Source organism: Cnephaeus nilssonii (assembly GCF_951640355.1).
Source record: "Cnephaeus nilssonii genome assembly, chromosome: 1".
NCBI classification, from domain to species: Eukaryota; Metazoa; Chordata; class Mammalia; order Chiroptera; family Vespertilionidae; genus Cnephaeus; species Cnephaeus nilssonii.
In genome coordinates, this window is record NC_137072.1 from 84,623,469 (window position 1) to 84,750,731 (window position 127,263).

Consider the following 127,263-nt stretch of genomic DNA (forward strand, 5'->3'; position numbering starts at 1 on the left):
AGAAATGCAATTTTAAGATTTTTGATAGATAATTCTGACAAAGGTATATAGATAAATGTACATGGAACTATTGGAGTACATATAAATGAATATATGTATATATCATTATATAAATTCCTTCTATATTTTCCTACGGCTCATTTCCAACTAAACGACTGCAGTAGCCAATGGATTAGCGTCTCGAACATTTTTATGACTTATTAGAGAAGAAGGCGTACACTCTTGAGGCACAGGAGTCAAAAGAAACGAGTAGTTAGTGGAAGAAAAGATAAATGTAAACCAATCCAGCTTTCATTGTATTTCAAACAGTTTTCTTTCAAATACATCTTTAAACTCCCTGCGATATTTAATAAAACAGCAAACCATTTTCCAACACTGGACTCAATAAATGTTCTTTTAATTCAATTAAAATTTAAGCAAACTTCTCCATGCTATAAAACCAACTTCTGGTGAGTGGACACGGAGCCAAATTCAGTCCTCCAAATATTTTAAAGCTCCCTGATTCAAACCAAATTATCGTGACCAAATTTCCAGTGTCCCAGTTTGAAGCCCAGGAACGGCCAGCCACGGTGCATACATTACTGACAAGGAGACAGAGACCACCTCAGAAGGAAAGACCTTTGTGTTCCTGCCAAAATGAAAGGCATCCAGTATTTTCTGCCAACCAATCACTATCTGAAATGGCCTTGGGCCAGAGGGCCTCTAATTACCTAATCTCTTAAAGCATAAACAAAGTCTGATATTGTCACTTTTGTAGAACAAGAGTATCAAAAACATTCAGAAGATAAGGCGTCAGTCATGTTGGCATGGAACCTGGCACCAGAATTCCTATTCAGGGCTTCCAGTGGAAGGACTCACCTACCCTGTGGAGAAAAACAGTAACACTTAAGGGAAGGGAAGTCAGCCTGGAAGTGGGAGACAGGAGGCCAGCCTCTGAGTATGGAAGGAACTCTCCAGGGCCACCCTGTAAGCTGGGTTGGTTTACACGTATCTTTTCTTCAGTTTTAACACAGCCACTCCCTGACTTCCAAATACACGCCCAGGCATGACATATATGTCACATAGGAAGTGGGGGGAGGGGCCAACATTTCTAAACGAGAGGCTCGCATGGTTTTCCAGTGCCTGGCATATAATAGGCACTCTGCCAGATCTGACTGAATCCTCAAAACAACCCTAAAAGGTAGTAGGATTAGCCTTTGATAGATGCATTAAAAACTGAGCAGACCGGGTGAGCCTGGGTCCCGGGTCCGGGTGAGGCCGTGGGCCCCTGGATCCGGGTGAGCCTGGGTCCCGGGTCCGGGTGAGGCCGTGGGCCCCTGGATCCGGGTGAGCCTGGCCCCGGGTCCGGGTGAGGCCGTGGGCCCCTGGATCCGGGTGAGCCTGGGTCCCGGGTCGGGGTGAGGCCATGGGCCCCTGGATCCGGGTGAGCCTGGCCCCGGGTCCGGGTGAGGCCGTGGGCCCCTGGATCCGGGTGAGCCTGGGTCCCGGGTCCGGGTGAGGCCGTGGGCCCCTGGATCCGGGTGAGCCTGGGTCCCGGGTCCGGGTGAGGCCGTGGGCCCCTGGATCCGGGTGAGCCTGGGTCCCGGGTCCGGGTGAGGCCGTGGGCCCCTGGATCCGGGTGAGCCTGGCCCCGGGTCCGGGTGAGGCCGTGGGCCCCTGGATCCGGGTGAGCCTGGCCCCGGGTCCGGGTGAGGCCGTGGGCCCCTGGATCCGGGTGAGCCTGGGTCCCGGGTCCGGGTGAGGCCGTGGGCCCCTGGATCCAGGTGAGCCTGGGTCCCGGGTCCGGGTGAGGCCGTGGGCCCCTGGATCCGGATGAGCCTGGGTCCCGGGTCCGGGTGAGGCCGTGGGCCCCTGGATCCGGGTGAGCCTGGGTCCCGGGTCCGGGTGAGGCCGTGGGCCCCTGGATCCGGGTGAGCCTGGCCCCGGGTCCGGGTGAGGCCGTGGGCCCCTGGGTCCGGGTGAGGCCACGCGACCCTGGGTCTGGGAGAGGCCACGCACCCCTGGGTCCGGTTGAGGCCACGTGCCCCTGGGTCCGGGGGAAGCTGGAGCCCGGGTCCGGGCGAGGCCGTGTGCCCCTGGATCCGGGTGAGGCTGGATCTCGGGCCCGGGAGAGGCCACGCGCCCCTGGGTCCGGGTGAGGCCATGCACCCCTGGGTCCAGGTGAAGCTGAATCCTGGGTCTGGGCGAGGCCGTGTGCCCCTGGATCCGGGTGAGGCTGGGTCCCGGGTCCGGGTGAGGCCGTGGGCCCCTATCCGGGTGAAGCCGTGCCCCTGGGTCCGGCCGAGACCAAACCAGAGGGAGTCGGACCTGCATTACCACCATTTGTCCACCATCCAGAGCTGAGGGGTCAGTGCCGACATGTACTCATAAGGAACTGGTGGACATTGATATTGGGTCTCAAAAGAACTGTTGGTCCAGAAAGAAACTCAGTACAGACTGATTCATTTGCCTGTCAGCATAACTATTATTGCTCGTCGCACATTCAATTCTTATAAGTATATCTCTAGTGACACATGATTTCGCTCATCTAGGGGAAATGATGAACAACATAGACTGATGAACAAGAACAGAACCAGAAACAAGGAGGCATCGATCGGACTATCGGGCCTCAGAGGGAGGATAGGGGAGGGTGGGGGGAGGGGGGAGAGATCAACCAAAGGTCTTGTGTGCATGCATATGAGCCTAACCAATGCTTAAGTTCAACAGAGGGTTGGGGCATCCATGGGGAGGGGTGTGGGATGGGAATGGGGGGATGAGGACAAATATGTGACACCTTAATCAATAAAGAAATTTAAAAAAAAAAACTGAGCAGAATTAAGTAAACTGTCCACATTAAAACAAACACAGAAACTACAATAACTTGTATGCATATATGCATAAAAAAGGGACACAGACAAGAGTGTGGTAAATGCCTGGGGTTGGGGGCAGAGGTGGGTTAGAAGGGATCAATGGGGGAAAAAATACTTCCAACAATAAAGATTGTTAAAAAATAATAATAATAAAGAAACTGCCCTAGCCAGTTTGGCTCAGTGGATAGAGCATTAGCCTGCGGACAGAAGGGTCCTGGGTTCGATTCCAGTTAAAGGCATGTACCTTGGTTACAGGCTCCTCCCCAACCCCGGCCCTGGTTAGGGCACATGCAGGAGGCAACCAATCGATGTCTTTCTCTCACATCGATGTTTCTGTCTGTCTTTCCCTCCCTCTTGTCTTTCCCTCTCTCTTCCACTCTCTCTAGAAATCAATGGGAAAATATCCTCAGGTGAGGATTGACGGAAGGAAGGACGGAAGGAAGGAAGGAAGGAAGGAAGGAAGGAAGGAAGGAAGGAAGGAAGGAAGGACGGACGACAACAAAGCCCTAATAAGTACTCAAACTCCATCAGTCTGAGTCCACAGCACTAGCTAATTCATCTATACCAGCACCATCCAACAGAAACAACACAAGTCACAGGTATAACTGTGAAATTTCTAGTAGGTAAAAGAAACCAGGGAATTATTAAAATCATATATTTTGTATAACCAATAATGAATTGTATAATCTATATAAAACCTTGAAAATTTTTTACTTTTTTAAAAAATTTGGAGCCTTTAAGTGCTCAACTGCCACTATTGTTACTGACCCCAGTACTGGGACAGTGCAGGTCTATAGCTGGTGACCCCCATAAGCAAAGACACTGTTCTTCTGAACGCTCCACCTCAGAGCTGGTGGCATGGAGAGGCACCATACTCCCTCTTTCCCTGTGTCAGGTGCATCTCACCTGAGAAGTCTCCTCTTTAGAGATGCCTTCCCTAACCCTGAAACCACACTCCAACCCCACACCCCCAGTCACCCTCCTCCACAGCACACTTTTATTTTCTTCATGGCGCATTTCATTAGCTCAATTAGCTGTTCATTTATTTGTTCACTTTTTATTGCCCATCATCCCCGCCTAAAATCTAAGCTCCACGACAACAGAATCTTTTCTGTGGCTTTCATCACGGCTTCCAAAGCTTAGAACAGAGCCTGAAATGTAGAAAAGGTATTCAAAGAATATGTGTTGTATTGATGAATTATTATAGCCAAAGGGCAAAAATTCTCTCTGCCATAGAAACGATGTCATATGGAAGTTAGTTTCCCAGACTCAACTCCCACCCCCAAAGTCTACTTAACCCAGAATGTAATTTAGGGATAACAGAGCGTATGACAATGTCAGCAAATGCTCCTCAAAGGCCCTGGGCATTGTAGTCACTTCCCCAGTGCCTCGTCCAACCCCAGGAACACAGCAGGTCTGCAAGATGAATGGAAGATTCCATTCTAAGGAGACACAGAAATCCATTCCAGCTACACTGTGGGTCAAATGATCATTTTTGGGCTATCCTGGGAGTCTAACCAACAATTACAACATTGTGTAAAAATGCTGCACCTTTCCCTGATTCCTTAATTTAGGTTAGGTCCCTGTGCTATTCCTGTCGGCACTAGAAAAAACTGCTCTGGGGTCATACAACAGAACTTCAACTAAAACTACCTTAGGCAAAGATAGATAGATAGGTGATAGATAGATAGATAGATAGATAGATAGATAGATAGATAGATAGATAGATAGGAAATATATTGCAAAGATTCTGGGCATGGTACACTGGTTGGGTCTCATGAACTCTAACCAGAAACCCAAACGCTGCCAGAACTTTCTCTCCATACCTATGAATGTTTAATTCATTTCCTCCCATTCTCTCTCTATGGCTTCCTCCTCTGCTCCAGGTCTCACGGTGACCCTAAAAGTGCCCAGGCTTTCACATTACTGTTTAGACACCCAGAAATTTCCTTGGCCTTTCTGCCTTTCAAAAACTGCTGGAATTTGGACAGGAAGGAAGGAATGGAGGAAGGGAGGGAGGGAGGGAGGGAGGGAGGGAGGGAGGGAGGGAGGGAAAGAGAGGGGGAGGGAGGGAGGGAGGAAGGGACAACAAAGCCCTAAAAGTACTCAAACCCCATCAGTCTGAGTCCACAGCACGAGCTAATTCCTCTATACCAGCACCATCCGACAGAAACAACACGAGTCGCAGGTGTAACTGAAATTTCCAGTAGGTAAAAGAAATTACTAGTAGGTGCTCACCTCTGTACCAATCAACTCAACCCCAGCATTGGTTCAACTTGTACTAGCAATAACCATGTGGATCGTTGGGTATAAGGAGTGATTCCTAGAAAAGGGGTGCCAGGCACAGGATCCCACTGCTATCCACTACAGCTCCCCTAAACTGTGCATTTCCTGTTTCATTAAATTCCTCACAGGGTAGGGTAACTACCTGTTTGAAGTTTACCTTTCAGATTAAGCCATAATACTAGTAAGCCCAATGAGGGCAGAATGTGTCTCTCTTGGTTTCTATTCTATCCTCTCACAGGGGGTAGTTTCTGGCACATAGTTGCCCTTCAACATATTTCTGTTAAATAAATGAAACTATTTTTTAAAAAGAAAATTTAAGGTGAAGACACGCAGTAAATGTAAAACTCATCATCAAGAACTTTTTATACATTAATGATAGACTGGAACTCTATCAGCCCCTGAAATAAATCCTCCTTTTTTATAGGTAGGCACCTGGAGAATTCAACTAGGAATCCAGTATTACAGATCACAAGATCCTAAAATACCTTCACCAAAACTATTTTGTCGGATGATTCCTGTACACACGAGAGCTAGGCCCCCTCCGGGAAGTCATGCCCATAGGCGGCGGCTGAACAGTAGATATTCTATCAAGAAAAATGATAGGGCCCAGAAAAAAAAAATCTGCAAAGTGAACCCTCAGGTAACAAAAGCAGCAACCGAGCAGTGAGGGAGAGGGAAGCATCGTGTTTACAGCTTAACAAAAGGAAGGAGCAGCAGCCAAGCTCCTTTCACTCAGAAAGTGACCCAATTTAGCGGCACAGGAAACCCTGCTTCGAGGTAAGGTATGAACTTTTCAAGGCAGGTAAACTTGTGCACCCAAACTTTTATGGGGCATCCTAAAGGTTTCCTTTTCTGGTGATACTACATATTAATTCATTTACTCCTCCAATTTAAAGGAAAATATCTCTAGTTAGTAAAGAAATTGAGGTATAATACTGTGAAAAAGCAAAAATAATTTGCCAGAATCTGGTCTCTGAGGTATCCACCTATGTAAATGCAAATGAGAAACTAATAAGTTATGTTAGCATAGAACTTACCGAGCACTTCCACACACAGTCTACAGTTTGTTCAGTTACTAATATGCCATTGGGAAGATGAGGCCTTAAGGCTAAGAGGGAATAAGTAACTTGGAATGAATCAGTTTAGCTAGAAACGGCTGAACACTCCAACCCAGGACTTTGATACTAAATCCACTGTTCTCTCTAGTGCTTTGAAAATCAAATGATAATTTGGGTAAAAATGAGTTTTCTTACATTTACAACTGCAAGTCATTGTTTTGTTCTGGGTGTGTAACTAGAGGTGTAAATAATAACGAAATCCCAGCTGTCTTGCTACACTAGCTACGTAAATTGAGCAAGATATTTATTCAGCTTCTTTTGATCTTTAGTTTCTTCATCTGTTGAATGGGGATACTGTCAACTGTTCAGGTTTATCATAAGACTTAGAGGGAGGCTTTGGGATTCAATGAGAAACAGACAAGATTCCTCTGTCTTGAAGATGTGCACCGTCCATGAGGGAGACAGATACCAACAAAAAAACTTACATAAAAGTCGTAAGAGAGGGATGCACAACGTGTGAGAGCAAATCTGAGCTGCGTCTGAAGTCCGCGTGGACTTAGCCAGGACCAAAGGAACAGCGCAGGGAAAGGTATGGAAACTGCTCCGGGGACTTGAGAACACGGTATTCCTAGAAGGTAAAGTGGAAAAAGGCGGTCAGGAAGTGGGTCTGGAGAGGTAGAGGGCCAGATCATAGAGTCAGGTACGCACACTAAGGAGTTTGGGTCTTATTCTGGAAGTGATGGCCACTGAAGAATCTGAAGGCGTGTGACATGTAACAGGTTTGAATTTTAGATATGGCTACAGAGGGAAGGATGGATATGGAGGACAAAACTGGAGAAAAAGCGAAGATGGGTGATGAGGTGATGTGGGCCTGAATTAATGATGTGGTTGCAGAGTGTACATCTGAAACTAATACAGAATAATATTGAATGGAAACTATAACTGAAAAATAAATTTTAAAAAATGATGTCGTAGCCCTAGCTGGTTTGGCTCATTGGATAAGAGTGTCGGCCTGCGGACTGAAGGGTCCAGGGTTTGATTCCAGTCAAGGGTACATGCCCCAGTTGTGGACTCAATCCCCAGTGTGGGGGGTGCAGAAGGCAGCCAATCAATGATTCTCTCTCATCATTGATGTTTCTATCTCTCCCTCCCTCTCCCTTCCTCTCTGAAACCAATAAAAATATATTTTTTAAAAAAGATGTTATAGCAGAGAAGGAACCCAGAGGAGAAGCAGTTATGAGATAAAAATCAATAGAACTTGCTAAGTAATTGGGTGTGGAGTGAGTGGGCAATGGAGAAACTTCAAGGTGTAGGAAGATGGTCACGCTTTTGGCTTGGATAACTTGGTGGACTGAGTTGGGGGAAAGAGGAACTTCAGGGTTGGGGGGGTATTGAGGTCAGTTTTGGTGAAGGAGTGTGAAGTTAGAAGGAAAGGTTGGGATGCAGGTGCACATTTGGCAGCCACACACATAGAGGTGACAGTTAACACCTCAAGAATGAATGAAACCAGCTCAAGAGAGGCGGTAAGAGAAGAGGGTGCTGGAAAAGCAGTGGGCAGAGGGTGAGCCCAGAAAGCAGACGACACAAGAAGATGACAAGGATCCAAGAAACTGGATGATAAAGCATTTCAGCGCGTCAATGGCCAACAATGTCTGCAACAAAGAGATTCAGTTAGGAGGCGACTGAAAAAAGAAGTGTCCATTCCATTTATCAGGGCCAAAAATCATGAGTGATCCTTTCTAAAGAAAAAAGAGGCAGAGAGAGCATTTTGTGGAGTGGAGAAGGCGATTACCAAGTTACTGTGGTGGAGAAGAGAAAAGAAGGTGAAAAAGTGGTGTCAGCTTCTATTGCAAAATGTGCCTGTCTGAGGATAGAAGGCAAGTGTTCGAAGTGGTTCTGGAATCGAAGCCCCAGAGTCCGTAACCAGACCCGATGGCATGACTGGGGGACAGGCCAAATCACCAACTGTACCAGCCACCAGGGGCAGTGGGAAAAGGTAAGAAGAAACCCCCTGGGCAGTGCTAGAGAGGTGGTGAGGATGGACAGTTCCTGACTGCCATGGAAGTCAGGTGACAAGGAGAAACACAGGACAGGGCACAGGATTTGGGTGATAGGTGGGGGAGAGGGGGAGGGGGAAAGGGGAATTGGGGGGGGGGGGTCCATAGAACCCTCTTCTGGGTCTTGTCCTCCAGGAAACCAAAATGCCGGCACATTCCAATGTCCCCTAAGGAGACTCTTCAAATAGAACTTGGGGCCTTTGGTTCAGTGTTGATAACAGGATTCAACACTATCAGAAATGGAAGACTGAGGTATCTACCATTCACATCCCACTTCCCCCTTATCCCCATCTCCCTCCCAGAATTCAGAGTTGCTGGGGTCTGCCTGTTTAATAATCATTTCTTTGCTTAGGCCACGGAGGCAGTAAGTGGCTGTTTCCCTTTCGGTAAGTGCAAGGTCACACCTCCACCTGCAAAGACAGCCCTTCCTCCCTGTTTGCTTCTCCTGGCAGTTTGTTGGCAACGAGAATCGGGAAGTGCTAGGGTTGGTAAGTAGCAGTATACTTGGAGAGCTGAAGAAGAACAACAGGAGCAAGAGTGACATCGAATTTAAAACCCGGGAAATTACAAAAAGAAACTATATCATGAATACGTAATACTCGAAATAAAACACAGACCAGCAAACAAAACCCTTGCCTCAGAGAACACATCAGAGTCCTATATCTAGAAAACTGTCAGTTCAAACTCCCCCTTCCTTTTTTACATGTTTTCTCTCCTTTCTGTTACGTAGATCAGAGGTCATCAAACTAAGGCAAGGGGGCTAAGTCCAGCCCACACCTGCATCTGTGAGGCCCAGGAGCTGGGAATGGTTTTTCTACTTTTCAAGGGTTATAACAAACACGTAAAACCAAAGTAGACTATTCAACAGAGACCATACGTGGCCTGGGAAGTCTAAAATATTTACTTCCTGGTCCGTTGCAGAAAAAAGGCTGTCAACCCCTGGTACAGACGAAGACTCTGTGACCAGATGGACAGAGATTTTCTTGAGGCCACACAATGATTGGCAGGGGAGCTTACACAAGAACCCATTTCCTTGGCTCAGGCCAGAGAGCTCTCCCAATCACCACCCCCAGTGCTGATGACTGTCAGCCAAACACAGACTTGCAATAACTCCCACTAGAAGGTCAAAAGAGAAGAAGAAGAAAAAGGAGTCTTTAGGTTTCTGAGAGAGACACAAAAATAAACTTTAAAGATTCTACTAATATTTTTACAGCCTCCTGGTTGAATAACATGAAATGGGAAAAAAGTATTTAGTGATGGGCAACACATACCTCAAACTCCCCCTTTCTACTCTTTTCCTCTTAAAGTGCTTCCTGAAATCTAATCTGTCAGGAAGTATGATTTGTTGTTTTTTTTAATATATTTTATTGATTTTTCACAGAGAGGAAGGGAGAGGGATAGAGAGCTAGAAACATCGATGAGAGAGAAACATCGATCAGCTGCCTCCTGCACGCCCCCCCCCACTGGGGATGTGCCTGCAACCCAGGTACATGCCCTTGACCGGAACCGAACCTGGGACCTTTCAGTCCGCAGGCTGACGCTTTATCCACTGAGCCAAACCGGTTTCGGCAGGAACTATGATTTGTTCTTGGCCTAGCACCCACACTCACGCACAAAACCAAACAGTGCAGCCACGGGCAACCCACAGGCACCACCTACAGGGAAGGCTGTGCCCAAAAGATACTTTCATGTGGTTACGTGGTAATCCAGGTCAAAATGTCTCTATTTTAATACATAAAACACTTTCATATGTAACCCATTCACCGACCTTTGATGACGTTATATGTAAGAATCAAAACTCACCTTGGAACTCCCAAGGAAAATTCAAATGGTAATACGTCCTGCATAAGACTTTCCGTGCCAACCTGTCCATTTTCCGTTTTAGCTCTCTATCCTGAATGACCATTCATAAACAACTCTTCTAGCGGCAACTATTCAGTCTCATTCACTAAAAAAAGAGTAGCAATAATTTTTCTGTCTTTATACATCACAACACATCCCCAGTTATTTCATCAGACACTTCCCAGTGCCCGTGGCCTTATTCAGTCCTGGAGCCGGCAAGAGCTGACCCTGACAGGTAACAGTGTTATAAACGTCACCTTTTAGGATACTGAAAGGCAACAAGCCAGGAAAGAAGAATGCAAATTTTATATTAAGAATTACTTAAAGCCCAGCCGGTGTGGCTCAGTGGTCGATTCCTAGTCAGGGCATATGCCCTGGTTTCGATTGCGGGCTCAATCCCCAGTAGGGGGTGTGCAGGAGGCGGCCAATCAATGATTCTCCTGATCACTGATGTTTCTCTCTCTCCCTCCCCCTTCTTCTCTGAAATCAATAAAAGTATAGTTTAAAATGATGTTCACAAAAGAATTATTTTACAATGTTAAACTGAAATAGATTTTAGAAATCTAGTCTAATTTTTTCATAGAAATACTAGGACCTAGTCATAAATAACAGAACCAAGGTGTGACATCTTACTTGAGTGTTCTTTCCATGTCCTTTTAAGGAAAAAGCATATAAGAAAAAAAGAAAGACTGGAAGGAGATGGGCAAATAGGGAGGGGAAGTGGGGGGCATCTGTAATAATTCAACAATAAAAATAAAGTTTCTTTAAAAAGAAAGAAAAGAAGGAAAGAGGAGGCAGAAGGTAAAGAGGGAGGGAGGAGAGAGGATTTTTTAAAAATCCTCAAAATAGATCCAGAGACATGGAAGCATGGAACAGACTGATGAATCTGAGGGAAGGGGGGTGGGAGGTATGGAAAGAGATTAACCAAAGAACTTATATGCATATATGCATAATCCATGGACACAGACAATAGGGTGGTAGGCCTGGGTGCAGGGGGTGGAGGGGAAGGAACCAGGTAGAAGGGGTCAATGGGAGAAAAAGGTGGACATCTGTAATACTTTCAACAATAAAGATAAAAGAAAAAAAAAAAGAAAAATCCTCAACCAAATGCTCAACTACTTTTCAGCCCAATGTAGTTCCATAGCTTTTAAACTTACTCAATTATTTCTTTTACTAGAGGCCCGGTGCATGAAATTCATGCACGGGGTGGGGGTGTCCCATCAGCCCAGCCTGCACCCTCTCCAATCTGGGACCCCTCAGGGGATGTCCGACTGCCGGTTCAGTTATCCCTCACTAACCCCCCGGCCGGCCTGTCGCCCCACGCAGCCTGCTTGTTCAGTCATTTGGTCGTCACTCACTAACCCCCCTGCCAGCCTGGTCATAGGCAGCCATCTTGTGAGGGTGTGATGGTCAATTTGCATATTACATCTTTATTTTATAGGATAGGACTGTTTTTATTATTTGTGCTAGAGTTTCACTGGTCTTTTGGGGTGAAGCAGAGTGGGGGTCCCAATAATGTACCTCCTCTTGCAGGACACCGGGCATTCTTCTTGGTTTTCTGGTAATCCATTTATCTGAAATCCTATTCCTCATATCTTCCTGTTGAACTGATTCATGTGTAGATTCTTTATGGATTTCTAGTAGCCACATTTTTAACCAATAACCAACCTTTAAGAAAATTAATGGGTCTAAGATGGATGTAGAGCCAATAAACAAAAACTCAAAGTGTTTTTCTATTCTAAATGGATCCTATTTATTATGTCAAAAAATTCAGGTGGATTTACAGTATGGTATGTAATGTATGTATATATTCGTTGTGTATTTGTTCATGTGTTTATTCCTGCAGCTCATTTTTAAAAGATTTTTTTAATTTATTTTTTTTTTCAGAGAGAGGGAGGGAGAAAATAAAACATGGATTGGCTGCCTCCTGCACACACCTCTACTGGGGATCGAGCCTGCAACCCCGCAACCCCGCAACTTGGGAATCGAACCAGCAACCTATCAGTGTGAAGAAAGATGCCCAACCAACTGAGCCTCATTGGCCAGGACTCGACTTAACCTATTAATGGACAGTTGATTTCTCACTATTTTCATTAAGGAGAAAGAACCCCTTTTGAGAGCCTCTTTTATTTACAAAATGAATAACTGCACCACTACTGATATATTTTTCAGGTCATTATTGAACCTACTGCTTAGCTACTAACAAATTTAAGAAAAACATTTAATCCTGGAAACATCTTAGGGTGCAATATCGTTTACTGTTAACCAAATGAAATATAGAGGCTTTTCCTACTTCTTTAGATTTGAGAAAGATTTGGTCTCATTTGCCTTTGGTCGGTCTCTTGGTATCACTTCTACAGTTAATTACAATAAAGAAAAAATGTTCTGACCTCCTTATGACTGCTCTAGCATCTCTCTGTAGTTCTCAGTGTGGAATGCAAGAGGAGGCATCTGTGTGTATGTCCTTTCTGCCTCAATTTTGAGTGTCTCTTTTGTCTGTGACTTTTCTTTCTGTATCTCTCCATCTCTGTCTTTCTCTGACTTGCTTATTCCTCTTGTTTCTATTTTCCGCTCTATCCTCATTTCCCCAGCCTTCCTGGTTTACTTCCTCTCCTAACAGCCCATCCTGGAAAAAATACTATATATTTATAATGTTTTAAATTTATTGAATAGAATTTGATGTCCTTAGTCCTTGGAAGCATGAACTAAAATTTTTTTTGTTTTTACCAAATCTTAAAAGCCTACCCCATGAGCCATGTTTATTCCTACTTCTTCAATTGAAATTCCTGACCTGTTTCCTCCAAATCCTATTCTTTCTTCAAAGTTCACCATTATTTATCCAGTTGCTTAAGCCAGAAATCTACAATCATTTTCGATTTCTATTTCCTTCACATCCCATTTAAAATCCATTAGCAGGTCCTGTAGGATCTATACCCAAAACACATCCCAAATTTATCCATTTCACCCCATTTGCCCTACCATCCTCCTTGGAAAAGACACTATAATTTCTTACTTAAATGTCTATAGCCTGCCTAATTTGCATCCCTGCTTCTGCTCTTGCCACCCTTAAGTCCATTCTTTACACAGCGACCAGAATGAAATTTTAAAATATAAACCAGCTCATGGCCCTCTTTGCTTAAAGTTCTCTCATGGCTTACCACTGCACTTAGCATATAATCCAATCTCCTTATCAAAATCAGCAAGTCCTACATGATTTGGTCCCTACCGACCTTTCTGATCTCAACCTTCTGTTCCTCTAATATATCAAGCTCTGGGCCTGGGCACCGCCCGCCCCTCTGCCCGGTGTGCCCAGATCACTGCACAGCTGGCTCCTTCTTGTCATCCAGGTCTCAGCTTAAACGTCACACCTTCAAAGCAGCCTACGTTGACCAACAATCTAAAATATCCTCTTGAGGTACTCTATCAAAGCACCCTATATAAGCTCTGCTGGACCATTATCAGATAGTTCTTAAGTAGATTCTTTTTTTAAATAAATTGTCTTCTTCTCTCACCAGAAAGCAAGCACTTTAGGAGCAGAGTGCTGTGTACCCAATACTTAGAGAGGCTCCAGGAACTTAGTAAGCTCTCAGTAAACTTTTCACAAATGAAATACATGAAAATCCCAGACTTGCCAAAGCCCTCACTTAACTACTCTGGCCTATAATGATATTTTTCCTTTATGACGTCATAGCATTATTTTGACTCTTAATGTCTTGCTACATCTCTTCTGCTGATGCTTTAAATAAAGAAGGAAAAAAAATGCTTTTATCAGAAAATTAATTAGCCCTTTTACCTAAGCATTCTATCTCAAGGAGAGCTTTGTATTTCTGGCTGTCATGCTGTACAGGTACCTACATTAAAAATAAAACTTGTACTATTCCGCTTTAAAAAAGAAGGAACTTTTGCCATTTGCAGCAGCATGGATGGAACTGGAGGGCATTATGCTAAGCGAAATAAGCCAGTCGGAGAAAGATAAATATCACATGATCTCACTCATATGGGGGATACAACGATCAACATAATTTGATGAACAAGAATAGATCCAGAGACAAATGGCAGGGGAAGCGGGGGAGGTTAGAGAGAAACCAAAGGACTTGTATGCATGCATATTAGCATAACCAATGGACACAGACACTGGGGCGGTGGGGGCTTGCCCGGGGTGGGAATGGCTGGGAGAGGGGGGGTCAATTGGGGAAAAAGGAGACATATGTAAAACTTTAGACAATAAAAAAAAATAATAAAACTGTATGTGATACGTTCTCTATAGAACATACAGTTGGGTCTTCGGCAAAGTAGTGCTAAGCACTACTTGATATGAAATAATCTGAACAGAGACAGTCACGCAGGTGTTTAACTTGATCTACGGTAACAAGACAACTGGGGTAAGGGAGAACATGAGTGGACAGCTCTAATATAGCTTCAGAAATGATACATTCCGACTTTTAAATTTTATTCAATTTACTGGGGTGACCCTGGTGAATAAGATTACGTAAGTTTCAAGTGTATAATTCTACAATGCATCCTCTGTGTACTGCACTGCGTACATTTCAGAAATTTTGCTTTTAGAGAAGGCCGTCATGACTAAACAGATCAATTGTCTTTATTCATGAAGGTCTGATGTCTGGGCTGCTGGTCACTAAAGGGTAGGTGCCTTTAAAAGTAATAAATATTTTAAGTCTTGTCACCTTGACTTTGCCACTGAAACTATCTGTTGATGAGAGAGGGGCCTTTATTTTGTAACTGTATCTTCTAGGAAACTGCCCTCACTAATGAGTTGGCAAGCTACCATCATTTACCACAGCAAGTGCACTACTCAAGTTCAAAGGCAGGGCCGTAAAAGTGGGAGCCACTCTTTAGTTTATAACCAGAGATTATCTGACCAACAAAATAAGCATTCTTTAGTCACCCCTGCAGTAACATATGTGTGTGTATTGTTCTAGCACTGTAAGAATTCTTTAAAATTACGTAGGCGTTCTTAGGCAGAAGTGATATTTGATCTTTGGACATATACCATAGCAGGCCCTTAAGACGAGTGAAAATCTGGTGCAATTTAATATCTGATCCAGTGTACCTGGCTGCCTACAAATAATGTAAGATGACTTATAGACATTAAACTTAAAATTGTTTAAACTATTTCTGAAAAAAAAATTACACTTTATGGGCCAGAACACATAATCATATTTCCAGCAAATGTTACCACTTTGAATAATTCCTTCTAGTTTTTTTAACCACCATTTAAAAAATATTTTATTATTTTTTAAAATATATATTTTATTGATTTTTTACAGAGGGAGAGAGAGGGATAGAGAGTTAGAAACATCGATGAGAGAGAAACATCGACCAGCTGCCTCCTGCACACCTCCTACTGGGGATGTGCCCACAACCAAGGTACATGCCCTTGACCGGAATCGAACCTGGGACCCTTCAGTCCACAGGCCGACGCTCTATCCACTGAGCCAAACCGATCAGGGCAAAATATTTTATTTTTTAAGTCTAGCTGGTATACAGTATTAATAGTAGTTATATTAGTTTCAGGTGTACAATATAGTGATTCAACATTTTTAAATACCTTACAATGTGATCACTCCATTATTTCTAGTAATTATCTGTCACCGTGCAAACTTATATTATTGCCATCATTTTCAATACAGTTCTGAAAGGTATTTTAAAATATTAAATACTCAGCTAATAACACAAATTTTAAGTCATTAGAAAATAGTGCTTTTAAGTCACAATCTTTCTTATGCTGGCCCACACACGCCTCACGTGTCACTCTTCTGGTGCTCATGATCTGGTCATTCAAATTATTAAACTGTTTAAATGGTAAACCTACACTTGCCTTGTGTTGTTGGTGAAAAGATTAATCTGTTACTGCACAAAGTTGAGGTTTCTACATATTAAAAAAAAAAAAAGGAGAGAAAGAAGATTTAAAAAAACATTATTAGGGGAACATTGGGAATACATTTGGTTTTGACCCAGATGAAATAAACAATTGTTCAACAAACGAGACAGAGAAAAACATTCTTTGAAGGAGGAAAAAACTGGGATGATTCAAATATAAAGTAATTTTAAACCTTTCTTAAAATCTTCCTTCCACAAATAAAATCCGAGAGGAGACCTCTTGGCACACACACCTTGAGAGCTGGCCTCACCTTCGCTGCGTCACAGTGAACTGAGAAGCCCATTCAGCCTCACTTCCAAGCTGTTTTGGGAAAACCTCCAAAGCCCGGTGTCTGGGCCGGCGTGGTGCCTTTCAGTGGCTTCCCTGCCCTGGCAAGACACGCTGGACGCCACATAAAAGGAACCTTCCACCAGCAGCCAAGTGTCTGCAGACTTGGTTTCCTGCACAGCCCGGTTCACCTGCCATGCTGCTTGCTCCGTCCCCTGGGCCTGCGGTGCCCGCTGAGAGTTCCGTCTGGGGACCGTCTCTTCTACCTAAAACGATCCACTCTCTCCCGGATCCCTCCCAGCCACCCTTTTGTCTCACCTTCTTGGCTGAGTGCACACCGCTCATCGCATGCAGGGTAAACTCTCTCTGCTCAACCTGGTGAGAAGACACCCAGATGCTGCAGCGAAGGGTAACCCCCACCCAGCCTATCCTGGCCCCCAGACGAGACCCAGTCAACAGAAACCCAAGGGAAAAGGAAACTCGGGTCTGTTTATCACAAAAGGAACCAAGTGGTATCCTGTTGTGCACCCTCCACTAAAAAAGCTAATAAAAATTTACTCAATTAGGCAATACTAGCTTAATCTGAATGTTAAATTAGGTATAGGCCATGGTAAAATAGTCACAAGCTTTTATTACATTTTTTAGTTATGAAAACAACAGAGTAATAATATTAAAACAAATTCTGAAAAAAAAAAACAACACCTATCCATAATTCTACAACCATAAAACACCAACTATTCAACTCTTTCATTTGGGAATATTCCTTTACAGTTTTTTTGCCATATACATATTCATTTTTAAACCAGATAGTCCATAGATGGGTGCCTTTGTGTATTTCTTTCTTTCCCACTTTTCATCTGGTCAATTCCTACCCTCCTTTCAAAATCCAGCTCATAAACGATGACTTCCCAAAATACCTCAGTGCTGAGCAGCTGCTGGGCTTGTCAGGCCTCGCAGCATCCTGTTCCCATCTCTGTTGTAGCGCTAAGCCTGCTGCGGTAGAATTCATCTGGTTCCACGATGCATCTTCTATAACTGTGTACGCCACGCAAGCAGAGGCCTGGCTTAGTCACCTTTATATCCCAGGACCTAACACACTACCCGCAGGGTCGATGTGAGAAGAAGGAACAAAACAGTCACACACGTGCTGTGTGGTATACATTTACTCTGGATTCAGCTGTTCACTTCACGTTATATCCTGAACACTGTCCAATCCCCACTCAAGCAACTGTCAAAAGGAAGAAGGAATCTGTTTGTATCCCATCTCCAATAAGAAGTTACTGGGAAACCATAAAAGGACTAGCAGGAGGCTTTGCAACGTGGTAGGTAGCAGGAAGTCCTTTGGGGGACAAGTCAAGATTGAGTCCATTACACATGTACACAGACACATGCATATGTACATGCATGCACACATACACGCATATATACATGCGTACATACCTGCCACACTGCCAGAATGGGAAAGGGGCCTGCATCACAGTGCAGAGAGCAGACTCCACTGGCTTTCCTTTGTACTCAGAGACAAAACCATGCCCAGCAGGACACATAATTCAGATGAACTATTAGAGAAGTAGCCTGGTATCACTGAGAAAACTGAATGGCGATGCTAAAAAACTAAGTTCCAGTTATTAGCTATATGATCTGATTCATCCACTAACAACATAGCCTAGCACTCTGCTGGGAGCTGGAAATTCTGTTTTGAAAGGAAGAGTTCCCACCCACAGGGCTGCTAGTGTGGGAGAGGAAACAGACAATAAATAGGCAACTGTTTACGGTACAGTACAACTGGCACCACGGTGGGAACCACTGATTGCTACGAAAGTGTGCCGGAGGATCACAGGAGACCTCCTGGAGGAAGCTAAGTGCTGAAGGAATTTAGTGGAGAAAAGGGGTGGCATGTAAGGAGTAGGCAAGTGTCTTTCTAGGCAAAGAGAGCATGGTGCATAAATGTCCAGAGGCATCTAAAAAATAGGCATCTTAATACCTAATCACATATAAAGCAATTTTGAGGCTCAAATTAGATATTGATACAGAAGGGTACTTATTAATCCTATCTAATAAAAGAGAAACATGCAAATTGACCATACCTCTGCTACACCCATAAGCCATGCACACTAGCCAATCAGAAGCAAGTATGCAAATTAACCCAACAAATATGGCGGCAGCCACAGAGCTGGAGAGAGCAGGAGGCTTGGGTTGCCCCCGGTGATGGAGGAAGCCAAGCTTTCCATCTACCCTGGCCTGCCCTGGCCTCCACTCAAGGCTACAAAGTTTCAATTGTAGAAGATAAATAAATCCCAGATACCAGGGCCTCCGCTTGGGATGCCGGGGGGCGTGGCCGGCCTGCAAACCACCACAGGCCCCTTGCCCAGGCTGCCCCACGCCCCAAGGGAACCCCCACCCTGATCTGGGACACCCTTCAGGGCAAACCAGCCAGCCCCCACCCGTGCACCAGGCCTCTATCCTATCTAATAAAAGAGTAATATGCAAATTGACCATCACTCCAACACACAAGATGGCTGCCCCCATGTGGTCAAAGATGGCTGTCCCCATGTGGACACAAGATGGCCACCACAAGATGGCCAGCAGGGGAGGGCAGTTGGGAGGGACCAGGCCTGCAAGGGAGGGCAGTTTGGGGCGATCAGGCCAGGAGGGGAGAGCAGTTGGGGGAACCAGGCCTGTAAGGGAGGGCAGTTGGGGGTGATCAAGCCTGCAGGGGAGGGCAGTTAGGTGTGACCAGGTTGGCAGAGGAAGGAAGTAGGGGCAACTGGGCCTGCAGGGAAGGGCAGTTGGGGGGGACCCAGGCCTGCAGGGGAGAACAGTTGGGGGGGGACCAGGCCTTCAGGGGAGGGCAGTTGTGGGGGACAAGCCTGCAGGGGAGGGCAGTTAGGGGTTACCATGCCTGCAGGGGAGGGCAGTTAGGGGTGACCAGGCCTTCAGGGGAGAGCAGTTAGGGGTGACCAGGCCAGCAGGGGAGGGCAGTTAGGGGCATTCAGGCTGGCAGGGGAGCAGTTAGGCATCAATCAGACTGGCAGGGCAGTTAGGGGCATTCAGGCTGGCAGGGGAGCAGTTAGGCATCAATCAGGCTGGCAGCGGAGTGGTTAGGGGGTGATCAGGTTGGCAGGCAGAAGCGGTTAGGGGCAATCAGGAAGGCAGGCAGGCAAGCAGTTGGGAGCCAGCAGTCCTGGATTGTGAGAGGGATGTCCGACTGCCCGTTTAGGCCCGATCCTCGAGGGGTCCCAGATTGGAGAGGGTGCAGGCTGGGCTGAGGGACACCCCACCCCCTTTGCATGAATTTCGTGCACCGGGCCTCTAGTAAGATTATAAAACTGAAACCAATTTTGCAATTTTTCAATAATAATAGAGCATCAAGAAGAAATAGACCTGAAGAAAACAGAACATAAGTGGGGTAAGTTATTCTGCATCACTGTTTCTCAATCTTTTTGTCATTATCACCCCCTCTATTCGTTTCCTGCAGCCGCCATAATGAACTACCACAGACTGGGTGGCTTAAACAACGGACACTTCTCACAGTTCTGGAGGCTGGAAGTCCCAGATCAAGGTGTCAGCAGGGTTGGTTTTTTCTAAGGCCTCCCTCCTTGGCTTGCAGACAACCACCTTCTACCTTTGTTCTCATATGGTCTTTCCACTATGTAGGTCTTTGTCCCAATCTTCTCTTTTTATAAGGACATCAGTCATATTGTGTTTGGTTCATCCTAATGACCTCATTTTATCTCTAAGATCCTACCTCTAAATATAGTCACATTCTGAGGTACTCGACTTCTACATATCAATTTGAGGGAAGCACCACCCAGTAGGAACCTTTTTAGACATATTTTCCTGATAACTGCCATCCCCCATGAAATTTAAATATCTGCTTTATACTGTGGTCCCTTGGCGGGCCACAAATCATTGTTATATCTAAGATTTTAGGGCCCCAAGAACAAACTTTTCCCCTTGGAGGCAATATTAATTCTGTTGAGAATGAGTGTTCCACATTAAAAACAGAACAAGATCAACTTCTGGGCAAAGAGCACGAGATAGTAAATAATTCTGAACTAAAATTTCATGTGACCCCAATGTGGCTGATAGAATAATTTTTCATTCTTTTGATACTTTACTGAGTTTCATACAATTTTTTTTTACAATGATTAGGTTGCATTTTCTATCAGGAAAAGAAGCAAACTATGCTTTTTAAAATTACCCATATTTTCCTCCATCTCCCACTAGCCAGTGATCTTGTAGATCTTTTTTATTTTAATATATTTTATTGATTTTTTACAGAGAGGAAGGGAAAGAGATAGTTAGAAACATCGATGAGAGAGAAACATCGATCAGCTGCCTCCTGCACACCCCCCACTGGGGATGTGCCCGCAACCAAGGTACATGCCCTTGACTGGAATCGAACCTGGGACCTTTCAGTTTGCAGGCTGACTCTCTATCTACTCAGCCAAACCAGTTAGGTCAATCTTGTAGATCTTGGTCATCTGATGCCAGCACAATGTTCACAGAACAGAACTACGTGCTAGGAAACTGTCAAAGTGTAGAAATTGCTTACTAGTTATTCATAAGGGCTGTGCTGAGAGAGGTCAGACTGTGTACACCCCTGCCCTGCCTTATCCTCTCCAAAGATCCTCATGTGGGTGAAATCAAGATAAATGAACAAGGTCGTTGACCATAAGAAGTCACCAAAAGGCAGCCTGGGGGATGCGTGTAGGACTGGAGAAGGGCAACCCCTTACAGGCTCATTGTGTCTTAGGGTCTTAGGGTTTCTTTCTTTAACAGCTCCAGATGGTTCAAGTATCACCTCCACTGCCCGGCCACCAGCAGCCAAGACTCTCGGAAGTATCTACTACAGCCTCAAGTCATGTCTGACTGCTTGCCACAAAGATACTTTAAATGCTAAAGTCAAAATATAAGAGACAAAGGTTAGTTCACTTTGTACACATTTTAATTGGGGATTATAGTCATATCACAGCCACGGCAAGATAGAGAAATTCATCAAATTGTGCTGGAGGATGAGGGATCAAAGAAAGGGGGAGGAAGAAAAGGGGGAAGAAAGAGAGGGGAAAGATGAAAGGGAAAGACAGAGCAAGAGAGAAAGAGGGAAGCAGAAAGGGGCAGAAGGAAAAGGGAGAGAGTAGGGAGTAGAAGAGAGGGGACAAAGGAACAACTGAAATGAGTAACGTAAGCAATTCTGAGAGCTTCCGGTTCATGAGCACGTGTGCAGTGAGGGCCTGGGAAAGGAATCTGAATTTGTTTGGACCTAGTTTCTATGTGTCACTGAAATTCTTGTGTTTAAAAGTAAGTATTTTTCAAACAGCCGAGCCCCTAAATGAACGTCAACTCCTTCAGCTAGTCCTCAAACACAGAAACAACTAGGTAAAAACTGGCTGTACGGAACCAATTAAAATTGGTGCTTCATCTCCAACCCTGCAGCTCCCTAAGGATGTTCAAGGGTAACTGCACCTGTGCTTGTTTTGAGCCTTTCCAACTGGCTTTAATACCTATTTTAGTAAGAGACAACCCCATTGTATACAGTTTAAAATTCCCTTTTTGTAATGGGAATATTAATTAAAAAGAGGACAAAGTGGCACTGGCATAAGGATAAGCATATAGAACAATGGAAGGAATTGACAGTTCAGAAATAAACCCTCACCTTTATGGTCTACTGATTTTCAACAAGGCTGTAAAGAACCATTCAGTGAGGGAAAGAACTGTCTTTCCAACAGATGGTGCTGGGACAACTGCATAACCACATGCCAAAGGCTGAAGGTGGAGCCCCACCTTACACCATATACAGAATCAACTAAAATGGGTCAAAGACCTACATGAAAGAGTTCAACTATAACGTTCTTAGAAGAAAACATAGGTATAAGTCTTCATGACCATGGATTATGGGGTGGTTTCTTAAATATGACACCCAAAGCACAAATGATAAAAGAGAAAACATAAAGTGTACTATGTCACAATTTTAAACTTTGGTGCTTGAACGTATACCATCAAGAAAGAGAAGACAACTCACAGCATGAAAAAGAGTATTTGTAAGTCATACGTCTGTTAAGGAACTTTTGTATCTGGAATATATAGAGAACTCATACAAAACAATTTTTTAAGTAAAACAGCCCTATATAAAATTGGCCAAGGATCTTAATAACCATTTCTCCAAAGGAGATATATAAATGGCCCATAAGCACATTAAAATATGCTCTACATCATTAGCCATCAGGGAAATGCAAATCAAAATCACACTGAGATACCACTTCACAGCCACTAAAATAGTTATACTCCAAAACACTCATAGTAACAAGTGTTGGCAAGGATGTGGAGAAAACAGAACCCTCATACACTGCTACTGTTGGTGGGAATACAAAATGGTGGAGTCGCTCTGGAAAAAGGCCTGGCAGTTCCTCACATTTTAAACATACAGCTATCATATGATCCAGCAACTCCATTCCTAGGAATATATCCAAGAGACTGAACACATACATCCACTCAAGAACTTGTACACATGTTCTTATATAAAAATATAAAATCACGTATCCACTCACTCGTAGTTTTAATGAACACCTTTATGGCACACAAGATAAAAAGTCTGATATAAAAATAACTTATGAGAATGAAAGTATAAACAGAATAATTTATATATCTTATACTGTGCATCTTAGCCAGAGTTCAGACTTTAATTTGGACCCAGATATTCCAATTCTGCAACTTTTGTTAAGGATTTAAAAAATAAGTACAACTTGTCCTAACAGTAATTGTTACTGTCAGATGTGCTAAGGTGGAGGAAAACTATCTAGATTGTTTACTGACAAGTTAAACACAATTTTGGAGAGAATAGCAAAGGTAAATACAACTGAACAAATCCTTCATTACGGTCACCAAGGACGCTCTGGTATTTCTGAGCCCTTGAAGCAAGAACGTGTCTACCTGAAAAGATACTGGTTACCACAGACGGGCACACATCACTGCAATCAGTATTCTTCTCACAGGAAATCAATTTTCTCTTTTCCTGTGTTATCTGAGTTTATCCTAGTGCAAAAAACTTTAGGAAAACGAAAGTCTTATCAAAAGAAGTTATTTGATTCTTAGAAGTTGTCCATACAAAAAGGGCTATTATGCTTTTTAATTCTGATAACATTATGAGAGGGATCCAAGTTTAAAGTCTTCTAAGGTCTTTTTACAACCAGGTAATAAATTATGACAAAATGTCACACAGGCCATGCCAGACACAACACAAACTTTTGTTAGCAGGGCGGTGTCGGCAGTGGCCAAGCAAAAAAGATGGTTCTCTCTTATGCCCAAGAACCCAAAGGTGTACACACACATACACACACACTACACAGCCCCTGCAGCACCCAGTTAGTGTCCTGGGAATCATGCTAGAGAACTCCAAAGAGAGTAATGTGGCTAGAGAGGGCAGGAGAGAATTCACCGGTGTTGCTAGAGTGTGAAAATGAGCACAGAATGTGCACAGGGAGAGAGGAAGGGGAAGGGAATCCAGGCAAAGCACAAGGGGGAAAGCGTGGAACCCAGAGGGACCAATGGCGTGCACAGAGGACAAAGGGGCGACTGGAGGCACCGAGCGGAGGGCCATACCAGAAGGCTATGGGTGGAGAGTTGGGATGGAAATGGCGTTGGAACCAGAAAGCAGAGGGCTTTGGGTGCCAATCCAAGAACTTTGAGCTGATTTCCCTTTCTTTCTGCGTAGCTTCAGGGAATTACAGTTGGTTCCTAAATATTTGAGTCTCAATTTCCTTATCTGTAAAATGAAAGCTTAGGATTAAAAAATAGCTATTAACTAATAATAATTACATTCAGTTGTTCACCCATTATATGTAGAGCTGTATGCTGAGCCCGTACACACGTTATCACATTGATTAACTCCCTTCTAGTCTCAACCTGCTATGACTATTTGAAAGACTAGATCTCTCTAATTGATTCTAATTCCTCCTCTGATCTGGAATATTCTCTCTTTTGGAGAAAAGGACTGAAGGCATTGCTTCTTTGCTGCTCCAGTAATGCTCTGGCAGCTTCCTATACTCATTCTTTTTAAAATATATAGCCGCCTGCGTTTGGTTGTCTCCTTCCCCACTGCCCAGAACCACAGCTAATTGTCCTGAACGATGATGCCAAATCCTCAGATGACATCAGCTGTCTCTGAGGGTGAAGAATCCTTTCATATGTCTGTGACTAGTCTGTGATCAGATACCGATTATATAAAGGGCTCTTTGGGGGCGGGGGGGGGGGCGGTGCTGTGGTTGAAATTTTGGATGCATCAGTAAAAAATCATTCAGTTCAAGATGGGAATAGGAAGGCAGAATTCACGAGATAGGGAATTATCGGAAAATTTAGAAGTTAAGGTTGAGATGTGAGGCTATACTTATGAAAAATCTATTAGCGAGTGAATAAAAACAGAGAGAATGGCATCTCAAAGATAGAGTAGCCCTGGGGGCTTTGTTTGTGTGTCTGTTTTCTAATAATAGGCCAGGCCTAAGGTGTTTATATCAAGAAGGAAAAGAACCTTTGGAAGAAAAGAGCTCATTTAAGACCAAAGTTTCTGAGGAGGAGCGGAGTAACAAGGTTAACAGAACAAATAGAAAATTTGGCTTTGAAAGAGGGAAGCTTTCCTCTAAAGCACTAAAGATGTGCTTAGGTAATGGTTTAGTGAGAGAAGGTATATGCAGTACCTTGCAAAATGTACTGATCCACTTTAACATACCGTATTTTCCGGCGTATAAGATGACTAGGCATATAAGATTTTCCTGGGTTAAAAAGTCGTCTTATACGCCGGAAAATACAGTAGTCCAATATATCTAATCCATTATATCTAATCTCATCAATATAGTCCAATATACCATATTTTCCGGTGTATAAAACGACTTTTTAACCCAGGAAAATCTTATACGCCCAGTCGTCTTATACGCCGGAAAGTACAGTAAGTTATTGTTATGCAGCACCTGCCAAATGTCAACAGAGCAGGCACTCAAAAATATCCGTTAAAATAACTGAGATCTAGAGAAAACCTAAGATAGTGAGATAGTTATGGGAGCCGATATGCTCAATGAAGGAAGAGAAGCGTTGGTGTTGACTTTGCTGAAAAAAAGCAAGTGGCTAAGTCATCAAGAAATGAAGGTGTATTTGAAGTGTATGGAAAAGGTTGGAAATAACAGCTTTGAGAATTTTGTTTAAGGAGTGAAGGGCAATAAAATAAAAAGCCATTGCAACTTTTAATTAGCATTTTATTGGAAACCTTCGAGTCCTGACAAATAATGATGGTCCAGTGAAGGACAGACAATATGAATGTGTAACAGGACAAGTCACAGGGATGTGCAGGGTGTGTAATAGCTGGGGTGCTGGGTGGGTGCTAGAGAGGCACCAATGATTATTGGAACGAGTGCTCATGGAGCCTAGGCTGGGCATGGGGGTAGGTAAAACGGGAACACTGATACACTGGAAAATCGGAAGGGGGGGGAATCATAATGAAGGCAAAAAAGCAAGATTATGAGTATGAGCAAATGGTGTGGCTGAAAGGCAAGAAGACTGGTCAGAGAGGGGAGCTATAGTTGGTAGGGTTTGCACCAAGAAGTCCACAGGAAGCTGATGGGTGGAGATGAGTCCTATGTGCTCCTAGTTCAATCAGGAATCCTCACTGTCTCCACCCATTAAACAATGCAGAGATATTTAGAGATGTTGGACGAAATACGATCTGCCAAGGGCAGGGTCTGGAAGTTTCACCCTACTGAAAAGGGTAAGTCCTTATTTATTTTTTCTCTTGTTGCAAGGATGGTGGTGGGTATGGAATTAACTATTCTTAGTTCTGGGACAGGTGCTAACACATTCTTGGTAGCTGAAGAAAGGAGGCCAAAAAATACTACAAGACTCTATAACCTGAGGCCAGGTCCAGAAATGGCTCATTTCTTTTACACTGAAACATTACTCAGTGTGGTAAACCCTGATATATCCTGAGGAAATACTTGTTTCCTATTACCTTCCTAAAAATACTGGTTCTCTAGCCAATCAAATGCAAATACTATAGTTTGAGAAACAATTTATAAATAAGATTGCACAAAAACATCATATGTATACATATGCACACACATTTATGCACATAAGAAATTCAGTAACTATAAAATTATCCCAGCAGAGCAGCTTTGTGATGTTATTATTCCGCTAACTAAAAATAAAGAGTCAACTGTATCTGATAACAACTCTTGTTCTTTTATAAGAAGACAAAAGGTCCTCCCCTCCAATTCTATTTTGACTGAACCTATTAATTCAATACTGGGGCCATGAAATTTATCCATTCTTCAGAACTGAGATGTTACCCTGTGAGTGAGAAGGGGATTAAAAGTTCTATTTTTGCTTTATATCAACCTATATGTCAATGCTAATTCCACAGCTCACTACACTTGGACTTGATATACACAAAAGTGGGCTCTTCCATGCACTCTTATCAATTAAAGACAGAATTGTAGAAGTTAGTATCTTTGCACCTCTGTAGAGACACATGAGAAAATATCACTATTTCTAAACTTCTTAATCCCTTTCATTCTCCAAAGAATTTGTTCTGTTTTGTTTTGATTGTACTTACTGGAATTAAAGACCAAGGACCACATACTGAAAACTTATGCTATGCCCTCATACTGTTTCTCCATCTACCACATTGTAAAGATGATTTCCTGAAAATATGCATTGCAAGTTTTTTGCTTACTTACTCAGCTTCATATATTACCACAAAGTAGTATTTGCCAGACAGAGAGAGCCAGTAAGTATACATTGGTGTTTTCTTCCCATTGTCCTAAGTATAGGTTTGGGAAGAGTAGTAAAGGCAATTTTCATCAACTTGACAGTGAAAACCATAAACACACCATTGAAGTTTCAAGCTGTAAACAAACAATGACAATTCCAGTCAAAAAGGCAAATTTCTTGAGAAAGTTGGATACAGTAGATGCAAACATAGGACTTATAATGAAAAACATGTTGTAGATGGAACTGTAATGCATAATCCCATCCCCAAAAGAACCAGAGAAACAGCTTATCTGGTTACTCAATGAATCAGTATGCAGCTTCTCTCACCAACATAAACTATGGGCACATCAGGACAAATATATAATTCACAAAATGTGTAATTAGTGCAGAAGGAGATGTGACAGGGAAAAGCAGGTGAATATCAGTGTGGAATCAACGTGGATAGAGATATACAAGAAAAACAGAATATGACCATTATCAGCAAAGTTTGGGAAACAACATGGAGGAAAAATACAAAAAAACCAATACCTGACTCCACTCTGTCAGACACCCTGACTGTCGGAAGCCCTACGTTTCTCAGGATTCACTCATGGCCTTGCCCATTGGCTTCCCAGGAGGAGTACATGTCAACTCTCAGGAAAGCTGAAATCAGGCTGTAACTAAGAAACTCTGGTCATCTTGTCTTTTCCCGGGAGCCTTAATCAAGTAGCAGCAACATTACCATCTACTTAAACAGCTAGGTTTGTGTTTGCTGCTTGCTTTTTATATTAATCCCCTCTCACATTCATGTATGACTACTATATTAAGAAAGCATGTGAACTTCAAGAGAGTGAAAAGACAACCTAGAGAATAAGAGAAAATATTGCAAATCATATATCTGGTAATATATAAGAATTATGTATTATACTAGAAGCCCGGTGCATGAAATTCGTGCACTGGGGGTCGGGGGGAGTCTCTCAGCCTGGCCTGTGCCCTCTCGCAGTCTGGGACCCCTTGGGGGATGTAGCAGTGTGCCAAGGCGGCCGGGGAGGAGCCCGAATCGCGCTGGGCGCGGCTTGTGCTTATCCCAACCCACTGCGCCTGCTGCCGCGGAGTAGGGAGAGGCTCCCGCCGTGGAAGCTGCGCTCACCAGCCGCGAGTCCGTCTTCTGGCTGAGCAGCACTCCCCCTGTGGGAGCGCACTGACCACCAAGGGGCAGCGGCTGCCCCCTGGTGGTCAGTTTGTATCATAGCAACCGGTCGTTCTGGTCATTCTGCCATAATGGTAGCTTAGGCTTTTATTATGTAGATCAATAATTCCTACAACTCAACAACAAAAAAAGCAAGCATCCAACTCAAAAAATGGACTAAGAGGAGAGAATTCGGAGAAGATGGCAGAGTAGGAAGCACCAGAAATCTGCCTTCCCGCCTAGAAAACAATTGCACTGGCAGAGTCTATCTGGTAGAACTATTTTGGAACTCTGGGGTCTGTTGAAGGCTTACAACGTCCAGGGGAAGACTTGGAAGACTGTATATTGTGATCAATTTCAGCTCTTAGTATAGTGACAGCTACCGTATTTTCCGGCGTATAAGACGATTTTTTAACCCAGGAAAATCTCAAAAGTCGGAGGTCTTATATGCCAGAAAATACGGTATTTGGGTTTTAAGCAATCTGATATACATTATCAGAGATTTTTCTAACCTACGGTATTTTCCGGCGTATAAGACCCCCGACTTTTGAGAAGATTTTCCTGGGTTAAAAAGTCGTCTTATACGCCGGAAAGTACGGTATATATCCCACCCCCTTCTAAATGGCAGGCAGCTGTGCCTGGTTCCTGGAGCAGTTTGCACACAGTCTGAGAGAACCAGGATGGGCAAAAGAACTGTGTATTCCAAATATTGGGGATGTCTGCTCTGATTGCTGTGTCTTATCACAGAGGTACTGTCAAAGAGGCTAATGGCCACTGTTGCTCCCCCTCTCCCCATTGTTGCAAACCCCTACTCCGTTAGCTAAAGTGGATTTAAATAACCAAAGGGCCCCCTCGCCCCCGGCTCCTTCATTTTTCACTTATTCTTCTTCAGGGAGCCAGACAGTCCAGATTAGGATATTAAAAAACAACTGCGTACATGCAGAACATCAGGAAGTGACCATGTATTCCCAAAGAAAGTCTTAGATTCAGATATCTAGTGTTCAACAACAACAAAGTCACAAGGCACATAAAGAAACAGGGCAGTATAATACATTCAAAGGAAAAGAATAAACCAACAACCTGTCCCTGAAAAAGATCCAATGGCGGATATACTAGACCAGTGGTCGGCAAACTGCGGCTCTTCCCTTGAATGCGGCTCTTCCACAAAATACCACGTGCGGGCGCGCACATACAGTGCGATTGAAACTTCGTGGCCCATGTGCAGAAGTCGGTTTTCGGCTCTCAAAAGAAATTTCGATCGTTGTACTGTTGATATTTGGCTCTGTTGACTAATGAGTTTGCTGACCACTGTACTAGACAATGATTTTAAATAACTGTCTTAAAAGGTGCTAAGAGTATTAAACGGAGATATGGAGAAAGTAAAGAGAACAATGTGTGAGCAAAATGAAACTACTCATAAAAAGATAGAAAACCTGAAAAGAAACCAAAAAATTCTAGAGCTTAAAAAGTACATGAACAAATAGATTCAAAGGCAGATTTCAGCAGGCAGAAGGAAGAAGCAGTGAACTCCCTTGAAAATAGAACAATGGAAATTATTGAGGCTTAGGAAGAGGGGAAAAAAGACATTGAAGAAAAGTGAACAGAGCCTAAAGACACCATTAAGTGGACCAACACATGCCTCATAGAAGTGCCAGAAGGATAAGGAAGAAAGGGGCAGAGAGAATATCTGAAGACATAATGGCTGAAACTTCCCAAATTTGATGAGACACATGAATATAAACATCCAAGAAACTGAACAAAGTAAGTAATTTGAACTCAGAGAGACCCACACTGAGACACATTATAATCAAACTTTCAAAAGACAAAGAGAGAATCTTTTTTTCAAAGAGAGAATCTTGAACATACCAAGAGAGAAGTGAATCATCACATGCAAGAGATCCTCAATAACATTAATAGCAGATTTCTCATCAGAAACTTTGGAGGCCAGAAAACAGTGGGCAATATATTCAAAGTGGTAAAAGAAAAAACTGTCAACCAAGAATCTTATAGCTGGCAAAACTGTCCTTCAAAAGTGAGGAAGAAATTAAAACATTCCCAGCACACGAAATTCATGACCACTAGGCCAGCCCTGCAAGAGAGTCTTGCAAGGTGAAATGAAAGGACACTAGACAGAAACTCAACACTGTATGGAGAAATAAATATCTCAATAAAGATAAACACATGGGCAATTATAAAAAACTAATATTATTGTACAGTGATTTATAACTGTGCCTTTTGTTTGCTTTCTGCATGATTTAAGAGAATAATACATTTAAAGAAAATAGTGGAAAAGCTAGTATTACTGTATACTTGGCATATAACTCCAAATCTTGTTTTCTATATAACCTACAGGCTAACACATTGAAAATAATTCTTCGTTTATACTTTTTAGCACAAATAGGTAAAAATGTAATTTTGGGACAAAAACAACCAAAATGGGTGGGGAAAGAGCTGTAAAGGAGCAGAGTTTTTGCATGTTTTAAGTTAAACTGGTATAACATCTAATTAGTGTGTTATAACTTTAAGATATTAAATGTAAACCCCATGGTAACCATAAAAATAGCTATCAAATATACACAAAAGGAAATGAGAAAGAAATGTAAACATTTTGCTACTAAAAAAATCCAATAAACACAAAAGAAGACAGTAATGCAGAAAAAGAGGGACAAAAAAAAGCTATAGGGCATACAGAAAATAAATAGTACCATGACAAAAATAAGTCCCTCCTTATTAGTAATTACTTGCAATGTAATTGAATTAAACTCTCTAACCAATGACAGAGATTTGCAGAGCTGATAAAAACACATGACGCAATTATATGCTATGTACAAAAGACTCAGTTGAGATCCAAAGATACAAACAGGGTAAAAGTAAAACGATGGAAAAAGGTATTCCATGCAAATAGTAACCAAAAAAGAACAGGGGTCGCTGTACTAATATCAGACAAAACAGACTTTAAATAAGACAAAGGAGGATGTTATACATTAATAAAAGACTCGATACACCAAGAAGATTTAACAATTATTAAAACATATCTACTATATGAAGCAAAACTGACAGACTGAAGGGAGAAAGACAGTTCTGCAATAATAGTTGCAGACTTCAATATCCCACTCACAATAATGGAGACAACAACCAGACAGAGGATAAGGAAATAGAGGACTTAAACACAATAATAAAACAACTAGAGCTAAAAGACATACAGGACCCTCTACCCAACAACAGTACATATTCTTCTCAAGTGCACATGGGACATCTTCCAGGATAGACCACATGTTAGACCATAAATTAAGTCTCAGTAAATTTTAAAAGGTAGATATCATACAAAGTATCTTCTCTAATCACAACAGGATAAAATTATGTATCAATTTAAAAAAATACAACTGGAAAATTCACAAAGTTGTGTAATCAGACAATACACTTTTAAACAACCAATGGATCAAATAAGCAATTACAAGGGAAATTATGAAATACTTAAAGACAAATGAAAATGAAAACAACATACCAAAACTTATGGGACACAGCAAAAGCAGTGCTAAGGGAGAAATGTGTAACTATGAACATTTACATTACAAATAAGGGAAGTCTCAAATCAACAACTTAACTTTACAACTTAAGAAACTGAAGAAAGGACGAACAAAACTCAAAGCTAGCAGAAGGAAGTAAATAATAATTAGAGCAGAAATGAACAAAATCAAGAATATAAAAACAATAAATAAAATCTATGAAACCAAAAACAGGTTCTTTGAAAAGATCAACAAAATTGACAAATTGACAAACTGTTAGCTAGAAAGACGAGAGAGAGAGAGAGAGAGAGAGAGAGAGAGAGAGAGAGAGAGAGAGAGAGAGAGAAACCCTAGCCAGTTTGGCTCAGTGGATAGAGTGTTAGACCTTGGACTGAAGGAGCCTGGGTTTGATTCCTGTCAAGGGCATGTACCTCAGTCGCAGGCTCGATCCCCAGCCCTGGTAGGGCGCATGTGGAAGGCAACCAATCGATGTTTTGCTCTTTCTCTCTCTCCTCCTCCCTTCGACTCTAATAATCAATGGGAAAATATCCTTGGGTGAGGATTAACAACAACAAAAAAAGAGATATATAGAGAGAAGATGCAAATTACTATAATCAGAAATGAAAGTGGGAATATAACTACTGATTCTATAGAAATAAAAAAGAGAAATATGAGAGTACTATGAGCAATTATATGCCAAAAAATTGGATAGCTTAGATCAGTGGTCGGCAAACTCATTAGTCAACAGAGCCAAATATCAACAGTACAACAATTGAAATTTCTTTTGAGAGCTGAAAACCGACTTCTGTGCATGGGCCACAAAGTTTCAATTGCACTGTACTTGCATGTGGTATTTTGTGGAAGAGCCACACTCAAGGGGCCAAAGAGCCGCATGTGGCTCGCGAGCCGCAGTTTGCCGACCACTGGCCTGGATGAACTGAACAAATTCCTTGAAACAGAAAACCTACCAAAATTAAATCACAAAGAGCCCTTAACCATTTTGGCTCAGTGGATAGAGCGTTGGCCTGTGGACTCAAGGGTCCAAGCTTCGATTCTGCTCAAGGGCATGTACCTTGGTTGCGGGCACATACCCAGTAGGGAGTGTGCAGGAGGCAGCTGATCGATGTTTCTCTCTCATCAATGTTTCTAACTCTCTATCCCTCTCCCTTCCTCTCTGTGAGAATTCAATAAAATACATTAAAAAAAATTAAATCACAAAGAAATGAAAAATAGAAAATCTGAATAGACCCATAATAAGAAAATAGTATCAGTGATAAAAAAATCTCCCAATGACAGCTTCACTCGTTAATTCTACTAAACATTTAAAGAACTAATAGCAATTCTCAAACTTTTCAACAACAAAAAAATTGAAGAGGGAACACTTCCTAACTCATGCTAGGAGGCCAACATAACACATACCAAAGCGAGACAAAGACACTACAAGAAAAGGAAACTACAGGTCAATATCTCTTAGAAACATTGATATAAAAATACACAACAATGTACCAGCAAACAGAATTCAGCAGCATATTAAAAGGATTATATACCATGGCCAAGTGGAATTTATTCCTAGAATCCAATGATGGTTCAACATATGAAAACTGATCAATGTAATTTGCCATATCAACAAAATGAAGGAAAAATACCCCATAATCTCAATCCCTCCAGGCCTCTCCCCCTCCACCCTCCCTCCTTCCTTTCCTTCAGCTCTATACTCAAATAACTAAATATTTTGAGTAAGACAGATGCATGAGGGAATTATAATGAGAATGTAATTTTTAAAAGATAAATCATATAAACAGGACTGGCAAAATGAAGTAATCTAGGGCAGGGATTATAAACAACCAGAAGGCAGAGCCAAAGACCCACGAGGAATTGCTGTCTTCAGTAACAGGGAAAACGAAGAAAGAACAAAAATACAGGTGTAAGCCCCAAATTTATAAGTCACTCCTTGTAAGAACCTTAAAGGATAGGATGATCTAAATAATTCAGGGAAGGCCAGTTTCACTGGCTGTGAACTAGTAGGCCAGGAAACAAAGCAACATGGCTTGGATTCCATGCCAGCGTAAGGTCAGGGATCACATCATACACTATCTCTAAATGCATAGCCTTCCACTCTAGCCTCCCAGCCTGCAGACATAATTTGCGGGAAATCCTTTACTGAATGGCCCTCAATAAATGGTCGGTCCAGATCTCCCAACCTAATACCTCATATAAAGAACAGTCCGTTTCAGGCATAGTCTCCTGCTGATTACCACCTCCAACAAAAAGTTCAGGGCCAAAGAAGAATGTTTACATTCTTCAATCTTTCACTTGATTTGACAAGAATCATCTATAAACCAAATTTTAATACCCCAGGAAAGACCCAGCTTATTAAGATTCTTTTTAAAAACCATAAAGCCACTGTTATGACTTTAACTGGCAGAAAGGGTCTCCTAAGATGCATTCCAACTCTAATTAAAGCAGCGCTATCCCAGAGCTCCCACTTAATTTTAATTTATATTAAAATAACTTAGATGTGCTATTCAATATATTCAGCCACTGCCTGAAATCTGCTTGGTTAAACATTAGCATCTCCCCCCTTCCAAAAACCACGAAGGTTGGAGATGGATAATGCGCTGAGGGAGACAGGCAGGGTCCAGACCACCAAAGAAATTGCTTTTTAAAATGAGATTCTGCTGTACTTAGCCAAGCTGTGTTTAAAAGGTGGAGTGCTAAAAACCATTCTGCCCATCAATAACCATATTGGTGGAACTAAGTGGAACTGTAAGAACAGCATCCATGTGGAAATCGATTTAAATAAATGTCGAGGAAGTTGCTCCTATAGCCTTTCGCTTAATTATAACTATGATTGAGATCTAGAAGAGATTCCAAATATTTCCGTGGCTTCTTCCACTTCATTCAAAGTTCTCCGGGCTAATCTATCCGGAAACAGCACCACTTTTTACTGCACTCACTAAGCTTTACTTTCCCTATAGCACTTCTCATGACCTGACATTCTATTCTATACTTACTTGTTTACTGTTTATTGTCTATCTCTCCCACCAGAATATCATCTCCATAGTACACAGGCCTACGTTTGCTCTTGCATCCCAGCACCAACAACAGCACCTGGCACAGGCTAAGCCCTTAATAACCACTGTATTTGTTTACTGATGGACTGGATAACTCTTGCCCAAACCTTTTATCTTACCCATGACATTATTTGAGGCTCAGAGGAGTGAAGTGACTTTCCTAAGGTCACTAGGCTAATTAGAGGGAAAGCTGACCTCAGAACCAGGCCTCTGATTTCCCAGTCACCCTTCCAAAGTAGGTGCAATTATGCCACGCCCTCCTTTAGATAGCTCCCCATTGCCTAATAAAAAATGTCAGTACTCTTTGCCTCTCAAATGTCTCCAAATTATGCCTGACTCACTTTTCTAGTCTTGTCTCCTGCCACTCCCTTCCATGTCCCATGTTCCCGCCACCTCAGCACACCATGGCTTTCATGCCACCCTGTTCCCTATCTCTGAAATACCATTCCACCCCTTTCCATCTGTCAAAATTCTGCCCATCTTTCAAGACACAGCTCAAACATCACTTCTGAGCTACCTCCTTATCTTTCCTCATTCTACCTGTCTACACCAGAATACTCACTCCTTCCTCTCAATTCCCACAGCGCGCTGAGCCTCTATCATAGCACACGTTACATTCTGCTGTGTCTTTCTTCTTTACTAGACTCTGGGTTCTTCATTTTTATATTCACTACCAGCTACACAGTTCCTGGTATGAACAGCTGGAACCGGGGAAAAAGGAGGGACTACAAGGGACATGTGCTACCCTTCCATGTCCAATATGATTCCCAATGGGATGACAAGCAGCCCAGTATCCCAACTAATTATCCCAATGACCCAAAGGGGGGAAAAATCAGTTACTGCTAGAAATGGGATATGATGTTTAACAAGACAGTGCATGAAATCACTAGTGAATTGTAGAATATTAATCATAATGCATTTGTTCTACAACAATGCTTCTGTAAAATTAGCTCTAAAAAAAATACTACAGTCTTTTCCCAGATTAGAAACTACAACAGAAGTTATGAATGCTTTGGGCTGAGATCTACCATTGTCGCATTCAAATGATCTGTATTCCCCCAACTTTTGTTCTTTTCATGCTAAGCTCATGGTGCCCAGTGCATGGTACATGCTCAGTACATGTGTGCTGACATACCATAAACTGGCTTTATGTTGATGGGCTGGATAGGATATGGACGGTAATGGTACTTTACATTAAACTTTACACCACATGGGATAACTACTTTTTTTTTGGCTATTTAAAGGTAACCATTCAGACTGCTATCTTGTTTTGTTTCTCTGTACCTACGATCAACTGGGGTTGTTTGTAACAGACAGAACTCACAGAAAAATGATCAACTGGAAATGTTTTTATAAGCCACCATCCTGGAATTGATCACTTATCTTCTTTCAAGCTCCACAATACCATTCTTTTTAAAAAATATATATTTTATTGATTTTTTACAGAGAGGAAGGAGAGGGATAGAGAGTTAGAAACATCAATGAGAGAGAAACATCGATCAACTGCCTCCTGCACACTCCCCACTGGGGATGTGCCCGCAACCAAGGTAAATGCCCTTGACCGGAATCGAACCTGGGACCCTTCAGTCCGCAGGCTGATGCTCTATTCACTGAGCCAAACCAGCTAGGGCCACAATACCATTCTTAAAAGGTAAATTCATGCACATTACTAGCTAGTATAGAGGATGACATTAACTGAAGTATTAGAGGTTGCCTGAAAAAATTCTTGTTCATTAACTATCATTGCGTCACTGATAGCAAAATCAAAATGCCTTATAATCTCAACTAGAAATAACAAACAACAAATCTGGTCCTGAGGTTTTCTTCCTTCATATTGTTGCCAATTAAAGACCATGATTTTCACAAAACTGATAGGAAACCCACATTCTGTGTTTGCACCAGCCAACCCTGGCTATTTCTTCATTGACCAGAACATCAGGAGCATCCATAGTTAAGAGATAATAACTAACTGCTCATAGCTCTTTCTTCAGAACATGGGCTAAGCACCTCTCTTTACTCAGCTCTCCTCCATCCAAAATAGATACAGCCTGAAAGTTTTGCTGCTTTTCCATGAAGATTCGTTCAAAACCATCTGAAATCCTCCTTGTAATAAAAATACATATTAAAGGTCCCATTTGAATGAGCAACAATCTTGTTCATCCCAGAGTTACAACTGTTAATGTCTAATATTGTAATGTGCTTTTCTCAACTATCTATATATATAAAAGCCTAATATGCAAATTGTCCCCTCAGGCGTTCGACCGGGAGAACAGGAGTTCGATCGCTCACTATGATGTGTACTGACCACCAGGGAGTGGTGGGAACAAAGGCCCCAGCTGACAGCCGGAAGGCCCTGATCAGCCCTGATTGCCAGCCAGGCTTAGGGACCCTACCCATGCACAAATTTCATGCACTGGGCCTCTAGTAAGTAAATAAAGCTGCAGGGCCACTGACCTATATAGGAAGGTAAAACTAAGCCTAAACATCAACATTATGAACAAAACAAACTTCCCCTCCTACATATACCTGTACACATAAACACACACACACACACACACACACACACACACACACACCACACAAACTGGCACTACTTCTAATATGCAATGACTCGAGCACAGATCTTGCAACACACAGTAATTGCCATGCACTAAATGGTCCTCTCATGGTTCAAAGAGTTCCATCTTCCTGAGCACCTAACCTATTAGCAGGGAGAGATTACAGGCAATGGAAAGAACTCAGCTCAGTTACTTAACCTCTGAACCTTAGCCCTCTTATCTGTAGAATGAGGGGTTGGTCTAGAACTGCTCAATAGAAATATAATGCAAACCACAAATGTGAGCCACGGGTAATTTTTAATTTTCTAGTAGGCATACTTTAAAGAGCAAAAATAGGTAAAATTATTTTAATAATGTTTTATTCAATCTAACATAGCTAAAACACTATTTTAATATGTAATCAATATTTAAAATTATTTTAATGACATATTTTACACTCTTTTTCATACCAAGTGTTTGAAACTTATAGCACATCTCAATTTGGACAAGCCATACTTCAACGCTCAATGGCCACATGGAACCAGTGGCTACCACACGAGACGGCACAGGTCTAGATGACTTCTGGCATTTCTTTTATTTTTTTTAATGAGATTTATTCTCTTTTTTTAAAATATATTTTATTGACTTTTTACAGAGAGGAAGGGAGAGGGATAGAGAGTTAGAAACATCGATGAGAGAGAAACATTGATCAGCTGCCTCTTGCACACCCCCTACTGGGGATGTGCCCACAACCAAGGTACATGCCCTTGACTGAAATCGAACCTGGGACCCTTCAGTCCACAGGCCGACGCTCTATCCACTGAGCCAAACCGGTTAGGGCTGGCATTTCTTTCATTACTAAAAATAATTTTTTAAAAATATATTTTATTGATTTTTTACAGAGAGGAAGGGAGAGAGATAGACAGAAACATCGATGAGAAAGAAACATCGATGAAGAGAAGCATCGATCAGCTGCCTCTTGCACACCCTCCACCGGGGATGTGCCCGCAACCAAGGTACATGCCCTTGACCGGAATCGAACCTGGGACCCTTCAGTCCGCAGGCCAATGCTCTATCCACTGAGCCAAATCGGTTAGGGCCTAAAAATAATTTTTAAAAAGGGAATATAAGATTTGTAGATCAGGAATACTTAGAAAAACTATAGTGTTTCTCTGAAGATTCTCAGTGTATTTGTTCTCATTCAAAATGGCCCTTTGAATATTTTTTAACTTTTATTCTTAATTCAGTGGAGTTGGATCTGTGAACAACTGAGCAGGTGGTCTGATCGCCTACTTGCAGGCTCACCCTGTTCTCGCCACCACAGCTACTGTCCTAAAACCTGGAGGGGGTGAGGAACATTCAGGACAATGAGACTTCTAAAAAACCCTAACTTGAAAAAACAACTGTTAAAATGAGAGTTCAACAGAAATGACAAAGAAAAATATTTGACAACCACGTTATCTTTTACATATTAAGATAATGTGTGGGAGAACCTATGTAATCCTTTCAACAATAAAGATCTTTAAAAAGAAAGATAATGTATGAAACACAAATTTGCACATGCTTTTGGAATTGTTTCTCGGATTACTCAACATCCACTGAGAAAGATTCATGCTGCTCCTCCCACACTGTCTGGCTTATTAGTCCCTTTGTGATCAATGATCTGCCCACGCCAGATGGCTGCTCTGGGTGAAGAGTACCATATGAGATCAGAGAACAAAGCAAAGCTAACTGCCCTTCCCTTCCAGGAACTGAACCTGTGACCCCGACCTCATTAACTCTAGAAAACAGTTAACCCATCACCAACATGGCTGGGGCAGCTTCATCATAAGTGCCAAGAAAGCTCATGGCTTCTGTCACAATGATACCCCTGGTAGACAAAAAGTCACTACATTTATTTACAACTTTTCAAAATGAAGAAAATCCTGAATGCGATCCTGTAGGGCAGCCCGTGTCTTACCAGCTCTGCTGAATCTGTCACACGCTTCCCCTAAGAACATCAGCGGTGGTCCCCACCTGAGACCATAAATGGCTCTGAAGTTTCCTCTTCCAAAAACAGTGATCTATGGCCTTTCCTTTTGATTTCTCCCAAGTGAGAAACCGTGGGCTAGCAATTTATATGCAAGAATTTTCACTGGATTACTTACTGAATCCAGTTTACCCTAGATTCCAATATAACCGAGGTTCTCTTTGCACTGCTCCCGCGTAGTGCCAGCCAATCCCTCACCAGGTGAGTGGGAGTGGCCAGTGGATTTGTCTGTGTTGTTCTTAACCTTCCCTGGTAAAAAGCCCAACACCTTTTTAGCAAGTTGTTCTTCCTTTCTTGTTAGTGGAAATAATTCCTCTGAGCAGCTGCTATATGCTATTGAATTCTATTCTAGCAACCTGTCTCAACTGAGCGGAGCACTGACTTCTGATTTAAATATTTCCCAAAGTGTATCAGGGATGTAGTTTCTGCATCTTTCCCTAGAATGCTTAACGTTTAATACCATACTGATTTCAGAAGCGAGTTTATTGAATTTTCCACCTCAGCTTCAAATTACAGTATTTGAAAAAATTCTATAAACGTCTGGAAGAGCTGGTCAAGATTTTAAAATCTGAAAATATTTCTGCTCTTTTGACATCTTAAATGAAATCACCTTTCCACATGCAAACTTACTAGAATATAAAAGCTATTACATATGGTTGTGCTATCTGGCTTCTTAAATATTTCTAATAACTTGTGACTATAAGGCATCCAACATCTCTTCAAGGTTTTTACTCAGTTTTTTTACTTCCACAGTTACTTAAAATACTTTTTTAACTTATGGATTACGAGTTCGAAATCTTGCCCTTCTCACATATCTGTGGAATTCATACATATATGTAAACCTAAAATATGCATATGTGTCTGCCTCAAAGCCACTGATACAAGTAACTGATTTTGCTCTTCTTTAAGAATTTTCCCATCAAGAATAAAAGTAGTACAAAATGTAATAGTAACTGAGTTTAGTATCTGCCTGAATGATTATACAAATTACACTACACATGCAACTGATGAAACATTTCTTGATGCTCACAAAAACTACACCAATTCATTAAGGCTTAAGTGTTAGACAAAAGCAATAAAATGAGCATTAAACGTAAGTTACTACTTCTGTACACAAATTCATTAGGGGCAAAATGGTTTTCTGAGGACTAACCTAAGCATGAAATCTGACACTAAATAATAAACAAAACAATACATTCATTCTTATCTAATCTTAACAGAAAATGATGACTGATGAAGAGAAGTAAACAGGTTTTCAGACCACATTAATAAACAATGAAACTGCTGTTCTTTGTCTAAAATATCATCATGACCTATTCAGACTCTGATTTCAAAATTAACAGTTTGGAAAGACTAACCTTAATTCAACAAATACACTCTCTTAACATACAAGTTAAAAGTGTAAAGCTCCATGGGAATAGAAGCTATAATGCAAAAGCAGAAACATATTTATAAATCTTTAGGCACCTGATAAGCATCTTATTTATAAAGCACACTCCTACATGTCGACAACAATACACAAGCCAGACAATACATGAATCAATTTGTAAGATGTAGTGTGAAAGGAACAGTGAAATTTGCCTTTCCATTGTCACTTAAAATCATCTATTTGTGCATTCTAAGTACTATTTATAAAAGAATTTTCTTAACATTCTTTAAGTCTTTCTCAATGTTTTCTAAATAGGAGGAACGTCCCAGAAATGCCATAAATTTAAAATTAAAATACTGCTAAAAATTTAAAAAGCACTTGCAAAAACTGAAACACAGACACACAAGAACAAAACCCCCCACAATAGTAAGACAGTTAGTAGTCATTTCTTAGAAGTATTTTACAAAATAAATACTATCTGCTTGATTTTGAGACAAATCAATACACTATAAAGTACTCTTTGTAGCTCTTAAGTCTTCATCTTGTGCCTTAACAAAAGCTGACAATCATTCATAATGAAGTCTTTTTATAGTTACATAGCTTTCATGTCTCTTCTAAAGATCTAGTAAACCTCTGGGTACTCAATAAAACCGACCAATTAAATGACTACCATAAAAACCTGCGAAGCTATTCTAAAATATTTACATCAAAGACCAGTGAAGTCAAAATAAATTACTAGTCTACCCAGTATGCTCTTACTTTATTTACTAAGTTCGAATTTTTCTTCAAATTTTGAAGAAATATAGGTTCTTTCAAAGGAAACTATAAAAGATGTACCACAACAGGTAAATTCTCAACACTGCCATTCAAATTTACCCAAAATAAGAAATGATACATCTTCAGAAATTACTGTGAGGGAATATCAAAACAGAGTTTAGGGGAGAGCAGAGAGCTTTAGGGTCAAACAGAACTCAGTTTAAATTCTTGTTTCATCTCTAACTTTATGATGTTGGGAAAGTTAATATAAACTCTCTGAGAATTAATTTCAACTATCAAAGGGAAACACAAGGTAAACTACAGGCTGCTGTGAGCACTGAATGAGAAAACATGTAATAATAGACTGCTTAGCACAGTATCTACACCATAATAAATACTCAGTAAGTGACTGTAATTACTAAGAAATGTTTAATAACCCATATTCAGTGTAATTTAATATCCAAATTCCAACTGATGCTATAAATCATCAGAATGAAAGATACAAAAATTCAAGAACAGATTTTTCTTTAATGCACTTAACCTGATTATTATTTACATTAGTGTTTTTCAAGCTGCAGGTGATGATCCATTAATGGGATTGAAATCACCTAGTGGGTCTCAACCAGCATTTCTAAATAAAATAGAATAAAACATATAAGAATGCATAGCACAGAGGAAGTCAAGCATTGATTATTGAATTTTTAAAAAATCAAACACATATGTAATGTATCTACTGGATAGCAAAGTAAAACGCATCTCTTACTGTGCAAAAAAAAAAAGTTTAAAAACCAGTGCTTTACATTATAAGAATAAAAATAATTAGCTGATACCGAATGCTTAATTTCTACCAGACACTGTGCTAAGCACATACACCATACTATTTCATGTCATCCTCCTCCAAATCCTCTAAGGTAGGTCCTGGAACTTCCCCCATTTTACTAATTCGGAAACTGAGACTTAGCGAGATGAAGTCACTTGCCCAGGATGCAGCGCTAGTAACTGGTAAATCCAGGCTTCCAACTTAGTCACCTGACTCCAGAACTTGTACAATTAACCACGTCCTAAGTATCAGGTTGTAAAATGTGACTTTTCCTTATCTAAAAGTTATTCAAAAGCTGGACTTCTTCCTGATGCCTAATTCAAGAGTGATTTTCTGCAGGTGCCGTGTATCTCGGAGAAGGCAGTGTGAGTTGGAGGTGAGAGCACTAGGCGTGAGGTCCAGCTTCCGTCCCCGGCATTGTCGCTTCAGTGGCGAGGAGTTGGCAAGTCATTTAATCTCGCTGTGTCTGGATTTCCTCACCTACAAAACGGGAACGATAATATCTGCCCTGCTCCCCACAGGCCATTGTGAGAAAGTATATGTACATATAACAAGTGTAATGTTCCTCTGTGCTACTCGGTTATACGAGATGATCGCTAATACCACCCAAGGGGCCCCGTTCATCAAGACACACATCAAATATGATTTTAAAAAAAAAAAAAGGAAGGTCATCAGGCTTTTATAAACTGTATGTGGAAACCCTCCACCCAGTTCCTGGCACAAAGAAGGCCTTCAGTAAAGCTTCGCTAAACTACAAGGTGAACCAGTTTGATTTGTATGCGTGTTTTATCCATCTGTATTTTACTTTTCATGAATTTGTCCTTTCTACAACAACTTATCGAATATCTACTACATACCAGATTAGAAATGTGGGCTGGAAAAAAAAGAAAAAAGAAAAAGACTAACAGACCATCCTTTGCCCTGGAGAATCCTATATTAATTCCAATTAACTTTTCCAAAATTGTGTAAGAGAAAATTGTAAACTACAGCGTCCTCATCTAGAAACAATCATCATTTAGGCTCATTATAGTGCGTTGTAATTTAGGAAGAACTACAAGCATACCTCAGAGATGTTGTAGGTTTGGTTCCAGATCACCGCCTCTTTTTGCAGGTGGCGGGGAGGGCCTTGCTTTCAATTTGTAAAGAAAAAAAGAAAGCAACACCTGGGAAGTGCAATAAAGCCACGCTCCATAACACGAGGTGCACCTGTGTGCGGTAGCTTTTGTTTTCTCTCACCAAGTGCCTAACTATGTTAAATCTGTATTATCTTCCTGACGCCAAATCCAGTGCCAAGTCCTGCTAAGTCTTCAGAGTGGAAGTTTCTCCATGTCAAAGGTGACTGTAAAAATGAGGCTTTGGAGACAATACATTTTAAATAATACTGGAAAGGGGTGGGAGTACAATGACTGTTCCCCCTTCACACTTCTGAGTTAAAGCAATCTATCAGGCAACCTCATCACCTACAGCAGACGGATTTTTCAAAATGTTTCTTTAAAAAACCTGCCTTTGAATTTTTTTTTCTTACAATTTTCTGTTGAATGTCTGGAACTAGGGTTCAGTGTTCTCACAGAATAAAGGAGGTAGCAGCGAAGGTGTCCTTCCTTTGTTGACTTTAAAAATTATTCAAAATTGATTGTTTCTATTCAGATTCCTGAACCAGAGACAATGCTAAATAATGGTTAGCCTTTGCATACATAATTTAACAACTATTATTAGGTGATTTTTACAGGGAAACAATGATTTAATGACAACTTAATGACCTGAACATTTGCTACAGGAAATTAACTAAGAATCTTTTAATAAAACAGCCTTATCCTTTGTTTTATTCTAACTACTCCCTCTCCATCACCACCATCCCCAACATTCTCTCTCTCTCTCTCTCTCTCTCTCTCTCTCTCTCACACACACACACACACACACACACACACACACACTCCCTTACTTACACCAGATCAGTTTCTGGGTTATTATTTATAAAACCATATTTAAATTTCACAACCCATGGTCATAGTTACTAGGTTTTGTCCCCCCCACCCCACCCCCCCGCATCCACGGAATCAATGTGTCTTTAAATAAATTCTCTCTTAAAAGCCACAATTCAGGTAATGGTCTCAATGTCTCTATGCTGAGAATATCGAATATCAAACGTGAAGTCAGCCCTCCTGTTTACCGAGAGCCATGAGTACAAGCCGGACCCCACCCACCGCATCCGTCGGGTTAGGGGGTGCCATCTCGCCCCTCCAGACCTCCGCGAGAAAGGGCGTGATAGCGCCGGGAACCCCTCGCCACAACCTCGGGGAGAAGATAAGGAAAACCCATTCCACACCCTCCCGGCTCCAGCCTTCGGCAAACAGGCAAAACCTTTGTCTCGCCGCAGCCCTCCGTGGGGGGCCCATCAGAATTGGGGCAACAAGAGTTTGTGCGGATGACTTGGCGGAGGTGAGACAAAGCATCCAGCTCCGGCGGCGGGGAGAGCGGACCCCGGTCCTCGTCCGCGTCCCGGTCGGCGAGGTCTCGCTCGGACGCCGCGGCTACCGGGACTGGGGCGGGGGACCCCGGACAGGACCCCCGGCGCGGGGGGGACGGAGGGAACTAGAAGGTGCCACGCTCTCGGCAAGTTCTCGGGGCGCTGCCCGCCCGCAGGTTCCCGGAGTGGAAGCCAAAGGGGCGCACGCCGCGCGCCGGCTCCTCGGGGGGTGCGGGCGCCGCACACGCCCGGACGCCGCCCCGCAGACCACGGCCGGCCCCGCCGAGCCCACCAAGGTCAAGGGCGGGAGTCCCCGGGCGCCTCCGGGGCCCACCCCGGGGGCCGCGAACGGAGCGGAGAAGCCCGCCCGCTGCCCCCATTGTCTGGCGGCGGCCGCGGGCGGAGAGGGAGCTCACCTGAGGTCCCCGCCCGGCGCCGAGGCTGGCGGAGCGGGCGCACAGCGACGAGCGGTCCCGCGCGGGCGGCGGACGCGACTGCCCAGCCCGCGGCACCAGCAGCCTCCGCAGCAGCCTCAGCAGCGCACCCGCCTCTCAGGCGGCCGCGGCCTCCATTGCTCTCCCCGCCGCCGCCGCCGCGCGGCACTGCGCGCCCGGCCCCGCGCGCGTGGTCACATGCTCCGCCGGCGCCTCGGGCGCTCGGACCCGCGCCGCGGCCCCGCCCGGCCTCGCCCCTGGACCGCGGGGCGCCCCCGCGAGGCACCAGCCGTCCCGAGTTCCCTCCGGCGCCCTCGCGGAGGGGTGCGCACCGGACGGCTCCTCTCCCAGGGGGAGCCCGGACCCTGGGCGCTTGGCCACAGGGAAGGGCGTGGGCTTGATCACGGCCAGGGGACGCCCCAGGCGCGCCTGAACGCGTGGGGTCTGTGGTTATTGAGATGCGTTCACTGGGAGGCTTACGTGGGGCAAGAACCCCAGACCATTAGTCCCCAGCCCACAGGATGCAAATCTGGCCCTTGGTACCTGGACCAGCCGGAGACTAACGGGAGAGACCCGGACCCCAGAGGGAGTTTCGCTCCGCAGAGCCCCCCAACAATGGGAAATGGCATTGGGACTCCTGGAAGTGGACCAAAGAGAAAAGCTCAACATCTCTTTGTTGAGTCCTGTACATCAGAACAGAGACATTAACATTCGGCATTATTGTCCCAGCTATAATGAAATTAAATGATTGACTTTGATGTCTTAAAGAAAAAGAATATATATGTGTGTGTGTGTGTGTGTGTGTGTGTGTGTGTGTGTGTATATATATATATATACACACACACTAGAGGCCCGTTGCATGATATTCGTGCAAGAATAGGCCTTCCCCTGGTTTCACTCCCAGCTGCCCGGGAGCTGGCAAGTCCCCGCTCCCTGGCCCCCGGGAGCCAGCACCTCCTTGCTCCCTGGCTGCCTGGAGCCGGCAAGTCCTCGCTTCTGTCTGGATCACCACTCCAGTAGCTCCCTCCACGCCCCCCCCCCCACTTACCCTCATAGCAGGCTTCACTCCACTCTGCGCCTGCATATGCAAATTAACCTCCATCTTTGTTGGGTTAATTTGCATACTCATTCTGATTGGCTGTGGGCATAGCGGAGTGATGGTTAATTTGCATGTTTCTCTTTTATTAGATAAGATATATATATATATACATATATATATACATATATACATATATGTGTGTGTGTATATATATGTATACACACACACACATATGCCTCACTAGAAATACTGAGATTTTTTTTTTTAATATATTTTATTGATTTTTTACAGAGAGGAAGGGAGAGGGATAGAGAGCTAGAAACATCGATGAGAGAGAAACATCGACCAGCTGCCTCCTGCACACCCCCCACCGGGGATGTGCCCGCAACCAATGCACATGCCCTTGACCGGAATCGAACCTGGGACCTTTCAGTCCACAGACTGACGCTCTATCCACTGAGCCAAACCGGTTTCGGCAAAATACTGAGATTTTTTCCCCATACTTTTTACTATGACTGCTTCAACGTGTTACCAAACTCAAGGGGTTTGGGCTTGGGGTACTCTATTCGAGAACCAGATGTGTTGTCCTTCGGTAGTTTTATATGTTTGCAGCAAGTAATGGAAACAGAGCTTTCCCATCCAAAGCTGTCTCTTGGGAGGCTTAGCTACTGGTTACACGGTACTTGGTTAATTACATGTTGATTTTTTCTTTGCAGTTGGCTATGCTTATGAGGTTGGGTTCTTGGGTTCAGGTCAAGCTTATCCTTTTACAGTTTCTTTGTGCAATATTTTAACATGTAGCAAGAATCACATTTAGGCCCGGCAGGCATGGTTCAGTGGTCCAGCGTTGACCCATGAACCAAGAGGTCACCGGGCGGACGTAGGATTGATCACTGCCCTTCCTACCTAGTTCGACCTCTGGTCAGGGCACATGCCCGGTTTCCAGGCTTCATCCCCAGGAGGAGGAGTGCAGGAGGCAGCCAATTGATGATGTTCCTCATGGATGTTTCTCTCTCTATCCCTCTCCCTTGTTCTTTCTAAAGATCAATAAAAACATATTCTTTAAAAAATAAAGGCTTAAAAAAATAGCATGTAGGAAAAACTCCCCATACTTGGAGACCCTAGTCCTATCTAATATATGGGAACTCTTGGAAATCAGTATCTGATGATCTTCCCCTTCATTATTAATGCAAAGATGCTAAAAATAGTTTATCATTATTAGGCAGGAAATTTAAAATAAAGCAAAAAGAATTTCAATGACACAGATACAAAAGATGAAAGGTAACCCACAAGGTACTCAGTCTTGAGCCAGATGTCTCAATGACAAAAACAGAACTAATAGTTTTAATGCAGATGCATGCCTTGGAGCAACTTTGATATGCCAAAGATCTAGTGCATGTCACATTAACCAACTGTGTTCTTCTAGATAAACATTTAAATTAATACCAGCATAAAAGAGGGTTGTGTATTTTGTGAATATAGATATCAGTCAGTTGTTCAGTGCTCACATATCCTAAAATATGACTGCTTTATTCCAAATAAGAATAATGAAGAATTGTATAAAGAGTTGAGCAAGTCTCTTTTGAGTTAATAGAGTCACTAGAAGTTCCCCAAAGCCCAAAATCAAATCCCTGTAGAACATATCACTGGAGTTTTTTCTTGTTATATTATAGTCTTGCCAACTACATGAAAATATACTCTATATAAAAATTTAAATTTTGGCTCTGGCCAGGTAGCTCAGTTGGTTAGAGCATCGTGCCAATACACTGAGGATGTAGGTTTGATCTCTCTATTCAGGGCACATACAAGAAGCAACCTATGAATGCATAAATAAGTGAAACAAACACCCCCCCGCTTCCTCTCTCACTCTTTCTCAAAATAATCAATACATTTAAAAAGTTTTAAATTTCTAATGTACATAAATCAAGTGTGGGTCTACTCTCCTTTAATTTTGCAGGGCAAGGTTATCATCCCAAATGATACAACCTTAAAATACTGAGAGTTCTAGAGAACTTATGCTCATACTAGAGCTTTCTAGCTAATCTTTGTGTCTCACGGGCCTCAGAAATCAGCGCTCTTTAGACAGCTCCTGTTTCCCCCTCCCTTTTCAAACACATTGGTTCATTTTTACTACACGTGGGGCTATAATAAATGTGGCACATCCAACCAGGTCTCAGTCTACATTTCCACTTTGGAAACAACTGCCTTTCAGTTAAGACAGATTTTCAGAGGCCGTATCATATACAAAAGAAAAATGCAGAACATTAGGGATTTAAAAAATAAGTATCCATTGCCCTGGCTGGTGTGGCTCAGTGCACTGGCTGGGTGTCATCCTGTGCACTGAAAGGTTGGCCGTTCATTTCCCCACAGGGAGCGTGCAGGAGGCAGCCGATTGATGTTCTGCTCTCATGCGGGTGTTCCTACCTCTCCCTTCATCTCTCTAAAAGTCAATAAAAGTATTTTTTAAAATATGTATTTAACCATTTAATTGTTTTGGGTTTTTTTAGAAAGAATGCGAGAAATTATATAGTTAAACCACTCTCAATTATGGGTAATTTGGTCCTCTAAAAGATGTTTGGCAATGTGCAGACATTTTTGGTTGTTACAATTGTTTGGCAGGTGCTACTACTGGCATCTAGTGGGTAAAGGCCGGATATACTGCTAAACATTGCACCGCACTGCTATAACCATTTACCACAGATTGGGTAGCTTATAAATAATAAATTTCTCACAGTCCTGGAGGCTGGAAGTCTGAGATGATGGTGCCAGCATGGTTGGGTTCAAGTGAGAGTCCTCGGGGGGTTGCAGACTGACTTCTCATTGTATCTTCACAGGGCAGAGAGGGCATGAGAGCTTTCTGGGATGCCTATTACAAGGGCACTAATTCTGTTCAGGAGGGCTCCCACCTCATGATGTAATTACACTCAAAGGCCCCACCTCCTAACATAATTACATTAGGAAGTGCAGTTCCACAAAGAAAGTTGTTGGGAGCACATTCAGTCCACAACAGTTGGAAATCTGATCTTTGTTCCTTTTTAGGAACCTGTTTTTAATATTAACTGTGGGGCGTTTTCTTCTCTAAGAACTTGGCCTTTTCTTTTGATGTGGGGACATTGATCTTTATTGCTTCTTAAAATGTTTTCTGTACTCCTAACTTGTCTCTTTAAGACTCATTATTATCTGGATGTCCTCACTACACTTACCCTCCATGAGTATTTTCTCTCTTATACTTTCAATCTCTTTTTCTGATGCCTTCTGGAAGTCCTCAGTCTTACCTTTAAATCACTAATTTATTTTAATTGGGTATCTATAGCCAATTGCCCAATCCTATCTTGAAGGAAGATAGGAGCAACATTAAATAGGGACAAACATGAAAAAAACCACTAAGTGGAAAGAAATACTAGCTGTGAAAAAGGTAATATTGGAAAGAAAGTACACATGATGGGGTTGTTGGTGCTTTGACAATGGTTTGAGTAAAAAATAGTAATAAAGCATGATTGGAGTATTTCAAGAAGGAATAGTGGGTGTAAAGGGGGAGAGGGGATGAAATGAGTGTAGATAACTGTTTTCAATAAATTTTTGCCATAAAGGGAGCAAAAATAAAACGGTAGGGGTCTGGGAGGGTTTTAAAATGTGAGATTAAAAAGGGGAGGTGTGTATGCAAGTGGGAACAAGCCAAAAGAGCCAAATTGACTCAGAAGGGCGGATGTAACAGTGGGAAAGGGAAAGATGGTTCATGATATAATGTTTTCAACTGTAGGCGGAATTCCTTTGCTGGGTCATGAAATCAATTTGGTGGGTCAGTTTCTCAATTAGCATTTTAAATCCTTGCTACACATTAGAAATTTGCAAGAGAGAAAAATGTGTACACAAACACAAAAGCCTGTTTTAACATTTTATAGATGAATTTCAAACAGAAACTGTAACTTCACTTCTTACATTTTAAACTAGTTGAAAATAAAAGGGAGTTAAAAAAAAAAAAAAGTGCCTGGCACCTAAACTCAGGGGATTCCCTATATCTCACCAGGATAAAGTTTAATTTGAATAAAGTGTTCTTAATTTTAGAATAATGAATACTGCTAAAATTCTTGAAAAAAACTATAAGAGAAAATAAATTGACTGGAATATTTATTGGAAAATCTATGTCAAGCTCCATAATTTAAAATTATTTAAAACAAATTAAAAACATCTATAAAAGGTCAGAACATTCAGTATTTTAAGCTAAAACTAACTTTAGAAAATTGTTTCATGGTTATAAAAACAATTATAACAAGGTATACATTTTTAATTATAGAAAACAGTAAAAATATAATAAATCTAACAAAATATGTCTTGCTGTTAACTTGGGGGGGAAGGTGGTAACAAATATTTTTATTTTATTTACATATATTTATTAAAAGATTTTCCATTTGACATTGCAAATAGTCCCATTTCTCTTGTCTTTTAATGTAACACCTGAACTTACACAAGGAGATAGAATACATAAAATTACAAAGATGATGGTAAAGTAAGGCACATCACACCCAAATTACACACTGAATGATTGCAAAGGGCATAACTCACACATATAAGGCATATTAGTTTTAGAAAAAGAGCAATGCCCACCTCCAGGTACACACAAGTGCGCACACACAAACTCCACTTTATTAAAGGAGGAAACAAAATGGATTATAAGTAAATAGGCTTTCACTTTCCTATGTTAGTTTTTAAGCTCTTTTCAGTCATAATGAAAATCTATTAGAGAACAGGATTTTCTTCAAATGTGTATGGTTCAAACACGATTAGTTTTTGTATCCAATACTCTATTTTGTACTACTGTTCTTTTATTAATGTGCATATATTTATATTCTTTAAAATTAAAATTTTGAAAATTGTAAAACGCTGTTTTCTACTTATTATGCCATAGTTAAATGTTTACATACTATTCTGGAAGACTGATTAAATGACAACATACAGGTTTAGAAACAAAATCTGGTATTATCGAATGTATGTATATTGGATAATTTTAGCAAAATGTTTTACTCTATTTACCCCATATACTATTATATTCTGAACTTTTATATTGATACAGTGAGGAATTTTATTAACTGGAAACAAGTCCCAAATTTCTGTTCTATGGTTTGACAAAATTTTAAATACCACTTTTAGTTTGATTTTGATAAATTTGTATCATGTGAAGAGACCATGTGATAGCGAAAATAAAGTATATACATGTATCTTCCACATCACAGTTTTTCTAATTGACAATAACAAATTATAAATGGTAATCATTATTTTATCAAGACTCTACTATTATAAGAATAGACCTGAATATATTCACCTCAATGACAGACAGCAAATTGGTAATTTTACATTTAGAAGAAAAAAGTTAAGTGTAACATTTGAGTTGATAATCTTTTGTGAATGTGTTAAAGATATGGGTTATCAGCACAGGAATGAAAACTAAAAACACTTTAAAAATAAGTACTGTAAGAATATTTATATACAAATATGGCTCATTAAGAAAAAGATTATTAAAACATAATGTGATTAATACATTATATTAATTCACAGTATAAACACACATTGAGGAGTAATTTAAGTCAGGAATAAAAATACAGATATAATATCAGTTAGCACTATTAATACATATTTTTTCTGTCATATGCATGAAAATATACACATAGATATAGCTCTTTTAAACCACTTTTACATAAATATTCACTGATTTAAATAAAAGTTGAAAGAGGTAGAATTTGTGTCAATGTTCATGATTTTCAGGAACAAGTACTTCGAATATATTATTACTGTTCTGTCTTTAACAAGTCCATACAGCCAACTCATTGAAAGTCAACATTCTGAAAAAGAGGGGAGGGGAAAGGTGGGTTAAGAGAAAAATGTTAAACAAAATTACTCAGAACATGATGAAAACTTAAATTCACTAATGTTTTAATTGAAATTATATTCTCTACTACAACCCTTGCCTATTTAGTGGTTAAGTAGTATTGTTTTCTACTTCAGAGACTGGAATAATATAGCATGCTAACTGAGAAAAATCACTCAAAACAAGGGATATTATGTTTAGGTTTAATAAAATACAAGTGTATACAAGTACTGAAAATTATGTTGTCTGAGTTTTAAAATGTTATGGATAGTCAAATATTTTTCAAAATATTTTCATGTGTTATCTAATCATCCTCCCAATCAAAATGCACACATTAAAATATGAAATATCCCATAATGGAAACACTGAGAAAGTAATTATATTTTTCTATACTTAGGAAGACGTACTTAACAAGATATTATCAGACATGCTTCCTAATTTGATGTAAAATAACATTTTTGATAAGAGGAAAAAAAAATGGAAACAAGCTATATGTCCCATAAGAGGAGAATGATAAATAAATCCCAGAATATCCATGTGAAAAACCATTAGATCACTATTTTAAAATGGCATTTTTGAAAATATTGTTAATGATATCAATAAATGCTCATAACAATATTAGGGGGGAAACCACAAACAATAAGACAAAACAGAAACAGGATAAAAACTACCTTGAATATGATCTCTATTAGAATTACATGTATGTCTATGCATGTGTATGTATGTTAATTACAAATTAAATACAAGATGTAAGTATACCAAAATGCTAATTGCTATTTTCTCTGGGTTGTAGAATTAAAAGTAATTTTGATTTTACATCCATTTAGTAGCAGCATTTTCATAATAGCAACCCAAGTATTCAACAACTCATGAATGGAAAACAAAATTTGGTATATACATACAATGGCATATTATTTAGCCTTAAAAAGGAAGAAAGTTCTGAGACAAGCTACAACATGGATGAACCATGAAAACATTATGCTAAGTGAAATAAGCCATTCACAAAAAGGACAAACATTGTATGATTCCATTTATATTGAGGTATATAGAATAGTCAAATTCATAGAGACAAACTGTAATGGTGACTTTCAGGGGGTGGAGGGCTGAGAGAATGAGGAGTAAGTATTTAATGGGCACAAAGTTTCAGTTGGAGAAGATTAAAAGAGTTCTGAAGTTGGATGGTGGAACTAATTTGTTCACAACAATGTAAATATACTAACTGCCAGAGAAATGTATACCCAAAAATGGTTAAAATGATAAATTTAATGTTATATATATTTTTCATAAAAATTTTTAAAATGATTTTTATTTTCTTCTTTATACTTGTTATTTTATGTCTTTTTCAGTGAGCATACATTACATACAATAAAAAAAAAGTAAAACTAAATTGGGTTATATATTTTTACTATTAGAGACACTGTAAATGTGGGTTGATATGACCATTTCTTACTTATTTCTGAGTACTTATGGGGAAAGCCCTTAAAATTAGTTTTGGTGATAATATTTAGAAAATATGGATGGAAATGTGTTACCAATGAACAACATCATTAGTTTATTTGGGACTTTGCTAATGATTGTCCAAGTTTTCTAATCTATATCTACTATAATGGCTATAATAAAAACATGGAAAATAACAAGCACTGAAAAGGACTTGAAAAATTAGAACGCTTACATTGATGGTGGAAATGTAAAATGGTACAGCTGTGTGGAAAACGTTTGGCAAGTACACAAGAAGTTAAACAAAGAATTTCCTTATGACTTAGCAACTCTACTTCTAGGTACTCCCAAGAGATTTGAAAACAGGGACTAAAACAAATCCTTGTACACAATAGCTAAGAGATGAAAACAACCCAGGTGTCCATAACTGATGAATGGATAAACAAAACGTGGTATGAACACACAAACGAATATTATCCAGGCATAAAAAGAAAGTAAGTTCTGAGATATTCTGTAACACAGATGAACCTTGACAGCGTTATCTGAAGTGAAATAAGACAGACCCTAAAGGACAAATACTGTATGATTTCACTTAGATGAAAATGTAAGTAGGCAAATTCATAGAGACTGAAAAGCAGATTAGAGGTTGACAGGGACTGAGGAAATGAGGTCAGGGACTGAGGAATTATTGTTTAACTAGAGGCCCGGTGCACGAAACTCATGCGCGGGAAGGGGGGGGGAAGAGGCTGGTGTCCCCTCAGCCTGGTCTGCACCCTCTCTAATCCAGGACCACTTGTGGGATGTCCCACTGCCAGTTTAGGCCCAATCACTTGCAAACCAGGACCTCTGGCTCCTAACTGCTCACCTGCCTGCCTGCCTGATCGCCCCTAACCACTCTGCCTGCCTGCCTGATAGCTCACCCTGCCAGCCTGGTAGCCCCTAACTACCCTCCCCTGCCAGCCTGGTCATCCCTAACTGCTCTCCCCTGCCAACTTAATCGCCCCTAACCACCTCTGCCTCAGCCCCCGAAACCGTGGCTTTGTCCGGATGATGTCCAGTATAATTAGCATATTACCCTTTTATTATTATAGACTAGAGGCCCGGTGCACGAAATTCGTGCACGTGTGTGTGTTTGTGTGTGTGTGTGTGTGTGTGTGTGTGTGTGTGTGTGTGTCTCAGCCCAACCTGCACCCTCTCCAATCTGGGACTCCTTGGGGGATGTCCGACTGCCTGTTTAGGCCCGATCCTATGGATCGGGCCTAAACAGGCAGTCGGACATCCCTTTCACAATCTAGGACTGCTGGCTCCCAACTACTCGCCTGCCTGCCTTCCTGATTGCCCCTAACCACTATACCTGACAGCCTGATCACCCCCTAACCACTTCCCTGCCAGTCCCTGATACCCCGGTCACCCCCAAATGCCCTCCCTTGCATATTCCCTCTTTATTAGATAGGGTTTTTTCTTTAGCATATTGGATAGTCCTGTTTTGGCTCAGCGGATGGATGAAGCATTGGCCTGCAGAATCAAGGGTCCCAGGTTCGATTCTGGTCAAGGGCATGTACCTTGGTTGGGGGCACATACCCAGTGGGGTGTGTGCAGGAGGCAGCTGATCAATGTTTCTCTCTCGTAGATGTTTCTAGCTCTCTATCCCTTTCCCTTCCTCTCTGTAAAAAATCAATAAAATATATATTATTAAAAAAAGAAACATTTAAGGTTCCTCCATATCTGCCTGGCTGATGTGACTCAATGGTTGGGACCCCAGGCTGCCACCGCTGGCAGGGGATGGGGCCCTGGCCAGGCTGAGACCCCAGCCCAGGCTGCTGCCTCAGTCCAGCCAAGCTGAGACCCCTGCCCAGGCTGCCATCTCAGCCTGTCTGTGGATAGTCCGGTGGGGGTGTGCGTCTCCAGCCCAGGCTGCCTTCACTGGCCTGAAGATAGCTTGGTGGGGGTGCACCACCCTGCCGTTGCTGCTGGCTGGGTGATCATGCAGTTGGGTGCCCGGCCCTGCAGGAATGAGACCCCAGCCCAGGCAGCCGCCTCGGCCAGGGATCATGCGGCTTGGGTGCCAGGCCCTGGCGGTCTGAGACCCCAGCCCAAGCAGCTCGGCTTGGGGGCGTGGCCCTGGCGGCCTGAGACCCCAGCCCAAGCCTGTGTGGCTTGCCAGCCATCCCGCGGCTTGGGGGCATGGCCCTAGCAGCCTGAGACCCCAGCCCAAACCGGCGGGGCTTGAGAGCCATCGCGCTTGGGGGCCATGCCCTGGCAGCCTGAGAGACCCCCAGCCCAAGCTGGCTCGGCTTGGGGGCGAGGCCTGGCGCCCTGAGACCCCAGCCCAAGCCTGTGCGGCTTGGGGGCGTGGCCCTGGCAGCCTGAGACCCCAGCCCAAACCGGCGGGGCTTGAGAGCCATCGCGCTTGGGGGCCAGACCCTGGCAGCCTGAGACACCCCCAGCCCAAGCTGGCTCGGCTTGGGGGCGAGGCCTGGCGGCCTGTAACCCCAGCCCAAACCGGCGGGGCTTGAGAGCCATCGCGCGGCTTGGGGGCAAGGCCTGGAGGCCTGAGTTCCCCCAGACCAAGCCGGTGTGGCTTGCCAGCCATCACGCGGCTTGGGGGCGTGGCCTAACGGCCTGAGACCCCAGCCCAAACCGGCCTGGCTTGAGAGCCATCGCGCTTGGGGGCAGGCCCTGGCAGCCTGAGGCACCCCCAGCCCAAGCTGGCTCGGCTTGGGGGCAAGGCCTGGCGGCCTGAGATCCCCCAGCCCAAGCCAGCTCGGCTTGCCAGGGATCACTTGCGAGTCTCCCCTCCCAGCTCCTCCTGCCAGCGTGATTGGCACCCCAAGTCCCGCCCCCGCGCCTCCTGCTGGCCCAATCGTGGGCGTAGCGGAGTGATGTATTTGCATACTTCCCTTTTATTATGTAGGATGGATACAGACTTTCTGTTTAGGGTGGAAATAGTGGTGATGGTTGCACAACACTGAGAATTTAATGCACTGGGTTTTCACTTAAAAATAGTTAAGATGGCAAAGTTCATACCATATGTATTTTATCACAATTAAAAAATGTTTTCTAATTCATCACATCTTTAGACATTGCTGGAATCCACAATATTCTGTATCAGTGGTTCCTGAAGTGCAGTCTGGGGATCCCTGGGAGTCCCCAGGACCCTTTCAGGGGACCTCAAAGGTCATGCCTTTTTTTTATAAGACTAAGGAATTACTGGTATGTGCTTTTTCACTCATTATCCTACAGGTGTACTGCTGCGTTTCCCATAGGCTACATGATGTGAAAGACCAGGTAGCATACTATTTTAGATTTGTGGGCACAGGTCTGTCACAGCTACCTAATTCTGCCACTGTAGAAAAGCAATCTTACACAATATGCAAACAAATGGGTGTGGCTAGGCTCCAATAAAGCTTAATTTACAAAACCTAGGCCCTTCAAATATCAGTAACCCTGGAGGCTTCTGTATGTTAAAGAATAGCACATAAATTCTGAGTCATTGAGGAAATGCTTACTCATCTCCTATGTACATCTATTAAAAGAGGCAAAGAAATGCATAATTTTTTAAAAGAACTGACTTTACGATTTCTGTCAATGAGCCTGCATTTTTCAGAGTCACCTACCTCTCAAACCCTGGGTCTGACATGCTCTTTCCCATTCATTCCCATTTCCAGTGAGTCAGCACAGTCATTGACACTTCCTCAGTCCTAGTGCTCTGGAAAACTGCTTTGCCATACCTACTCAAGCTCAAACATTTGCATGTCCTGTGACCTGACAATTTCACTATTCAGTATACACCCAAAGAAATGCACATGTCTGTTCACCAACATACAGGTACTAGAATGTTCATAACTCTTTGTAATAGCCTGAACTGGAAATTACCAGTGCCTGTCAACAATAGAATGAGTAATGGACTGTGGTAAAGTTCACATAATGGAATACTACACAGCAACAAGAATGAGCATTCTACAAGGACACACAATAGTATGGATGAATCTCACAAATGTACTGTTGAGGAAAAGAGGCCAGAAATGTATATCATTTTTAAAATGTCCAAAAACAGGCAAAAAAAAAAAAAAATCTATGCTTTTTATAGTCAGGGCGGTTACTATTAGAGCAGGGCTTATGACCAAAAGGGAGCTCAAGTGAGGTAATGCTTTGTTTCTTGGTCTGGGTGCGGGTTGCATAGTTGTGTGCACTCAGTTTGTGAACATTCACTAGGCTGTATTCTATGACACTTTCTGTACATAGATTTTTAAAAATCTGTCGTCTTAGCTTTCAATAATATTTTACTGATCCTGAACTGATGATACTGTTCCTTTCATATCTCTTTCTGGTTTCCCTGCCTCTGGTGTCTACCCTGCCCAATAAAGCCCAAATACAATTTTGAGTTAATCTGCCAGGAACAGTTTTTTCTTTTTCTTTTAAATATATTTTTATTGATTTCAGAGAGGAAGGGAAAGGGAGAGAGAGAAACTTCAATAATGTGAGAGAATCACTGATTGGCTGCCTCCTGCAGGCCCCCCACTGGGGATCAAGCCCGCAACCCAGGCATATGCTCTGACTGGGAATTAAACTGTGACCTCCTGGTTCATAGGTCAATGCGCAACCACTGAGCAACACCAGCTGGGCTAGGAACTGTTTTTTCATCTTAACTCCTCCCTTGTATGTATCCTGTACACAGGAGGACCTTCAATGGCTCCCCCTGACTTACAGAATACAGGCTACAATCTCTCATTTAGTCTCACATTAAATAATTCTAAGTATCCTACTCTACTTTCCACGCCTTTCTCCCTCACTATTCCCAACAACCTGTAATTCCAATCAGATTCAGTCTATTGTGCCACATGCATTCCTATCTGTCTTTGTCCACACTTGTATCATCTAGTACTTGTTCCCTGAATTTAGCACTTCATAAAATATTTCTCTGTGAGGTCTCATATCGTCATGGAGCAGAAATGTTCAGTTCAATGAGTTTTTATAATCGTATATACCCTCATATCCTCCACCACCAAATAGAACATTCCGTTATTCCCACCAAAGGTGGTCAGAAAGTTCCCCTGATCACTTTGCAGGCAATCTCCCTGCCTCCCCAGAAAACTACTTCCTGAATTTTCATAATCATAGATTAGTTTTGCTTGTCCATGGTGTTACATACATACCTTTCTAAAAATTATCAGTTTATATGTTCAGGAGAATGTAAAGGAGATTTCAGAGTAGAACTAAGGGGTGGTGTGGGAAGACCATGCCGACGCATCTCCTGGATTGCTCGTTCTCTGTCAAGTAAGATCAAATAAGAGATAATACCAAAAAGGGCTATACAAATATAAGGTGCTGCTATTGTTGTTAATGAAATAATTTCTATTTCTACTAAAGTTAAATCCCATGTCCTTATATGATTTTTAAATAGTAGATAAAAGATTTCAATTAAAGGAATTGTATTATAAGAGATTGTTCAAAGGCCCTCTGAGTACAGATTTCCAAAGTTGGATGGTTCCTCCCTCTGCTCCTTTCTTTCCCACCTCTTCTTGTATACAAATCTAGCCCTCTGCCTCTTTCTGCCTCAAAACTCCCAAATGTCAGAGTAAAGTAATCCATTCTCTTTGTTATGCTTTCCTTCCCCGTGTCTGTCTGCCCCACAAAGCAAGGGGACTGCACTACCACCTCCTTGTGAGCAATCCAGTCTCTGGCCTGGACTTTTTATGGCTTGAGTTCGTCAGTATCCAAGATTTCTACATACTTGGGTGTTTCACTAACGCTTTTTCACTATTAGTCCCCTAAAGAAACTTTTTTAGATGTTTCCCCCACAAATTATCCCCACACTGCATGAAATTTTAATACACGGTACATTGTTTACATACTGTAGCCCTTTGGAGGGCCATAAGTTATGGTAATACCTAGGGGGTTTTGCCACTCCCTCTTACCCCAAAAACCAATTTTGTCCCATGGGAGGCAATATTGCCCCTTTAAGACTGCATAATCTAGTTGGATGTTAAGAAGAAAAGACATGGTCATGTGGGTCAAGGATTTTTTGGGAACTGGGGTAGGGAAAAAGGAGAGAAATTAAGGGGGGGTCTATAACCTTACGCAATCGAGAGTTTGACTTAGGACCTGTGAATTGAAAGAATTTAAGTTATCATTAAGAAATGGAAATAATTATATATATACAGTTTAGCATATTAAGAAACTAGGTCTTCTAAACTACAAGATTAAAAATAGCTTTCACAACACTGACACAATCTCAGGCTTCATATCTTACTAAGATAATAAATACTGAATTTCTAGCAAATTCTGTCTATACGTCAAACAGCACATCAATAAATATTTTAATGTCAATGGATAAGAATAAGAGAACTAAAAAATTGACCTAATAAGCAATTTTTTCCCACTATTTGAGAATATCATCTCAGAAATGTTGTTATCTATGGTATTAATATAGTAGGAAAGAGTAATTGAAAAAACTTGACAACTGATTTAAAAATCAGATACTGACTTGAACTTTAAAGCAGGTCTTATTCCTGTTTGTAACACTCGGGGATTAAATTTTTAACATAACGAAGCAAATGAACTGAAATCCAAGAGAGTATGAAAACTGCTAAGCCGAGGAGAGTCTATTACAGAGTTTGGGAGCACAGGCTTTAAAATTAGACCGGACTTGCCTGAATTTCATTAGTGACTCTGCTATTTACTCCTGTATGACTCCCGTTTCCTATAATATAGGCATAATAATAGGTTAGGATTATCAAATATATACATAGTATCTGGTATATATTTGTTAAAGCCCTTATAATCATCAGCATCATCACTTATTTGATGACTTGTATTTAGTTTCCAATGGGATCATATTGTTTTGGACTCCTGTGGAATCCTTACTAGCTTGTTTATTCCCTAGCTATATCCTCTGAAATAATGACCTAATTTTGCTATGGAAAACATTCACACAATACCTGCTACTTTATTTACTGTACTGATATTATCTTCCACAACACTTGTTGCCTTTTTAGGAAGAATTACTGAAGAAATTTATTTTAAGCATTAATGCTAAAAAACAGTTTGCTATTTGTAAGCCACATTAAACACTTTTTGAAATAGAACAGGACATAAATAAAAACACTATCTAATGCTACAAGTTTTTCTTACCGTTCATATCTTTCAGTTGAAATCTGCCTTTTCATGGCATCATGATCTGTTTGTAATTGTGCCACTTTAGCCCGAAGCATGGTGTTCTCCCGGCTTTGACTAGTTCTTAAAAACAAATTTTAAAATTCAAAGAAATAAGTAACAAATGTTCTGTTTTGTAGAGTTTAGTGTCATAGATTTTTTTTGGTGTGATTAATAAATACAAAGGAGATGATTCTTAAGAATGAAAAAAAGGGAAGATCAAGACTTTCAACAATAATTCTCAAAACTTCTGGAGCTTCTATCAGTTCCCTTTTTCATGCATCTTATTTAATAAACATTTAGCATGTGCAAGGCACTACTGCAGTGCTGCAGATACAAATTTGAGTAACTACAGGATTGTAATGTCTAGTTGTAAAGTATCTTCACTGGCTTTCTTGACTCTTGCCTCAGAAAGAGAAATGTTTCTCTTTTTAAAAGTTACTTATTCCACTTGTATGCACCATCTACTCTGGGTTTCCGCTCTTCTTCCCACAAATATACCTAACCCTCTCCAGCCTAAAAAGACACCATCATCAACCTCCTCAAAGGTAACCAATACACATGAGGGTCAAATTGCCCAGCTTTCTTAAAGTATTTTTCCTAATCCACAGCATGAAATGCTGCTGACACACCCATCCTGAAATGCTCTCCCCTTTGCTCAAATTTAGTCATTTTTACAAAGTTCACTCATTCACTTCCATGGGAACCATCTCTAGTGAAGATACACAAATCTATACCTCCAAACACGGTACCTCTTCTGAACTAAGTCCCTAAACTTCCAAAAGCAGCAGCCACATAAAGTATTTTGGTTTAAACTGCCCTTCACACTCCCTTCCCCCTCTCCCACTGAAAGTTGAAACATTTTTTTTGTTCCTTTAATGTTTTTAATCATTTGTTTTATGCTACAAATCTACAATTTACTCATATTAAAATTATTTTTAAGAAGCTATTTTCCTCACATAGATTGATTTAAGATACTTACAATTTGCTTTCTGAAAGGGTTAACTTCTCTTTAAGTAACTGAATTTCTGTATCCTTCTCTTGGGAAGTTAAATGAGAATGAAATTCTTTATCTCTATTCGTAGCCAACAATGATTCAAGATTTTTAATCGTATGTCTCTCACTTGACAATTGTGTTTTTAACAGCTCTGATTCTGATTTTACATTTTCTAATTCCATCACAACCTACAGAAAAAACAAGGGAAGATTACTTCAGCACATTTTTTTTTTAACATTTCAAGAAAATGATTTTAAATATAATAATGTTACATGACTTCGGCACATTTTAGACTTACTCAGAAAAATTACCTGCAGAGCTACTAGTATATCCACACACATCAGTTCCATCATTTTGGGCATCAGTTAAAAAATCCTGAACCACTCTTTTAAGTATAAAAAAAAAAATCTTATTTTCAAAACAATCTTTGCTATTTTCAGTAAGGGCTTATTTGGCTATGAGATCTACTCCAACCTTCAAATAGTTTTCTAGTACTACCTTATCAGGAGAGGGTCATTATCATAAACTCTTAAAATATGGCCACCCTATCAGCAAGGAGGCCCTTCTGATCTATTAAATCTGTGTCCTCTGACTACATGATTAAGCCATTATTTGAGCTTCTCAGTACCAGTAAACAAAGATACTAAATGAGTGAAAATTGAAAACACCAATGTTTGAAAACACACATTTAAAGTAATGCTTCAGTTTGGGAATGGGAAGTTCTAGCTAACTAGACTTTTAAAGATTTAAATGCCTTGAGATTTAAAAAATATATATATATATTTTTTATTGACTTCAGAGAGGGAGAGATAGAAACATCAATGATGAGAGAGAATCATGGATCAGCTGCCTCCTGCACGCCCCCTACTGGGGACCGAGCCCGCAACCCGGGCATGTGCCCTGACCAGGAATCAAACCTGACCTCCTGGCTCATAGCAACCACTGAGCCACACTGGCCAGGCTGCCTTGAGATTTTTATCAGGAAAAATATTCTACTTAGGAAGCAGTGAAGTGCTCACCACTCCATTTAAGTCTTATCTTTAAACAAATAAAGAATGTATTGGGATATGCTCCTATTCTATAATGAGAAGACTAATATCTTCTAAACACCCATCTATTCTAAAACAGACAGCTCCTAATTTCATCACCACATTTGCCAGAGAAATCCTGGCAGAGAATCTAGTAGTCAAAGTTAGTTCTCAAAATCCTGCAGTCAAAAGTAACTACTCCAAAGGAGAACAAATATATTAGGTAGTGAATGATAAATTAAAACAATTAGAGTAGGGCTCAGTAAAACAATGTGTTACAACAATATAAGTTCTTACCCTCTCATATTCAAGGTTTTTAGCATTCAATTGTTGGGTCATAATATCTTTGCCTGAGTCAAGCTTAATACAGAGTTCTCTAAGAGATGACAAATCACTGAATACTGTTGCTTTCTCATCTTCTTGATGTCTCAGCTCTTCTTCTAATCTAGATATGGCTTTTGCCATTGATGAGATCTGAGATTCATAGGCATGATGTGCATTTATGTGCTGAAAATAAAAAAGAAACAGGTAAAAAGTTAGAGTAACCCTAAAGGCTTGAATTTGTGCAGCTACAACCTCACTTTATAAAAATATAAGAGCCAATATTTGCATATTTTTAGATACTCTCAAGAAGTTGCCTACTATATTTAAAGATGGCATATTTAATGCTTATTAAATGAGTTGCATATAATTATTAATCATGGTAAATAAGTACTTCATGTATATATTTAGAAGATAAAAAGATGAAAATTATTGTTCTAGGTTGTTGTGAATATGAGAGTTCTTTAAAGCTACAGTAAATTTTCCTTTATAAATTGTTTGTTATTCTAATGCCTTTTCAAGAAAAGTAACATATATATAGGGTGAGGCAAAGTTTACAGTTGTTCGTATGGAAAATAATACAATAATTAGTAAATAATAGTACCAGAATAAACTGTTTTGTGTACTCACCACTGTAAACCTACTTTTGCCACACCCTATACTTATCACTCATCAATTGTCTTTAAATTCTGAATTTCAAAATGGAGTTTGCTTTAAAACCAAATACCTGAAGTCATATTTAAATTTAATTTAATAATACACTACTTTATAAGATAATATTAACTGAAATAATGAGCAAAGTTTGAAATACTGAAATCCACCATTTAAATGTCTCATAATTTAGATTATGAGTAATAAATACAAAGTGACTTAAACTCTACTTCTAGAATTTAGGAAGAAGTCCGCACTTGAAAATTAATTCGAACAGGCTCTTTTGAAATGAGTCAACATAAAAAATAGGATGCTGTGTGTAAAGATTTAATAAATGTCAACAGTTTCAGAAAAGTAAACATTTGGATTTTCCAAATATTAATGAATTAAAAAAATCAAAGTTTCCCTCAAACAAATGAATATAAATATGTAAATCAATTTCATATACCATTATAACATGAACAATTATAAAGAACCTAAAGAACAGTTTTTCCTGAGAACTCTTTTGAAGGTTGCAAAGCATCCCTTTAATTATTATACTCAATAGAAAGTTTATAGAGGTAATGTATTAGTTTCCTAGGACTGCTATAACAAATTAATGCAAATTACTGGGTGTCCTAAAACCATGGAAATTTATTCCCTCACAGTTCTGGAGGTTACAAGTCTGAAATTTATGTCAACAGAGTTGGCCTTTACGGGAGATTCTGAGGAATTTGTTCTATGCCTCTCTCCCATCTTCTGGTGGTTGCTGGCAATCCTTGTAGTTCCTTGCCTTGTAGACATATCCCTCCAATCACAGCCTCCATCTTCACCTGCCACTCTCCCTTGTGTCTTCTGTATCCATATTTCTCCTATCTTATAAGGCAGCAATTTTCAACTTCTTTCATCTAATGCCACACATAAAGTAATTACTAAATTTCTGCAGCACACACAAAATATGTTTTTTGCTGATATAACAAAAAAAAAATAGGTATAATTTTGATTCATTCACATGGGATTGCTACTGTGTTGACTGTCATTTTTTTTTTTTTTGACTAAGGGAAAAGAGGTCAGTGCCCCTGACTAAATAGTCAGGTACTGCATGTTTTTAAACTTCTTTCAGCACACTAGTTGAAAATCACTGTTATAAGGACACAAGTCATTGGATTATGACCTGCCTGGTTTAGTATAACCTCATTTTAACCTGGTTATAGAACTGCAAAGACACTACTTTCAAAAAAGGTCATATTCACAGGTACTAGGTATTAGAACCTAAATATATATATATATATATATATATATATATATATATATATATATATATATATGGGGGGGCTATAATTCTACCCACTATAGATAATTAATACTTTCTCCTAAAAAATGAAGACAACCTTATACCAAAAACACCAAAAAACCCTAATAGCCATCTATTCTAAATAAATCTAACTAGGGTCTCTATATTTTAATTGAATTCAAGATTTACTTAAGAAAATTTTACTAGACTGTCTTTATGTTAAGAGCTTATTTAAACTGCATACAAAAGAATAAATTTGGACCCTTATGTTATATCATACACAAAAGTCAATTCAAAGCGGATCAAAGACCTTAACATAAGAGCTAAAACTTACAAACGTTGTTGGAGAACATAGGGAAAAGTTTCATTATACTGGACTCAGCAATTATTTCTTAAATATGATACCAAAAGTTATGTAATAAGAGTATTAGAAATAATTGGACTTTATGAAAATTAAAACTTTTAGGCATCAAAGGATAAAACTGAGTGGAAAGGCAAGCCATGTATGGGAGAAAACTTACAAAACACCTATCTAACAAGGGATTCATATCCAGATTATACAAACAATTCCTACAACTCAATAACAAAAACAACCTGATTGAAAAATGATGCCCTAGCTAGTGTGGCTCAGTGGATAGAGTGTTGGCCTGAGGACCAAAGAGTCCCGGGTTCCATTCCCGTCAAGGGCATGTACCTTGGTTGCAGGGTCCCCCAGGCCAGGCCGTGGTCAGAGCAAGTGCAGGAGGCAACCAATCCATGTGTTTCTCTCACATCGATATTTCTTTCTCTCCCTCTCTCTTAAAATCAATGGAAAAATATCGAGTAAGGATTTAAAAAAAAAAGGGGGGGGGGGCAAAGGATGTGAATAGACATTTCTCCAAAGAACACACACAAATGGTCAATAAAAACATGAAAAGATGCTCGACATCACTAATCATTAAGAAATTGTGATTCAAATTCAAAATGTGATACTTCACACCTATTGGGATGGCTATTATTTAAAACCCCCAGAAAATAACAAGTTGGCAAGGATGTAGAGAAATTGAAATCATTACATTGCTGGTGAAATTTAGCCCACAGTAAAATGCTGTAGGCCCTTGTAGAAAACTGCATGGCAGTTCCTTAAGAAATTAAACATAAAATTACCACATAATACAGCAATTCCGCTTCTGGGTATATCCCAAAGAACTGAAATCAAGGACTCAAATAGATATTGTACACCCATATTCATAGCAGCATTACTTTCAATGGAAACAACCAAATGTCTACTGACAAATGAATGGATAAACAAAATATGGTTTTTACATACAATGAAGTATTATTCAGCCTTAAAAAGAAATGAAATTCTGACACATGCTATCTAACATGGATAACCTTGAGGTTAAGTTAATCTTAAGGCTGAGTAAAATAAGCCAGTCACAAAAAGACAAATATTGTATGATTCTACTTATAGGAGGTACATAGAGTAGTCACATTCATAGAGAGAGAAAGTAGAATGGTGGTTGCCAGAAGTTGGGGGTGTGGAGAATGGAGAGTTAGTGTTTAGTGGATGGAGCTTCAGCTGGGGAAGATGATGAAGTTCTGCAGATAGATGGAGGTTTTAATTGCACAATCATGTGAATGTAGTAACTGCCATAGAACTGTACATTTAAAAATGGATAAAATGGTAAATGTGATGTTAGGTATATTTTACTACAATAAAAAATAAAGTACGGGGCTCCTAAGCAAATTATCAGAATTAATGACAAAAGATTACCATTGAATCTGATTTCACCAATGCTTAACTCTCACTTCAAATAAAGTACCTCTGAATGCTTTCTGTTCTATTAAGTAAAGACTTCACAAGACAAACAAATAAATATTACCTCCTGAATTTCTTTTTCTAATAGCTCCACTCTTTCACGAAGGTGCCTCCTCTCTGTGTCAATAGAAAGAAGTTCCAGTCGAACTGAGCTGCTTTCTCCCTCAGCTTGATGGGCTTTGACCTCCCAGTCTTCAGCACGGTTATGAAGCATTTGAAATCTATCTAACAAATCTTGATTTTCTTTTTCCTAGTTTGAGCATAATTAAAATGTTTCTAAGTTAGTAATTGTCACTTACTGGAATATTCATGTAGGAAACATATACACATATTGGAATTTTTGTTTTAATTTAGGAAACAGAAGCTACCTGTGCAGATACTATCTATAATAATAAGAGTATAATATGCTAATTAGACAGGACAGCTGAACGACCTTCTGGATGTCCTTCCAGCCATCCTTCTGGATGAGCTTTTGGACAAAGCTGCCATGGTGGGGGCAAAGCAAAGGTAACGGTTAGGGGCGATCAGGCAAGCCGGAGTTCAGGCAGGCAGGCGAGTAGTTAGGGGTAATCAGGCAGGCGGGCAGGCAGGCAGGCAGAAGTGGTTAGGGGTTATCAGGCAGGCAGAAGTGGTTAGGGGCTATCAGGCAGGCAAGCAGTTAGGGGCGATGAGGGAGGCAGGCAGGCAGAGTGGTTAGGGGCGACCAGACAGGCAGGCAAGCGGTTAGGGGTGATCAGGCAGGCAGGAGAACAATTAGGGGCGATCAGGCAGGCAGGTAGACAAGCAGTTAGGAGCCAGCAGTCCTGGATTGCGAGAGGGATGTCTAAGTGCCGGTGTAGGGCAAAGTTACTGTGTTTTAAAGACCCATGATACATTTTAATTATTCTAACTTCTAGTCGGCTTAATTTATTTACAGCAGCGGTGGAGAACATCCAACCCGTGGGCCATTTAAGGCCCGCAAAATAATTTGAACCAGCAGTTGGACATCCCCCGATGGGTCCCGGATTGTGAAAAGGTGCAGGCCAGGCTGAGGGACACCCCCTGCCCCTCGTGCACGAATTTTGTGCACCGGGCCTCTAGTACTAAATAAGATCTGGGGGGAAATATAAAGAGACAGTAGGCAAGAATTCCAGTCTCATATTGTTAATAATCTAATAGAAGAGGCATAAAAAAGTAAAAAAAAAACTCAGTCTTAAATCAAACCTAGACAGTGCCTTTTTACCTTAGCAGCCATTAAGCTCTCCCATCGTGACACCTCTGTTATGTAATTATGAACTCTACTCTTCATTTCTTCTTTTTCTTGCACCGCGGCTTCCAATTCCAGTGAGATTTCCTATAAATCAGAAAATTGAAAGCAAATCTAAAGTGAACATAGCATCTAATGAATTCTATTTTTATTCAAATGGCTACTTTTGAATTTGGGGAATAAGAGCGAGTAGGAAAAAAAGGAAAACTGTTCCTAAGTGTTGCTTGCACTTATTTTTCCTGATTTATCTTGACTTTTTTTTTTTGTTAATCCTCACCTGAGGATATTTTTTCCATTGATTTTTAAACAGAGTGGAAGATAGAGGGAAGAAGAGGGAGAGAAACATTGATGTGAGATGTCCAATCTCATCCTATATAATAAAGAGGTAATATGCAAATTGACCATCACTTCAACACAAAAGATGGCCGCTCCCATGTGAACACAAGATGGCCACCACAAGATGGCCAGCAGGGGAGGGCAGTTGCGGGGGACCAAGCCTGCAGGGGAAAGCAGTTGGGGGGGACCAGGCCTGCAGGGGAGGGCAGTTGGGGGGGGAGGGGGGACCAGGCCTTCAGGGAAAGACAGGGGTGATCAGACCAGCAGGGGAGGGCAGTTAGGGGCAATCAGGCTGGCAAGGGAGTGGTTAGGGCAGTGATGGGCAACCTTTTGAGCTTGGTGTGTCAAACTTTGCCAATAAACTGAGCATAACTCGGGTAGTGTGTCACTTTGAGGAAAAAACTAACTCCAAGACTCTAGTCGCAAATGTTTCATCCTCAGGAGCAGCAAATGTTTCATCCTCGGCATGCGGCCGCGTGTCATCAGAAATGGCTACGCGTGTCAGTGCTGACACGCATGTCATAGGTTCGCCATCACTGGGTTAGGGGGTGATCAGGCTGGCAGGCAGAATCGGTTAGGGGTAATGAGGCAGGCGAGCAGTTGGGAGCCAGCAGTCCTGGATTGTGAGAGGGATCCCAGACTGGAGAGGGTGCAGGCTGGGCTGAGGGACACACCTCCTTCTCCCATGCAAGAATTTCATGCACTGGGCCTCTAGTATGTTAATAATCTAATAGATTGGTTGCCTCCCGCACAAGCCCAGACCAGGGCTGGGATCGAACCTGCAACCCAAGTATATGCCCTTGACCAGGAATCAAACCGAAAACCCTTTGGTGTGCAGCCCAACACTCTAACCACTAAACACCACTGGCCAGGGCCCATCTTGACCTTTTTAAAAAATATATATTTTTATTGATTTCAGAGAGGAAGGGAGAAGGAGAGACAGAAACATCAATGATGAGAGAGAATCACTGATGGGCTGCCTCCTGCATGCCCCACATTGGGGATCAAGCCCACAACCGGGGCATGTGCCCTGACTGGGAATCGAACCGTGACTTCCTGGTTCATAGGGCGGCATTCAATCACTGAGCCACACTAGCAAGGCTGATCTTAACTTTTTAACCAAATATTACCACATATCTCCCACAACAGTCCTAATCATGTATCTGGCTCAAATGTTGGCATTGAAAAAAATTCGTATAACAGCAATATGCTTTATATAGAATAATGTTGAAAAAAAAATTTTTAAAACCCCAAAATATTTACAATAGGAAATTATTGGTCTTCTGGGTATAATCCTTCAATAAACCAGCACAAACAAAACTAATACCTTTAAGTATTTGACATTCTAAAATAATTTACTTATCATTAATTTACTTATACCTGTAAATCAGGAGTAGGAAACCTTTTTTCTGCCAAGGGCCATCTGGATATTTGTATCATCATTCACAGGCCATACAAAATTATCAACTTAAAAATTAGCCTGCTGCCGAAGCCGGTTTGGCTCAGTGGATAGAGCGTCGACCTGCCGACTCAAGGGTCCTGGGTTCGATTCCGGTCAAGGGCATGTACCTTGGTTGCGGGCACATCCCCAGTGGCGGGGTGTGCAAGAGGCAGCTGATCGATGTTTCTCTCTCATCGATGTTTCTAACTCTCTATCCCTCTCTCTTCCTCTCTGTAAAAAATCAATAAAATATATTTTAAAAAAATTAGCCTGCTATATTTGGTGAAACATTTAATTAACTCATCCCTATTGCTTGGCAGGGCCAGATCAAATTATTTTGTGGGCCTTATATGGCCCACGGGCTGGACATTCTCCACCCCTGCTATAAATAAACTAAGCTCACTAGAAGTAAGAATAATTAAAATGTATGATGGGTCTTTAAATCACAGTAACTTTGCCCTGGAAGTGATACTGAGGTCCTCACCCAATAGGGTGACAATTTCTGCCATATAGAATGAATACCATGCTACCAGCTATAGAAGTTCTTATAATAAAGGCCAAAATGGTGAGGAGACCATGGTTGTACCCGTTAGACACCCTGTAATATATAGCAGCATTCTAAACCACACTTTAAAAATATCTTATAAACATCATTATCCTTAAAGAATTATTAATGTTGTTGATATTTATATTATTAAAATTTAAAAAGCATATTAAAAGCTTTAAAATATAGCAAACAAAGAATATTCTATAAAACTGTATACTGTGCCCTAACCAGTTTGGCTCAGTGGATAGAGCATCAGCCTGTGGACAGAAAGGTCCTAGGTTCGATTCCAGTCAAGGGCATGTACCTTGGTTGTAGGCACATCCCCAGTAGGGAGTGTGCAGGAGGCAGCTGATCGATGTTTCTTTCTCATCGATGTTTCTAACTCTCTATCCCTCTCCCTTCCTCTCTGTAAAAAAATCCATAAAAAACAACAACAACAAAAACTGTATACTGTAAAACTATTGAAGTTTATGCATTGTATTCATACTTGGTTTTCTCTTGCCATTGTAGCCAGATCATCTTGTAATCTTCTATTTTCCTTACAAGATATTTCTTTAGATCTTCCTACTTCATCGAGTTCTTTATTAGTTGCATCAAGCTGGCGCAGGAGGCTGTTTATCTCACGGTCTCGATTCGTCAGTGTCTCCTTTAGATGGCTGTTACACGAGTGATGTAAAAGTAAAAACTAAGCTTTTTGAATAATTTAGTTCATTTAGTTAATTTAATAATTTAGTTAATTTAATTTAGTCCGTCAGTGTCTCCTTTAGTTGGCTGTTACACGAGTGATATAAAAGTAAAAACTAAGCTTTTTGAATAATTTAAGTTCATTTAAAAGAAAACTGTTTTACTCTGAATTAAGTATGTTAAGAATACAAGAAATTATAAATACTGCATCAAGACACTGATTAATTAGGTAAATGAGACATTTTAGCTCTCTACCAATCATTATGAGCAAATGAAGTCACAAAATAAATTATTATTCCAAAAGTCAAATAAAAACAAAGGACTTTCAATTATTAGGAGATTCATTTGGCAAATAATAAAATAACAGATTCTATTGGCAAATATTTATTTAATGGTTAAGTTCCCACTATTATCTATAATAATAAAAGCATAATATGCTAATTAGACCGGACAGCCAGACGACCTTCCAGATAAAGTTGGGGCTGGGAGGGTGGAGGCAAGCTACTGCGGCTGTGAGGGCCGAGCCCCTTGCACCAATTTTGTGCATTGGGCCTCTAGTATAATACAAAAGGGTACACAGAATAAACACGATTAGAGACTTTTGTCTTGAAGTAAAGAGACTACACATAAAATATAAAATTTTATTCAAGATAGGTTTAGATGTAGAATAAATTCAAGACTGGCTACTACTAAAGTAATCTATATTTTAATAATTAGGGTCTGTATAGGGTAGTTACAGTAAAAACAAAGAGCAAGTAGCATGTAAAAAAATAGTAAAACATAGTGTTTAGATGTGGATGATAAAAGATGGCAGCAAGTTAAAGATAATATAACATTTTCATGCAAAAGACTGAGAAAATAATGCTGCTGCCATTGGCAAAAATAGAAAAATAGAAATGTAACTACTGACAGATGCTACTTAAATAGAGCTGCATTCACCAAACATTTCTAAAGAAGCTGGATGCCATAACACTGATTACTTACTTCAAAGAAGATTCATACTCTGAGAACGTTATCTGCATCTGAGCAATAGCTTTTTCCTAGAGAAATTACAAAAATATATGAGATTCTAAACAATTCATATAGGAATGTCTTTAGTTGAATTTATACAATTTATCACATTTACTTAGTTCAAATCCAATAATATAACGTATTAGAGGCCCGGTGCACGAATTTGTGCATGGGTGGGGGGAGATCAGAGGCGGGGCCAGTCAGGGGGAGGGGCCGCAGGCGGTTGGCCGGGCGGCCCTGCCCCTGGTCAAACTCCCGGTTGAGGGGACAGTTTGCATATTAGCCTTTTATTATATAGGATGCTATAAATGAAAGCTCTATGTCCCAACTGTATTTCAAGTATTGGCATGCTTCTACTCACACTAAGAACTTAAATTGTTTCCTTGAGTTTGCTGTAATCACATCTGATAAAATTACATTCTAGAAATAGAAATTCTGAAGATTCAACTTATTGAGATAAAATGAAATTTAAACATATTAGAAGATATGGCCTGGGTCTTAACTTATACATGGGTGATAAGAACTGCATACTTGAAACAGAGAATGAAACAGTCTTTTCCATTCAGATGCCAGATAATAATATTTAACAGGCACATACTTTATTAGCAAGGTTTTCTTGCAAGTTTGCAATCTGTTCTGTCTTCTCATCTACAGCCTCCTGAAGGAAGTCTTTTTCTTTATCAATAACACCAATGGTTTTTTTCATGACATGAGCTTCTTGATCCTGTGAAGTCATCTTAAGGTGCAGTTTACCTATAAATGAGATGTTTGTTAGCCAAAGTAAATTAGGATTAGCAAAAACAGAATTTAAAAACAATTACCTATATTTTCCTCCAGCATTTTAATTTGTGCTTCGGCTGATTCAAGTTCACCTCTTTGGATGGAAAGTCGGTGCTGATAATCATCAAGTGACCGCTGTAGCTGCTCATTTACTATCCTAAAGAATCAGTGGACAAAAACAAATGGTATTCTTTATCTCTGGTAGAAATAATTTTTAAAAAGTGAGAGATCTCAAAAAATATTTTTCTTATTTTTAAAAATTTCTTTTATTTCTTAAAGCTCTTCCAGTATAATCAATGGCATTATATAATATATTATTTCTTGCCGTCCACCATTCTTCTTCAAAATGGTTCATCTTCCTAAAAATAATATAGTATAAAAATCAAATTAATTGTGTACTCTTTTCTAAAGGCTTCTGGTAGTTTTAACTCTTCTCAGTTTCCTAGTATCAACACTCCTTCTCTTAAAATCTATTTCCAATAGTGGAGGCAAAAAGTAAGTCCTGTTTTTACAATATGGCCTGGTACTTCAAAGGATTACCCATGTAAGTCCTGACCGTCCAGTGAGCTTTTAATTTGGCTTCCTTTTCTGACTTTTTTGGCAGGTAATCAATTGGAGGTCATAGTAAACTGGGAAAATAGGCATTTATTGTAGTGCAATAAGGATTTAAGACTAAAGATTGGTTTCAGGGAGCAAAAGAAAGGATGTACATAGGAAATAAAGACAATTGCAGAGTATTCTCGTACTGATTAGTAAGATTATTTTTCAGAAGTAACAAGAACTTGCTCTCATGTGATTTAGAGACTTTGGAATGCTTTTAGCTCTGGCTTAGGAGTTCTTAACCCTAAAGCTCCCACCTCAGGCTATTTATTGGGAATTCCCACAGGTTCCTTTTAGGGTTTGCCTGAGGATATGACAGGGAAGAAGATACAAAGGGTAGCTTAGCTTAGAACTACCTAATGGGGAGGAGGCTTGGATTCTGAAACCACTAGTAAGATGGAACAGCTCCTTGAAAATGAAGTTTTACTGGCCATACTGAGGTGTTCTGAAAGATATGACACATTTTTCTAATGGCAAGTGAATGATGACCCAGAGGAAGGGAGAAAAGTCAAGTTGAGGATGACTTCTTTAGAACTGTACAGCCAAACAGAACCCAGTCAGAAAGATTCTATGGTCAAGAAACTTTATTTCATAAAATTATCTGAGTCCAGGTGACTACACTATATTCAAACTGTTCTTAAAAGCTACAGCTATTGCTCTGAGGGATATAACCACAGGACGTATTCATTGTATTGATACTTTTATATATTAGCTCACTTATTCCTAGAGCAGTTCCAAAATTAAAGCTATTGTCTCCATTTTATAGAAACAAATAATAACTTGTCCAAGGTGACAAAGAAAAGATGTAAATCCAGGCTAGTCTAACTTGCTATCAGTGGTCTTTCTACTACATCTCATTGCTTTCTTTAAGAATCCAGGGAGATCAACATCCTATATGTGGAAGGGAAAATGTCTACCAGTAAGCTATACAGAGACCTTTTAAAAACAGAATGGCCCACAGCATCCCAAGTAGTTGGCTGTGCTTGAAATTCTAAGTATAAACATAAAGACCTCTTTACATCTTAGTTTATTAGCAGAGTTAATTCCTAATGAAAGTCAGGTTAATAAAGTAACATCTTGATTGGTTATACAGGAGGTCCTTGATAAGTCCTAAATATAGCTTTATCTTTCATATTCTAGTGTAGACAGGGAAGGGGACAACAGAAATTCTATACCAGATCTTGGACGTAACTTTTCTAAAAGTATTGCTGCTAAGATAAAAGTCTTCATGCCCTAGCCGAAGTGGCTAGAGAGTCAGCCTGAGGACCGAAGGGTTCGATTCCAGTCAAGGGCACGTACCTCGGTTGCAGGCTCCTCCCCGGCCGAGGCCCAGGCCCTGGTTGGGGTGCATGCAGGAGGCAACCAATCAATGTGTTTCTCTCACATTGATATTTCTCTCTGTCTTTCCCTCTCTCTTCCAATCTCTCTAAAAATCAATGGAAAAATATCCTCAGGTGAGGATTAAAAAAATAAAATTTTAAAAGGTCTTCTTAATGAAAGAACTGAGGTATAGTATAAAGTTCATTGTGAAGAATAGCTGAATGACTATCATATTATTTGTTCATCATGGTGTCTGGAAAGGAAATTTTGAGAACTAAGTTATTAGTAAAACAACCAATTTCTTAGCTTTGAAAGTGCTATAAACACAGCAAAGGGAAGTGATGACTTCCCACCAGAAAGTAAATCAATAAAACTTCACTTAGAATCAAAGTTCCAGCTCTCTACTACCCATGTGGCTGTGTAGGACCATCTCTCTGAGTCTCAACTTCCTCAGTTATATTATACTAGAGGCCTAGTGCACAAAATTAGTGAACAGGTAGGGTCCCGGGGCCGATGTGTGGGGCAACTGGTGGGGCAATTGGGAGGGCTCCCACTGGCACTCGTCTTGGCTGGCCTGGCGCCACCCACTCGCTGGCCCCACCCCCATGCCACAGGTAACCTCCCTCTGTGAGGTGACCAGCAGGACAATGGGGGGGGGGGTCCTCACTGGCACCACCCTTGGCTGGCCTGGTGCTGCCTGCTTGCCAGCCCCACCACCCGCCACCCTCCCGGTCAGGGCCTGTGGGCTGGGGGCAGCTCCTGCATTAAGTGTCTGCCCCCTGGTGGTCAGTGAACATCATAGGGACCTGTCGTTCCACCATTCAGTCAATTTGCATATTAGGCTTTTATTATATAGGATTACACTAGAGGCCCGGTGCATGAAATTCGTACACTTGGGGAGTGGGGTCCCTCAGCCTGGCCTGCACCCTCTCACAGTCCGGGAGCCCTCGGGGGATGTCCGACTGCTGCGGAGGCAGGAGGCTCCCGCCACCGCCACTGCGCTCGCCAGCCGTGACCCCAGCTTCCGGCTGAGTGGCACTCCCCCTGTGGGAGCACAGTGACCACCAGGGGGCAGCTGCTGCGTTGAGCGTCTGCCCCCTGGTGGTCAGGGCACATCATAGTGACTGGTTATTCTGCTGTTCAGTCCGCCGTTCAGTCGACATGCATATTAGCCTTTTATTACATAGGATTACATGGAGGTATTCATGCTTTCATTTTAGGGGGCCAAGTGATTACTTCCCTTCATAATGAACAGCATCTTAAAAGGTCCTTTATTCATAAAAAGTGTTCAAGTTCTAATATGGAGCTGAAGCTCCATCTAAGAAGGGTAGGCTGGAATTGTAATGGTCTATTAGAGGAAACAGAGACTGATATGGTTTCCCTGTTTTATTAAATTTTATTTTTTTCATGTATAGGGCGTAATGTCACAGGAAGGTCATAGTATCCTGCCACCTGTGAGGAGTAAGCCCAAGTTGCTGTTGGATGCGTCAATCATAGAGGAGCCATTCTTCAGGCACTCTGCTCTCTCCACATCCAACCCATTTTATTTTAGATGTCTCTAATAGTCTATAGCAGTGGTCGGCAAACTCAGTCAACAGAGCCAAATATCAACTGTACAACTGAAATTTCTTTTGAGAGCCAAATTTTTAAAACTTAAACTATATAGGTAGGTACATTGTTATTAACTTAATTAGGGTACTCCTAAGCTGGCCTTTGCTAAAAACTCAAGGGCCAAAGAGCCGCATGTGGCTCACGAGCGGCAGTTTGCCGACCACTGGTCTATGGTTATAACCCACCACTTAACATTTTTGCTATAAAGCAATTTTCTCTACCCAGGAAAGATGGTCTTAGCCCCTCAGGGGATGCTAGCCATCCTCTGGAGCTGGGGTCAGTAAACTTTTTCTGTAAAGGGACAGAGTGAATATTTTAAACAATGTGGGCCAGGTAGTCTCTGTTGCATGTACTCAATCCTACCTTTGTAGTGCAAAAACAGTGATAGATGATATATAAATGAAGGAGTGTGGTTGTGGTTCAATACAACTTATGGAAACTGAAATTTGAACTTCATATAATTTTTATGTCACAAAATATTAATCTTCTATTGAGATTTTTTCCAATCATGTTAACATGTAAAAACCATTCCTGGTGCTTGGGCTTTACAAAAATTGGTAGCAGGCCATAGCTTGCCAGCACCTGCTAAAATTCAAGGGAGAAAACAGTCATTTGGTTATAAAATGGGATTTTGTATTATGTCCTCTGGTGCTGTACCAAGAAATCAAACCAAAGATTCTCTATTTGGACAATTAAAAACTATGCTTGATATAGTCTGTTTGGTGAAAAGAAACTGGTGGCACTGAAACTTGGTGAGAAATGCCTGACTCAGGATTGAAAAGAAAAGATGGGTCCACCAAATGGATGGAAAGGAACCTGTGATTCCTCTATCTGAGCACCAGCTTCTTAAATGTCTTCATGTCAAGAGAACTTGATGTGATTAAAGGGGTAGCAAGATCTCTATTAACCACATTAAAAGTGGCATCAGGTTTGACTAGTGTGGCTTTGCTTCTGTAGAGTGCTTGGTATTACGGTTTGTATTGAGTTCAGCTTTGGATTTGGACCTGACGGCTTGAACTCATGGTTCTGTCAATGTTTACTGATATGGAGAACGGGACTGAAATACTTTCCTCAGAAGCAAAGTAAGTGCGATTTTTCTGTCAGAGCAAAACAAAGTTATGGAATACCCCTAGGTGAGGAAAGTAGCAGATTGAGCTCACAAGAGAAAAGGGGATTAGTATAAAAAGAAAACACCAAAGGAGCTATAGGCTAGGTAAGCAAGAGAAGGCACTGAAAGCTCTGCTTAAGTGCCTAAGACTGCGAAGGGCCTCCTGTGAGCAAAGAAAAGGAGATTGTGCCTATAGTCTGAGGCACAAAGCAAAATGGAGTAAATGCCAGATCCAGTCAGCTGCTGGACAAAAAGGGAAAAGTGTAGCCTAGTAGTTCTGTGTGACAAAAATATATCATGGTACCTGTACTTTGGAGTTGAATATAGACATGAACCAGAAGAAGTGGGGGTGGTCCATTCAAGTAGCTCTCCTTCATAGGATGTAGTGCTTGCAAAAAAGGGGGGGGGGGGGGCGAAAGCAGCTTCTATTTTAGTTCTTTATCTAATGTCTAACTTATCAAGACTTGTAGTCAAAATAGCAAAAGAACAAAAATTTAAGATGCCCTGTGATTTCCTTAATTAAATGGACACATTCAGCTCTTGGTCTTATTTCATTAAGTTTTGTTTGATAATCAGGAATTCCTTAGGAATATAATCTCAGGCCTTATCCCTTTGATTTTCAAAATTCTGCTGTTTATTTTACTATAAATTTTTCCAATTCTCAGTGTTTGTATATTAGATCCATGTCTTTTTTGCTCATCATTTCTTTTTATCCTTCTGAGTTCTGAATTCTATGTGAATTTCTTGAGTGTTTTCTATTCCACCAACTCAGTTTTCTGGTATTTCCATTCTGTTCACTAACACTTTCAGTTTTTATTTATCAATCTTCTTCTCTAATCGTCATTACTACAATCCTGTTGGATCTCAAGTTGTTACTACTTCATGACTGATTTACTTTCATATATGCAATGTCATGTTTGACGTTTGAAAATCCTTTCCTGCTTATTGCAAATGTATTTAGAGAAATTATTTCCTCTGATACTTCAGAGTGATGCCCTTCTTCTGACTTGGTATTGTTTACTTATTGCAAATCCCAGTCTAGAGAAAACTTCTTTGTTGACTATTTCCTTCAGCCATTTGCATTCTAAATGGACCAATGGCTAACCAACCCAATATCCTAAGGTAAACATTCTGCATTACTGTATCTTTTTCTCATTCCCATACAAGTCATCAATCCTTTTGATTTTATGTAAGAAATGTTTCCTAAACCTGGCCTCTGTTCTCTAAGTTCACTGCCACTATTTCAGTTCAGACACATGATCTCTTATTTGCCATCAGTTTCTTAAGACTCCAAACCCATCTTTCCTATTTCTGCCAGAATTCGTTTTTTTTTAAAGGCATGCTACTCATGTCACCCCCTGGGTTAAAAATTTCTTTTTGTTCTCTATGTCTATAAGATAAATTCCAGACACACTTGGTTATCATACCATTTTCATAACCTGAATCCAACCTATAGATTCAGCCTATTTTTTTTTCATACTGACCATATCATTTTTCATACATATCACCATTTTAAACTGTATATAAATACTCTGATTTTACATTTCTTTAAAAGAGGATAGATAAGGACAGTGACATAGGTAGCAAAAAATTATGTAATTTTCAGCAATCCTATGCTATAGAGTACAAATGATCTCAAGTATCTGCTGGGGGAATTTTTGAAACATGTAGGTACAAAAAATTGCCTGTAATCATATCAATCTAAGAAAGTCTTTAAAAATTCAGATACTCAAAATCTACTCAGATTTACTTGGTGATTAAGAACCTCCAGACTTTTTAAAAGTTCCGCAGGTGATTCTGCTGCAAGGCCAACTTTGGGTACTACTGCTCAAAGGCCTAGTCCAAAAATGACACCACAACAAGCCTCACACAGCCACCAACTTGTTCCCAGAGCTGAAATAACAAAGCATTCAATAAACTTACCTAAGTGAGTTCATCTCTGTTTTATGAAGAGATGAGTCACCAGCCACATGGCTAAGTTTTTGAGCTTGGAATTTTGCCTTGTTCTCTAGTGATTCCATTGATTCTTTCATTATTAACATTTTAGACTTTAATTCACAGTTTTCATTTTCAAGCTATAATTTAAATTTTAAACATTAATACATACATGTCTTAATTTTATTTTTCTTAAGCATATTTTAATAACACTTCTGGAAGAAAACTAAGGGGAAAAATAGATTTATTTAAAAGTCCTTTAAAAATCATGTGTACACTTTAGATTCTACATGTAATAGGCATATACATTTATCTCTCCTTTTCAGTATCACTGGAATGAAAAAAAATGTATACCAAAAAAAAGCAAGAAAGGAAGAAAATAAAATATCTATGATAACAATAAAAACAGAAAGGGAAACAATTAGCAAAGCAAAAATTTTAAGAAACTTCTAAAAACAAAACAAAACAAAACCAGTACGTAGGTAGGCCTGATTTGAAAAAAAAATCATATCAGAAAATACTGTAACCCAAATGCAAATGGGCAAGACATATGAAAAAACTGAAAAATTTTCCTGACGGGCATAAAACATAAGCTGATTTAATGTAAAGACATACCATGTTTCTGAATGGGAATACAATACTGGAAATGTAATACAATTTCCTGAAATAACTAAAAATTCAATGAAATTTTAACAAGAATCCAAACAGAACTGTTTTTAAAATAAGGGGGTATGGCTTAAATTTCACTCTAAAATTCATTTAGGAAAAAAGAAATTTAAGAAAAAACAGCTCTTTCTCATGGCGCCTTGAAGGCAGTCGGCTACTTCAGAATGAAGCTGAACATCTCTTTCCCAGCCACTGGCTGCCAGAAACTCATTGAAGTAGATGATAAACACAAACTTCGTGCCTTTTATGAGAAGCGTATGGCCATAGAAGTTGCTGCTGATGCTCTGGGTGAAGATGGAAGGGTTATGTGGTTCCAATCTGTGGTGGCAATGACAGACAAGGTTTCCCCATGAATCAGTGTGTCTTGATCCACGGCCAAGCACATCTGCTACTAAAGGGGAATTCCTGTTATAGACTAAGGAGGACTGGAGACAGTGCAATTCTGTTCGGGTTGCATTGTGGATGCCAATCTCAGTATTCTAAACTTGGTCATTGTTAAAAAAGGGGAGATGCCCTAGCCAGTTTGTCTCAGTGGATAAAGTGTCAGCCTGTGGACCTAGGGGTCCCAGGTTCGATTCTGGTCAAGGGCATGTACCTTGGTTGCAAGCTCCTCCCCAGCCCAGACCCAGGTTGGGGTTCGTGCAGGAGGCAACCAATCAATGTATTTCTCTCACATTAATGTTTCTGTTTTCCCCTCTTTCTCCCACTCTTCCTAAAAATCAATGGAAAAATATCCTTGGGTGAGGATTTAAAAAAAAAAGGGGTGGGGGGGAGAGACATTCCTGGTCTCACTGATACTACTGTGCCTTGTTGCCTGGGGTCCAAAAGAGCCAGCAGAATCCACAAACTTTATAATCTCTCTAAAGAAGATGTCCATCAATACGTTGTGAGAAAATCCCTAAACAAAGAAGGTACGACACCTAGGACCACAGTAACCAAGATTCAGTGTCCTTTTATTCCACGTGTGCTGCAACAAGTTGGCAAATTGCTCTGAAGAAATAGCATACTGTACTAAGAAAAACAAGGAAGATACCACAGAATATGCTACACTTTAGGCTAAGAGAATGAAGGAGGCCAAAGAAAAACGCCAGAACAGATTGTCAAGAGATGTAGGTTGTCTTCTCTGAGAGCTTCTACCTCCAAGTCTAAGTTCATTCAACAGTGAGATTTTCTATGAGGAACAGATAAATAAATTCAGACAGTAAAAAAACAAACCAGAAAAAATTGGGGCTAGGGAAGAATGCAAGTAGACTTGCCTTATGAGATGGCAAAATAAATTAGAAGATTACTGTAATTAAAACAGTGTGAATTTCACATAGAAATTGACGAGGAAATACACGTACACAGATGTAAATTAGGGAAGGGGGAAAATAATAAAAACTTTAAAATTAGAGTTGGAACAGCCACTCATTGGAGGAAAAAATAGGTAATTTCTATTTTATTTTATATACTGTACAAAAATAAATACAAAATAGAATAATATATATATATAAATTTCAAACCCAAGAAATATTAGTAATAAATATGTCTTCCAGTTAAAACTGTAAACTAACCACACACATTTTATCTCCCCTCCCTCTGGAAACAGTGCTAAAATGGCAATAAAGGACTAAGAAAGCTATACTATATGCTCATCCTATCCTATATAATAACAGGGCAATATGCAAATTGACCCTAATGGTGGAACTACCAGGAACAACGGGTTGCTATGATGCGCACTGACTACCAGGGGGCAGACGCTCAACGCAGGAGCTGCCCGCTGGTGGTCAGTGTGCTTCCACAGGAGCTCTACTCAGCTATAAGCCAGGCTGAAGGTTGTGTGCAAAGCAGGGTGGAGGGAGCCTCTCCCACCTCCTCGGCAGCGCTAAGGATGTCCGACTGTGGCTTGGGCCCGCTTCCCCGGGGAGCGGGCCTAAGCTGGCAGGTGGACATCCCTCGAGGGCTCCTGGGCTGCCAGAGGGATGGCTGGCTGCCAGCGTAGGCCTGCTCCTCTGGGCTGAGGTACCTTCCCGAGTGCACAAATTTTCATATACCGGGCCTCTAGTAAGGACATAAAGAACAAGAAAGAGAACAAGAGTGGACAGTGACTTCAATAACTTGTGGAAGACAAGAGTAGACTGAATAATGACTCAAAATGAAAGATACAATCTAAAGCAGTTTCTGAACCTAAAAACTACTGACTTTGGGGCCAGATAATTCTTTGTTGTGGGGCAGTGGTCGGCAAACTCATTAGTCAAAAGAGCCAAATATCAACATTACAACGATTGAAATTTCTTTTGAGAGCAAAATTTTTTAAACTTAAACTATATAGGTAGGTACATTGTTATTAACTTAATTAGGGTACTCCTAAGCTGGCCTTTGCTAAAACCTCAAAGGCCAAAGAGCCGCATGTGGCTCGCGAGCTGCAGTTTGCCGACCACGGTTGGGGGGGATGGGAAGGATGTCCTCTGTATTGTAGGATGCTTAGTAGCCTCCCTGGCCAATACCTACTAGATACAAGAAGCACCTTCTCCCCTAATTATGACAACCCAAAATTCCCCAGATATTTGCCTCTTAGGAGCACCACTGATCTAAAGGGACCACAACAGGAATACCAATATGCAGCCTGATGATGTATCCAGAAGAAGCTCTGCTCGTTAAAACACCAAGCATTAGGTTGGGGTCAGGAGAAGAATTAAACAAGGAGACTGGCTGAAAGTCTATATACTGGGACTCTCACACCCAGATATCTCCCACCTCTTTCTAAAAAGTTCTCTTTGAAATAAAGAAAGTAACAAAATATTTTAAATTAAAAAAAAAAAATCAATAGAAGGGGTTAGAAGATAAAGTAAAGGAAATCTACTGGCTCTGAAGCCTTCATATCTGACGGAACAATTTCTACATAATGTTCTTCTTTAAAATTCTTTCTGATTCTTGGCTTTTTGTTTCCATGCAAATTTTAAAATCTATTGTCAGCGTTAGATTGAGATTTCAGACAGAAATACATTACTTTAAAGATCAATTTGGGGAGAACGTACATTCTTTTTATAAACATGAATATCTGTCACCTTTTTGTATAAACCTGATATATATCTCCACTTGTGTTTCTTCTTGAATGTCTTTCAATAAGGTTGCATAATGTTTTCTATAAAGAGCCTGGAAATTTATACACAAGTATATTGTATTATTTATCATGCCACTGGAATTCATTGCACATTCTGAATCCGAGGATTCCTATGTTTTATAATTCCTAGAAAATTATCAGCCATTATCTCTTCAACTACTGCCTCTCCCACATTCTATTATATTCTCCTAGAATTCTGACTAAACATATGTTATACCTTCTTACTTCATTCTCTTAAGACTTATTTTATATTTTCTTTTAATCTCTTTCCAGAGACTCTAGTATTTATGTTTTTCAGTTCATTAATTCTCACTTTCAGTTTCTACACAGCTGGAGTCACAGGAACCCTTCTATCTGAATAATTAAAAAAAAAAAAGACAAAATATATAAAACAATGGTTTTCAAGACACTGAGCATCAGGCAACAATGGACAGTGACCAAGAGACAAGAAACAAATGAGATGAGCCCTCTGATTGCTGCCTGAAGAATTTCCAGACTGTGGCACAGGGAAAGGAACTCAGGTGGAGTCTAGTGGTTCCCCTAAGTTCAAAAGACAGGACTGCGAGTCAAGGGAGGACAAGACGATTAGAGTTTGCAGGGCAGATGCTGGAGGAGAGCTGCACAGAGTGAGAGCTCTGGAGTTCTGCAAAGGGTGGCCCTTGAGTCTTCAGCTGAGCAGAGCTTAGTATAGAGGATGCTACTCAAGGTCAGGGGAAGAACCATCAAAGAATTAGAAGTAACAATACTCAGAACTCATGCAGGGCCTGGAATAGTTCCTGTTCATATCACTCATTTGAAAACAAATTAAGTACTAGCACTATTCCTATTTTACAAATAAAAAATTGAGGGATGGAAAGTTTAAGTACTGCTTACAGGTAATAGGTGATAGAGAGGGATTTGGACCCAAGTAGTCAGTCTTCGGAGTACAGAGTCTATCATTTTTATACAGCTGCTCTAGCATCATACTATTTTGTAATATCAAAAATATACAGTATATTAAAACTATAATTAACATAGTCATTCATGCAACACAATATACCCCAAATCCAATCTGATAAATTACCTGGTGATTAACATATGTTAAATGTTCAATAGTTTTCTCTAATTCTGATTTTCCGAAAAGACTCATTTCCTGGAAACTCTGAAAGAGAATTTTATAGAAGATGTTTGTGCACATTAGATAATACAACAAAATTATGAAAGTAAGTAATGCAAGTCTCCAGTATTATTCTACTTGTGTTTTTTTAAATAATAAAATGTTTTAGAAAGGAAATCATTAGACATGAAAAAAACACACGATGCTTTTGGTTGAAAAAAACAGTAACACTATACCTCCATGTGTGATTTTAACAGAAGACACAGATTGGCATAAATTCATTTCTAAAAATTTATATAGATTGATTCATTAGCATAACCATAAAGGGAAAAAACACAGCAGGTTAAGTATATTCAGGACTATGTCCTGAGAACAGAGTATAAGGGAAATAAAAATGAGATCAGAGACAGACAGGAAACAGAATACTACAGGACTATGCAAGCCACTAGTTTCCAGAATGGGCTGGTCAACAGTAAAAACAAGTGCTATTTTGGGGGTTATATTATCTTATCCAATTCTTGCTGATGCTAAGTCTAGGACAAGTAATATAAGTTGGTGTTTTCTGAGAATTTTTCTAGTGTGATTCATACTTCTATCCATGCTATTCATTAAAAATAAGTAGACATCTGGTGTTTGATTATATATTTGGTTGAAAAAGTCACTGTGGCCCTGGCTGGTGTTGCTCAGTGGAGGGAGTGTCAGCCCTAGAACCAAAGGTTCGCGAGTTCGATTCCTGGTCAAGGGTGTGTACTCAGGTTGCAGGTTTGATCCCCAGCACTGCTCAGATGCCTACGGGAGGCAACCAATCGATGTATCTCTTCAACATCCATGTTTCTCTCTCTCTCTCCTATTCCCTATCCCTCTCTTCTTCTCTCCCTCCCACTGTCTCTAAAAAGCAATGGAAAAAATATCCTCGGGTGAGGATTAAAAAGTCACTGTGCTGTATGCATTTTTTTCATTTATTAAATCATTCAACCACTATTGAGTACATACTATATACAAGCACTGAGTAAGATATTAAAAATATAGTAGTGAGTACAAGGTATGAAGTCTTGATGTCATAGATACTATAGGCTAGTAGAAAAGACAAACCTTTAAAAGATACTAGAATAAAAACCATATCCATTCTTCTAAAAAAGGAACTTAATGGCAACATACTGAAAGGGAATCTAGAGTCTAGGGTTCATTTCCTGTGTGAGGAAGTGATATTTAACCTGGCTCTAAAGAATGAATACATAGAAATTAGCCAGTTAAGGGAATTGAAAGGCATTTTTCAATAGCCTATGTAGAAAGTTGGGGCAAGAAAAGTCCATTAAACCTGGAGTGGAGAAAATGAGCAATGGGGAAAAGAGGGACATGAATTTGGGGGGAAAAGCTAGATCCTGAAGTAGGCAAAGGTCAATCACTGAAATCCTTGAAAACAGTTCATGGATTTTAAATGGGAAGTGACGTGACTGGATATACACATCTTTGAAAGATGACTCTGACTTTAGTTTGAAACATAGATTTGTGAGCCATCTAATAAATACCCTAATGCACTTGAGAATAATGGCCAAAACAGGATGGTAGCAAGGGAATGGAAAGAACTAGATAGATTCAAGAGAAACTCATGTGACCTCAGACTCCTTGTGACTTCATAGGTAGGTGATCTTGGGCAAATTATAAAACTCACTGTAATTCATAGACCACATCTGTAAGGATTACCTATCTGAAAAGGCAACTGTCAAGATTTACTGAAAAAGTCCATGTAAAAGCACTGAGCACAGAGCCTCCACACATGAAAAGGACTAAATAAATGTTAAATATTATTTAAGAGGTAGCATTGATAAGACTTGGTGATTGAGAGAGATGAGCTTTCAGGGAGGGAAGAGTCAGTGAATGCCTGGGTTTGACAACTGGGTGGATAGTGGCATAACAGAAAACTATTAGAGCAGGCTTAAGGATTGAGATGATTAATTCAGTTTTTAAGTAAAAGATCTGTTGTAAACTCACAAATCCTGGCTCCTACTATCCAGAAAGATTCTGGTAATATGAATGTCACTTTTCCCGAGTTTTCAGTACTATTGTAGTTTTTTTTTTTTAATATATATATTTCTTTATTGATTTCAGAGAGGAAGGGAGAGGGAGAGATAGAAACATCAATGATGAGAAAGAATCATTGATCAGCTGCCTCCTGCATGCCCCCTACTGGGGATCAAGCACGCAACCCAGGCATGTGCCCTTGGCTGGAATCGAACCTGGGACCCTTCAGTCCGCAGGCCGACACTCTATCAACTGAGCCAAACCGGCTAGGGCACTATTGCAGTTTTTAAATCCTATTTTTATATTCCTTGGTCACTTCAACAGATTTGGAAAAGGATAAATCAGTAGCTTTTACTAAAAACTGTCATGTTGCATATAAGTTTCCCATTTGGTCATTTTAATACTTATTCTTATAAGAAACTAGAGGCCTGGTGCACAAATTCGTGCACCAGTGGGGGTCCCTCGGCCTGGCCTGTGGGATCGAGCCGAAACCAGCTCTCTGACATCCCCTGAGGGGTTCTGGATTGCGAGAGGGTGCAGGCCAGGCCTAGGGACCCCACCAGTGAACGATCGGGGCTGGGGAGGGACTGCAGGAGGGCTCTAGGGCATGTCCAGCCCATCTTGCTCAGTCCCGATCAACTGAACCCCAGCAGCAAGCTAACCTACTGGTCGAAGCATCTACCCCCTGGTGGTCAGTGCACATCATAGCAACTGGTTGGCCAGTCGACTGTTTGCCCTCTGGTGGTCAGTGCACATCATAGCAAGCGGTTGAGCGGCCTTAGCATATCATTAGCATATTATGCTTTGATTAGCTGAATGGCCGACCAGACGACTGGACACTTAGCATATTAGGCTTTTATTATATAGGATTACTTGGGTAAGGCAGTATTCCAAAAGATGCAAATTGAAAATATTCTTTCAGGTTAAATCTTTAACTGCAATTTTCTGATATAGAGACTACCCTAATAATGCTTAAATGTGCTTATTCCCTAATTTTAGCTAATTTCTAAACATTAATTCAATAACATATTTTTGGAAGTAAACCATAATAGTAACATTAACAGTTAATACTGAGTTCTTATTATGTGCTGAGTACTTGCTTTATATATATTAACATATTATATAAGGAATTATAAGACTGCCCCTAGATATGACATCAAAAAACATAAACAACAACAAAAATAAATTGGACTTCCTCAAAGTTAAAAATTTTTTGTGCTTCAATGAATACATTAAGAAAATTAAAAGATAACACACAGAATGGGTGAAAGTATTTGTAAATCATATCTGATAAAGGGGATTTTATTGATAATATATAAAGTACTCTTATAACTTAATAATAATGAGACAAATAACCCAATCTAAAAAAGTGCAAAGGATGATCTAAATTGACATTTCTCCAAAAAAAGATATACAAATGGCCAAGTAAGCACATGGAAAGATGATCAATATCATTAGCCATCAGGAAAATGCAAAATAAAACCACAATAGATAATACTAACCAGCAGCATAATAATAATAAAAAAAGGCAGACAGTAACAGTGTTGTTAAGGATGTGTATACACTGTTGGTGGGAATATAAATGGTACAGCTGCTTTGGAAAACAGCCTGGCAATTATTAATATGGTTAAATGTAGTCATCAAATGAACCTAGGTATATACCAAAGAAAAGTGAAAACATACATCCACATAAAAAGTTGTACAGGAATATTCATGGCACCATTATTCTTTATAGCCAAAAACCATGCAAATGATAAAACAAAATGTTGTCCATCTATATGATGGAATAAAAAAGAATAAAGTATTGAGATACATACTACAACATGAATGAATCTTGAAAACATTATGCTAAATGAGAGAAGCCAGACATAAATACCGAATACTGAATGATTCAATTTATATGAAATGCCTAGAGTAGGCAAATCTATTTGAGACAGAAATTGGATTAGTGGTTGCCTCTGACTGAGGAGGATGGGGGAAATGGAGAGCAGCTGATAATGGATACATGGTTTCTTTTGAGATAATGAAAATGCTCTAAAACTGATTGAGGTGATGGTTTAACAAATGTGTGAATACACTAAAAAAACACGTGAAATGGGTGAATTGTATGGTATGTGACTATCTCAATAAAATTGTGTTACTAAAAGAAGATAATATCCTTCCATGTAAGAAACCGCCTATTGAAGTCAGAAATTAATTATCGATATATATAAAAGGCTAATATGCAAAGTGCCTCCTCGGGAGTTTGATCACTCGATATGATGTGCACTGAGCACCAGGGGGTGGCGCAGAACATGGCAGGTAACCAGGGGCGGTGGCAAGGCACCTAGGGAGTGAGGGAAGAAGGAAGCAGGGAGGCCGGTGCACGGGAGGCGAGGGAAGGAGGAGGCAGGGAGGCAGGGAACCTGATCGGCCCTGATCGGGGGCCAAGCCTAGGGACCCTACCCATGCACGAATTTCGTGCACTGGGCCTCTAGTCTTCTATAAAGAACCAGATAAGTATTTTCATCCTTATGAACCAGAAACATAGTTTCTGTTGTAATTACTAAATTCTGCCATTGCAGAAAAAAAAAGGCCACATAGAACATGCAAATGAATGAGCACCGTATTCTAACAACATTTACCAATAATGAAATTTGAATTTCAAAAATTTCAGTTGTCATAAAATTTTCTTCTTTTGATAACTTTCCAATGATTTAAAAATGTAAACACCATTCTTAGCTCTAAGGCCATACAAAAACATTGTTTGAATTTAGTTGTACATTCTAGTTATACATTCCCTGATCTAGTTGTACATTCTAAATAGTCACTTCACAGAAAAACATATAGAAAGACCTCCTTTTTTCTCAATAAATTGCCTTTCAAAAATAAGTCAATCATATTACTTACTTTTAACTTGTCCTTTAAAGCTTCCTTTTCTGCTATAACCCTTCTTAAATCAGATATTGCAACTTCTTTTTCCTTTTCCATCAGACTAACAACATTATGGGAGACTGTGCTTTGGGTGGATTCTTGTCTTAGTGAAGATAATTCTTCCTGAGCCTTAAAGAATTAAAAGATATAAATAAAAAACACTCTGGATACGCTCCCAGTTAAAAAAAAAAGGGGGGGGGCAAACTAAACACATGCTACCTTTGCTCTCTTTCCAAACCCCTAGAAAATGAGAGTAAAAGGATTAAAGAAATAAGAAGAAGAAGACAAGGAGATGGAGGGAAGTGCCAGGCACAAAATTTTAGAAACCAGTTAGCAGATGGATAACTAGTAATTAATTAAACAGACCCAAGAAAGCAGAAATCTAAGCCAATGGATCAATTTGTACTGCAGAATCCTAAGAAAGTTCCAAAAGAGAAAACTACTTTACAAATTGACCTTTTAACTTGCATGTCCTTCTCCCCATCTTGAAGTAGCAGGATTTCATGGGAGATTGATATGGGAATAAATTTAGGTAATAGATACCATGCTTTGCTCAGACTCACTTGGCCTCTGACAACTGAGGCTTTGTAACTGGGCCAAGCTGTATAGATTCCCTCTTCCCTAAAGTTTCCTCATTAGGGCCTAAGTCCTTAATATCTAATTAGTCCCAATAATGGCTGCTACCCACTGTTTGACAAACATATCCCAATATGTCTGGATCTCAAGGATTAACTTGACTCAGAGTCAGTCTAGAAGTAGATTATCTCTAAGTGACCTGACAGAGAGGCGAGAAAAGAGGAAGAGTAAATATGAAAAATAATAGAAATCTTTGCTTTAGGAACAGGAACACAGTAGAAACTACTACTTACAATTCTAATTATGAAGAAATACCACAAGGTTCATATATTATAATAATTTAAGGAACATACACTGGTGGTTCCACTATAGTTAACTATTTCTGTGTAATCTGTTGGCTTAATTATAAAAAGTTCTTACTTCATGATATAAAACACTTAGTTTATCTCTTTCTGCTGTCAATAATTTAACATTGGCCTGTATATCCTCCATATGTTTCTCAAATCTTTCCAGCATATGTTGAAGTTCATCTCTTTCTCTTGTGATCAGATGAATTTCAGAATTGTAATCACCCTGAAACATAATTTAAAAACAGAAGTTATCATGTGTTATAATTATCACCACAAGGTTGTCACAAGGGTGCTGGTGGTAAGATTGACTGAAAGATGCTAACAGACAAAAAAACCACAAGTTCCTTTAATGTAATTAAGGAACATGATTTTTAATCTTTAAGGATAGGAGATAGAAGTGTTGGCAGTATTTGGGCAAATTTCATGGTCTTCAAGTTCCCAGGAAGAGACCCAGTTGCCAATGATACTATTTGATCAGATCTTATCCAATGCTTCAACTGTCATTCTCCTGGAGTTATTTATAGTGGTGGTAACTAAAGTATAATCCTCAGACCAGAAGTATCAGCAGCATCTAGGAACTTGTTAGACATGCAAGTTTTGGGGCCCAAACCAGACCTACTTAATCAGAAACGCAGGACACAAGGCCCAGGAACTAGTTTACCAAGCCTTCCAGTTGACTCTGGTACATGTTAATTGTGGGGGACCTCTCCAGGGCAAGGACCAGAAAGCACTGTGTGCCTGCTCACCCAGTGCAAGGAACTAAAATAGGCTAGAAAATTCCTCAGTGTTTCTGTGAAAATCTAAGATCAATGTCTCACACACACTAACTCCCAATTGTCCCAGCTGTACACCAATGTTAGGTCTATCTTTGCAATCAGATAAATATAAATATTTCTACCAAGGTGTATATGTACATTAAGCAACTACTTCCAACATTTAAAAAAAGATTATACCCATTATTCCAGTACAATTCAAAAGATCCACTATCTTTACAGAAATCGTGGAAAACAAAGATAGTAAACATAGACTTGGGACTACATCAGAAGCCCTAAATAGGGATAATCTGATCATTTGATACACTGAAAAGCATCCTGATCTATGTTACTGAGTATCTACTGTGCACATACCATGTACAATGTGGAGTTGGTAAATAGTAGATATCTGTGAGGTACCCCTCACCTGCAACTCGGAAATGAGTTATCCTCTTACTTAAATAAGCAAAATCAAAGCATGATGGATGAGGTCAGCTATTTGTACACCTTAAAGGATAAAATGTCTTACAGGACAAAAGCAGATTAGGATTTGAGGACTCAAGACTTAAATAACTATAGAAGAAAATCTGTAACCTAAATAAAAATATCTCAGAGATCAGAAAAGAAGCATTGAGTGAAAAAGGATTTGACAGTGTATTTTCATTATTGTCTACATCTCAGCTTAAATGTCACTTTCTCTAAGGAGTCCTTCCAAATTCTCCAATCTAATTTAGATCTCCTCTATATACTCTCACAGCCTTCTGAATCTTTCCTGTATTCTTTCTTCATCAACACACATTTATATTTGTGTTAATATATAATTGTTAACTCCCTTTTATCACTCCATTGTTTTCGACACACACACGCACACACACATACACATGCACGTGCAGAGTGCTCAAGGTTATGAGGATAAGAACTATGTCTTTACCTTGTATATCTAGAGCCTCAGTATATATCTGTTGAACTGAACGTGACTTTCGACCTATACCCGATTTGCTTTGAACCAGCAAACAGTGAGGAAATGAAACATTAGGAACTATATTTTATGCTAGACCCTTATGCAAATTACCTCATATAATCTTTACAAGAGATTTTAGTTACTGTCCTAACTTTGCAAATGACAAAACCGGAGTTCCATGAAGTCAGGCAACTCGTCCAAGTTCATAAAGCCATTTTGTGGAGTTAGAACTTTTATCAGGTCTCTAACTTCAAAGCACTGTCCACTACACTATACTCAAAACTTGCATTTGGAACCATGGTGAATGGGAACAGTGTCCCCCCTGTATATAGACAACAGAGAATCAACAAAGGTACTGTTGACAAAGATCACTGATTTTTAAAATGTCAGTATTTTTTCTGATTTACTGTAATCCAAAGAAACAGTGCCTAAATTTCCCAATAAAGCAGGGATTGAAAACTTACAGTTGAGACTCCTGGGAACTAGAGTGGGGCTGCACTCCGAAGTTCCCAGCACTCACAACTGTCTTACACTCCACCCGTTTCAATAGTGTACATACCCACTTCCCTATCATGCCTCCAACTTACTATTGCGACTCTAAAATGCTCTGAACACCTCAACTCCTAAACTTTGAAAAGTAAATTATTTATCCATGTCGGGTAACATTAGAATATTTCAAGACAGTAAATAAGTTGAAGGGAAAAAAAGTCTCACCTGATTTTACCAGTACCTTACCATAATCTCTCATGTCTTTCAGTTGTGAATCACACTAAGCAACTGAATGGAATATTTAGGTTAAAAGCTTTAAAATCATTATCTACTCAGTTCTATTTAATAAATACTTAACTCAATCAACCAATTTTTGTGAAAGATTCTCAAACACAATGAAGGGGGTCAATTCAGTAGTTTATTTTTCAGGAGCCTTATGTACAAATGGGGATTTAAAAAGGACTCAATGACATAAATTAATTCAAATTGTATTTTTCCACTAATTCATTCTGCTTATAATAGATAACATAAAATAGTGCGTATACTAACACCTGTAAATCAAATTCAGTCATTGGCCAATGAGGTCAAAAGCTGAAGTCTAATCTCAAAACCACTTGACAATTGACAGGATCTTTAGGAAAAAGATGATAGACCTGGCCAATTCAGCCAAGTCTGAAATCAAATGTTTTGAGTTTGAATGACTTCACTCCTAACTTTTCCTAATTTATCTAGAGTGTAGTAATTTTAGGGTAATACAAGTCTATGGGACTCCTATAGCTCCAAAGCTTAAAAAATAAAGAAAAATCTAAAGAATTCACATACTTTCCCTAACCGGTTTGGCTCAGTGCATAGAGTGTCGGCCTGCGGACTCAACGGTCCCAGGTTCGATTCCGGTCAAGGGCATGTACCTTGGTTGCGGGCACATCCCCAGCAGGGAGTGTGCAGGAGGCAGCTGATCGATGTTTCTCTCTCATCAATGTTTCTAACTCTCTATCCCTCTCCCTTCCTCTCTCTGTAAAAAATCAATATATTAAAAAAAAAAAGAATTCACATACTCATAAAACATTGAAAATAATTAAGATCTAAAACAGACACTGTGGTTTAAGCTCTCATGATTAGCTTTACCTAATATACATCTTTAGACTACCACCTTATGAACGTGGTTGTAGTGTTAATAGGATGATCTGCCTGGCACCCACTTGGACTTACTACTTTCTCCTGTTGTGTGATTAACGTGGAAGATGCCTGGTCTGTACAGTGTGATCCACCTTTCTGACTAGTCCAAGGCAGGGAACGGCATGAAGCCATGTTGCCCGCCATGTGGACAAAGCCACTCTGCTCTGAGAGTAAATGCAGCTGATACTGAAAGTAAAGGTTAGAAAGAGAAGAAATGTCCAGTGGCATGAGTTCCTGGTTCCAGTTTCTGGAAGCCCAGATGCCCTTACACTTTTCCCATATATGTAATGAGCTATTCATATTGTATTTCCATTTTTTCCAGGAATCAGCATATCACGCTTTGTTCGTAAGTAGCTTCCCTAATTAATGCAGTGTTTCAATAGTATAGGTGATGGAAGAAAACAAAAATCAAAATTAAAAATTTTAAAAAGCAATTTTGAATTAAATGATAATTTAATATTTAATAATGTTATACTTAATACAGTAATAAACCAGAAGTTTGTTCAAAAAGATACTCTCTTGCCTTATCAATTACTCTGATAAAGAGATATTACCTTTTCTAGCATTTTAAATGTTGAAGGTTTTTCATGTGCAGAATAATTTGTAGAGCAAGATCTTCTCTGTATTATATGCTGGAGTCTTTCTAGCTCTTTCTTATAAAAATCTCGTTCTTCTTCTATACCTTTCAGAAATGTATCTAAACGAGAAGGTGACTTGTCTCGACGTTTTATTCCATGCTCTAGCCTCATCCTCTCAACTTCCAAAGTAAGTTCTCTTTCTGAAAAAAGAACATAATTAAATATTAAAAGTTGCATTTAAAATGTGTAACTAGCCAAATAAATATATCAATAATGTTTGAAATGCAAGCTACTAAAAATTATTAACTGTTTTGTATATCACCTATAACTGCTAGATATCAAAGAAGTAAATATTGAGAGGAAAGGAGAAAAATTAACCTCATTATTTATGTGCTATTAGTTAGAGAAACAAATACTAGTCTGTCTCACTAACTAGAACAAAGACTCCACAAGAGCAGGGACCTCGTGTATCTTGTTTACCATCGTATATGCCAGTACCCAAAACAGAACCTGGCACATAGCAGGCTCATAAACATTAGTCTAATGAATGAATAAATGAATATATGAATTCTTACACGTTCCTTAAAAAAACTGCATTTAGGGCTGGTACCTGGCAGAAAGGTAGCCTATTTCGTGTGTGTGTGTGTGTGTGTGTGTGTGTGTGTGTGTGTACTTCAGGAGATACAACTGCATTTCCTTACAAAGATTCTGTTCTTTAATTTTTCACTTTTAGAATAATCTTCCCCTTAGTCTTAGTAAATTCTATGACTGTTCTGCCTCAAAGAAGAATAGAATTCTACTGGAAACTATTCAAGCAGGGTTTCCTATACTAACTAGTCAAAATAAAAAGAATTCTGCAAGGTCCTTGAGGGAGAGTGATATTCTATTGTACCTACAGTATCGAGCATGGATTCTGTTATACAGCAAGCACTCTTTAAAAGTATCTATTGAATGAATGAAAGATCATCTCCTAAGAAAAATAATACATCAAGAGGAAATCACAATCACTTTTTAAGTTACCAACATTTTATATTTTACCTGTAACTCCAAAACTTTCCATTTTTTTGCTAAGTCTTTGCTTTTCTTGTTCAAGCTGATGAACAACAGTTTCCAAGTCTGATCTTATAAGGAGCTCATCACTCAGTCTCTCTTTTTCTTTATGGCATAAGTTTAATTCCTGCAAATTTTAATACTATAATTAAGATTTCAAACAACTTTAGAAAATATTATAGCACCGACTAGGGATTGAACCCACAACCTTTGGGTATACAGGACAATGCTCCAACTAACTTAGCCACCTTTGGGTATACGGGACAATGCTCCAACTAACTTAGTCCTTAGGCAAGGACTAAAATATATATATTTAAAAGCATGTTTATTTAACAGTAACTCACATTCATACATACATACATACATACATACATACATACATAAACACTTTTAGTCAAATATATGGTTTCAACTAAAAGTTACTAGTAATTATCAATTGTGGCTAAAAACAACATAAAACCTAAATGCTAATAGTGCTCTGTCCCATATCTTAAAAAATAAATATGTACTGTGCAATAAAAATTTTTAATGTTTTTTATTTTTAAAGGAGGGCAGGAGAAAGACCTAGAGTTCAAGACTACCATAGGTGTCTACAACTAGCTTGCTTATTCTCTCAGCCTCACCTGCACAATGGGGATAGGACCAGTAACAAGACACTGCGGATTCACTGGTGAGAACTGTCTATGGATGTGAAGCACTCTGCACAGTGTCCAGCACATGGCAATTGCTTAATAAATGTTAGCTATAGATATTAACACTTATTTTAAAAATACATAAAATATGGCACTAATAGAAAAGATAAGACAGGTCAGAGAGTAATTATAGCAACATCTTACTGTCAGCCAACACTGGCTAAAAATGGCCATAGTTCTGAGACAAGCACTCTGAATCACATTCAACTGTTTATAGGGCGCATACAAACAGCAGCAAACAAACAGCAAAAGTACCTGCCATCACAGAGCTAACATCGGGTTTTACAATGTAAAGACATCATCAAATATTACAGATGTTTGTCTACTTTCTGTTTATTGAGCTCATGGGAGAAATTTACAATATCTCTAAGACTCAAGAGTGAACAACAGTTAACAGGTTTAGCTAATTCAATTATTCAATATTGAACTGAATTGAAAACCTACAGTTGAATAAAAAGGAAGCCATTGTGATATGTTGTCCATAGTGAGTATATAAAAATCACAAGTATTTGAGCACCTATTATGTGCCAGCGTGTCACAATGGCTTCATTTTCAAATGTGCCTTACAACACTGCACTCTAGACCAGCGATCACCAACCGGTGGTCCATGAGGTCCGAAAGGATGGCGACCACTGCATTAGACTATATAAAGAGTTTACATAACAAGAAAATCTGGAAATTAGTATTAGTCGTTTTTTCCAATAGATACTCATTCAATTTAACAGGCTATTAACAAAATCCTCAATAACCTTTTGGATGACCACCCAGGAATTTCTGCCTGTTAGCAAGTTCTGTCAGTTCTAGACTATCTATAATAATAAAAGCGTAATATGCTAATTAGACCGAACAGCTGAACAACCTTCCAGACATCCTTCCAAATGAAGCCGTGGAGAAAGGGGCCGAGATAGAGGTGGTTAGGGGCGATCAGGCAGGCATGGTTAGAGGTGATTAGACAGGCAGGCAAGCAGTTAAGGGCGATCAGGCAGGCAGGCAGAGGTGGTTAGAGGTGATCAGGCAGGCAGGCAAGCAGTTAGGGGTGATCGGGCAGGCAAGTGGTTAGGGGCAATCAGGCAGGCAGATAGTTAGGGGCAATCGACAGGCAGTCGGACATCCCCTGAGGGATCCCGGAATGCAAGGGTGCAGGCCGGGCTGATGGACCCTCCTTCCCTCCCTCCCCCATGTATGAATTTCATGCACCGGTCCTCTAGTATAGAATAATATTCTATGTCTAGACTTATGCTGGAATGATTACTGTTATTATGATTTGAAGACTACCAGAACAAATAGTATAGCTGGGCAAACTATTAAGAGGACTGAGTGCTTTTAATAAAAGTCAACAGCACCCATATGACTATCAGCTAATTTTTCAATAAAAACTTTGCAGGCCAGAAGGGAATGGCAAGAAATATTCAAAGTGATGAATAACAAGGACCTACAACCAAGATTATTTTACCCAGAAAAGCTCTCATTTAGAATTGAAGGTCAGATAAAGAGCTTCACAGACAAGAAAAACCTAAAGGAGTTCATCACCACCAAACCAGTATTACATGAAATGTTGAAGGGTATTCTTGAAGAGGAAAAAGAAAAATAAATAAATAAAAAATATGAACAATGAAATGATAATAAATACCTATCTATCAACAATTGAATCTAAAAATCAAAATAAATGAACAAAGAATCTAATGAACAAAATAAACTGATGAATAAAATAGAACCAGAGGCATGGAAATATGGAACAGACTGATGAATGTCAGAAGGAAGGTGGGGGTGGGGGGGTGCGGGAAGAGATTAACCAAAGAACTTATATGTAGTCCTGGCTGGTTTGGCTCAGTGGATAGAGCATTGTCCTGCAGACCAAAGGGTCCAGGGTTCAATTCCAGTCAAGGACACATGCCCGGGGTTGCAGTGTTGATCAGGCAGGCAATGGGGGGCGTGCAGGAGGCAGCCGATCAATGATTCTCTTTGATGTTTTTATCTCTCTGTTCCTCTCCCTTCCTCTCTGAAATCAATAAAAATACATTTATAAAAAAAAAAAAAAGAACTTATATACATATATGCATTACCTAGGGACACAGACAATAGGGTGGTGAAGGCCTGGGGCAGGGCAGGAACAGGGGGGGAGCAGGGCAATGGGGGAGAAAAGGGAGACGTCTATAATACTCTCAACAATAATGATTTAAAAAAAAAGTCAACAATGTTATCAAGTAATTATCAATTTCTAGTTTTAGTATTTATAAACTGACAAGTAAAGAAATATTTAAAAGAATATAAAATTCCTAACAGATTTCACTATTTGAATTTAATTTGCCAACTACCACATATGAAAGTAAGGAATTATAAAATATAAATCAAACTAAATATATCCATACAAGTGGAATATTACTCAGCCATAAAAAGGAAGCAATGGATGCATGCTGTAAGCATGAATCTTGAAAACATTGTGCTAAATAAAAGGAGCCAGGCACAAAAGGCCACATATTATATGGTACCATTTATATAAACTGTCCAGGATAGGCAAATCGATAGAAACAGAAAAGTAGATTATTAGTTTCAGGGACTGAATAGAGGAAAATGCCCTGTTATTAGACAGTAGTGATGTCTGCATTACTTAGTGACTATACTAAAACCACTAAAATATACACTTAAAAGAGTGAATATTATAATGTGTAAATTACATCTAAGTTAAAATATATGTAAAATAAAGCATAAAAATATTCTTACCAAAAATTCTGACAATTCAATATGACAAGTACTTACCAGCTGAAGTTTTGCCATTGTTTCTTCAAGATTCCTCATTTCAGAAATATTTCTTTTAATCTCTTTCTAGGAATAAAAAGCCTATTAGGTAAATACTTAAAAATCAAGAATACTTAGCACTAAGTCACATTACAAATAAGGCCATTTTTCAAGTAGTCCATGCTCACTCTCACCAGTGTGATCTGAGTCTTTAGCCCTTAGCCTCAATTACAACGAAGAGGAGGCATAGTTGAGGCTTCTCTCTAATTTCTTGGCATCTTGAATACAGGGACCTATTTGTAACAGCTGAAACAAGGTCACTTGAAAATCTTTTTTTGCCTATATATTTGTAGGGCTTTCCTTGAACCCTAGTTTTTAGAATTCAACTTATGGGATTCTCATTTCCTGATATTCTTACCCTATTTGTTTTCTTCCCACCTGGTACTACCAACCTGGAACCTTGGTACTACAACTGTTTTAATTCCTTTCAACAATATTTTATAGTTTTTAGTGTATATGTCTTTCACTTTGTTGGTTAAGATTATTCCTAAGTATTTTATTCTTTCTTATGCGATTGTAATTGGGATTATTCATTTCCCTTTTTGAATTTTAATTATTCGTGTATCAAAACTCACCTGATTTTTGTGTACTGCTTTTGTACCCTGCAACTTTGCTGGATTTGCTTATTAGTTCTGTGATTTTTGTTTGTGTGTGTAAAATCATTAGGGTTTTTAAAATATATGATTATGTCATCTGGAAACATAATTTTACTTCTTTCTTTCCCATGTACTGCCTTTTATTTCTTTTTCTTGCCTAAGTGCTCTGGCTAGGATTTCCAGTACTACGTTGCACAGAAGTGGTAAGAATGGGCATCCTTACCTTGTTTCTGATCTTAGCGAAAAAACTTTCAGTCTTTCACCATTGGTTGGGGCTGGCCAAAACCTTAGGCACTATTTTCTCCCATTATATCTTATTAAGAGATGTATTTCCAATAAAATTTTAGTAATTTTACTTAATATTTAGTAAGTATTATCAAAATTTGTGACATCTGTCACACTGATCTACTGATTACTAGTAAGTGGAATGATAACACCATTCAGAGGAAAATGTTAACACTGTGAACCGTATAGTTACAGGACATTTTAAAAAATAAATTATTTCACATTATGTATTTTTTTTATTGCAGAGACTTTTGATAGAGTGATCATAAAAAGATATTCAAGCATAGGATAAAATTCTGTGAGGATTTCAAGAAAGGTTTATTTGGATTCTATCAGCTACTTTAAAAGAATGACGTGACAGTTTTATTTTAAGAGATCAATATTTACAACAGATGAAATTACATCCTTTGCATCTATTTAAATTTAAAGATGAAAAATATTACCTACCAACTTAAAAATGTGCAAGGACAAAAATAGTGTTGTTTTTTAAAAACCTTTAAAGGGTTTACGAACACAAAATGACAGATGACAAACTTTTGATGTTCACTCACAAAGCAGAGATAAAAGGACAGATAGAAATCTTGAAGAAAAATAGGAGTCTAGAGAACTATCTTAGATACAGGTGTGCTTCAGAAACACAAACAACTAGAACAAATGCAAGCTTTTAGAGAGTATAAACACTTTAGACAAACATGAATTACAAAACAAACCAACCAAAAGAACTGAATCGGATATCAAAAGGGCATAAGCTCATATATTCTAGGAGAATTAAGAAACATTCCCACAGTGTAGACATACCTTTGCTTCCCCAAGTTCTTTATCCGCAGTCTCAAGCACTTCTTCTTTATGTCTTTCCAACTGCTGTGCTAACTGGTCTATTTCAGTTAATTCTTGGCAAAGTTTTTCATTTTTGTTACTTAAATTAACAACTTCAGTAGTCACTGTTTCCTTGGTTTCCATAAGGTCTTGTATATGCTTCTCCAGGTCTTTATTAGCTTGCTGAAGAAAGTCAACCTACATTGAATTTGTAATTTGTAAGAAATATGAAATGAAAAATTATCCTAAATACTAAACTTTCAAAATTATATTTCAAAAAATACTATATTTTTAAAATACAAAATTTAAAACCACAACTATTTTACATTCACAAACATTTTGTTTTGATTTGCGAAACTGATAACATGTGGCTTAATAAAAATATATATGGTCATTGGCTTTAGATTTTCCAGCATGGAAGAAAAGGACAAGTAAAAAATTTGTGTGACCATTTTCCAACATCTAGTTCTAAAACTATGACGAGAATATCACTAAGATGATAATATTATTCTAGACCAGTGATGGGCAACCTTTTGAGCTTGGTGTGTCAAACTTCGCCAAAAAACTGAGCATAACTCGGGTAGTGTGTCACTTTGAGGAAAAAGCATTATTTCGCAAATGTTTCATCCTCGGCATGCGGCCGCCTCAGCGGCTGCGTGTCATCAGAAATGGCTACGCGTGTCAGTGCTGACACGCGTGTCATAGGTTCGCCATCACTATTCTAGACTGTGCTACCCAACGTAGTGGCCACCAGCATCCACATGTGGCTACTGGGCACTTTTAATGTGGCTAGTCCAAACTGAGATGTGCTATGAATATAAAATATACACAAGATTTCAAAGACAGCACAAAAATATAAAGAGAATGTACAATACCTCAAATATATTTTACAACATGAATTAGAGATTGAAAAAATATTTTAGATACATTGAGATTAATACATTATTAAAATCAATCTCACCTGTTACTTTTTACTTCTTTAATCTGGCTACTAGAAAATTTTATGTTACATACATGGCTCATAAAATATGTGTACTGAACAGCATTACTCGAGAGCTACTGCTGATATTGGTGCCTTCCTCTATTCTGGTTCATCCCGGGCAGCATTGATATGTCTAAATTTCTAAAGGTCATGTGTCATGCTTTATGGACTTTTTTCACTTTCAGGTCAAATGCATGACAGTGAATCCATTACATAGGCAGTTAAAAACCCAAGTTTAATTTTGGTACTTATTTTTTAAAATCCTTTTTTACATCATAAAAGAAATATACAGTCATAAAATTTTTTTAAATAAAGAGTATCATAAAGAAGACTATCCCATCACACAAAGATAAACTGTTAGTATATTTTGGTTTCTTTTCTTCCAGTGTTTTCCCTCTCTGAGTTCACATATACATTTTTCAAAAGCAAATTAAAGATCACATTGTATCTACAGTTTATTCTCTTCTTTTAAATACTTAACATTATGGTGTATATATATTCCTGCCTCATTAAATATTCTTTACAAATAAGATTTTTCAATAGCTTCCCCCTATATCTGAATACTCTGGCTCTATCAAAAATTTCCCACTATAAATAATACTTCAGTGAACAATACTGTCACTTTTACAAACCCGTGGACCATTATAAACAAGTTTATACACTCAGTAAAATAATAATAAAAGTCATTACCTGAATATTTAAATGAGCAATAATCTTTTCATTGGTTTTATTTTTGGACTCCAGAGAGAGGATATCAGAGGAGCGGCCACCGTCCAATGCAATGGACAGTCGTTCTATCTCTCGTTCTCTTAATTCAATCTGAAGACATAAAGTCATGACATCATTTTAAAAAATCTTGTTTTGAACTAAAATGATTAACACTGAATAAACACTTATTTGGCTATATTTCCATTTTTCTTATGTTGAACAGTGTGTAAAAGAGAATAACATATATGTACCCACTCTTTATGAGATATGAAATAAATATATGTAGAGCAAAAATAAAAAACATAATGTCAACATAAGAATTGTCAACATAGCTTTCATAACTATTTCTATGAATAGATTCTTCCTAATTGAGTTTTTGGTGTTTACTCTTCTCCAAAATTAGGAAGTGTTTATATAAAAGGAAATTGTTGAAACTGAGTCTGAACTACTTCAGTGCCTGGTGGAATAAATGTAGAATAAACAATATAAAACACAAATAAAAATGAATTGCTACTGAAACGTATCGAAAAGGATAGGAACTTTGTGTGAATTTAATTATCTATCATTTAGAAAACAAATGTATAATTAAAAAAAATCACTATTAATTATGAATTCACACTTACATGCAAGAATTTAGAAAAACCCACACTCTTTCAAGCTTTGGTTTAAAAAAAAATTAAAAACTAAGCAGTCTATTCACCCATTATTGAGCACAGTTCTAGGTATAGAAAGATAAATAAAACATGGTCCCTGACTTTCAGGAACACCGCTTTACAAGGAACACTAGCAAGTGAACTAATAGTTGCTGTGGAATTTGCTGTTTAATGATAAAATAAAAGAAATAGGTATATGGCACCAGAGTAGTTAAGGGAATAAATTTATTTATTCTTTATGATATGCACATACCTATAGAAATTAGTGAAGGTCTTATGAAATAAATATGCTCAAATGGTAATAATAAGTGATGCTGTGAAGAGGAGGAGGAGTATATGTTCCAGGCAGTGACACAGAAGTATAAAACAACATGGTATGTTGGAGGGAGTAGAAATGGCTCAGTATGACTGGACTGTAATATACAAGAAAACTAATGACTGGAGATGAGTGCAAAGAATTAGGCAGAAACTAATTATGATAAATATTGAATACTTAGCCAAGGAGAAAGATTACTCTGGACTAAAGGATGGATTTGATAAGAATAAAGCCAGAGGCAGGGAAACCTACTATAAGAATGGATGAGAGATGATTAAGGCCTAAAATAAAAAAGTAGAACAGGGTCTAGCAGAACAAATAAGTTTAAGGAGTACTTAGGCAGGAGAACTGACAAAACTTGGTGAGTAGAAGGAAGAGAACAGGATCTAGAAAGACTACAGAATGTTGACTTGGGCAGATGGTGAGGCTACCAACCAAAGCAGGAAACATAGGGAAAAAAAGAGATTTGAGGCAAATGATAAGTTCTGGACTAGGCATATGAGTATGAAGAGCCTTTATCCAACTGGAAATGCCCAGTGTTAAGTTGGGTATATGGGTCTGGAGCTCAGAAGACAGGTTCAAGCATGAAAGAATTTGGGGGCATCATTAACATACAGACAATATTTTAAATCAACATGAGACCACCTGAGAAAACATACAGGAACAGGAGAAGAGGTCAAAGTCAGAATCCTGGAAAACAGTAATATTTCAGGGAATGGGTAGAGGAAAAAAGCAAAGAAGAAATTGTAAGAGGTTAAAAAACAAAATGAAGTCATAGAAGAGTTTCAACGAGAAATTATCAATAATGCAAATACTACAGAGTGGGTCAAGAAAATAAAGAGTGAAAGTGTCCTTTTGGATCTAGCAATTAATGTCACTGGTGTCATTAACCAGACCAATGTATGCGTTGGGGGGCAGAAACCAGACTGCAACAGGTTAAGGAGTGAGCAGGAAGTAAAGAAGTGGACATAGAAGAGTAAGATGCTTTAGAAAAGCTTACATGAGGGAGAAGAATAAGGCATTAGCAAGATGGAGAGTAGTTAGAAGATTTTTTTAAGGGATGGTAGTGATGACTATCATAGCACCTTCTCATATGACTGTTAAGACGATTAAAAAATTAATAATTATAAAATGGTCAGGTAAGTGTTTGGTAAAGAAAGAATAATCAGTTAAAGCAAGGTCTTAAGGAAAAGAAAGGAAATGGGACCAAAACAGAGGAAGAAAGACTAAACCTTAAACTGGAAGAACATTATTCTACGCATGAAGTCTTGAGAGCCTGAGTATGAATACTGCTAATTTTAAAATTACAAGTAGATATAGGAAGTTGAAACAAGGTGATATAGTGAGGAGGATTATAGGTTGTGGAAAGAGTTTGAGAGAACAGCAAAATTCAGAATATATGCTGAGAAAAACAAAACTCAAGCAAAATAATAATAATAATAATAATAATAATAATAAGGCAAGCTAAGATTGATAACCACAATGACTTGGTGGTTTCCATCAGCATGGTTAGGCTATTTTCTCCAAATACCTCAGGCACCTCACAGAGATGATGAAGACTGGTGTCATAAAGTACTTTGAAAAAATATGAAAATGTGATTATAGGTTGAAAAATACCAGTAATATTCAACTCATGTGCATATTTGATATTTTCAACATCTCTCCATAAAGTAAGTTTTTTATCTGACATTACTATAATCCCTTTGCTTTAAACTCAATTTTAATCCAAATAATATTCAAAGTACTTCATGAAAGAGTTATAACAACACAAGTTAAATCTATATTTGCATGTACAGATCACATCACTCCAAAAAAATGCAGAAAATTAAAAAAGTGTTACCCAATTTAAACTTCAGTAAGCATATTAAGGAAGAAAATCTGTAATTACCTAAATCAGAATTTAGTCAAGACACCAACAGGAAGTATGAAAGAACAAAAGTTGTATGGTCATGATCTAACTCCATATTAATTCCCCCACTTCTTCAGAAAACTATTTTATGAGATACTATTACTTGTAGAAAACACACACAAAATATATGGTAATAAAAGAATAACTTTCAAAGAGACATGTTCAAAATGACAAAATCTGTATGTTTAGAGTAAAAAAACAAATTAAAAGATAATTAAAATGCATAGCATACTTTAATAAACTATCTCCTGAGATGAAAAGAGTAACATGGTCATAAAATTATATTTGGGGAAGTTGATGATTCACCTAAAAGAAAAACAAAGTAACAAAACAAAAAACTACTATTCACCTAAAAGCATAATGAAGTGAAATGGATTAGAATTGCTCTAAAACCATCTAACCCACTCCAGCTATTAACTCTATTAACAAATTGATTAAAAATATAAAAACCATAAAAAAACTCAGTATCAGTAATATCAAATACAACCCAAATATATTTATAATAAATGTATATGCTCTCAATCCCTACTATACAAATAAATAAAAATCCTACCTGCTTGTTGTAATCTCTCAGACCACTTTCCATCATGGCTAATTTTTCTTGTAACTGATGGACTTCCTGTTGAAGTTCTTGAATTCTGAAACACATTCATACCCAATGCTAATATACTTTTGTTCAGTAATACAAAATAACAAGAAATGGAACTAGACACATTCTTTTATAAACTCTCTACTTTTTGTTTCTCAATGAATTATGAAGTGTTGTACCATACATAAATGGAGTATATCATCTTTCAGAGTTAATTTTATAAGAATCATAAAGAACTGAGTAGTAAATAATTTGAAATTCAGATACATTATGCAATAAAATACCTACTATTGCATTTTGATCCTTAGGACAACTCTTTGAGATGCTGTTGGTAACGCTTAGGTTCAGGAAATTGAGGGTAAAGTCCAAAATTCATAATGTTAAGTGAAATAAGGGCCTTAAACAGGTTTTCGGATCCTAACTAATCCTGTATTTTCTAATAAACTATCCTATAATCCTGGAGAGAAGAAAAATATTGATATATACTACAATTTCCTAAGTAATTACAGCAAAAAAATAAAAAAGCCACTCTTTTCTGGAACCTATTAATTCCAACAGAATCAAGATTTGTCCAAATCACCTGAATTCTACAATTGCCCAAATGTATTTGTACTACATCCAGCCTTTCCAAGCATCTAGAATAATAAAAGCGTAATATGCAAATCGACCGAACGACCGAATAGCAAAACGACTTTCCAAATAGAGGCATGACCTTCCAGACGACCACACTATGACACCCATTGGCACCAGGCCAGCCAAGGTGATGCGACGTGATTGGTCAGGGGGCCCCATCATTGCCCCATGATCGCCCTGCAGAGGGAGGCCCAGGCCACCGGCCGGCGGGGCGATCAACTAAGGGGCTCCACGATCGTCCCAAAGAGGGAAGCGCAGGCCACCGACGGGCAGGCTGCGGCGGGTGGGCAGGGCCTCCCTCTGTAGGGGTGATTCATGGCAGAGCCCCAGCTGGGTGGGCAGGGCCTACCTCTTTGGGGTGATCGATCGTGGGGCTCCCGGACTGCGAGAGGGCACAATCCGGGCTGAGGGATGTCCCCCCACCTCCAGTGCATGAATTTCATGCACCAGGCCTCTAGTTAATATATAAATGACACAACTACATTCCTACTGGAAAGATAAAGCCTGAAACCAGGTCTGCTTTAAGAAACAGTTTCCATGGAGTGAGTAAGGCTGGACACAGCTCATCCCTGCTATTATTGGAACCACATTTTCTACTCATCTAGGCTTAGGAGAAGAGTACGTATCCAACTGCATTCAAAAAATGCACAAATGACTGAATGTAAACACAATTTGCATGTGCAAATTAAAACAAGATAATCAAGAGACTAATGCCACCTATGATGGCTTAGTAGAAAAAAAAATGATAAAGAGAAAGGTAAAGTCAGAAAATGATATATATGCAGCTAAAAAAACCCCTCCTTAAATAATACTAACGTATTGTTTAAGAAGCCCTAGATTATAACTGTAACAGAAACACACAAAATATTTCATGATTAAGGTTAGATAACTGTATAAATACAGGTACATTAACATTGTGTGAAAATAACTGAGCTAAGAGATCCTATTGAGAACCTTAACCATAGTTACCTTTCTAGGTTGTTATATTGATACTAGTGGCCCGGTGCACGAAATTCGTGCACGGGGAGAGGGAGGTGTTCCTCAGCCCGGCCTGCACCCTCTCCAATCTGGGACCCCCTCGAAGGATGTCCCACTGCTGGTTTACAGGGATCGGCAGTAGGACATCCCTCTCACAATCCAGCACTGCTGGCTCCAGCCGCTCACCTGCCTGCCTGCCTGCCTGCCTGCCCGATTGCCCCTAACCACTCTGCCTGCTGGCCTGCTCACCCCCAACTGCCCCCTGCCACCAGCCTACTTGCCCCCAAATGCCCCCCCCCACCAGCCTGATCACCCCCAACTGCCCCCCCTACTGGCCTGCTCGCCCCCACTTTCCCTCCCCCCTCACTGGCCTGCTAGCCCCCAACTGCACCCCCTGCTGGCCTGCTCATTCCAAACTGCCCCCCTGCTGTCCTGATCACCTCCAACTGACCCCCACTGATGGTCTGCTTACCCTCAACGGCCTCGCCCCCCACCAGCCTGATCACCCACAACTGCCGTCCCATCCTGGCCTGATCACCCCCCCGGCGACCCAAGCTCCCAGCCCCTCCTTTTTTTCTTTATTTTTTTTCAGCACCTCCTTGAGTGGAGGTCAGGGCCGGCTAGAAGCAAGTATCTGGAATTTATTTTTCTTCTATAATTGAAACTTTGTAGCCTTGAGCAGAGGCCAGGGCCGGCCAGGGCAGGTGGGAAGCTTGGCTTCCTCCATTGCCGGGGCAACCCAAGCCTCCTGCTCACTCCAGCTCCATGGCTGCTGCCATCTTGGTTGGGTTAATTTGCATACTCGCTCCTGATTGGCTAGTGGGCGTAGCGGAGGTACGGTCAATTTGCATGGTTCTCTTTTATTAATGTAGATTAATAAAATGGAAAAACTGCCCCATAGTCTCTGCATAATCCACAAAATTAAAAGTAATCTGCACTAGCCCTGGCAAGATGTCAGTTAATTGGAGTGCATCCTATACACCATAAGGTTGTGGGTTCGATTCCCGGTCAGGGCACATACCTAGGATGCAGGTCAATCCCTGGCCAGGGCACATACAGGAGGCAACCAATTGATGTTTCTCTCTCATATATTGATATGTCTCTGTCTTTCTCTCTCCCTTCGTCCCTCTTTAAAATCAATAAACATATCCTCAGATAATGCTAAAATAATAATAATAAATAAAAGTTATCTGCACTATTTCTATTGGTGTATTCCATATTTTAATGTTTCTCCAGCTATGCCCATAGAAGCTGTCACTAGTGCTCTCTTGCTCCTTTGAACCCCTCATAATTTTTTTTAAGTTTTTATTGATTTCAGAGAGGATGAGAGGAGAGGGGGAGAAACATTAATGATGAGAGAGAATCATCAATCGGCTGCCTCCTGCATGCCCCCACTGGGGACCGAGCCCACAACCCAGGCGTGTGCATGACCTCCTGGTTGTAAGTCAATGCTCAAGCACTGAGACACACCAGCTGGGCCCCATAATTTTCTTAATAGCATTTTGTGTATTCTCTTGTCTCATCTTTACTGCAAGATTGTGAACTTCTCAAAAGCAGCAACCCCCTTCTTACTCATTTTTACATCCCTAGAACACTTACATCGTGCCTTTCCTAGAAAGCTTAGTTGAAACAAAATGTGTATCTGATTGCAATTTAAGCAAACGCAAACATATAGAACTAAAGAATCATGAAGCAAGAATTTTGAAGCAAGAATTTCAAAGCCAATTGCAAATCTATCCATGTCCATCAGCATTTGACATAAATCTGAAGTAACAGAGTCCTGTAAAAGAGAACTTTACTTTGGTTGATGAAACCAAATGTCAAAGCAACTCTACTGAAATAGATTCTAAATGGCACTAAACAGTTTTAAAGCAAATATGGACAGAAACAGCAGGCATATGATCTATCTGAAATCAAAGTTACAAAACAAATTAAAAAATTGTATATTCAGAATACATTCAGAAAGTATTTACTGAGTGCTTTTGCAAAGCTCTCGGCTAGGCAATGGAGATACAATAGTTAATGAGACAAAAGCCCCACAGTCAAAAAATAACTTGGTCAATTAACTAAAGTCAACAAGAAATTATTTAATGCACCTGTTATCAGCCACTTGTAGGAGGTCTGCAATGTAAGGGTCATCTGGCTGAGGAACTGGATAGGAACTGACTTCAGAGGGAGGGACTGGTTGGTCAATTTGCATTCGCTGGCGCCTAAAAGCAATACTTCTTTTCTTGCCGCCTAAAGAAAACAAATGTATATTTCAAAAAAAAATTATAAACAAACAAACCACTGTTTTAGAATTAAATATTCCAGAAGGTTGGCCTTTTTGTTATACAGTATGTCTCTAAATCATCTTATATATGGATAAAATGTTTTCTCCCCCATATATAAATACCCACCCCGATCTTTAAATGATGCCTTCCTGAAAACTTCAACAGATATGGTTATAAAACAAGTTTTATTTTCTGCACGCGTGGCATGTGTGCCCAGACTTAATCTATGCCTCCAGTAGATGGGGACCAGATATTGGCAAGATTAAAACTTGAGTGTGCCTTCTTTATTATTGTGAGCTCAAGAAGTTACCACCAATAGAAAACTGTCAAACAAGGAGCTCAAGACAGTGAGAACTGCCTTAATACACATGCTTATTAAGCAATGCCAAAAGAGCAGATAACTGAAATTTTAAGTAGTAAAATTAATATATAATGGAATGTCAACTGTAATATAAAATCATGCTGTAACCTGAATTAGTAGGGAATAGTTTACTAATTATCTTTAAAAATAGCAGGAGTGATTTCTTTTTATGAATAAATATATCCTATCTTAGTGCAAACCACATGGATAATTTATCTTTTTCAGCATCTAGCTAAGATTATACATGTTCTTAAAAAACTCACTGATCCTCATAAAGAAAAACATAACCCACAACTTTGTATTCCTTAGAATCCTAACAAATTTGGTATATTCTTACATCTCTCGTTCTGAGGATGAAGCAACCGAGTCAAAAGTATTTAAACAGAAGCATCGAACAGACTGTCAAATTACAGCAGGAAGGCTGGGGAGGGGGGAGGGAGGTAAGAGATCAACCAAAGGACTTGTATGCATGCACATAAGCATAACCAATGGACGCAAGACACTGGGGGGTGAGGGCATGTATGGGAGTGGGGTGGGGGGGCAATGGGGGGATATGGACACATGTAATACCTTAATCAATAAAAAAAAAGTATTTAAACGACCTGCTTGTAGTTACACACCTAAACAAGACAAACCATTTTCTTCTTCCCTTATCTACTGATTTCCTATCTTAATTGCTCCTCAATTTCTTTCATGACCTTCTTCTTCCATAAGTCCCTTAAATACGAACTTCCCTAAGGTCTCTTTGGTTCTCCTCTCTTCCCAAACTACACAATCTCCCTAGATAATTCCACAGCTTCAATTTCCAAGATACTCCAAAGGCTTCCAACTTGAATCTCCATCTGGGACCACACTTCTAAGAACAGATCTACATACCCCACTGCATATTGGAAATCTCAATGTGATTGTCCCATGTAACACCCTCAACATATCCAAAGGTGGATTTCTGCCCCCACCTCCCACATTCCCTAGCTTGAGAAATAATACCATTATCCACCCACTGAGAAGTCTGAGAATTCCCCTTACCTTCCAAGCCTACCATATTCAGTTACTAAATTCTACAGATCACATCCCTGAATCTTTCTTGAATCTGTCCTATTCTTTTCTCAGGAAACCAGGTTATCCTCTTTCTTTCTCAACCTTCCAGTTATTTCTGAGATCTTCCCCACTTTTCCCCACCTTTTCTGCCATTGGCTCACAGTGTGCCTCTCATTTCCTGCCACCTTGAGCTCCAGATTCTTCCCCACCCTAGCCTCTCAATTCCTAATCTGACAACTCTCATGAGTTTCTTCACTCAGTTTCAAGTACATAACAACACGATTGTGCTTGGACTCTGTCTCTACTTAGAACTATATTAGCTTTTGATCTTCAACTCCCTTCTAATCATAATCTTCATCTGACCAAGTAACTATTGGTCCACCTGTGCTCTTTAATTTCCCAATCTCTACCTAATCTCATATTCCTGCACTTTTCTATGCCTCATTTACTCCCATAATCTTGATCCCATGGCTCAGATATCCCAAAGACCTTGTCATTAGTACTGGACATCATGCCTGAACAACCATCAACTTGGATATGCCCCATCATCTTTTCTCTTGTTCAAGAACTGAGCATAAAGGTAAAAATAGTAAAATAAACTAAGAAATTATATCTTTTCTAAATTCTTTAAGTATGGATCACTTTTATAACTAAAACTAGAGGCCTGGTGCACGAATTTGTGCACCAGTATAGTCCCCCGGCCTGGCCTGAGGGACCAGGATGAAACCGGTTTTCTGACAGCCCCTGAGGGATCCCGGATTACGAGAGGGCACAGGCCAGGCTGAGGGACCCCACCAGTGCATGATCGGGGCCAGGGAAGAACTGCGGGAGGGCTCCAGGGCGTGTCCGGCCCATCTCACTCAGTCCCAATCAGCCGGACCCCAGCAGCAAGCTAACCCACTGGTTGAAGAGTCTTCCCCCTGGTGGTTAGTGCATGTCATAGTGACTGGTCAACCGGTCGACTGTCTGGCCCCTGGTGTTCAGTGTACGTCATAGTGAGCAGTTGAGCAGCCTTAGCATATCATTAGCATATTACACTTTGATTGGTTGAACAAATGACTGAAGGACCAGACACTTAGCCTATTAGGCTTTTATTATATGGGACTAGTGGTGCGGTGCACAAAATTCGTGCACATTAAAAGGGGATTAGAGGAAATAATTTAATATTGCTATTTGCCCTTTCTCTATAATAGAACTGTCAGAGATGAAAGAAAATTAGTAAAATGTATATGAAAACCTTCCTCCTGTCAAGAGTCTGGGGTGCACCACGGGACCCAGAGTCAAGTCCCCGCCCACCCACATGCGCCTCAAAATCGTGGGAGACCCAGACCCGGCCAGTCCCAACTTTGTCAAGCCCCGCTGGGCAGGGGACGTAGCCTCAGGTCCCCCGGCCTGGCACCGGGGGGGGGGGGGGGGGCACAGCCTCAGGTCCCCTGTCAAGCCCTGCTGGGCGGGGGGGAGGGGGGGCGCGGTCTGATCTCCCCTGTCAAGCCCCACCAGGCAGGGGGTTGCAGCCTCAGTCTCCTGGCCCGGTGCTGGGGCAGGGGGTGTGGCTTGAGGTCCCCCAGCCTGGTGCCGGGGTGAGGGGCGTGGCCTGAAGTCCCCTGTCAAGCCCCACCTGGTGGGGGGGGGCATGGCCTGAGGTTCCCCGGCCTGGCGCTGGGGCGAGAGGAGCAGCCTGAGGTCCCCTAGCCCAGCACCAGGACGGGAAGCGCACCTTGAGGTCCCCTGTCAAGCCCTGCCGGGTGTGGGACACGGCCTGAGGTCCCCTGTCAAGCCCCACGGGGGTGGGGGAGGGCATTTCCTCAGGTCCCTGCTGATTGCTCGTTAAGGCTCCTTATGGGAACTTGGCCTCAGCTGTGGGTGCAGCCATCTTTGTGATGGAGTAATGGTCAATTAGCATATTCCCTCTTTATTAGATAGGATAATAACAATATAGGAAACAGAATTTAAAACAGAGATTAAGGAAATAAAACTCTGGGCATTAAAGTTAGACTTCTTACAGCTAAGAAGCTATTACTAAGTTTCTAAGCACATGTAAGAAATACTACCTGGATATTCAGAAGTAAATCAAAATGTTTATGTGACTATCCAAACATATTTTTTCAAATACTAAAGTCTAGGCATGAAAATCCAAAGTCCTATTTCAGTTAGTAGTTTAACTATCTTTAAAAGATTAGATATATATAATTTGTTTAGAGAAGGAACTGATGTACCTGGAGTTTGTACAACAGCATGCAAATTCTTTTCTTGAAGTTGTTGAATCTTTTCATTCTTAGCTTTGCTCTCTTTCTCCAAAAGTTTGAGTTTATGAACATACTGGTTATTTAAAAATTTCAGATCAGCTGTTTCACGTGTACTCTCCTTCAATGTAGTTTTCAGCTCTTAAAAGATTCAAAGACTATTTTACAGATCAAGAAATCTATGGAGTTCTTCCACTTCATAAAATACAAAAAGTCCCCAATTTGAAAGGCTCTACCTAATTCTTACGCATGCTTTGTTTGAAAGGCTACTACCTTTTCTACTACTATTAACAAAACTGCAAGTAAGTCATTAAGCACAAGAGGGAATCATATTTTTCTTCTGCTGTAATATTCATTCACCATGGCTTATGACCCAATAAATTGGATATCAAGCTAAGAAATTATGAATTCATGCCAGGTTTTAGAAAGGGCTTTCAACTGAATGTAAGAATTTACAGTAATATAGCCATATAATTACTCTTTGCCTAGTACTTTTGAAATAACTTTATTGTACCTTCTAGCTCAAAAATGGAGTATTAAAGAATCAGAATGATGTATGGCTTTTAACTTACTTTAATCCTCTTAATTTCATTATAGGAAAAACAAAAGTTGTTTCAAGAACATTCCCTCAGTTCTAGCAGTTAACCTTTTCTCTAGCAATTGTAAATCTAAAAATTCAATCCAGTTATAGCATACACAAATACAGATATGGAATGAAAATTTATTTTACTTCTCGGGAACTCTTCAACAAACCCTACAGAATTTCAAGAGCTGTTACAAGAGGACTACCACATTGTCTAATCAATAGTTTTAAAATTAGACTAGCCTTTCCTATACATAAAATGAAAGGGGGCAAAAATATGGCATTAAAAGAAAAATCACAAAATTTTACCTTTAATGTGTTGGGCCGATTGTTCTCTCAGTTTCATTAATTCCAGGTATAATTCATTATTTTCCCTGCTCAATTTTGTATTTTCAAGTTTGTAAGGTTCCAAAACAAAATCAAAATTGGCACTTTCTTTTTCGGCTTTCACAGCAGATAATTTTGATTTCCTAAGACTTTCTGTTGTATGAACCAGGTCACTAGAATTAAAGAATAGAAAATGTAAATACCAGGAAACATTCTATTAACTTTCTAATAACTAAAAATATAATTATAAAAGGCTTAAATATGTTAAATGCCAAGTGAATTCAAATATAAAAACAAACACTTAGGAGTCTTTCAAGGTACTACGAAGCATTAAAAAATTTCTCAAAACAAGATTAAGTTATAAATTATCCTATATAATAAAAGCCTAATATGCTAAGTGTCCGACTGTTCATTCGATTGTTTGACCAGTTGCTATGACGTGCACTGACCACCAGGGAGAAGACGCTCCAACTGGTGGGTTAGCTTGCTGCTGGAGTCTGGCCAATCGGGACTGGGTGAGATGGGCCGGACACACCCTGGAGCCTCCTGCGGTCCCTCCCCAGGCCCGATCATGCACTGGTGGGATTCCTTGGCCTGGCCTGCAACCTCTCACAATCCAGGACCCCTCGGGTGATGTTGGATAGCTGGTTTCAGCCCTATCCCTGCAGGCCAGGCCGAGGGACCCCCACTGGTGCACGAACCTGTGTACACATAATTAGAATCATCTTTGAATCTCCCCTCTTGCTCATTCCCCCATTAGTCACCTGATCCTGTGGAATCTGTGAAACTTACTTGTTTTTTCAGCCAATATTTATTGAGTACCTGCTACATGCTAAGTGCCAGGTACACAATAAATAAGATTCAGTTCCTTGCCTCAAAGAACACAGACTAGTGGAATATTTACTCCCAACAATACTTATTGAGCAGGGAAAGCAATAAAGAACCCAGTCATGGAGCTTATATTCTACTGATAGTTTGTCAAAAAGTTATGCTACTACTAGAGGCCCGATGCACAAAAATTCGTGCAATAGTAGGCCTTCCTTCCCCCGGCTGCTGGCACAGGCTTCCCTCCTCTGGCCGCCTGCAGGCAACTGGGATCCGGGCTGCTTCCCTCCTCCGGCTGCCTGCAGGCACCTGGACCCGGGCTGGCTTCCCTCGGGCCGCCCACAGGAGCCCAGGACCTGGGCTGGCTTTCCTCTGGCCCCAACTTTGTCAGGAAGGACGTCTGGAACGATGTCCAGAAGACATCAGTCTAATTAGCATATTACCCTTTTATTATTATAGATGTGATAAACTCAACAAATACTTCAGTGCCAATTATGTATTCAGCCTGTTCTAGGTATAGTCTCTGGTCTCCTAGGTATAGAGTTTGAATTCTAAAGGGAAGTCAAATGGAAGCTTCCAGTAATAATAAGTAGTTAAGGTGGCATGTAAGAGACATGATAGAGTCCAGCAGACTGTATAGCTAACTAAGCACAAGGGCAAGGGGACAGAGAAGAGAGAGAGACTTTACAGGCAGAAAGAACAGCATATGGAGAGACCATGGGTGAGAGTGTCCATATGTTTAGGGAGCTTCAATTGGATCAATACATGGGAGATAAAGCTGCAGGGGCTAGATGAAGGGTTTTGAAGGCTATTCTAAAGACCACAAAATATTTTTTATCTATTCTTTCTTCTTATCATCTCTTATAGTCTTCGGAAGCGATTTTCAACCTGACATCACATGGCACACATAAACTAATTACTAAAATTCTGCGGCACACCATAAAAACATTGTATTTTTTTGCCGATCTGACCAAAAAGAAGGTATAATTTTGATTTATTCACACTGGATAGCTATTTTTGTGTTGGCTGTTGTCATTTTTTATTTGACAATATAAAGGAAAAGAGATCAGTGGCCCTGATTAAATAGGTATTGCATGTTTTAAAAATTCTTGTGGCACACCAGTGTGCATGCCATGGCACACCCATCGAAAATCACTGTCCTAATGCAAAAGCTCCCGAAGCAATTTCCCTGCCCCAGGCTCAAACCACAGTAATAGAGTTCATGTGGTAAAGAAAATCACAAAGGATCCTTCAGTTAAGGTTAATACATAACAGCTAAAGAATTACCACATATAATGTAATATGTAACAGCTAAAGAAATAACATTATTAATGTAATAGTAACTAAAGATCAGTAGGTGAGGCTGACATAGAACTCCCAATTATATCAGAAAACCACATTAAAAAGATTGTAATTCTATCCACAGGGAAAGCCCTCAAAAATGTTTACTTTAGACGATATAGTATGAATGGTGACCCCAGGAGTTCTACAATATGGAGACCCTGAATTCATGATGGAGAAGCAGGATCTGCAACAAATAGATGTGCTTTGGATAATTTAAGGGCTTTTAAAAAATCTACCCAATTCTTTACTGTAGCATGAAGTTCAATCAAACCAGATAAATGAAATTAAGGATTATAGAGGTTTAGAACTGTATTTTCATCTTTACCTGAAAAGTTTTTCTACCAAGGGTAAACACTCCACTGTCAGAGTCTGGCGGTATCCCAACTGATCCAATCTTTTTCTAATATTAATATACTTTCTTTCTGCAGCTGTAGTCATCTTGTCTTCCAAAACTAGTATTCACTTCCAAAAATTAAAGTCCTAAAAGAGTGAAACATTATATTATTATAGTTACTATTATTGTTTCATGATAAGAATGAAATATTCCTTTTAACTGGAAACAATTCTTTTTCTACTTTAGACAGACTTCTGCAATATTTAGATTGATTTAAGTAGAATGCTTATGATATTCTTATTGCTGCATTGAAATGATTATCTGGCCCAGGCTGTGTGGCTCAGGGTTGAGCATTAACCTATGAACCAGCAGGTCATGATTCAATTCCAGTCGGGGCATATGCTCAGGTTGTGGGCTCAATCCCCAGGGTGGGGCATGCAAAATGCAGCCAATCAATGATTCTCTCTCCCTCTCTTCTCTCTCAAATCGATAAAAATATTTTTTAAAAATTAGTATCTGTTTATAAACCTCTATCTAAAAAGTGAAAAATCAATAAAGCTTCTAGAAGAAAAAAAAAGAATATTTTCCTGAGCCAGAGGTAGGAAGAAAACCCTTAGAGAAGACTATTTAAAAAGCACTAAATATAAATATAAAAGAAAAACTTGAAAAACCGTACTTCACCAAATTAAAAATGTCTGCTCATTAAAATATTCCATTAAGAAAACAAAAAGGCAAACAAAGTGGGAGAAAATATTCATAATATCTAAAATCGATTTTTATAAGGAATATATAAAGAACTCTTGCAATTCAACTCTTAATGCTGACAAATAATCTATAAAAGAATGGGTTAGAGTTTAATAGGCACCTTGCAGAAGATATCTGAATGAAATAATCACATGAAAAGGTGCTTAAGAACATTAGTTATCAGAGAAATACCAGGTGTACCGGTTGATAATGCAGATTTTTTTTCAGTAGATGGAGTTACACATATGTTGATATGTGATTTGATATGTATGCTATTTTATTGTATTGACAGCAAGCTTTAAAACTTCATGTCAAATTTGCTGAAGGTGTTAACATCATAGATATTTTTACACTTAAAAATGTCGAATTTCATGCCAAAAAGAGTATTTGAGGGAAGTTTTAATTCATTATTTTGAAGAAAAGTGCTGCTGAAAGTTATGGTATACTTCAGGAAACTTATGGTGAACATGCTCCATCTCAAGATACTTGTGAATGCTGGTTTAAATGCTTTAAAAGTGATGATTTCTATGTGAAAGACAGAGAACATCCAGGTCAACCGAAAAAGTTTGAAGCATTATTGGATGAAGATGTGTGTCAAACTCAAAAACAACTTGCAGAAAGATTAAACGTTGCTCAGCAAACAATTTCCGATTGTTTACAAGCAATGGGAAAGATTTTAAAGGAAGGAAAATGGGTGCCACATCAAATGAACGAAAGACAAATGGAAAACCAAAAAGTCATCAGTAAAATGTTGCTTCAATGGCACGAAAGGAAGTTTTTTTTGCATCAAATTGTGACTGGCGATGAAAAGTGGATTTATTTTGAGAATCCCAAATGCACAAAATCATGGTGGATCCAGGTCAACCATCAACATCGACTGCAAAGCCAAATCGCTTCGGAAAGAAGACAGTGCTCTGTGTTTGGTGGGATCAGGAAGGTGTGGTGTATTATGAGCTTCTGAAACCAGGTGAAACCGTTAATACTGATCGCCACCGACAACAAATAATCCATTTGAACCACGCTTTGATCGTGAAACGACCAGAATGTGCCAGAAGACACGGCAAAGTAATTTTGCTTCATGATAACGCACCATCACACACTTCAAAACCAGTTAAAAACACATTAAACTATCTTGCCTGGGAAGTATTAACCCACCCGCTGTATTCACCAGACCTTGCTCCTTCAGATCACCACTTGTTCTGATGGATGGCACACGCACTTTCTGAGCAGCACTTCAAAACGTACAAAGTGGAAAACTGGGTCTCTGAATGGTTTGCCTCAAAACAAGGAAAGGTCTATTGGGACGGTATCCACAAATTACCTGAAAGATTGTAGCTAGCGGTGGACATTACTTTGAATAAAGCACTTTTGATGTTTCTTTTGAAATGATCATGTTTTCTTTGATTACAAAATCCCCATTATTAACCGGTACACCTGGTACAAATTAAAACCACAATGAGGTACAATTTCACCCATACTAGAATGGCTAAATTAAAAGGTTGTCAAGGATTTGGAGCAACTAGAATCTTTACACTAGAGTACAAAATCACTGTGGAAAATATCTGGCAATTTCTTATAAAGTTAAACATACTTCTACTCTATAACTCTGTAATCTTATTCCTAGGAATTTACTTGAGGAAATGAAAATAAGCAACTTACAAAGAGACTCTACAAGAATATTCATAGCAGCTTTATTCATAATAGCCCCCAAATGGAAACAAACTATATATTCTTCAACAGCAGGATAAACTGTGATATATTTATACAATGTAGTACTACTCAAAAATAAAAGAGAAGGAGCTACAGATACATATCAACCACACAGATGAATTTGAATAACATTATTTGAGCAATAGAAGCCACCCACGTATATCGTATAATTCCATTTACATAAAGTTCAAAAACAGGTAAAATTAAACTATGTGGACAGAAATTAGAACAGCAGCTGCCTGGGGCCATGTGGGTGGGTGGAGACTGACTGGAAGGGTTAAGAGGGAACTTTCCCGGGTGATGAAAATATATTGATTGGGGTAGTGGTTACACAAGTGTACACATTTATCAAAGCTTTTCAATTAAGTACTCTTAAGATCTGTGCGTTTCACCACGTAAATTTTACTTCAATGATTAAAAAACACACGCATGTCTCTATACACGCTTTTATCCTTGTCTTCTAAAAATATTTATGAGCCGAAACCGGTTTGGCTCAGTGGATAGAGCGTCGGCCTGCGGACTGAAAGGTCCCGGGTTCGATTCCGGTCAAGGGCATGTACCTTGGTTGTGGGCACATCTGTGCAGGAGGCAGCTGATCGATGTTTCTCTCACATCGATGTTTCTGACTATCTCTCTCCCTTCCTCTCTGTAAAAAATCAATAAAATATTTTTTAAAAAATAAAAAAATATATTTATGAGCCTATTCTCTATCAGTCTGCCCTAAAATGTAGTTATCAAAAGATCACTTCTTTAGAGACCTTGCTCTTTTCTAACCTTTGCCAGGAAAATACAGCCCTATTACTCTAAGCCAAATAAAAACTGCTTTACAGCGCTACTGTTCTTCACAACTTACAAACGGTGAGATCTCACAACCACTGGGTCAGGCAGAGGAGGCCAAAGAGGCCCTCTTACTCCAGGATGAGCCAAGGCTGTGCCCCGGAGGAGCGTTCCCAAACCACAGGTCCCCAAGCGGGTGGGCAGTGAGGTCCCTGGAGTCCTGGCCCAGCACTGGCTGCCGTCCCATGCCACCCCAACTTCCCAGTCACAGGGACCTCTCCGTGATTACTCCATCCTACAGATCTTCCTTTCCCCCTCTCCCTCAGCGGTGTCCCTTTGGACTTCCTAAGTTCCTTCCACAAGAAGGGACCTGACGGACGCAGGGTGACATCAGAAATACACCTGTCCAACCAAGAACTAGCGGGCTTCACCTCGCACATTCCCTCTTTGTCTGGTACCAACTCTGGTTACCTAGAAATAATACTTCCTTACCGGGGAAAGGAAGGGAGGAAGGGGGAGGAGGAGGGAAGGTGAGAGAGGGAAGGAGAAAGAGGGAGGGAGGGAGGGAGGGAGGAAGGGGGAGGGGGGGAGAGGGAGGGGAAGGAGGGAGGAAGGGAAGAGGAAAGAGAGGGAAGGAGGGAGAGAGGGGGGATGAGGGAGGGAGGGAAAAGGAGAGGAGAAAGAGGAGAGAAAGAGAAAATAAATGTTAATTTTTAAAAAATCAGCAAAGAACTGCCAAAACCGGTTTGGCTCAGTGGATAGAGCATCAGCCTGCGGACTGAAAGGTCCCAGGTTCGATTCCGGTAAAGGGCACGTACCTTGGTTGCGGGCACATCCCCAGTGGGGGCGTGCAGGAGGCAGCTGATCGATGTTGCTCTCTCTCTCTCTCTCTCTCTCCCTTCCTCTCTGTAAAAAAAATCAATAAAATATATATTTTTTAAAATCAGCAAAGAACTGATGAAAAAGATCAAAATCTTCCCAAGGACAAAATCAAACAAGCACGTATGAGACTTGCCTCACCCGTGGGCTTCCGTCTCCAGCCCCCGCCCCACTCCACCCTCCAACCTCGTGTCCACGCCGAACGCGTCCAGCAGAACAGCCCAGAGCGGGAGGCCGGCAGGTGCCCGCGCAGGCGGGCTGGAGCCCCCGCCGCCCCCTCGGGGTGACGCCTGAGCCGCCCCCAGGGCGGACCCAAACCCGACAGCACCTCAGGGACGTCGCCGCGGCCCTCCTGCTTAAAGCCGCGGAGACGGAGGTGTCTCCAAAGGTGCGGGGCCGAGGGAGACCGGCTCCCGCCCGCGCTCCGGGCGCTTCCGTTCACCAAGAGCACGGACGACTCCGAAGCGAAGCGGGCATTTAACTTTCACACCCGCCCACCCGCGGGCAGCGGCCGGCCCGCGCGGGGCCCTGACGCCCGCGGGGAGCCGCACAGGCGGCGGGCCGGGCGCTCCCTCCGGCCGCCGAGGACGCCGGCCCGGGAGGAAGGGCAGGGGTGTCGGAAGCCGAGCCTGCGGGGCCTCCCCGCACCCCGCCCCGCCCGGGCCCACTTCCTCCCGCGCCGCGCGGCCTCCCTCCCGGCAGCGCCCGGCCCGGCCGGCCCGGCCAGGCCACGGGGACGCCCGGGAGGCGACGGCGCCGACCCCGCCGGGTCCCGCAGCCCCCGCGGGGCCCTCACCCGAGCTCCGGCCGCCGCTCCCTCCGTCTGCGGTCGCATCGCCCTCGAGCCTGCCTTCCTCGTTGGCCCCTTCCGCCCCAACACGGGCTCGGGCGCCAGGACAGTTTGAAAATGGCGCGGAGAGGCGCTCCCGGCCCGCAGGAGGAGGCGCGCCGTTGCCCCGGTAACGGGAGCGGCGGACCGAGAGGCGCGCGGCGGGGACGCGCCGGCGGTGATGGCGGCGAGGGCGGCTGCGGGCCCCGGTGCCCGGAAGCGACTGGGCCTGGGCGGCGCGAGGCCACAGCGCCCCCTGGCGGCCGGCAAACCCCGGGCCCCCGCGGAGGGCGGCGGTGGCGGCCTCTATAGGCCAGGTGCGCTCACGTCTGGGCGCGCGGTGAAACGCTGCCCAGCCCGGTTCCTGCGGAGAATTAACCTTCACCGGACGCATCCTCACCGGGAAAACTCCATTGTAGCCTTAGCCGGCTTGGCTCAGAGTTTGGAGGGTCGGCCTGCGGACCTAAGGGTCCCGAGTTCGATTCCGGTCAAGGGCACATGCCTGGGTTGGGAGCTGGATCCCCAGTGGGGAGCGTGCAGGAGGCAGCGGAGCAATGATTCTCTCATTGATGTTTCTATCTTTCCCTCTCCCTTCCTCTCTGAAATCAATAAAAAGATATTTTTTTAAAAAAAGTCACATTGTCTTTGCAGCTTTTCCCCACAGCCTCCCACCCATGTCCCCTGTGAACGCAGCGAAGGGCCATTTGGATATTGATAACATCTTTTGGGGGCCATACAAAGTTACTAACTTAAAAGTTAGCCTGTCTATTTGGTTAAGCATGTAATTACCTCACCCCTAATGCCTTGGCAAGGCCAGACCAAATGATTTTGCTGGCATTATACAGCCTGCGGGCAGGATGTTCCCCACCCCTGGTGTCGAGCCTTATAAAGCAAGTCCTCACTTAACCTTGTGACTTTAAGCCAGTGGTCGGCAAACTCATTAGTCAACTGAGCCAAATATCAACAGTACAGCAATTGAAATTTCTTTTGAGAGCCAAATTTTTTAAACTTGAACTTCTTCTAACGCCACTTCTTCAAAATAGACTCGCCCAGGCCGTGGTATTTTGTGGAAGAGCCACACTCAAGGGGCCAAAGAGCTGCATGTGGCTGGCAAGCCACAGTTTGCCGACCACGGCTTTAAGCAAAGGATGTATAACAAAGCCAATTCACCATAGGCTACTTGATATAAACGAGGTAAGATCCTACTATATATTTCTGGTCACAAAAAAATCACCAAACTTTAAAAGAAAAGTCTTCTAATATTAAATACTGAAATAACTGTGATCTATACATATACATATTTCAGAAAGATTAATAAAATGAATAAGGTAATTATTTTTCAACCCACTTATTCCACTTCAGGGTGGCAGGTGGCCAGAGCCTATCCCTGCAGCTCAAGTCACACGGTGGAAACCCACTCTGACAGGACGCCCTTCCATGCAGGGTGCGCTCACACCCACACCACACTCAGACAGGGACAATGTGGACACCCCAATTAACCCACTTGCACGTCTTTGGGATGCAGGAGGAAACCAGAGATCTCCAAGAACATTCACCCAGACATGGGGAGGACAGACAAACTGCACACACAGACAGTGGCCCCAGCCAGTATTTTTTTTTCCTCATCAACTTCCTAACAAAAGGACCTTTAAACAAACGATGTTATTCAGGACCTCTGTATTCAAGACTTCATCTCATCAAAACGTAAGTGCTTATATAATCTCTCCTGGACATCCCCAATTGTGAATTACTTTAGCTAGAGATTATCTTACTCATCTATGTTTCTTTAGCATCTACCACATTAAACATTTGTGAATGGAATTAAATTTAAATAGAGAACCTGCTCACATAAAGAAAACACAGGGTCAAATCCTAGAATTCTGTTTCTCTTCTGAAATGATCAGAGAGGAACTCAATTCCTTTTTGTTTACTACTTTCCCAAAACGTGCTTACTCTTTACCTATCATGTAACTGCTCTACAGGTTGTGAATAATTTTGTAAACATTCATGTATTGCTTTAATGTGTGCCTAGTCCGTTTTCCTCTGTCTGGAGCTTCATAAAAGATCAAAAAGTGTGAATTGAATCAAGTTGAATTTAACTGAACTGAACTGAATGAACTAGGCCTTCTGACACCAAGTCTAGAATGCAAAGTTGCCTGCCTTTAGCGAGGAAACCAGAGACAGGGCTAAAATGTCAATATTGCCCTAACTGGTTTGGCTCAGTGGATAGAGCGTCGGCCTGTGGACTGAAAGGTTCCGGTCAAGGGCATGTACCTTGGTTGCGGGCACATCCCCAGTAGGAGGTGTGCAGGAGGCAGCTGATTGATGTTTCTCTCTCATCGATGTTTCTAACTCTCTATCCCTCTTCCTTCCTCTCTGTAAAATCAATAAAAAATAAAAAAATAAAATAAAAATAAAGTGTCAATATTACTGCCAGCTAATTTACATCCTTTTATTTAAGCACCAGGGACTCAATTTCCCTATTGCCACAGGTGTATGCTTTGGCTAGCAACCTGATTGTTACTGGCAGATAAGGATAATGGTTATGATAGTTCCAGTCTGTCTGGAGCCTTGCAGTGTAGCCTCCGTAGTGACTTGGCTACAAAAGGCACTCAAGCTGTGTAAATGATCAGATGTTATGAGAAGCTATTCTTTAGCAGCAGAGACACTGGAAAATAATTCTCAAGAAAGGGTCCCCTTTAAAGCACAACGCTAAGGCATCTTGATGATGTAGCAATTTATTTTATATATCTTTCCTTGACATCCCCAATTGTGAATTTCTTTAGTTAGAGACATCAGAAATTTTCATTTCATAGTGGTAGTGCAAGAAATTACACCTTTTAATCACCTTTTGGAGTCAGTAAGAGTAAAGAGCAGGAGCTCTGTGTGAATGAAAAGACTAATAAGCAGTAATATCCTATATAATAAAAGCCTAATATGCTAAGTGTCTGGTCGTCCAGTTGGCTGTTCAACCAATCAAAGCGTAATGTGCTAATGATATGCTAAGGCCACTCAACCGCTCATTATGACGTGCACTGACCACCATGGGGCAGACAGTTGACCAGTAGACGAGTCGCTGTGATGTGCACTGACCACCAGGGAGCATATGCTCCAACCAGTAGGTTAGCTTGCTGCTGGGGTCCAGCCGATCAGGACTGAGCCCTGGAGCCCTCCCACAGTCTCTCCCTGGCTGGCCAACCTCCCACGTCCCTCCCCGGCCCCGATCGTACACTGGTGGGGTCCCTAGGCCTGGCCTGTACCCTCCCACAATCCAGGACCCCTCAGGGGATGTTGGAAAGCTGGTTTTGGCCCAACAGCTGAACAACTGGTTGCTATGACGTGTACTGACCACCAGGAGGCAAACGCTCAATGCAGGTGCTGGCCCCTGGTGGTCAGTGCACTCCCACAGGGGGAGCACTGCTCAGCCAGAAGCCAGGCTCATGGCTGGCAAGCGCAGCGGCAGTGGCGGGAGCCTCTCCCACCTCCACAGCAGTCGGACATCCCTGAGGGCTTCCAGACTATGAGAGGTCGCAGGCCAGGCTGAGGGACCACCCCCCCCCCCCCCGATGCACGAATTTCATGCACCAGGCCTCTAGTCTATAATAATAAAAGTGTAATATGCTAATTAGACCAGACATCCTTCCGGATGACCTTCTGGACAAAGATAGGACTGCAAGGGAAGCCTGGGTCCCAGGTGCCAGAGAGAAGCTGGTGCCAGTGGCCGGGAGAAGGAAGGCTTACTCTTACTCTGGCGAGCGCAGCGGCAGTGGTGGCGGGATCCTCTCTCGCCTCCATGACAGTGCTAAGGACCCCTCGGGGGATGTCCGCCTGATGGCGTAGGCCTGCTCCCTGCTGGCAGGCAGACATCCCCCGAGGGGTCCCAGACTGTGAGAGGGCACAGGCCGGGCTGAGGGACCCACTCCCAGTGCACGAATGTCGTGCACCGGGACTCTAGTAAAGTAATAATAGCCATTGTGTATTGAATGCTTGTTAGGTTCTGTTTCAAGTTAACCACCTGGTTTACAGGCACTGTTTCAGTGAATCACCATGATAAGCCTTTGAAGTACTGGTATCCCATTTCACAGATGGGATTAAATAATTTACCAGAAGTTACAAAACAAGTGATACAACCTTCACTTCTGCTCAGGAAGTTAAGACAATTTGGAATTTGGCAGACTGCCAAGGAAGGGATTCTGTAGGACAATAGCCAATAAAAAGAATATTCAGATGGTGATCAATTAAATTTTGTGGAGACATAGAGTGGCCAGGCTCCTAAAAAGTCAATTAGACCAACTTTTTACATAAAACACAGATTTCCTGTGCAACCTCTCCAACAGATGGCCATCTTAGCTGTCACCTACTATTTCCAATGATGAGAGAACTTACTACTTTTCAAAGCAGCTCATTGCATTGTTGAAATCTTTGTTAGACAAATTCTTCTTTATATTAAGCTAAAATCTGCCTCTCCATGAGTGTGAGCAATTTGTTCTGAGCAATTAAAAGAAAGTGAATCTTGCCCTAGCTGGTTTGGCTCAGTGGATAGAGCATACGCCCATGGACTGAAGAGTCCCGGGTTTGATTACGGTAAAGGGCACTCACCTTAGTTGCTCGATCCCTGACCCAGGTCGGGGTGTGTGGGGGAGGCAACCAATCTATGTGTCTCTCTCACATCGATGTTTTTCTCTGTGTGTCTCTCCCCCTCCCTTCCACTCTCTCTAAAAATCAATTGAAAAATATCCTCAGGTAAGGATTAACCCAAAAAAAGTTAATCTGTTCCCTCATACAGGTGATGATGCCCAGATCCTTCAACCTTTGCTCAAATGACATGGTCTCCAAGCCCATCACTTACCTGGCTTCCTCCTCTGGAGTAGAACACTCCAGTTTCTCAGTTTTCTTTTTGAAATTTACACCCAGAAGTGGTTGCATCAGATTAGGGCTAAGTACTAAGATATATAATTTCCCTTGATATATCTTCACAGCCCATTCAATGTGTATCAACACAGTCTAGTATCACATTAGCCATTTTAGCAACAGAGTTGAATATTCTCTGGTGAAGAAGCATTCACCAGCCTCTTTCTTTGGCTACATTTTTTTAAATTACTTTATTGATTAAGGTATCACATATTTGTCCTCATCCCCCCACCCCATTCCCATCCCAAACCCCTCCCCACGCATGCCCCCACACCCCTGTTGTCCGTTATCACTGGTTAGGCTCATATGCAAGCACACAAGTCCTTTGGTTGATCTGTCTCCCTTGTCCCCACCCTCCCCTACCTTCCCTCTGAGGTCTGACAGTCTGATCGATGCTGTTCTTGTTCATCAGTCTATGTTGTTCATCATTTCCCCTAGATGAGTGAGCTCATGTGATACTAGAAATACACTTATAAGAACCGAAAATGAGACAAGCAATAATGGTTATGCTGAGAGGCAAATGAATCAGTCTATAGTGAGTTTCTTTCTGGGCCAACAGTTCTTTTGAGTCCCAATTTCTATGTCAAACAGTTCCTTATGTGTACATAACAGCAATGATATTTCAGTTCTGGATGGTGGACAAATGGTGGTAATGCAGGTCCGACCCTCTCTGGTTTGGTCCTGGCTACATTTTAATATCCTTTTTTATGTATGGTATCCTAAATGCAAATATGAGGTTTCTGGAGCAGAGATCAAAGTTATTATCTACATCAACAACTATCAGTTGCCTTTCCAACACCCCAGGATGATATGCTAATCAGATGTCACCCTATGTGCACCGGATTCTGTCCTGCAGGGAGGAAGCCTCCTGACCCCCAGACCCCTTCCTGCAAATGAAGACTCTGAGAGCTGTCTGGCTGGCATGGTTCAGTAGTTGAGCATCGACCTATGAACCAGGAGGTCACGGTTAGATTCTTGGTGAGGGCACATGCCTAAGTTGCAGGCTCGATCCACAGTGTGGGGCATGCAGGAGCAAGCTG

The 127,263-nt window shown here is 40.5% G+C and overlaps 1 protein-coding gene and 1 pseudogene across 8 annotated transcripts; one reads left to right on the plus strand and one right to left on the minus strand.

The window, feature by feature from the left end:
- Positions 1-50,326: 50,326 nt before the first annotated feature.
- CEP135 (centrosomal protein 135) lies at positions 50,327-121,508 on the minus strand. Of its 7 annotated transcripts, XM_079768964.1 has the most exons (27): positions 121,280-121,508; positions 118,439-118,551; positions 116,365-116,519; positions 113,853-114,043; positions 112,934-113,101; positions 109,142-109,283; positions 105,399-105,483; positions 101,950-102,078; positions 100,260-100,475; positions 98,542-98,607; positions 95,081-95,219; positions 94,019-94,242; positions 90,157-90,309; positions 89,137-89,289; positions 84,193-84,270; positions 79,349-79,500; positions 72,828-72,943; positions 72,605-72,759; positions 71,980-72,035; positions 70,799-70,967; positions 67,964-68,074; positions 66,806-66,991; positions 62,993-63,202; positions 61,653-61,855; positions 60,650-60,754; positions 58,672-58,785; positions 50,327-52,052 (listed from the first exon to the last, which is right to left on the minus strand). In XM_079768964.1, the coding sequence occupies exons 3-26, from the start codon at positions 116,475-116,477 to the stop codon at positions 58,686-58,688; spliced, it is 3,420 nt and encodes a 1,139-aa protein (XP_079625090.1). In that variant the 5' UTR covers positions 116,478-116,519; positions 118,439-118,551; positions 121,280-121,508; the 3' UTR covers positions 50,327-52,052; positions 58,672-58,685. The 7 variants fall into 7 exon arrangements, 6 of the variants coding, with proteins under 6 accessions (XP_079625090.1, XP_079625089.1, XP_079625092.1 ...); XM_079768963.1 differs by lacking the exon at positions 118,439-118,551; XM_079768966.1 differs by lacking the exons at positions 118,439-118,551; positions 121,280-121,508 and adding an exon at positions 120,423-120,618.
- LOC307098291 (small ribosomal subunit protein eS6-like) lies at positions 79,519-83,033 on the plus strand (annotated as a pseudogene). Its single transcript has 2 exons — positions 79,519-80,537; positions 80,801-83,033. The product of its transcript is annotated as a small ribosomal subunit protein eS6-like (transcript).
- Positions 121,509-127,263: the final 5,755 nt, after the last annotated feature.

What these genes read in the sequence shown, in the direction of transcription:
- CEP135 (XM_079768963.1), bottom strand. Translation starts at nt 116,477, where the DNA reads ATGACTACAGCTGCAGAAAGAAAGTATATTAATATTAGAAAAAGATTG. An exon ending in AATGCTGGAGGAAAATATAG is followed by an intron (nt 72,760 to 72,827) that starts GTAATTGTTTTT and finishes TCTCATTTATAG; the next exon opens with GTAAACTGCACCTTAAGATG. An exon ending in TAGAAAAAGAAATTCAGGAG is followed by an intron (nt 63,203 to 66,805) that starts GTAATATTTATT and finishes TTTTATTTTCAG; the next exon opens with CACATAAATGCACATCATGC.